Genomic DNA, 144,179 nt, shown 5'->3' with positions numbered 1-144,179 from the left:
ATATCATTTTATAAATTGAATATCTGAAAATTGATTAAATTATTTTGTATGCGCATATATCCAATTGAACCTTAAGAATATTATTTATCACGATTACCTAAAATTACAAGTAATGTCAGTGGTATCAGTTCTTGTTAAAATAGTAGCATGAGGGAGTTATTGCCGTTGTTGACAACATACACTATTTTACAAAATACATTTTTTTTTTTCGCTAGTCCTCAATAAATATATTTACCCTCTTTATTAACCACCGTGACTTACCAGTATCCCTTTTCATTAAAAGCTAATAGTGCATAAAAAGACGAACGGACAACTTACTCCATTAATTATGTAGTGGCTTCTAAGAGGCTAATACTTGAGACTTATTTGGTGTTCAATTCTTTTTCAAGTGCCTCCAATTCCTATGTTCCTGTTGATGCTTCCAGTGCAGTAAATGTGTAATGGATACTGATATGTGTTGCTAGGTCGACCTATAATGTTGGCAGTTAAACTTTTATGTTTGTATTCTTGCTTGCAATTGTTAAGTATTCTTTCAATATTTTTTATTTTTATGCTTTTCATTTAAATATATAAGATATGTTCAATTTAAATTTTTATAGCAGATTTTTTTTTAATATTTAATACATGTCGTTGAATACATCCCAATCATCTCGATCCATCATCTCGGATAAAATAATGGGTTGGATCATCCCTGTATGGTTGAAATGTGTCTTGGGCAGATGGCAGTATCCTGAATTCTTAAAATTTCTCTTTCTAAATACTCTGCAATTTGTTCGATGTTTGCAAACGGAACTGTAAACGCATTTCCAGTCCTCAAAGGCAAGCACCTTTCGCCAGTCGCACTTCTGCAATGGCTGTCAAATAACCAAATTTGACCACCTTCTTTTAAGAACGCCAATAAAAATTCGCCTTTTGTGACAATCATTGGTGATGGTTTTTTAAGGTGGTCTGCCAAAACACTTATTAAAAGTAGAATTGAAATTTCATCATGTTTCGTAATGCTCATATTGTCTGGGTTAAACAACATACCTCGCAATATATCGTATTTTTGCAAAAGCTTCTATCGTAGGCATAAATACAAGGATAATATCTCTTACAATAAGATCATCGATGGAAATTCTATCATCGTTATCAGAAGAAATTTTGAAAAGTGATCTCAGATGATTTTTTTTTAATTTTTTTTTAGAAAAGTTGAAATCAACTGAAAAAAAGAAATCTTCAAGCACTTGCTTATTATTTTGTTAAATAAAAAATTGAGGTAATTATTTTCATATCTATTATCATCATAATTCTGTTTACCACTTATTATAAATACATGAATTATAAAATATAAATCATAAAGAGATAGATAGCAAACACAAATCATTGTATGAAATTAAAAACCCGCAAGTTAATACAGTATTCTTATTCTTTTAACAACTTACTTTAAAAACTTGTAAAATAAAAAAAAGACCACATTTTATAAATACATTTAATATTGAAAAAAAAGATCACCAAGAGATAGATAACAATACATATTTGCTACTTCGTTCTTTTTCAAAATGTTCAAGTGCATCTAATTCCTGTGTTCCTGTTGATGCTTCCAGTGCAGGTAATGTGTAACGGATACTGGAATGCGTTGCTTGGTCGACTTACAAAGTTGGCAGTTAAACTTGTTTGTTTGTATTTTTATGTTTCAATTTAAGTTTTTATAGAAGATTTTTTTTTTAATATTTAATACCTGTCGTTGAATCCATCCCAATCATCTCGGTCCATCATCTCAGATAAAATAATGGGTTGGATCTTCCCTGTATGATTGAAGTGTGTCCTGGGCAAATGGCAGTAACCTGAATTCTTAAAATTTCTCTTTCTTAATACTCTGCAATTTGTTCGATGTTATAAACGCCTTTCCAGTCCTCCAAGGCACGCACCTTTTGCCAGTCGCACTTCAGCAAAGGCTGTCAAATAACCAAATTTGATAACCTTCTTTTATGAACTCCAATGAAAATTCGCCTTTTGTGACAATCATTGGTGATGGTTTTGTAAGGTGGTCTGCCAAAACACTTGTTAAAAGTAGAATTGAAATTTCATCAAGTTTCGTAATGCTCATGTTGTCTTGGTAAAAAAGCATACCTCGCCATATATCCAGTATTTTTGCAAATGCTACTATTGTAGGCATAACTACAGGGATGATCCCTCTTCAAACAAGATCGTCGAGGGAAATCCTATCATCGTTATCAGATGAGATTTTGAAAAGTGATCTGCGAAGAATTTATTTTTTTAGAAAAGATGAAATCAAATGAAAAAGAAACTCTTCAAGCACTTGCTTATTATTTTGTTAATAAAAATTGAGGTAATTATTTTCATATCTATTATCATCATAACTCTGTTTACCACTTATTATAAATACATGTAATGTAATATATAAGATCATAAAGAGATAGATAACAATACTTAGTATTGAACACAAATCATTATTATTATTGTAATTATTGTATGAAATTAAAAACCCGCAAGTTAATACAGTATTATTATTCTTATAACAACTTAATTTAAAAAACTTGAGTAAAATAAAAAATAGACCACTTTTTATAAATACATTTAATATTGAAAAAAAAGATCATAAAGAGATAGATTACAATATTTATTTGCTACTTCGTTCTTTTTCAAGATTAATCAAAACTTATTTTGTAATTTGATTTTATGAATATTACTGTTTAGGTCGTTTTATTGATATCTATTTGACGTGGCTCGGTACTTGTACATCCCGTCTTTGTGTTATTAAAATACATAGGTAGCAATGCACAGTTAGGAATAAAACTTAAAATTGACACTCATAATTTTTAAACACCCTCTTTCCCCTCCTGTTTAACAAAGAAGGCTTTATATGTGTGTTATGCATGTATATACTTGTAGAAAGAAAATCTTCCATAGATTTGATTTCTAATGGTCATAAGGGTGAAATAAAATCCCTTTTGGGTGTTACCATGGCAACAATCTGCATTTCTTAGATACAAAATATAGCAAAAAAGGGGGTGAACATGTCACAAAAGTCTCCAAAATTTGGTCTAAAGGAAAATTTCAATGAATTACAGTGATACCTTTCCTGAATCCATAGGTTTATATCTATCAAGTGGTCCAAAAAAAATCATATGCTTTCCAATTCCTGCTCCTTTTTCCATAAAATTGAATTGAAAAGATCGAGCGCAAAATCTTTGTTGATAAACACTACAATAATTTAAGGACCTATGAACGGTACGGATAGGAAAATACGGACTGTCAATCATAGAAATGGCCTATAAATCATGTTAAAATCCATCTAAATGTTCATATAAACCCACTTAGAAGGCTATATTATTCTTCAATTATCTAAAAATCAATTTTATTGTACAAAAACTTTCATATTTAAAAAATTCACAGGGGCCATACTGCGAAACTAAACTTCTAACTGTGAACTGCTACCATATATGATCGTTTTTACTAATTTGTCTTGTTTTTACGTCTTTTTGATAGAATGAATAAAGTCTGCAGTGGAAGAAATTCTAAATTCTTTCTCAGATTTTTAAAATGCCGAAAACACCTGGCCACACTTAAAGTATCTTGGTTTTTCCCAAACCCTATCCAAAGGTCGAGAGAATTAGTAGGTAGAATATCATTTTTCCTGAATTTAAGTGTTAGATGTTTTTTTGTCTATCTAATTCTTCTATGAAATCTCTACACGTATTATCGCTGTCAACGACAACTCCGACGTTTCAATCGGAATCGTACTCTTCATCTGATATATGCAATTCAGAATGAAGCTCTCGAAGGATCTCATTATTGGTTATCTGCATTTTTCAATTTGGAAGAACATCATCAAAACTATTTCTTAAAGACATTCTGCTGCTTTTCACTCTGACGAAGTTGCGAAAGGTGAAACGACGCTAAGGGGTCGTCAAGTAGAGTAGCTGATTAATCAGGCTGCTGACAGACACGTTGTTTGTGTTATTTTTATTAAATGCATAAGTGTCATAAAGTATTATAACATTTTATGTTTTTTTAGGATATATTTGTTTGTTTGTGTGTTTATTTGTTTGTTTTGTTTGATTTGTAAGTTTTAAGTTTGTTTTAGTGCAAGGGGAATACTCTAAATCGTTTTATTCACTGTGTCAGAAAATTTGGTCATTTAATCAAAGGAAATAAACATGCATTAAGTACTAAATGAAAGTTAAACATGGAGACAAAAAAGTCATAATTAAAATCAGTCAACCTAAAACAAAATAAAGAATAGCATAATGAAAATGATTGCAAATATGACATCAAGTTACAAAGGCAAACTTTGAATGTTTATAATGTTATTTCATGTCATTGAATCTCTTTTCCAATGAATGCATGTACTGTGGCTGGATGCATGCATACATTGGGAGATACGAAGTAGTCTATTTGTCTGATATAAAAAAAAATCAGTGTCTTGGAACATTATCCCATTTTCATAACAAACTTAAAATGAAATAAACTTTTTAATTTAAAAAACACAAATAAAAATTTAAACACAACTAACTCAGAAAATGCTCAAACATTTCTGAAAAGGTGTTTGTTTTAGAATACATGTATAAGATATTTGGAATTCTCTGTTAATAAATCTGGCCATAAACCACAACCTGCTGAGGACTTGTATTCTGACATGGCTTTGGTTCTATCTGGTGTTTTTTTTTATATCCATTTAGCCCTTTTCGCACTCTCTTGTTTAACAAGAAATTGATAGCCTATTTTTTGCGAGGCTTTAATTTGTTAAATTTGACCAGTGCTTTTTGTATATGCACAGTCATATATTTCATGTTTACGTATTTATTCAGAGCCACAACAGCACGAGACTTTCTACCTAGACCACCTTCAGCTTCTAGAGTCTGCTGTAGATGCACGGCCTATGGCTTTGAGTGAAAAATTCTTTTTTTTAGGTAGGTATGTAGAACTATTGACTGACTCACATTTATTAGTATTACTGAAAAATTGCATCTGATTTAATGCTGTCTAAGAAAACTTCATTTCTAACAATGATTATGTTAATAATTTGTGTCTGTCGTTTCAAATCTACAATTCGTAAACCATAACTGCTTAGGTTAATAAATTGTTTCACCAGTTAATTTTCACAATACCATTACATAATGTTATGCTCCATCTTCATCATGTTCCACTACTACTATTCCTATACAATTCACGACAGACTTAACAATACGGGGACAAACATTTTGAAATTTGTTGTCGGTCACCATTACATTTTGCAAATATTCATTATACCGTGTGAACGTTATTTAAGTCATTGGCTAAATCTATTTCAATATCCTTCCTTTTGGCCTTTTGTGGCTCCAGGAAACATACCGACACTAAATTTTGGTCGGAGTACTTCACGCAAGTGACTTTGACCTCTGTGTATAGTATCTGCCAGTCTATTTACTGACCATAAAGGGTCAAATATTTCTTGCATTGCTTCTTATAAACCTTGTACACATTTGGCCTACACTAGTACAATAGTCCACAAGTAAATCGTGTTTTGCCATATTTTTTCTTTAACATATTTCATTCTCAAGATCCTCTTAACTCAAAGGATCATACCTATAAGTATTTGCTGTACAGTACTCGTGATTAGGACATTTTATGCCATAACCTTTACCGCGTAACCATGCACCAACCAAGCAACGTTCGTTTACAAAGTGAAAACCAATATCATGATTGTCGGTTTCATTTTCACGGGCAATACCAATTGCTTGTAATGCATTTTGTCCCATTTGATGCCTTCTTTTTATATTCACACTTTGATAGGTACCATCCATTTGTAATTTTACGGGACTATTTTTATTTAACCCTAAGGTTTTTTTTCCTTCTGAAATTCTTAACCACTTGTTCGGTTTCATTTTCAGGAAGTTTTCCGACCTTGGTTACACACACTATTTGTTATTCTCTGAATTGTTCCTTTTGGTATAGGAGGAATACATGAACTAGTCAAAAGTAATCGCACGCTATCCTATTAGTACCAATACTACAGTTTATCACGCCAATCTGAAACTCAGTTTATTGTAGCACTCTTGCGGCCAAGACGTTCTGTGTTAATTTCTATACACAGTTTATATTTTTTCTGAAATAAATTTACACTTGGTACACTTCATTTCCCAAATCAAACTAAGACCCCATCTAGTGTCTTGTACGAGTTCAAAACGTGGAACACCACACTGGAATTTTATTAAAATGACAAATTATAGATTATTGATCATTAAAATGTTAAGATCTGTATCAACTTCTATTTTCAGTACTTTTCTCCTCTATATATTCATCTTGATAATAATTAGACATTTTAAGGGCCCTTATTAGTTTGACCGTAGTCGCACATTTTTCGGTTTGTGTGGCTTCATAAGATTGTTTATCGTAACTCTCGTTTGAGTACAACTTGAATTCCTTTTTCTCTAAGGCGGGATAACTAGGCCGATTATGTGGTAGTTTTAGGGGTCAAATCTGTAGTGGAATAAGAAAATTAAAGTTTAGGTGGTGCAGGTGAAACTGGCACAGCTGAATTTTTCAACACCTGTGTAGATGGAGCAACACAATTAATAACACCAAAATCTTGATATGTTGCTAAGGATTAAAAACGCGATTAAAGTGCTTGGTTACCAACCTTATATTGGTTTCTTTTCCTATTCCCTTTCATTATTCATTAATTATGCACTCATAGTCTGATTTCAGTTTGTCAGTCACCTACAACAACATAATTAGTTAACTGACCAACTTGTAATTTATCAAATAAAATATTTTAAACCTTTAAACTGTTTATTTGCTGTCTGCTTTCTCATTCAAAATGGCTACTGAAGAAAAATCTGACTTTTCAGTGGTTTCAACTGGAATAGAGAAAAAGGTTTTTACACCTGGTAAATCTATATTTTCTTTTTTGAATTTTTGTTGACAATCCATATTTTGTTACACTTGTATAAACTTCATCCCATTCTGAAATCTCTGCAGATGTTTCTTTTTAATCTGATGGTGACATGTCAGAAAACTTATTTTTACTTGTGGAAAGTTAGAATTTGTCTTCTGGATTTCCAAATTTCTGAATAATTCCTTTTACCAGTTTACGGTCTCTGGAATGTGGACTGTGGACCTTTAGATATGTCATGTTCGATGTTGGTCTGAATAAGATTTGAAATCAGATTGAGAGTCATTAAACATATTAACTTTTTGACTGGGCTTTGGAACCATGAAAACCACTTCTATATAACTCCCTAAATCTATGAATGAGGTATCTTCTTAGAGAGTCCTTTGAGATACCAGCCCCTAATCTAGCATTACTTGAAAGAAATGTACTAGATAAGTTAGAAAATTTATCAGCTATGTCTGTATATAATAAATGCAAAGGTTTCATACGCTGTGAATTCTGTAAATGAACAATACGACTCAAAATGTACAAACGTAGCATCATTCTGAAAATATTGAAAAGAGGTTCAGAATAACATGACTTCCAAGTAAATTGTGACTTCTTCAGCACTTTCTCTTCATTATAAGAACAATACATTTTGAAAATAAAATTCCATAATATTAGGAGGATTTTCAAGATTTCATCTTTACACTTTAAATTAATTTTACGTAAAGCCTTATTGAAACCTCCTTGGAGACTGTAAACTTTTAAATGGATTGTTCATTTTGCTGGAATACTTCAATTACTCATTTTTTATATGTTTCTGTGATAAATGAGTGAAATTTACCCCATTTTTTTATATTCATTGGCCTGAAAAGTTGAAAATTTGAGGGAATGAGAGGTATAAATTGACCAAAAGAGACCTTATAAAGAAGACCAAAAAGTCCATTAGTGGTCTTGATATTCCTAAAATCAGTTATTGGTCCACACCAGTCTATCTTGATGTGGCTTGGTTTGGATCTGTCGAAGAAATTTTGCTCGAATCGCTGCAGATGTCTTCTTTTATTATACTAGATTTTTTTTCAAACTATTGAACTGATTAGGACAAAACTTAACAGGAATGCTTGAAATAACCAGTATTACAAACAGAAAAAGTCATATACAGTTCATTAAAACAATAATGTCTTGTAACCTTTTCAGTTTCTATAACTGTAAAATTTCTAAACTACTGGATTAGTATTCAGTCGTTTTGAACAGCTAGTTCTCTGCAGCATCTGATCTAGAAAAGAAATTAAAATTATTGTAACAATATTAAGGAAAACAAATTTTATTTTCCACATGTATATCAAAAATAAAGTAACGCGTAAATAGCTGACGTTTATCCTCACTGTCAGTTTAAAATTAACCAGTGTTCTTTCCAGAAATTTGTCATTTACTACACATTGTACAACAGTTAGGTTAATACATTTTTTCAACTTATTAAAGTGAGATTGGCAAAGATGAAAAAGGTATCACTGGTACTGTATTCTGTAAACTGTGTATGCACAGAAACTGAAAAAGCCTTCTCAAAAACTGGAACATCGATTTCAGTATAATGGTGAATATCGGAACTAATACATTTATGTACACCCATCAGCATCTGCAAAATTGGACAAAAACACTTGTTAGTCTCAGTACGTTTTTTTTTTAAATGGGGAAACCTCTGGTTTAGTGTGGAAATCATTCTGTACTTTGGAAACAACTTTTTTCAACTTACCCACACATTTTCTGCAAATGCAGTCTGAATCAGCAATTTTATATTTTGAAGAAACACAATTTGTAAAAAAGTCACTCACTTTCAGAATAAAATGAATATATCTATTTGGTATATGATCATTATTACAATATGCACATAGTCGTGGTCTTCTCTCTGAGTTAATCTTATACCAATATGGTCATACATAAACTTTTCTATTTATCTAATAGCTAATTCAAAAATCATCAATTGCTAAAAAAAATTCAATCTCTACATATAGCTACAGTACTTTGACAAAGTACAATGTCTCATCCTGTTATCGTTAACAAATAAAAACTCTTAACAATCACATTAACATTCCGGAATTAGAATTAAGGTCAAGGATTCCTTATATTCCATAAAAATTTTGAAAGTTTAAATTTTGACCTTTAAACTACGTAGTCACGATAGTTATAGATATATGTTAGTACTAAAATGGTAAACATTACTGGAAGACCTCAGTAATCATACCATAAAATTTATATCAAAACATTTACCTATATATAAATAATTACAATAAAAAAAGAAAAATAGTAGCAATGTACATTACATATAAAGGGCATTTTAAAATGTCTGCCACTTTCTGTTACCACTGGTGTTCTTCTTTATGGGGCTTCTAATGCAGAACTTCACCGTTTTGGATGGGGAAACAGTTCTCTCTGGGATAAACTTTCTTTTCAGAGGGGAACAGAGACGTGTATATGTCTCATCCTGTAAACGTTAACAAATAAAACTCTTAGTAATACCATAAACATTCAGGAATTAGAATTAAAGGTCAAGGATTCCTTATATTCCATAAAAATTTTGAAAGTTTAAATTTTGACCTTTTAACTAGTACGTAGATATTTCTAGATATATGCTAGTACTAAAATGGTAAACATAACTGGAAGACCTCAGTAATCATACCATAAAATTTATTTTATAACATTTACCTATATATAAATAACTACAATAAAAAAAGGAAAATAGTAGCAATGTTCATTACATATAATGGGCATTAATGTTTACCACTTTCTGTTACCACTGGTGTTCTTCTTTATGGGGCCTCTAATGCAGGACATTTTAAGATGGGGTAACAGTTCTCTCTGGGATAAATTTTCTCTTCAGAGGGGAACGGGGACGTCTATATGTATACGTAAACGGGGTCGTACGGTCGACTTAGGTCTTACAATGTTACCTCTCCTTATTGCAATTTCAACTTTTTCCAACATGATATTTTTTAACAGTTGTTTGTTCATTGTCTCTAGAAGTGTATTTCCTTTATTTACAAAAGTTATCAGTTGCTGGAAGGGTGATTGTAGGGAATGAGGATCATCTTGTACGGACATAAGGTTTCAACTGGAGGTTCAGGTAGATGTTGTAAAAATGTAACTACCGAGCGGAATAGTAGACAAGATATTGAATTAACAAAGAGTTATAAATAAAATAATTTATTATGCAGGAATATTAATTTCAATTCTTCAACGTCAATATATAATTCACACAATTTAAACCAGGTCAAAGAACCTGCATAATGTCAGTGTTTAGACAAAAATAACAAATAGCAATAAATATAAGTTTCAATAATAAAATGAACAATTCCAAACTTAGGCCAGGGTTAGGCTAAAATTGTTTCATGGCAAAAACGCCACCGTCAAATACAATGTGTAACCGAGTTCACCGTCTCTTTACACAATTAATATCTGAAGATGTGTAAATATTTGCTAAAATAGCTTAACTTTGCTTCTTATTTTAATTCACAATGCCAAACGAAAAGCATCCGTTCTCTGGGACAGTAACATTCCATCTTACCAAGTTGTTTACGTTCGCAACCAAGATGTCATTATCACCGACTTTTTCCCGTAATTACTTACATTTTGCGGGTCTCGTATGTATACGCGATCATTACACTGACAAATATGTATGACCATAAATTATATACAATAAATAGTTTTATCCCATAATAACAATATTTGAATAAGCACACCCGGAATTAAATCCCGTATTTCAGAAATAACTTCATTGTTGTGCAAAGAAGACAACTCTTGCACAAAACATGGACCTAAGGTTTTGGCGGAAAATGTGTCAACACAGTAAACTCTACCGAAAACGTTGATTAGTAAATGAAACAAGACTAAAATGTGCTTTACCAGGTCTGTCATACCTTTACACAAATTCTGATCTGCCAAGTCAGACTCCTCAGCCACCACCGCTCTTGTATCCAGAAGCTCAGTGGAGACTTCAGTTTCAGCAAACACATGAGCAGTTGGTTGCACTTCATTTGTGGAGGGCACAGACGGCAAGTTCAAAGGTGTAGGATTGCAGGCCGGATTACTTTTTAAATAAGATGTAAGAGCGGACTGTAAAATTGAAAGATTGATTGAAGGGATAAATTGCTGTGCAGATCAAGCTGCGGCGGAGGGCTTGGGTTTTCTCTTTGTAATCCAGAATAGCAAAGAGTTCTCCTGCTCCCACTTGGAAAGGTGTAGTTTAGTATCAACCTGATGTAGCTTAGCATTTACTTTTGCATAGGCTGTATCACTGCCTTGGTATATCCCTTGCTCAGAAGAAACAAGTCTTGCATTATTGTGGGGAGCATAAACAGATGGATGCCTTTTCATAAGCTGTTTTTTGTCTGTAGAAAAATGACATAGCTCGCAAGAGAGCATATGTTCCTCGTCAACAAATTGTTCACACGAGTAATGCTTGATGGATGCCCTCTTCTCTCCGAAAACATGGTACACTGAAACTACCTTCCTCGATCGTTATCACCTTTCTTGGTTAAATTTATCATGGGGAAGGTATTTTGGAAAAACGTTGTTTGAATCTTTGGTAATAACTGGCTACTCCAAGGAACTGTCTGACCTGTGTGACGGATTGAGGAGCGTCCCATTGTCTCACTTTCATTAGGTTGTCCGGATTTGTTCTAACACCATCTTCAGACACAACATTTCCTTGGAACTTAACCTCAGTCGGAAAAAAACTGATATTTATCTGGTTTTAATTTTAAACCTGCCTCTCTTATTTGGTGTAGAACTCGTATTCTACCCATATGCTCTTCAAATTTTCTACGAAAAATTATTACATGATATAGGTAAATAAGACATATGGACCATTGTATTCATTGTAGTACCAACTCCATTTAACGATGAAAAGTTTGGGCGGATGATTTGAGTCCCATGGGCATTCTGGTAAATTCGTACAAGCTGTATTTGGTGACAAAAGCGGTCTTTGGGATATCAGATTTTTTCACCGGGACATGCAAAGTAAATAGGATAGAACCAGCTATGGTATCTGGGCCATCTTGAATTCTATGTAAGGGAAAAGCATTGTCATAACATAATTTATTTACGGCGCGAAAATCTATCGTTAGTATTACTTTAGTATATTTGTAGTACTTTTCTTTAAAACAATACATAAAGGACTTCCCCAGGGTGATGTTGACTTTCTAATTATGCCCTGTCTTTCCATCTGTTGGACAATTTTTCTTTCTTTATCATCAAATGCTAAATGTACTCGCCTAGGAGGCTGCTTTATAGGTTTAGCTGCTGTTCCAGTATCTATACTGTGTTCAATGAGATTGGTCAACCCAATGTTATCTTCATTCTTTGAAAATATATAATATTTATTCAAAATCACGTAGAAGAGATGCTATCTATTTAAATTTCAGCCTTATTTCTACCATTCAGGGCCTTCTTAAAAATTTCTAAGAGAAGGGGAGCAATGTTGTTGACTTCATTTGGTTCCCAATTACTGGTACCAATATTAGGTTTAGGTTCAGGTCTCATCCTAGTAACAAATTCCGAAAAGACTCCTACAGGGTACCTTTATGCTGATTAAGTGGTAATCGTCGAAAACTCGAGTATCTGGATGTTTCATTCTCAGAATTATCTTCGATTTTCATCAATGGTATAACTCCACATGCATTTAAATGATCTAAATCTGTCTTCTCTATGTAAGGTTCCAGGATGACTTCACTGTATCCTGATATAACTGTCCGGTCTGCTGTCGTTACCTTTATAACGTTGGCAAATTCACCAACAAATTTAAAACGAAAATTCTGTTCGTTCCAACATAATACTTCATTAGCCAACTTACCTCAGCAGGACTTTTTCTACCCATTACAAGGATATCCAATCCCAACAAAAAATATTGTCAGCTATATGGGCTACCACTAGCCCCATATCAAAATTACAGTTTCCCAATCTCACTTAAAACAAGAACTATCTTTAAAAAAGATATCTAACGTGTTTAAATTTGAGTATATGTTTAAAACTATCATTTCGATGACTTTCAGAAGCACAATGACTTAATGATGCAGGACCTCTTTAATAAAATCTCCATCTAAGTGTTACTACAAGAAATTCTTTACTAAGTCTGGTTATATTAAGGCAATATATATAATATATAAGAATATTGTGATGACACCTTAATAATTAATTTGACAAAAAATCCAGTGCAAATAACAAGAAACAAATATACATTTACTACTGTTTACATTAAACTTAATTCATGGTTAACAAAGCTAGAAACTACTGGTAGTATAAGTAGTATCTTTCTATTTACATTCACCGAAACCCCGCGAAAATATCACATGCGTAGGTGCGTTCTAAAAGTCACGTACCTTCGTACAACAAAGTTTACATTAAAAATTATATAATTGTCCCGAATAAACAGCCGTGACGGATGCAAAAAGCTATTGGAGAAACAATTGTTTTAATAAACATATAAATCTTTGTAAGATCTAGTTCAAATATTTATAGTTTTTCACTTGCTTTCCATCACGATATAATTTTCGAGACGTTTTTTCAAACACAACCAAATCACCCACCATGATAGCTTTTTTTCCAATCACAGAAAGGATTTTCAAGCATGCGTATTATGTTGCCATAGATAAGCGTCCTTAAGTTTAAAGGGAACAAATCGAAACTATACCGACTACGTCGGGAAAAAGCTGTACCCAACTCCTTGAGTGGGTTTCCATCAGTTCATATAAGTGAGTGCGACTGCACTAAAGTTAGCCTGACTTCTTCCGGTATTCTTAAATATATCTCTCCATATAGAATGGTTCTAGCAGCTTCGGTATCTACGGTAAAAACAGTGTAGAAACATTTAATGCCAGATAATGCAATTGAAATTCCACTTTTGTTCACAACTATGTAAAGTTACTAATGAAAGCTTAGCTACCGTTGAAATCGCCGATAACGATGACATTCTTATAGACATTTTGTTAGAAATTTTGACAAGAATCGAAACATACATGAAAACTTGAAGTCCGATGGACTATATATACCAGAGCGTTTCTTTTACTTTGCGCATTCTTTCGGCTCATGGCTTAAGTGACCTTGGTTCAACCTTTGAACGTTTTGTATCAGGACGAAAGATGATGAAACTGAATAATATATCATATTAAAAAAAAATTCATGGAACTGCATTTATTTAGCTATTTAAAAGATGAAAAATATCCAGAAACTTATGAAACAGGGGAAGGAGACAAAGAAGATCGTTTTCTGAAAATATGTTATTAGAAATAATAAGTTAAACTGGCGAAATCATCAAAATGAGTTACAGGAAGTGTTGTTTGGGAGAGAGTACATTGACAGCATACTAGACATTTTTCATGACTACAAAGGTCCTTTGGGTGTTGAAAAAGCACACAAAGGCCATTTCCGAAATTGTTATTACTGGAATGGAACGCACAATTGTATAAGGGAGTTTATTAGATCGTGTAAAAATGTCAGCATGATGAATACCTTAAAAAAAAAAAATACGATGAGTTTCATCCGATACCAGCTTTATCGCCTTGGTACCACATAGGAATAGATTTAGTAAAAATGCCTGTTTCATCAAAAAGAAACATTTATATATATATATACTAATAGTTGTCGATCATTTTGAAAATGGCCAGAAGCAATACCAATACCAAATAAATTTATTCCCTGTAGTTTACAGCAGCGACCAGGGGAGGGAATTTGTGAACAAAGTAGTTGAAATATTGTTAAAAAAAAACTAAAGCAGCTCATAGAATTTCCTCCGCATACCATCCACAAACAAATGGCCTTCTTGAAAGGTCCAACAAGACAATCCAGCAAATGATACTTAAACATGTTAAGGTTTGCTCTGAATCTCATGATTGGGACACAAATAACAAAGAAATTTTATTTTCCTATAGAACTATGAAACACAAACAACCAAAAATTCCCCGTTTAATGTAATGTTTGGAAGACCTTCTGTGATGTCAAAATCCGAGATGAGTTTTAAAGACTGAACATCCGACGAAATCAATTCCGCAGTCAAAAGTTTATATGGTTCTAAGAATAAATATCTACCAACAAAACCGTTTCAGAAAGATGTTAAGGAAAATCAAGAATCGCAAAAAGTGCAATACGCGAAGCGTAAGGGCAATAGTTATCAAAGGTACCAGGATTTTAATTAAGTACGCCAGACGCGCGTTTCGTCTACATAAGACTCATCAGTGACACTCAAATCAAAAATATTTATAAACCCAAACAAGTACAAAGTTGAAGAGCATTGAGGATTCAAAATTCCAAAAAGTTGTGCCAAATACGGCTAAGGTAATCTATGCCTGGACTAAGAAAATCCGGCCCAATTATAGAATACGTTTAAGTAGTTCCGGCAATATTCGAAATATCCATACACCAATACTTTAAATATGTTTAGGCGCGCAACAATCTGAAGGCCTAGTTCCGGCAATAATCGAAATACTGTAAACCAACTTATTTTCGCGACTTTCGCGAGTAGAAAAATAACGCGAATATGTCAATCTTTGATCTTTCCTTAATTATTTTCATCAAGTTAATCAGATAATCGCGAAATTAAATAGACGCGAAGTGGTCAAGAAAGAGTAAAACGCGAAATAAAGTATCCGCGAAAATAAGTTGGTTTACAGTATTCATTCGCTGAAACATTAAATATGTTCTTGTGGGTCGGTGTTTTTGGGGGTTAACATAACAGCTGTTAATATGTCAATGTGGATAGGGACTAGCATGAGGTTGGATACTCAATTAAATAGTCAGCAAGTGTACAGGTCAACAGGTCGACAGGTCAGCAGGACGACAGGTCAGCAGATGTTTCATGTTATCCATAGATTATTTTTTGTCATTAAGCCAGGATGTTGTGTAGGGGGAAGTTGAGTACTCAATAAAAATAGTCAGCAAGTCGACAAGTCAGCAATTGAACTGTATCGTATTGTGTTACTGCTTGTTGGGTGTTAGTTTCTTTTTTAAACAGTCACCATTGCTTTTCACTTTTCTATTAAACTAAATTAAAACCACTGAATTATATGTGCTTTCGCATGATTAATTTTATTACTTTTATTCACAGAACTCTGTATTCGTTGTAAAGCCTCAAAATTATAATTGTACATGTATTTATCTAATGAAAATGTTTAATGTTATTTCATCCACTTATTTAAATCAGTCCATGAACGCTTTTTATTGTTTGAAAAAACACAATTAAAGGAATAAAAGTTTTCAGTTGAGATGAGATATGAAACAAATATAATGAGAATGATGTTTTCTTGAAAAAAGATACTAAATTGATTACAATTAGTTTCAAAATGCGTGTGTTTGGTCATCAAATAAATTAACCACAGTCCTTCGATTCCCTCTGCATGTGGATGATGTTGAATAGTAAAGTTCTTTTTTTCATCAGTAAGAGTTGATAAGTCGTTGAATGTTGACTCATATGTGTCAATATTAATTCCCACCGATTTCATGATTGTAGAATGTGCACAAATTTCCATATCGATGCAATTGCCTGGTATTTTGAAGAAAAAGTTACGCTTTCCATGGCGGGTTTTGATTGTCTTTAATGTGCCGAATCCATTTTGTTGCAACATTTCAAGTTCAACGTAAAAGTATAATGCGTATAATTAAAATGTGTTATATAAAAATATTGGAAGAATTATGATCAAAGACATGCGTAAAATTTATTGTATGTAGTATGAGAATCAAGTTCCATTGATTATTTGATTGTTTTTAAGCTCATGACTAGGACATGTACTATAGTTGCATAATTTTTTGGTCTTTAAGGAGCATCTGTGCTTTCAAAGTATAAGGACATACTGAGTGACGCACATGTTGATATTTATAAAAACACCAACCCCAACCCACAATCATTAACCCACGCAAAAATACATTAATAGATATTTAATAATTGAGTTTTTGTATCAAACGTACATCATTTCGTAAATAATACCATGAACAAATATACATTTTGGAGCGTTCTCTTGTGAACATGCATATTTTACCTTTTATTTAAGTATATTTGCGTTATTGGAAGGAGCTAATGTGTATTCAGTATGTGTTACCAATGAAACAACTTGTTTGACAATAGGGAAAATATTTTAAACAATTATTAATAATTACGGAAACTTACTTTTGATGTTCTCGGCAAGTGAACGTTTTAGACGATTTTGTAATTGTCGTATTGTAACAAATGGTCCACATGATTGGCACATGACCTTGGCGACTCTGTCCCTTAAAGTCATAAGAAACCTCAAATCAAAAATAATAATGCATATGTTTTTTATAACTCAATAGATAGTTTTCATTATAAAACTTATGTACATATACTTTTTTCTGAGGAAAATTCTTTAATTTATTCATATTTCCAGCAAGCAATTCCCCCGACATATTTTCCGTATGCAAAGTGACCTCAGTGTGACCCACCTCGTAAAAATCCGGTGATCACAATACGCATGAATGTCCTTAAAATAAACTATTATCTGAATTTACATGTTAAACACGTGCTCAATTTCCATGCTTTTTGTTGATTTTATGTCGATTGTTGACAAACAGGGGACAATCGTTAAACTTCGGATTCAAAACACGAACTTTAATTACCTGCCATATTTTCACACCAACACTGGCCAATTGAAAAAAAAAATTGACGATTATACGAAATTTACACGAAAAAAATGAGAAATTCGTGCACAGAAGACTAAGTTTTAATGTTTGTATGCATTGGTTCAAGAATTGGAAGAACATTATTTTTCACCGGTCACTCGTTTCTTATGACTTTAAAGTTGCCACTGGTTTTAGATGAAGAGCTGGTGTGTCCCGATCTCATGAAGCAATAGCCTGTAAGAAAGTTTTAATTTACTTAATATTTAAGCTTTTTATTTGATGTTTTGTATTCTACATAAAATTAATAAAAAAAAAATTAATTGAAAACAGCTGTTATAATATAGCGATAATTATTTCGCAAATAGATTTAATTGATTTTAAATTTGCCGTTGGTTTGGCTTGCTTAATAATTTGTTATCAAGAATTTAATATAATTTTGGTACAGTTCCGTATTAAGATTTGCGTGTCATCTAAATTGAAGAAATGTTTTATTAAATAATCAAATTCAAATTGATATTACAATTTGATATTAATGCACAAAATGCTAGGTGTGATCATAGACCATTTGATATGTAATTACTAAGACTAAGGATGATTTGACTAACCTGAACAAACAGTGATTTTTGTTGAGATAATGAATTATACAAGACCATTGCTTGTTTTAATCTAGATTTGGTTATTTCTAATGGTGTCGGTGTGTAGCACCCATCATTTAATCCACAACTGAAACTGTGTTGGAATACATGCAGAACGGCAGCAAGATGAAGATATGAATGGTGTCTTTACTTGTCATCATTTCACTTTCATCTTGTGATATGTTAAGATTAGGAGTTTCATTCTCTTTGTCTTCCTCTGCAAATACAACGATAAGAATAATGTAAATTATGTTTAAACATTGAAATTTAAATGAGCAAACTTAAATAAATGTTGAAAAAATATAAAAATAAAAATAAGTTTTGTGTTTAAGATTATATTGTTATGCACATTTATTACGTTATAAGCAAATATAAGCTGCCAAAATAGTTATGGAAACGATTAATAAATTAAATTTCTGGTATGAATTGAAAATGTTTGTGTAATAGTTTAAAACCGGTTGATTAACAATAAAAAAAACTCGAATGGATTATATCATTGCCTATGTGATTGAATGCTGCGACTTAATCAAGACTCCTTTTTAAAAATGTGAATGGGCGGATACAATAATTAAAAGTAGGGATAATGAGCAGAAATAACGTAAAAGAGTGGGTTCGCTTCCTTAAATTTCAGTGGTTTCATACATTTCAACTTTTTTTCAAAATTCTGTGTACATTGGAGGAGGTGGGGATGGAGAGGGGGGGGGGGGGGGGTGCAGATGTAAAATACTTTATTCTTGACTATTGTAATAAATATAATATTGCTATCTTGAACAAAGATATTGACATTAATATTGGAAATTTAACCCCAGTTCACTTTCTTTTCATGACTATACTGTTTACTTACCGTGGTCAGATCCATATTTGGCATTCATGTAGTCGGAATATGAGTCAATCAAACCATCAAACACACTCTCGGCATCTGCGGACAACTTGTAGTGCTTCCCTGCTAGGTGTTCCTCGTAAATGTTGTTCATGACATTATCAAAACTTTGCAATTTGGTGTCTCGTAATAGTGGTACATTTGCTTTAGTAATTGCCGTGGTATTAAAGACTGGTTTGGCAACGCAAAACAGAAACCGATCCATTAAACCATCATCTCCACCAAGTTGACATAACTCTGAAAGTAATGGTTGAGGTTGAATAAATAGACAGCAAGACATTGATGTTTTGGAAAAACCTCTCGTTCCTGTTACTAGGATGCTGGAGTCTCCTTTTCCTCCCCACATCTTACACAAAAGAGATCTCTCGCCTTCACCCTTCGATTGTTTTACATTTACAGATGACAAAAACCTGTGTCCTTCATCACACGTGATGATACCATACCCTTGGTTATTTAATTGGTGTTTCTGGAGACCTGCTGTCGTGTAAGCCTCCAATCGAATTGCAATTCCATGTTTTTATTTTATTTTTTCTTCCACGGGATCAATGACTTTGTAATATGTATTGGTTTTTCCTCCACCGGGTGCGCATACTGCAACGATCTACTGGTTTAACACGGTAGAATATAAGTTGTCTCCAACTGTCACCTTCGTATTTTGACCACACAAAGTAGAGGTTAGTGATAAAACACTGGACAAAACTAGGCTTCGGGAGCAATTTGTAGCTTTTTCAAATATTGAAAAATAATTCTCTGTTTCCTCTTCAAATACTTCTTTCCAAGGAATTTTAGTATTGTAAGCGGATTTTTAAAGGGATAAAATATCCTCGCTTCTGAACTTTTTAAAAGCCGCAGCCATCTTCAGCAGTCTCAAAGCAAAACAGCGATAACGTAACGTCATAATGTAGTTTCGCGAAAATCTGTTGAATATTTTCCCGTTTTTTAACGTCATAAAGTTGTTTGGGAGAAATCCTTTATAGTCAGTTTTCTGATTTGTGTGCACGTAGTTTGTGTTAAAAATTAGTATAGAAAAAGAAAATGGAAAACTTAGGAACTCCGTTACTAGATCGAGTCCCAAAGGCGATAAATTGGTATGCTGTAGTCTTTAGCCAAGAATCAATAGTACCTTGTATGATGGATAATGAATTATTAAAGAAAGAAATGACCTGCACACATTGTGCTTCAGATATGAATTTGTGTAAACGGAAAGACATTTCAGATTCTTTACAATGGAAATGCCCAGCATGCCTGTTAACCAGCTCCATAAGGAGGAGTAGTATTTTTGAGGTAAATAAAAAGATTATTATCAAAATTTAATTATTGTTAATGGATATTGAACCAATCATATCTACATCTGTTGTTGATATATAAAAAAAATCATCTTCCGAGGGATTTGTTGTGGTTAACATAACTGATTATATTTACAGTGAGTATGGAACATAAGATACGGACGGGCATCACCCGGTCATTGTGGATAGTTTGCCAAATATAGTAAACCGAAAATAGATGGATTATCATAATCCATCCATTAGAATTGGCGTTTAGTTTTTGAGTTTATATATTAATTGCAATATTCTAAAAAGTTTATTTGGCGCTATTTAACAGTATGTATATGATAATACAACAGTAGCATGTCAGGTTTGAATACCGGTTGTGAAATAAAATTTACATGTAGTCTGTTAATGCGTTTTGTTGTGTGATATAAACATAATGGTCAGTGTAATCATCGCTATTCAGTGTGTTAACCAGTATGGAAAGATTAAGTAAATGCATATTCATGTAACAGTATTTTTTATGTTTTTATTTGGGAATTGTTATATGTAGTATCCAGATTAACCCGGGAACTCACATCATACACATCCGCAACTCTTATTATTACGTTACGTTGCTACAGCATTATTTTGTATATTGTTTTGAGACAGCCATTATTAAATTACTATCTAAAGAAGCTAGTCTTAGATGTTTCATTGGCGACGAGGATGAACAATTCAAGATAACACAGGCTGAGAACAAAAAGGATGCACTTTTAATTTATGGAGGAAAGGAATTAGTGAGATTGGAAAAAAAGTTTAAAGAATGATATAACAGCTTGGATATATGAGTATGATGTATTGAAAAATAAGATAAATAAATATTTTTTGCCAAAGAAGAATAAACATCATTCAAGATATATATTTTCAAAAATTAAGCCAGAGAGAGGAGAAATGATAGGTTGTTATGCATCTAGTCTTAGAGAAAAAGCAAATGATTTTGAATTTGGAAACACAACAGAAGAAAGAATACTTGAACACTGTATACAAAATATTGAAAATAAAGAACTGATTAGAAAAGCCATTAGTAAAGGTTGGGACTTGGATAAATTTATTGAGGAAGCAGCACATGTAGAAGACACAAATCTTCATCTGAAAGAAATGAGGAAAGAAGAACCTAATGTTGTATATAAAGTGCAGAACACATTTGAAAGGAGATTCGAAAGAAGACAAGACAGTAACAGACCAAGAAGAACAATGGGAACAGATAATCAACGTTCACAAGATTTGTGTAACTATTGTGGATTTCGTCATGAAAGCAGAAGATGAATCATATGGAAAAGATTGCAGGTCTTGTGGAAAAAAGAACCATTTTGAATCAATGTGTAGATTTAGGAACAAACAGGATAGTAAATATAATCAAAGTAAAGGAGGAATGATGCAGAATATAAACAGAAAAAATGTGAAAAAAACTGTTGAAGACAATTTCAGTGAGGATTCCGATCAGTATGAGGAAGATGATTATTTTGATGAATCAGTAAAATATGTTGCAAGGATAGGAAAAGTGAAGTCAATTTGTAGAAAAGGTCACAATGAGAAAACTGTGAAGATTCATTTAGGAGATGTAGAGATGAAGGTTGAACCAGATAGCGGTGCAGATGTGAATGTTATGGATGAACATCATTTTTCAAATTTAAGGAAGTTATCTAAAAATAAACTAAAATTGGAGAAAAGTAAAACAGTACTTAGTACACTTCAAAATTCACTTCCCGTAAAAAGGAGAATTTAAAACTATCGTACGGAACGAGACATGTGGAATGGAAACAAAGTTTATCGTTATTCAAGGAAGAATAAATTCACCACCATTGCTTAGTAGAGCAACACTTAAGGAATTAGGAATGATGGAAATAAGACCAGATGGGTCATTTGCAGAACCGAATGATCTTAAAGTAACAAACGAGAAAACTAACGAAGGTGCTGATGTGATGCTTGTAACTGAAAATGGGATAATAGAAATGACTCAAATAATGAACGAATTTGAAAGTATTTTTGAAGGGATTGGTAAAATAAGAGACTATAGAAATGACAGTGAGTTACACGTTAAGTTCAGCATGAAACCAGGAATAGCACCAATTGCTCAAAAACCAAGACAAGTTCCATATTACTTGCAAGAACCACTTAAACAATGGTTGGAAGAGGGAGTTAAATCAGATATATTCGAAGAAGTGCCATCAGGAACACCTGTGCAGTGGTGTTCTCCATTAGTTGTATTACCAAAACCCAAGTTCAGTGAAGTTGATAAGGACAAATTAGAACCGCATATGATAAGAGCATGTGTCGACATGAGGATACCAATCAAATTCATTGAAAGGAACAGGATAATCCAGAGCCCTTTTGTAGAAGATTTCATATACAAATTCCATAAATGTAAAGTATTTTCGAAGATGGATTTAAGACAAGGATATCATCAACTTATGTTGGATCCAGAATCCAGAGAAATTGCAACTTTCAGTACACCTTGGGGAAACATGAGACCAAAAAGACTAATATTTGGAGCAAAGTGCTCACAAAATTTATTTGACGAACAAATGTACAGATTATTTGGAGACATACCAAATTGTTTGAATCAAAGAGATGATATACTTATAGGGGGTGTCAACACAGAGGAACATCACAAAACACTGAGAGAAGTATTAAAAAGAGCAAAAGATTTTGGAATAACACTAAATAGAGAAAAATGTGAATTTGGAGTTAATGAGTTAGAATTTTATGGATATAAATTTACAAAGGATGGATTGAAGCCAACACATGAGAAAGTTAGAGCTGTAAAAGAAGCAAAAGCACCAGAGTCAAAAGAAGCAGTAAGAAGTTTCTTAGGAATGATTGGATATTTATCAAAGTTTATACCGAGATACACACTACTAACAGCACCACTTAGAATACTAACGCATAAAGATACACAGTTCAGATGGGGACACGAAGATAATTCAGCATTTGAGAAGCTAAAGGACAGTATTACAAATGAAAGTACAATGGCATTTTTCAATCCCATGAGACCGATAGTGTTACGTTGTGAAGCAAGTTTCAATGAAGGACTGTCAGCAGGTTTATTTCAACGAACAGAGAAAGGATTACAACCAGTACATTTCATTAGTCGATCTATGTCAGATACAGAAAAGAGGTATAGCCAGACTGAAAAAGATGCATTATCTATTCATGTATGTATACCTTCATACTTTGAACGACAAAATTATTTTTATGTCTACCTGAGCGAATTTCAAACGCGCAATTTTACACCAGCAATGAACACCATCTCTTCTTTACGGGTAGACTTTATATAGATAAATTAAGTGGTATAAGAAAAGCATAATGAGTATAATAAATTTGATGTATGCCTTTTTGTGCTTCTTCGTTACACTTGTTGTTTTTATAGTGATGCAAGTATGTTTGTTTTGTTCATACTTTTAACGACAAAATTATTTTTATGTCTACCTGTACGAATTTCAAACGCGCATTTTTACACCAGCAATGAAAACCTTCTTTCCTTTACGGGTAGACTTTTTATATACATAAATTAATTGGTACAAGAAAAGCAAAATGAGTATGTTAAATTTGATGTATGCCTTTTTGTGATTCTTCGTTACATTTATTGTTTTTATAGTGATATTAAGATGATAACACAATATTGACTGCTGTACCCCTATTTTTGACATTTTTACTCTTTGAGTATGTTTGTTTTGTTCATACATCGTTGACAATGTAATGGAATTTGATGCGACTGTCATACAAGTGAGAGGTTTAGCTAGCTATAAAACCAGGTTCAATCCACCATTTTCTACATTAGAAAATGCCTGTACCAAGTCAGGAATATGACAGTTGTTATCCATTCGTTTGATGTGTTTGGACTTTTGATTTTGCCTTTTGATTTTTGATTTTCCTTTTTGAATTTTCCTCGGAGTTCGGTATTTTTGTGTATTACTTTTTTCGATGGGCAAAGAATAGATTCAATATATATCTTCTGGGAGCACCCAAATTCAAGATAATTACAGCACATAAACCATTGATACCAATGTTTAATAAGACGACGATCAAGCTAACACCACGTATTGAAAAGTGGGTCATGGATATGCAGGATGTAGACTTTGAGATAATGTATGAACCAGGAAAAGATGAAGCTGACCCGCTAGACTTTTTATCAAGACATCCTTTACCTGAAAAGGAACACGATGGAACAGAGAGTGTGATAAAAGCAGTCATTTACAATGAACATGCTGTAATACTAGAACGATTACAAGAAGAAACTAACAAGGATGAACACTTACTTAAATTAAAGGACTGTATACTTAAATTAAAGGACTGTATATTGAAAACTAACTGGGAAAGAAACAAGAAAGACGTGGATATTATACCATATTACCATATGAGAAATGAATTATACGTAGCAGAAGGACTCGTGTTCAGATTGAATCAAATTATAGTTCCAAAGACACTGCAAGAAAAAGTGATCAATGCTGCACACAAAATGGGACATTTTGGAATGACGAAAACAAAACAAATGTTGAGAGAGATATTGGTTTCCAACAATGAATGCTATGGTTGAAGAAAACATTAAACACTGTTTTGAATGTCAAGTAACAACAAAACAACAAGGAAAAGAACCATTGAAGATGACAGAAATACCAGAAAATCCATGGGAAGTTGTATCTGTAGATTTTGGAGGACCATATCCAGATGGACACTATAATTTAGTGGTAATTGATAAAAGAACAAGATATCCTGAAGTAGAAAAAGTAAATACAATAGCTTGCAAACAAACAAAAGATAAACTTATGAGGATCTTTGCGACACATGGAATTCCAAGAAGGCTAAAAAGTGATAATGGACCACCATTTACTTCTGTTGAATTCGCCAACTTTGCCGCAGAACAAGGATTTGAACACCATAAAATTACAACCTTACACCCGAGAGCTAATGGAGAAGCCGAAGCCTTCATGAAAGTATTAAACAAGACCGAAAAAATAGCAAATTTACAAAACAGGGATAGTGCAATAGCTGTACAGGAAATGCTTGTAGGATATCGTTCCACACATCATCCAGCAACAGATGTACCACCATATGAAGCACTCATGAAAAGACGAGTCGGAACTAAATTAGGATATATTCCAAGAACAAACAAAGATGAAGAAATTGCAAATGATAAAAAAATTAATGAAAAAGACAAATCTTACAAAGACAAAATAAAACATCAAGCTGAGAACAGAAATACCAGAAAACACAATTTAAAGATAGGCGATTATGTGTTATTGGAACAAAACAAGAGAGACAAATGGACATCAGCATATGAGCCAGCATTCTATGTAGTTTTTGTAGTAAATGGCTCAACCATAGGTGCAAGAAGAGTATCAGATGGAAGAGAGATCCGTAGGGATGCTAGTAAATTTAAAATAGCAAACAAACTGGTAAAAGAAGAATATGGGCCCCCGCAAGACAGGCGCGGGAGGGGGCAGAGGATACAGAATATGGGTCCCCCTGCAAGACAGGCGCGGGAGGGGACAGAGGATACAGAATATGGGCCCCCCCGCAAGACAGGCGCGGGAGGGGGCAGATTGGAGAGAGGAACTGCTAAGGAATACAGAACAAAAGAATAATATTAACAATGAACAAAGTTTAAATCAATTGTCAAATCAGAGACCCCAACGCGAACGTAGGGTACCAGAACATTTTAATGACTACATTATGTCACGGAGATAAACTGACAATGATATGAAAATACAAGTGAATTTATACAGACTGCTAATCAAAGACAACACAAACAAAGTGAAATACATTTTATTTATTTAATTTCAAACTTCTATTTTCTTATAAGTTAAGGAGGAATGTAGTATCCAGATTAACCCGGGAACTCACATCATACACATCCGCAACTCTTATTATTACGTTACGTTGCTACAGCATTATTTTGTTTATTGTTTTGAGACAGCCATTATTAAATTACTATCTAAAGAAGCTAGTCTTAGATGTTTCATTATACACAGCAAAGTTTAAAAAAATATCACACTTTCATGTTCTTCTTTTTTTCAGAAGTCCAAACTGCCACTATGAAAACTGATGGAACCAGTTTACTACTTTGGAATAGATCTTCAAATTTACGAAGTGGAAAAACTTTCCGATATCAGTCATGCCAGTGTTATTGAATGGTTTGACCAGTTCCGGATAGTATGTAAGGAATCGTTAACAAATGAGCCAGTCTTATTGGGATCAAACAGTGAACATTTGATTGAAATCGATGAAAGTCTTTTGGAAAAAAGAGAAAATATCACTGAGGTACAGGAAAACAAGATACCTGGGTTTGTGGAATGGTGGAGAAGGGGTCAAGGAAAGTGATTTTGCAAAAAGTGAAAAAAAGAGATCGTAAGACCTTGTTACCAATTATTCAGGAAAATGTTGCCGAAGGAGCACACATTAACTCTGATTGTTGGGCGGCGTATAACACATTGGAAAAGAAAGGATTTGTGCATAAAACTGTAAACCACAGTAAAGAATTTAAAGCACAAGATGGAACCTGCACAAATGAAATTGAAGGCAAATGGGGGCTTGCAAAACTGAAAATCAAATCAATGAAAGGAGTGAGACATGAAAGAATCGGTGACATATTAAATGAATTTTGCTACAGATACGGGTTTTCAAATGGAGACGTTTTCCATAAATTTTTAAAGGACATTGCAATCTTTAATGAAAAAAAATGAAACGGCCAATAAAAGATGAACTAAATGGATTAAAAAGCGCCACTGTAAACTTAAAGAAAAAGTAATTGACGAGTTTTGTTTTGTTGAAATTTAATTTTCCTCTCAAATAAAATATACAATCACTTCTTTTATATATTAGATGAAAAACTATAAATAGCTTATACTGTTATTGGATGTGTTGATGCTTATGTTTTTTTATCTGTAGAACCGTTTGCCTAAACTTTTAACAATTATAAAAAAAGAAATAGCTACATTTTCGACTTGTCGGACTGTCAATCAAGCTAATTGTTGACATGTCGCTGTCGACCTATCGACCTATCGACCTGTCGATCCCAACTTAATATGGCGATTAAACATAACTACAATCTTCAAATAATAAACCTGCAAAATAATTTAACTTGTATAAAAACCGATTTACTTCATTTGACTTAAATATAAGTCCGATGGTACTACAATTATGTAATTTGTATAAGAACCGATTCACTTCATTTGACTTAAATATAAGTCCGATGGTACTACAATCACGTATTCTATACTTGATCCGAAAATCCTTAGTTTTTCAAAAAGTTTTAAAAGTTTTGTATACAGGAAATTAAAAAAAATGACCACATTATTGATATTCATGTCAACACCGAAGTGTTGACGACTGGGCTGGTGGTACCCTCACGGATGAAACGTCCACCAGCAGTGCCTTCGGCCCAGTGGTGTAAATAGTTATCAAAGGTACCGGGATTTTGATTTAGTACGCCAGACGCGCGTTTCGTCTACATAAGTCTCATCAGTGACGCTCAAATCAAAAATATTTATAATCCCAAACAAATACAAAGTTGAAGAGCATTGAGGATCCAAAATTCCAAAAAGTTGTGCCAAATACGGCTACGGTAATCTACGCACGACGAATCAATGAAGGAAGGGTATCAGGTCCTTTTGTTCAACTCTCGGAAAGCTTCAAGAAAAGAATCAAAATCTGAAGAAAAAAAAACATGGAAAGGTCCATATAATGTCTTATCAGTAACATGTAAGGGTGTAGAACCATCTTCGTCGAATGGGAACAAAATCGCAACAAAACATAATATTAAAAAAAATGAAGAAATTTATATCCAGAGAATCAATATCAAGTGAGAAATTTATATTGGGACTTGAATGGAGAGATTGGCACTCATACCACATTTTTTTATATCTATGTAGCGAGTGTTTTGAATTATTTACGGATGGAGCAATTAAGCACCATTTTGATCAATATTTTACAATCCAATTTCTCGCAATCAATGGGTTAAAATATCTGTGTTAATTTTTTTTTTTAATTAAGTATTCCTGAGGGGAAGGTGTGAATCTCAATTTTTTTTTTATTATTATTAAGTTATCATTTTATCAAGAAACACGCTCTTATGTTCACCTTACAAATATATCGGTATTTTGACAGATTCAATGAATAGGGTACTTTTTTTTTATCCCTCTAGGTGTAAAACCAACATTGATTAATATTATTCTCCTATTAGTCTTTGTTAAATTTGCACTTTTAATGATGCTTTGAAATACCCAAGACATATGTTTATGACACAAATCTGTTTTACTGCAATAAAATGTAGGATAATGACCTACAACTGTCAAATTCAAGGGAATATTTTTTTTCGACCTTTTTTCTTATATAACGGGATGTGACGTATCATGATTTTACATCTCAATCAGCAACTTCTGTTAGGGGTCTTCAAACCATTTATTTAATAATGTTGTTCCAAAAGTTTGACGAGAAAAATTAATTACTTTACGGCCCTGAAAATTGCATTTCTCTGCTATTGTTTACATTATAACTCCCATTTTGTATTTCCTCGACACATTGTTTTGAATACCATATAAGTGTAACTGGACATTTTAAAGGTCTAAGATAAAACTAACTATCTGAATCCCTCATATCTAGGGGACGATAGTCCTTTTATGCCTTGTAATTTTTTTCTGGACAATTTTCATCTTTTGGGACATCAAAAGCCTTTGATAAAACTTTTCTCCAGTCCCCTGTATGTACACCGGAATGTAATGATCGTATGATACAATATCATGTAAAAATGTTCGTTCAAAGTATACATAACTGAATAGAAAACAATGTTTGAAAAAGATTGAAACTTGAAGGAATAACGCAAGTATGAAAAGTACAAGAAACTGAAATATATCTTTTGGTTGTTGTCTGCAAAGATAGCCGTTTCTAATGAAATGCTGCTTTATAAGTGTACAAGATTACAAAGAAATGAAATGTACAAATATGTATATTAAAAACAAATATTTAATAACATATATGAAGTGAAAGTGGAAGGAATTATAAATGTTCAAGATCACCATTTAGGCGTTTACACTAACATTGAACTTCCTTAAAAGGAGATGTATTAAAGAATTAGAACAATGCGAGTAGACAGGTCACTAACATCTTAATTATGAAACAAAAACTGAAAGAAGATAACAAAATATTTATTATTTGAATTTCATATTTACTTTCAACAATAATTGGCTATATGATAAATTGTTTCCTTATCCTTCCCATTTGTGATATTTTTGGTTAAAATAACCGTGTTTAACATAAAATAAGGTAAGTGTTGTATTTTTTTTTTAAATTTTATACACGATAATCGAAACGATTTCCCTTTACAGAATATTATTATGCAATTTAGTTTTATATGTTGTGTCATGTGTACTATTGTTGGTCTTTTTCATTTTTAGCTATGGCGTTGTTATTTTATTTTCGGTTTATGAGATTGACTGTCCCTCTGGTATCTTTCGTCCCTCTTTTACACATGCAAGTAAGAGATTAATTGTACCAAAACTCAGAAGATATAATATTTCGGACTAACAAGATGATTAATTTCAGTAATGTTGACAATGCATCGATCGGTGCTTTTCGTTATTGTCTCACTTAGGTATTGTAATGTACATATATTCAAAATTATGTACTTGACCTAATAACATGCATTTACGTATTTTCTTCACTTTTATGAGAAATAACAGAATATAAAATAATCGACAATAAGTGCAGAATACTATAAAGAACCAAGAAATGGAAGTTTTTGACGACCTCGATTGGCTATACAGCCCTTTTACGGTGGGTATAAAGCCCCCCTTTCCCCCCATGCAGACCAGCTTTTATACGTTACTGAACTTTTTTTTTTGTACTCTTTATTAAGTATGCAGGATCGGACTAGTTTTAACTTTGCTTTCACCTCCTTTTTCAGAATGACATAATGGAACTAGTTGTCATCGTAGTACATGCTTTATTTATTTTATTCTGTACTTGTCATCAAGATGATTTCGAAATCAACACCATAAACAAAAAACCCAAATGCAGTTTCCGCATAAAAAAATTAACAGTTGACTGCACAGGACAAAATCTGACAAGAATTCCGAGCTTCAGAAAATCTACAAAAACGCTTATTCTAGCGAATAATCAAATACAGGATATTCCAAATGGAACCTTCTCATCACATGGAGCTCTAGAAGTTTTAGATTTATCGCATAATAGTCTTACAAATTTGAGATCTGGTTCATTTAAAGGACTGTCAAACTTACTGCGCTTAAATTTGAACAGCAACAAGCTCGGAAAAAATAATGTGACATTACCAAAAATATGTTTTATATATCTTTCAAAATTACGACATCTATCCTTGAAAGGGAATTCTTTTACAATATTTCCTGATATATCTTCAATTCGATCACTGCAGATTTTGAATGCTACCTTCATCAACGGAATGACCTTCTTCCAGCAATCTTCATCACTTGAAACCCTAGCTTACTTAGACTTATCTGGTCCTTCCTCGTGTAAGCCAAAATCATTGAACAAGCATACATTTAGTGCTCTTTCGAGATTGCTTTATTTAGATGTGTCCAACATTGACTTGGGTAGTATCATGAAAGGGACATTTTCCCAAATGAAATATTTGCAGTATTTGGACATATCTTATAACACAAGACTGGGATTTGTGGGAGTTGAAAATGTTACACACGATTTACCGAATACATCCATACGAGTTTTCAAATTTCAAAAGATAGTTCCAACATTTTCCATGAATCAGATGCTAATGAAAAATCAGATGAAGCCTCTTAATGGAACCAAAATAAGAGAGATTTATGCTGATAGTAACCGTATTCAGCTGGTTGAAATAGGAGCAATCAGCTATTTACCAAACACTATAGAGAAAATTTCCATTGGTGAAAACTGGCTATCTTATGGATCGTACATTTTTGAATTACAAAAACTCTCTACAAAGGTAATAAATGCTTCATTTCTTGCCTGGTCACATGATCCTCGAGAGGAAGACACTGGTTGGTGTGTATCTGGAGAAAATTCATTGGAAATTGATACAAACTTTAAGAAATGTGTCTCATCAGATCACGGAACTCCAGTCTTAGGAGTTACGAAGCACATATCCCCTTTGAAGCTAGATTACTTCAAAACCATTAATCTCCCCAGAAATCTAAAAGAATTATATTACACCAGTTGTAAATTACAATTTGAGATTCCAAAACTTAATTTCAGTAAGAATGTACTGGAAAAGGTAGATTTTTCTTCTAACATATTTTATTCATTAAAAGGTCCTTTGGTCAATCTAAAACACTTAAGTTACCTTGATTTATCAAACAATTTTTGTTCGAATATTTCTACAGTATTTTTCTCAGGGTCTCCAAATATCAAGACACTAAAGCTTCAAAATAATCTATTAGGATTTATTTTGCCAAAAGACAAAGAAGGGGAAATATTTAATCATTTAGTACATTTAGAAACCATTGATTTATCGGAAAACAAAATTTCGGCCATGCCCCGTTTACTTTTTACATCGCAGGTCAATATACGGAATATTCATTTAGCAAATAATTTGATTGAAAGATTACATTTCCAAATTGATCATATGGTAAATCTCTCTTTTATAGACCTTTCAAGCAATGCTATAATGTTTCTCAAAACTGAGGAAACAGCCGAACTTGACAAAGCGGCAGAGAAAAGCGGAAATCTTACATTAGATCTTAGTGGGAATCCAATCCAATGCACATGCAACAATATAAATTTTATCAAATGGATAGCGTCAACTAAGATTCGTCTGAAAAACTTAAAATCGTATTCCTGTCTGCTCAATAACCAAACAAAAACTACACTCAAACACCGAAATGCGCTTTTAAAAATGCTTGAAAAAGAATGTTCCACATATCTTGGTTTGATATTGGCTACTGTGTCTTTAGTTGTTCTGTTTATTATTGTTGTAATAAGCGGACTTATATACAGATATCGGTGGAAGCTGAGATACCTGTATTTCATGACAAAATTTAAATTCAACAGAAGGCCAAATTTACTTGATCTTTCATACGACTATGACGCCTTTGTTTCTTATGCCGAAGAAGATCAGCATTTTGTACATGAAACATTTCTTACCAACATTGAAGAAGGAGCAGAACTTCGAGTGTGTCTCCATAAGCGTGATTTTCTTGTTGGAAATGAAATTGCTGCCAACATTACTGATGCAATACACAGAAGTCGCAAGACAATTTGCATAATCACTAATCATTTTTTAAATTCATATTGGTGCATGTTTGAATTCAACATGGCTCGTATGGAGAGTATTTACTCTCGAGACGGAGAGAACATAGTAAATTTAATTTTCCTGGAACAAATTCCCTCAAAGGCTCTACCTCTGGTTTTATTGGAACTCGTACAGTCACAATCGTACGTAGAATTTCCGAATGATGAATATGGCGATACTCTCTTCTGGGAGAATTTGAAGAAAGTTTTGTCTGATTAACTACTAGCTAAATGGAACAGTTTCCGAATGATTAATATGGCGACACTCTCTTCTTTGGGAATTGAAGACAGTTTTATCTGAATAACTACTAAATGGAACTTTTTAAGAGAAAGAATCATCAAAACTAATAACAATAAATGTTCTATTTAGAGTTACACTCTCCGTAATTGCTATGTGCAGATATTTAGTGAAATGCATTGACAATCATTAATTTATATTAAAAACACGCTTTTTGGTGGACTCAGTCGTATTTTTTTATTTTTTGTTGTGTGGACTGTTGTTTACCTTTATGTCGGGCGATTTCCGTTTTCTTATGGTATAGTCAGATCGTTTCGATATGATATAAAAGAGAAAGATGTGTATGATTTCTAATGAGAACACTCTATAAACAAGAGACAAAATGACACAGGAATACACAACTAAAGATCACCGTACTGCCTTTAACAATAAAGAAAACCATACCGCGTAATCAGCTATGAAAGGCCTGTAAATGACAAATGTAAAATAATTCAAAAGAGAAAAACTAACGGTCTGATTGATGTTTGAAATGATGAACGAAAAAAAAATGTGATATACAGCAACACACGTACGACAACCACTGAATTACAGTCTACTGAGTGGGACCAGACGCATACAGAATGTTGCGGGTGTAACCAGTAACGAGTTTGACTCTGTTATATCCCGCTCTCTTTTAAAGCACCTTTTGTAACCTATGAGAACATTCAGTTCGTGTATGTAACAATAAAAATAACATTGTTTTAAAGTCGGAATTTAATTCATTTTCTGTCAGATTTACAGCTGAAAATGGAACATGATTTGCAAAATTTATTTGTCGCCATTATTTACAATTTTGCAAAATAAGGAAATGTTGTTATATGATCAGGTCAGCTGTTAAAACTTTCCTTATTGAATCGTAACTTTTATCAAATTTTACTTTCGGTTTAAATACCTTGAAAGTTGAAAATGTTATTACTGCCTTAAACGGAAGTGCATTTGAAGAATTATAGATTTTACCTTAGCTGTATTTGACCCGCAGACTTGTTATACCTTTTATGTCCGCAATCCTCTTCAACTTCGCCACAAAAAAAAAGTATTAGTTATAATTAACAAAATATAAAGAATACACATGTTTACCATTGTATAATGACGGGTTGTATAAGTACCGAGCCACGTTATATCTATACTATTAAACGAGAAGACCTCATTTTGGGTGTCGCTTCTCCTCCTTCCACAATAAATTGATAATTGTAACTGTATGTCCAATAGGTACCATGCATAGTCGCATTTGTCATCAATTCTTATGATTATTCAGTTTCGGTTATTTTGGGAGAAAAACGTGGAAAAAAAGAAGTCCGGATATGTGTCCGTCATCACCTGGCTTTTATTCATAGACTTCCACTTCCGTTTATTTTCCCAGAAGTTTTGTAAATTGACATTAGGGAGCTACCATTTGATTTTTATGGGGGTGTGCTAGGATGAAAACTCCTGTCCTGCCTATTTTTTTCAAATTTCCCCCATAAAAATCAAATGGTAGCTCCCTTACATACCCTATATTATCATGTTTTATTTAAGATTCATTGACTGAATCGTTTTATAAGAATATTGTCCCAAGTGTAAACAACAATCCAGGCCGTGTGAAAATAAACAAATCATTTGTGTAATTCACTTTAATATCGTCACGTAAATAACGACACATGCATAGCCTATATTATCATGTTTTATTTAAGATTCATGCAAGCCATTTTCACATTTACTGAATCGTTATATGTTGTCCCAAGTGTAAGGAACGAACCAGCCGGTGTGAAAATAAACACAATCATTTTTTCATTCACTTGTGTCCTGTTAAATTGTTCCTTTTAAAAGTTTTGGATTCTCATAAATTCTATGTATAACTTTTGGACTAGTTTGATTTCTGTAATTTATTCTTACATACTTTTGATTTTTTAACCCTGTCTGCGCTCATTGCCTATGTATAATTTAAAATTGTTTATAATCCAGGTACTTTTGATAACTATTGTATGCACATTGAACGACAAATTTATGTGACGTATATAATTTTTCTGACGTCAGACACTCAAATCAATCCATGTGTTCGTAGATAGTAGATGTTGTTGTGTCCTGTTAAATTGTTATACGATGATGACTGATGTTCCCATATTTTGACTATTTTATTGATTGTGACTGTTTATTTAACGCATCATGTAAATGTAACGGAATTTGATGAGACTGTTATTAAAGTGAGAGGGTTAGCGCTATAGAACCAGGTTTAATCCACCATTTTCTACATTTGAAAATGCCTGTACCAAGTCAGGAATATGACAGTTCTTGTCCATTCGTTTTTGATGCGTTTTGTTTTTTGATTTTGCCATGTGATTATGGACTTTCCAAATTGATTTTCCTCTGAGTTCAGTATTTTTGTGATTTTACTTTTTATCGTCACGTAAATAACGACACAGACATAGCCTAAATCATCATGTTTTGTTTAAGATTTAACGACACAGGCCCTATGAAAAACAAGAATGTGTCCATAGTTTAACAGATGCCACATCCGATCGGCACTATCATTTGCTATGTTTTGACCGTGAAATGGGGTAAAATCTAATTTGGCATTAAAATTAGAAAGATCATATCATAGAGAACATATTTACTAAGTTTCGATTTGATTGAACTTCAACTTCATCAAAAACTACCTCGACAAAAACTTTAACCTGAAGCGGGACAGACGGACGGAAGAACAAACTAGAAAATATAATTCCCATAAATGGGGCATGAAAATTTATTGTTGAAAGTAAAAACTTTAACCTGAAGCCGGACAGAAGGACGGACTTACAAACGAACGGAGGAATGGGGCATATAAATTTATTGTTGAAAGTGAAAGTAGTGATTTGATCAAAATAAAAGTAGGGTAGTTTTAGCGGGAGGCAAGACTTATTAGGAACGTCGGGATCTGGTGCTTTTAAGCTCGGGATTTCGGAACTGATTCTTACGGGATGCGGGAATAAAAAAATTTTATTTCGGGATGTCGGGATATGAATTTTGTTAAAATATGCATTTCGGGATTTCATGTTTTTAAGCCCGGGATTTCAGAATCAGGGCCCCTCAGACCACCCCTCAAATGAGCGTTAGTCATTTATACGAGATTCAAATCCTACCATTGGCATGTTAATAGGGCTTTCAAATGGAAAAGCACTGATGGATTGTTCTACAAGTACATTTTATTATCTAATAATAATGGTATGTAAGCAGTTTCATTTGTTTCATGATTGAAGCGGTGCAAATTTTTAATTTAATTTGACTTTTATCAAAAAATGCATTGTACCAAAGATGAAGAATAATTGTGGCATAAGGCCAAAAACACAAAAAAATAATCGAATTTAACAGAAAGGAAACACATAACGGAGGGCTTTTTGATACCTTATATGAAATTCTCCAGTCAAAATATCTTTTACAAAAAATCATCCTACAACAGTTTACAAGCTGTATATGCCCGCGATTTCGCGGGTGTGTTCTAGTATGTATTAAAGAAACATAAAAAGACATATAGACAAAGCACATAGCAACAACGAAAGTCAAGCGTACAAACATGTGTAAAGATAACGGGATGTATTAGTACAGAGCCGCTCTATATGCATCGAAGTATTTTAACCACCAAAAGACATACAGATAAAGCACTTTATCAAAAAATTTAAATTTAAAAGAAAACGAGAATTATATTATAAACATATAATATAACATAATGACAAAATTCAAAAGTATCACAAGTATCTTAATCATAATAAAAACAACAAAAAAGCATATATCAAATTTTCTAGTTAACAACCTCATTCATTGCTTTCTTATTTTTTAATTTTATTTGTTTATGTTAAATTCACCAATAAACGTTTGAAATTAAAGATTTGAAGTATTGAGACTGAATGATTAGATAACATTAACTCTGTATCGAGATGTATAGGTACATTATGGCCGCATTTCTTTCTAACCAACATTTTGTAAACGTTGTGTCACGTTTGTTTTTGTTTTCTAAACGCTACTAAAGTAGAAACAAATACAAACTTAAATAAGTCTTTACTGACTCTGTTTGAACTTTCAATACTGCATGCACATTTTGTTGGTAAACAAAACTTTTTACGAACGTAGAAACAAATGTAGCTTACATTTTGTACTTACAAACGACAAACCGCAGACGTATTTTTATCGTTTGCATCGTTTCTCAACGTTTAAGTAAAATTTGCAAACGTATGTTTGAAATAAATAATCAAAACATGTGCGCTAAGCCGTTTGCATAGTTTGTGTTAGAAAGACATGAACTCCTTATGTATCAAACATATAGTCAAAAATATTATAAATGTAATCTTAGTTTAAAACAAGTTTACAATATTATTCAACCGAAGCAGTTTGTGTATAACACTTCTAAAAGTGAACCGTTTGCAAAACCGTAGATTTATCTCAGAAATAATCTTTCCAGAGTTTTTATCTGTGAAAAAGATGATTTAGAGAGAAATTGAAACAGCAAATAGTCTGTTTTCAATATACAAAACACCCTATGTGTAAACATGGGTAAACGTTTTGAAAGTGCATAATACAGTGAAAATAGCACAAAAATATCAGAAACATTATCGCCATTCATTCTCTTCAGGTGATTATACTCCAAGCTATAAGTTTTTTTTCTTTCTATCAGTTAATTTAAATTTCCTTAATGATTATTTTTAAAATGAGCCGAACCATTCACGCAAACCCTTGCCTGGATCATATTAGATAAAATAAGATTATCAAAATGTAACATTCTTATTATATCTATAATGACACTTCTAATTCAATTTTCTTATATTTTGTGTGTTTTTAAGTTGACTCCTTACTTAGTAATTCAGATAAACTTTTTCAATAGTGTGACATGATTAAGTTTTGAGGATCGAGAGTACGAAAAAATCCCTTTATGTTACACCTCCAAACCACATTATTCATGTTATTGTCGCAAAACGTTCGGATTAAAAACTATGACCTACTATGTTTTATATATCTGTATATAGTATGAATTGTTCCGTACGTAAGATTACTTGGAAAGATATCAATATGACTTTAATTCAAACAACTATATTTTAATTAATAACAGTCACAATGAGATCCGGTTTAATTTTGTGTTGGCCTTCCCACTTAGTCTACATTTTACTTATTTGAACCGAAATTAGGTTTAATACACAAGTAATCAATTCGTTCCAACCCGATACATAGTCGTTAGAACAATGTCCTTTTTTCAGTGAATTATTGAACGATGATTCAAAGAAGTATTGAATGGGTTTTCATAACATGATCAAATTGTTACAATTGACGTTGCAGTATAACTATTGGTTAATTCTTTGAATACATTATTTCAAAACGAGATTTGTCTTACTTTTGGATTTGATCGAGTAGAGATACACTTCTTCTACCATATAATAAATCGCCGCTGTTGTCTCTTGGTTACATGCTCATTTATATCACCCCTAGTTTTTAGTGGGGTTCGTGTTGTTCATTCTTTATTTTTTTATGTTGTGTCATGAGAAATATTGTTTGTCTGTTTGTCTTTTTCATTTTTAGCCATGGCGTTGTCAGTTTGTTTTAGATTTATGAGTTTGACTGTCCCTTTGGTATTTTTCGTCCCTCTTTTAGAATGGGGTGTCCTGGGTTTGATCTCCGACCAGAATAATCCAAAGCATTGGTTATCTTCTAAGCACGCGGCATTTACATATGTAGAGGTAATAATGTAGACTTGTCAGGTCGGAATAGGAATATCGCGTCCGGAATAGGATGGGATTGGCTTTTTACAAAAGTCAGACATACACAAAAGAAATGGAAAACATATTTCTAGCAAAGACTATATATTTAAAAATCGAGGAGAATGCAACAAATAATATACATGTAGGAATATGGTTTGCACTTGTATAAGTACTACTAGCTTTACTTCGCTGAATATTTATATATTTCAATTCATAGGGTTCAATAAAAGTAACACTTTACCGTAAATTTTGTTTGACCGAAGCGTTTTAGCTGGGATTTTTTTTTTATCAGGAACGGTCAAACCTTAAGTTGATAATATATAAATAAAAAAGAAGAAACTTTTTAAAAGTACTTAATATGTGCAAAAAAGACAAACATTTTTAAGCAGAGTTCGTTCTATGTTCAATTTTGCCTGGCTGGATTGGAACCTTACCTGTTGTATTGATTAACGGATAATTTCATGTCAATATGTTACAAACTTTCGGTACCGAAACATTTACTTTTGAGCTGGAGATACCATCAGGGACTGCCAATCGAACGGCTTTGTTGAATGTTTAAATGCAAAATCTTAGGGGGGGGGGATACAAAAAAAATTAAAAGGTAGATTTTAGAAAGTTAACTTTTCCATTATGGAACAGAGATCAGTAAAAAAAACTCATCATAGAAACCATGATTAAATATTGTGTTTACGCCAAAATGAACCAATCAAAACTAAATGAAATTAGGCACAAACAAATGAAACAATTGAAAACATTTGGTGAGTCCATTTCATTGACAGATTAGGGGCATACGATACAGTTACAGGGGAGGTAATCAGGGTTTCCCCTGGGTCAATTATTTTTTTCGCCACCTCTTTCGCCAAAACAATATATTTTTCGCCACTTTATTATTTTTTTCGCCAAGTAACACAAATACATTTTTCTTTTAAAATTTTCGTTTTTCAAGCCCCCCTCCCCCCTAAATAAGAAGTGGTTTCTTAAACAAAACGAAGCATCTTATCACTTGGAATGGTAAGGTGTAGTCATTACATTGAAGGGTAGTCTCATGCCAACCTTTTGAATAGATTTCTTCATAACAACAGTTTTCTTTTCTAGACCATCGTAAATAAGTAAAACTATATGCTTGAAACACGTGTGTAACTGAAACGAATTTGAATACCCACTCAAATCAATGATCTATATGAAGTTAAATGATAAAGTTTTAAATCGGAGACCTTTCTAGCTTTTGGACATTTTTCGTCAGAACAACAATTTTTTTTCTGGAAGAAGGAGAGGAAGCGTAAAAAAATTGCTTCAAACACGTGCGTCGCGAAGTGGTTAATAAATCCCCTTTGTGACATATGACAGAAGCCATTTAACCATATCATACAATTAACACCTTTATTAATTAGTCCTTTGATGTCGATAGCTATGAATGCAATCAGCTGATTATTGATTTTTTGTCAAAATCTTAACGAGTTCAAGGTGAATTCCGAGTATTGTCTGATCGGTAAAGTCCGAGAAACCCGAAAAAAGTAAATAAACAAGATGGCTGAAAATAAATCGTTATATATTTTTCTTTCGCCAAATTCTTTCGCCAATGACGAATTGTAATCGCCACAATTATTATTTTTTCGCAAATTGCGAAAATGGCGACCGCCAGCGGAAACCCTGGAGGTAATGACGTTGCTTACGTAAATTGCTATTTTCGCGACGTCAAACTATGACTTATTGGGAAAAGATTAGTTTTCGTCTGATTTTTATCATTCAAACTTATCTAACTTTTAAAAGAGTTCATGTACCCCTCTTTTTTTAAAAGGCCATTTGGTTTGATTACGTTAGAAGATTATGTGTTCCAATTTTCATGAAACGTAAATAGTGCATTTTTTTTATGTGATTTTACAGCAAAAATGTCGTTGTTGTTTCTACATTCGTGAACATTTGATAAATATGAGTCATTTGAAAAACAAATTGTACGAATTTAAAGGTTATTTATATAAAACAGAATTTACAAATAATTTAATAAAAAACAGATTGTGATTATCTTTCAAACCAAAACAGTTATGTATTTCTGTCGAAAGGAAAAATACGTCCACAAATACGAAATTTTTGAGTTTGAGCGATTATATGAAATTTGGACCTCATTTTACATAAAAAGTAGCACAAGAAGGTATATTTTTTTTATTACATATTTGATTTAATCAGGCAAAAAAGCCTATATGCAAATTGTCAGCAAAATTTAAATATGGGATCAAAACTGTATCGTATGCCCTTAAGCACGCGTATGACATTTGCGCCGATTTTTTAAATTTTCAATTCTTTCATTTGCGCCGATTTTATATTTGCTCCTAATTAGATTTACAGGTAAGCTTATAATACTCGTATACGTACATGTACTATACCATTGGTAAAATCTGGCTATAAATGTAGTTCACTTATGTTTACAGCAGATTTCAGTCAGTATGTAGCTAATGGTAATATCTTTGGTTTGCTTGCTTGTTAGCTGAACCGTGAAGTCACTGAAATGACCCGATTAGTCAATTCCTAATTCCTTAATCATCGACGGTCATACATATCGGAAGGTCAGTGTCCTGAACAAAACAACTTATCTTACTGACGAACCATAAAATCGTGTAGACTCACCACGGATTCTGATGGTCTGGCTATTGTCAAAGCACAGACTTGAAGAGCATAACCATGCGACAGATCGATGACCGAAAGACAAAGGCTAAATAACTATGGATACGGTCAAGGAAAAGGTCTGAAGATGAATCTTGTATGCCTTCTTCCACCACCCCTCTCCTCTGTACAACTTGTTAACGGAAGAGGTCAAAATGATAAATGAAAAATAACCTGACTTGGATTGAAATTTGTTTCATTGGCACTCATACATCGTTTTATATCTATTCTATTGTAATTTACCTGTAAAAAAATCGGCGCAAATGAAGAAAAAAAATGGGCGCAAATCAAAGAAAGAAATCGGCGCAAATGCAAAATGCCGCGTTGATGATATAATAGAAACCACAGTAAATTAAATAAGACGACGTCAGCACATTGTTCTTCGTGTCTAGACATTTATAGCAACATTCCCTTTTACTATTTGTTTTATTTCCTGTGGGCTTTATTTTAAGGGTAGTGCCTAGCTCGTTGCATGTATACAGCCCGTAACAGAGAAGTGATCGAATTGATGTTTCTTTACCGTCAAAATTAGCTTCGACAAACTTAATTGAGTAGTGACCGAACTATTGGTACTTTAACATTAAGAAGATTGACAATACTGACAAACTTTTATGTGTCGATAATCATAAAGATTTATGGAAGGACGTCTTGGTAGTACTATTTCCTTTACAATTTTACCCAAAACTAAAGAAATATACTGGTAAAGAATTAAAAAGGTGTTTGATAGGAATGAAGTCCTTTATTTTTTCGGACTAAAATGTGTACCGTATGTGTGATGGATTTGAATTCAATTAATAACTTTGAAATGTTTTCTCATATGTATACACAAAAGGGAGGACTGGTATTTGTACTTCTTTTAGAATATGTCTTCGTCCGTTTCACATGCCAAACTTTTTTCTAGTACAGTTTAAACGGGAAAATTTTGTTTAGATTTTTTTTTATATGACAAAATAACGAGCAAAACTATTTCTTGCAATGGCACACAGAGATTTATTTTTTTTTAGTAAAAATCAGTAAAAACTATTTTTTCCAAAATATACCATGGCTAGGACTTGACTAGTTTTTAGCAGTGTACAAATCAGAGTAAACATATTAAATTTCTTATATACAGTCGAATTTGTCTATAGGTTACACAAAGCTGTTTCTTAAAACGTTTGTATCAGGGAATTTTTTCTTTGACTTTTAAAACATGTAGGGGAAACAGATTTCCTAACCATTCACATATAACATTCCGTATTTCTGATTTTTTGTTCGATAACGTAAATTATACGACATTTTTATGACTACGTGAACTTGTGCTATTTATTTTTGCTGGTCTTTAGGAAGACAATTTACAATTGTGCAGTGAACACACTTAATACATTTAAACTTATAATTCTGTTTGGAAACAAAAATAAATTCCCAATATATAAATATACATGTATGAATATATGAATATACATGACTTTGTATTATATGTCGTGTACATGATTGGATTTTGTAGATATAACTACCGCTCAGAAAAAGTATCATGGATTTCGAGGCTTTCGTATTCAAGGTTTTGAATTCTACCCTTGTTGAAAACCTGTAGAGATAAAGATTTCATCGAGGTCGCACCAACTGTTTCTGCATCTAAGATCAGTTACATGTAACATGATCTCGTCGATTCGCACGACGAAGCCATTGTTTATGACAGAACACAAATTCTAGATTATGTATTTTTGTTTCCGTCAATTCGAAAGTATTTGACCATTTCAACTCCTTTGTATTTCATAATATGTGTCATGAACAAAGACATATGTTCGATTGAATAATGATTTCCTCGTAACAAATGATTGAAACTTCGGAGATCCCGTATTTGATCCTTTACCGTTAAAATGAAAATGCCAATGACAGAGGTTGATTATAAAAAATGTTTATTGTGTTAAAAGAAACTTCGACTGAAACAATGAAAACTTACACGTTGGACATGAAATATTTTGTCGATGAAGAAAATAAAATTATGTCACTTCTGAAATAAGTTTGTCGATGACGTAACTTATTCTGACGGTAAAGAAACGCGATTTCGATCACTACTCTGATACGGGCTGTATGAACCCTTGCAATAATTCCGAAGAATGATCCAAAGTAAAAAATAAAAACAAAACCTTCCAAATTGTAAGCGCATTTTTTCATCAGAAACTCTCAAATATAGCCAAATCCGTCTAACTTATGGTCAATTTTTTCAGAGGGAGTTTCTTTATTTTTATTATTAAATAAACGGACAGTTTTAGAAAGTTTCGTTATAAATCATGCTAGTGCTGAAGTACTGACTATACAGTTGATGATGTCCTCGATGACTGTTAGTCCAACAGCAGATGTATCGACTCGGTGCTGTAATAAATGAAAGTCAGAAAGATACACCTTTACATGGCATAAAGGAGTCCAAAGGGACCTTAAACTTACTCTATTGTATAGATTCTTGTACTATTTATTGTATTGTATGTCACAATTACTTGGTAAGATATCAAGAAGAATATTGTATTTTTTTAAATTAATACAAATTCTTCTATATATAACAGATTCAATAAGATTCTGTTTCATTTTGTCTTGACTTTCTTGCTTAGTCTACATTTACTTATTTAAAACCAAATTTAGTTGAATACACACATGGAATTTATTTGTTTCACTCCAGTGTATATTGCGTATATTGCGTAAGAACAATGTCCTTTGTTTGGTTATTCGACGAATCATAATGATTGATCGATTCAAAGAATTATTGAATTGGTTTCCATTGTGTTATCTAAATATATTTTTAATTAACCTTTTAGTATTTATTACCTTTAATTATTTGTAAAGACAGCGTGCACAAAGTTGACGGCAACTGTAAAATGCGATTTTAAAAGATGTTTATCCAACCTTGTTAAAATCTTTTAAACAGGAAGGGTTTTTAAATGATAAATAATAAATGGAATTCGGACAATGACGTTTTACGAAATTTACCCCCCTCCCCCCAAAAAAAATAATAAAAAACGGACATAGTCAATAAGTTTGGAACGTGGTTCGCGATGTGTAAGAAAGAGAAATTTGGGAGGATTAGTATTCGAAAATGGAAGAATCGGCAAGAAAAAATATGTAATTGCTATTTTTTTATTACAAAATAACTTAATATTCCAAATGTGCATATCAAGAGGCTTAAACAAATCTGCAAAATATGAATGATTCGATAGTCTAGACTGAACACCTGAACCTTTTTAATATCCAACTATTATGTTACAATAAAAGAAATGACGTTCTAACACTATTTTTATTAATCATTTCCTTTACACTGTGCTTGGCATATATTTATTTATATTTACAGAATGTGCATTTGCTGCACTTCGTTGTTAAAAAAAAAGTATGGAACGCCTCACCTGCCTTATGATAACAATTACCATATCATTATATATATCACGAAGAAAATGTTCTATACTATAACATCATTTGACTATAATACTCTGTCAATTCGCTATATCACTATGGTAAATGTTCTATACTATAACGGCATTTGACTATAACACTCTGTCAAATCGCTATATTACTAAGGTCAGTTTATATACTATAACTACGGGGCGCCGAATAGGACTCTTGTGGTTTTGTACAAAATTCAATTCTGTCGTAACAAAATCATTTTTGTCTTACAAAACTATGTGATACAGACTTCTTTTATGAGAACTTCAATTTTGTTATGACAAAGTTCATTTTTGTAGACAAAATTCATTTTTGTTTTGACAAAAGGCAATTTTGTCAAAAAGGTATGCAAATATAAACTTATTTGCATACAAAATTGACTTTTGTTACCTGATATGGAAATTAAAACACAAAAGTCAATTGTGTGAAACAAAATTGAGTTTTGTGAGACACAACTGACTTTTGTGAGTCAAAACTGACTTTAGTGACTCACAAAAGTCAATTTTGTGACGACAAAATTGACTTTTGTAAGACAAAATTGACTTTTGTGAGACAAAATTGACTTTTGTGAGACAAAATTGACTTTTGTGAGACAAAGTTGACTTCTGTGAAACAAAATTGACAAAATTTAATTTTTTCTCTCAAAAGCCAATTTTGTTTTGTCTCTCTGAAACAAAATTCGATTTTGTATGCAAATTAGTACAGAATCCAAACTAAACTAATTTGCATACAAAATTTACTTTTGTCGCCCAATTTTCAAAATAGGTAACAAAAGTCAACTCTGTGTAACAGAAATGAATTTTGTCATGCAAAGAGGGACGAAAGACACCAAAGGGACAGTCAAAAGTGACTTCTGTCCACTGAAAGATAATTTTGTATGACAAAATTTTAAATTTTTAGTATCTTGCAAATTTTGTATAACTGAACTCATTTTTGTTGCACAAAAGTCACTTTTTTCCGTACAAAATTGAATGTCGAGTACAAAAACACAAGAGTCCCATTCGGCGCCCCGTAATAACGGCATTTGACTTTAATACTCTGTCAATTCGCTATATCACTAAGGTAAATTTATATACTATAACAGCATTTGACTATAATACTCTGACAATTCGCTATATCACTAAGGTAAATTAATATACTATAACAGCATTTGACTATAATACTCTGTCTATTCGCTATATCACTGGTTAATTTATATAATATAACAGCATTTTACTACAATACTCTGTCAATTTGGTATATCACTAAAATAAATTTATTTACTATAAAGACACTTTGATACAACATGAAGTTAGCTTTTCATATTATTCTAACAGACTGTCATTTAACTTTGTTTTGAAGATAAGCTTCAAATAATATTTAGTGGGAGATATTATGGACATAATTGTGCAAATCGTGATACAAGCATGAAATTTGGTATAAAGGTTAACTAAATGATACTAATAAAAAATCCGCTGCTGGCCAGAAAAAATAATCATTTTTTCAAGATGGCCACCACACATTTTGAAAATGGCGTCATAACAAATAAGCCAATATTTGTTAATCCTTTGAAAGGTGTGTTATATGTAAAATCCATTTTTAGATTTGATAAAAAGAAAATGACAGTTCATAAATAACGACTAGACAATATATTAATGAAACTTAAGGTGACTTCCGGTTTCAAAATGTCGGCTAACGAGTCAAAAATTTCGATTTTTTTTACTTTCAAGCAATTTTACAGTGGATTTTAATCCTTGAAAGATGTGTTATGTATGATTCAATGTAAGATAAGATAAAACGTTAAAAACAGCTCCTTAGTACGACAAAACAACACATAACTGAAAAAAAATAGTGGTTTCCGGTTCCAAATTAGATGCAAATACGTAAAAAATATTTTAATAATTTTCATCAACCTAACAAGTAATAACACAAGCATGAAATACAAGCATGAAATTTGGTATACAGGTGGACTAAACGATAATTAAAAGAAATCAGGTGCTGGCAATCAAAAATTTCCATTTTTCAAGATGACCACCGATCATTTTGCAAATGGCGTCATATCCATTTGTAAATCTTTGAAAGTTGTGTTATAGGTATAATCCAATGTAAGGTTTTAATAAGCGTAAATTACAGTTCCTAAGTTCGAAAAAACAACACATGAATGACAAAAAAGAGTGATTTCCGGTTTCAAAATGGCGGCAAAACTTTTGAAAAGGTATTTTTTTTTTATAATTTTCATCAACTTAACAAGTGATATCACATTCTTTGTTAAGATTAAATGCCTAGTTTTGTTAGAAAGACAGGTTCGTTATCTTAAAATTATCGGACAGTAGCCAATAACAAAACTTGTTCAAGGAAGGACAGAACGGTAGCATTTACAGTCCTCAACACAACTGGATTTTTCGCCTCCTCATTTCAAAAGTTCTTGACAGGAAGATGCAACTTTAACGGTAGCCGAAGAAGTCCTCGATTTTTTTCTTTCATCCAACCCCAGTGTTCATGAATTGGTACATAAATCAGGCTGAGCCCAAACTTATCCTCCTTGATACGCTGCACTTTGGACGTGCTCCGAAAAAAACACTCTTGTAGGCGAAACTACATCACAATGCCGCTGCTTCCTGGGGAAAAAATTACATCGTGCCTCGTTAACAGCAAATGATGATGTTGTTCTGTCATACATGATGCAAAACAAATGCTTCTTTTATGTCCTTGTATGTTTCTTTTACTTCAGCAAAGAAATAAGTACGTCCCTTAGATGTTGAAATACTTCCTATGTCATCCAAACTGACCTATTCCCTTAGTGTCACATGCACTAAATGTATGAATGAAAGGAAGAGTAGCTAGACGAGGACCAAACGCATTTGATATATCACGTACAGGAAGCCATCAAAAGTCTTCATTTCTGCCAAAACCTATTCAGTTTGTTCCACCATATTTTTTTGGAGTGCTGCAATTCTTAATACAACTACATCTGTGTCGGTGCTACCTTAAATTACCGTCCTACAACAATTTTCATAATCAGGCCGAACATTGACAAACATTCGTATATCTGCTTCTCCATGCTTACAAGGGGTAGCTGGAAAGTATCATTATAAGTCTCTTCAGAAGCATTTTTGTCGGCAAAATTTCGTTTCGTTGTCATCTTCATAGAGAAAACTACTCCAGAACCCAACTTTTTGTCTTTTCACATCTAGCCTTTCAATGATTCATTTAGTAAATCTAACACAAAATCTACTCTGGAATACTTATCGATGCATGATTTTATTTAAGGCCGTATAACACAATTGCAAAATCATCCAATAGTGATATCCTACAAGGTGGCCTGGAATTAACCATTGCTGCTCTATCAACGATAAATGCGTAAGAATTTGGATCTGCAAATTACAAAATATTTCAAGTTTATCCATTTGCACCGATTTAATACCACTGTTTAAAATGCCACCCGAGGACAAAAACGGAGGAGCAGTTTGTCTTTATGGATTAAGAAATATTCCAAATCAGTTTGTCCACTGAGACAAAAAATAAAAGTCTAGAAAAGATATCTAAGTGCTCTAGCTTTGTTTTTTTACAAAATCGTTTACAGTTTTATTTTACCGACATAATAGGAGTTGTTCTTTTTAATCTGGTTATAAGAAACCGGTTCTCCTTCGTTTTGTATTTGCTTCAAACGATCTTCAAATTATTTGCCTTTGATCTTTTTAAAGAAACCCTTGTGTGTTGACTAAGTCGTTCATCTATTATAGAATGCCTCAAACCACTAGATCTTGCAAATTTATCTGATATTCTACTGACTTCTGGGCTAGCTACCATCAAAACGTCTTAATGAGGTCTTCGGTTAAACCTATGACAACACATTGCCCTATACAATTGCATTATTCTGTTTTTGTCTGATCAATTGTGTTATAAGAAAAATATTTTCTGGTCTTACGTACAGTAAAATTATCATTTTCAAAATCAATTGCCACCTGTGGGTGACATAAGAGAAGGAAAGCCATATCTCGGAGAAGGTCGGTCGCGATCGAGAATATGTTACACGATCAAGACCAAAATGAATACAGTATCATGCTTTATATGGACTGTTTGTACAAAATCTGACTCATGAAATAAGCATACTACCAAATTCACAAGAAGTTCTTATTTGAAAATTGAACGCCAGGAATTGAACTGTGGTAGAGATGACTATATTTTGTTGCGCCAGTGTATCAAATCATTGAACGTCACAGAGTCATGACATAATTATAATTTCTGTGTTTAGCTTTCTTAAGCCGATATATACCTTTCACCCCTGGTTTTTGGTGGGGTTCTTGTTGTTTATTCTTTAGTTTTCTATGTTGTGTCATGTGTACTATTGTTTTTCTGTTTGTCTTTTTCATTTTTAGCCATGGCTTTGTCAGTTTGTTTTAGATTTATTAGTTTGACTGTCCCTTTGATATCTTTCGTCCCTCTTTCAAGCTAAAACACATAGTGTTATCTGATGCGCGTGTCTAGTCCTAGGTACATTTGAACATACATACAAGAATATGCCGTTCTAGGTGTTGCAATAATGGTTTTAGTGGGGACATATGACACATTTGTCCATCTACCTTCACGTAATATATCACCCAGAATTTTATAACAAGTCATTTCAATGTGAAATCCACCTTACATGACGATAAACTTATCTTCTGTGTACAAGTCAGGCAATTCCCACTGAATATCCATTACCAAAAGTGGCTGATCTGCCGTTACTATTGATGTTTTTTCTCGTTTTAACCACATTTTCCGTCTTATCCACCAAATACCTGATCATTGCAACTGAATAAACTTTTTTTAAACAGTGGCATCATAGATTTTACACTTACTTGCTTTTTAGAGTAATGAGATAAACTACTATTTATACCAGTTTGCCCTGGTAGTGCATACAAATCACTCATTATGTCTATAAATAGTTAACGCATGCGCAAAATTAATAAATCTTGAAAAATTTTATCAAACAAAATCATAATATCATTGAAAATCCCAAATCACTTATTTTATAGTTAATAGTTAAAATATTTTTTAATGAATTTTGTTACATTTTCGCGCATGTACAAACCCTGTATGTGTCAAATACTCATGTCTAGTGAATTATTTACATGAAAAGAAGGTATCTACCAAACCTGACAGCTGTTTTTCACTTAAAAAAGGTAAACGAAAAGTTTTCCAGAAAAAATCAGTATTTTCAAACTGAAAAAAACCCAGCCATTTTAGAAAACGGCGGTGGCCATCTTGAAAAAATGATTTTTTTTTATGGCCAGCAGTTGTTTCTTTAAAAGCATATAATAATGATGCTTTGTGGTAATTTTCATGCTTGTATCATCATTTGCACAATTCCCTCGATTTTGCCTGCTAATATCTTCCACTAATTGTCTTTGTATGTAAATCGTATTACTACGAATGTCTTGTAAAAAATTGGGTATAACGGAGCACTCAGGTAATCCCACATACAAAGACATATCATTTGACAAGGATGAGATTTTAGCAAATCATAAGTCCTTCATGGCTTCAATAAACATTACATTGAACGCCAAATCGGAGGACTTACCTTGTTTGTATTGGATACCAAAGCTTCATAAAATTCCGTACAAACAACGGTATATTGCTGGCTCATCTTCATGTTCCACTAAAGAATTGTCTATTAGATTGACTAAAATTCTGTCCGCAGTGAAAGAGGGTCTTCAGAAATACTGTGAAACTGTTTACTCGCGCAGTGGTATTACCATATGTGGATTCTTAAAAAATATAAAGAACTTTTAGACAATTTCAAATCTCGGTCTCTTTCTGAAATAAGTTCCATCAAAACTTTTGATTTTTCAACCCTGTATACCACCATTCCCCATGTAAAATTGAAAAATCGCCTAAAAGAAATTTTCCACAATGCCTTTCAACATAAAAATGGTAGCATACGCTATAAATTTATTACTTTGGGATTTCATAAAGCATATTTCGTCAATAGTGACAAACAAAAAGGTAAATCATGCTTCACAGAAGAACAAGTAGTCAGTATGCTGGAGTTTCTTATCGACAACATATTTGTTGAGTTTGGAGGTAGACTTTTCCAACAAATTGTCGGCATTCCTGTGGGAACAAACTGTGCGCCTCTTCTTGCCGACCTCTTCTTATTTTCATATGAATCGGAGTTCCTCCAGACACTTGTCAAAAACAAGAGGATCAAAGAAGCCAGATTATTTAATTTCACTTTCAGATATATTGATGATGTTCTTTCCTTAAACAATCCGAACTTTTCTGATTGGGTTCCATTAATATATCCCCCAGAACTCGAGATTAAAGAAACAACAGACACGGCTTCCTCCGCCTCATTTTTAGACTTATATCTAATCTTGAATTTGACTTACACAGTAATCTCAGTACCAGAATCGATGACAAACGAGACGATTTTAGTTTCGAAATTATAAATTTCCCCCACCTTAGTAGCAATATACCAACTTCACCTGCATATGGGATATATATTTCCCAACTTATTCGATATTCAAGAGCTTGCAGCTCCTACTCAGACTTTGTAAAACGTCATCAGTGTCTGAGTAGAAAGTTGATGATCCAGGGGTATGTCAAAGAACGTCTCGTCCTTTTTCTAAAAAAGTTCATCGGAAGGTTCCAAGACCTTGTTGATAAATATTCCGTATCAACTTCTCAAATAATACACGATGGTCTTGATGTATAGATTCTGCGTACTGATGTTGTGTATCATCTTAACAACATGTTTTATTGTTCTTTTATTTGTTTTTGTTCTATTATTAAGATTACTTTTACTGATGAATGGTTTTAAGTGATATCCGTTTGACGTGGCTCGGTACTTATACATCTCGTCAATGTGTTTGTATTGGCTTTCATTTTTTGGTGATTTGTTTTGTATATGCGACTCTTTGTATTTCTTTTGTGCTTATAACGTGACTCTGTACTTTAAAAGATCCCGTCAGTATGATATTTGTCTATAATATGTCATTATGATATATTTCTATTGAATTACTATATACGTTGAACCACAAACGTCAAAATCAATCAATGGCGTAGTGGAATTAACAATTTTTGGATTCTCATAAATTCTTTGTATAACTTTTGGACTAGTTTGAATCTCGGTCTATTTCTGTAATTTATTCTTATATACTTTTGATTTTTTAACCCTGTATGCGTACATTGCCTATGTAAAATTTGAAAATTGTTTGTATGCACTTTGAACGACAAATTTATGTGACGTATATAATTTTTCTGACGTCAGACACTCAAATCAATCCATGTGTTCGTAGATAGTAGATGTTTTTGTGTCCTGTTAAATTGTTCCTTTTAAAAGTTTTGGATTCTCATAAATTCTATGTATAACTTTTGGACTAGTTTGAATCTCGGTCTGTTTCTGTAATTTATTCTTACATACTTTTGATTTTTTAACCCTGTTTGCGTACATTGCCTATGTAAATTTTAAAATTGTTTGTGTGCACATTGAACGACAAATTAATGTGACATATATAATTTTTCTGACGTCAGACACTCAAATCAATCCATGTGTTCGTAGATAGTAGATGTTTTTGTGTCCTGTTAAATTGTTCCTTTTAAAATTGTTATACGATGATGACTGATGTACCCATATTTTCACTATTTTATTAATTGTGACTGTTTATTTAACGCATCATGTAAATGTAGCGGAATTTGATGAGACTGTTATTAAAGTGAGAGGGTTAGCGCTATAGAACCAGGTTTAATCCACCATTTTCTACATTTGAAAATGCCTGTACCAAGTCAGGAATATGACAGTTCTTGTCCATTCGTTTTTGATGCGTTTTGTTTTTTTTATTTTGCCATGTGATTATGGACTTTCCAAATTGATTTTCCTCTGAGTTCAGTATATTTGTGATTTAACTTTTTCATACTATGAAGACATCTTTATATAACATGGAGCTACATTTTCATATTGATTTGTCATTTAAATAAACTATCATGTGGTATTGCTACGTCATAAAGATTCATTTCAAACTATAAAGATATTTTATCATATACTTAGCATTAATATGATAGCTTTTGTATATGTGTAACGAACGGAAGTGCACAAGCCATAATTTCCCACCCAGGCTGATAACCCCTATCAGCCCGGTCTGATAACCCATATCAAGTGCCTCTCGTGCAAAAACCCCGTATCAGTGCCTATCGTGCAAGTAACTTCCGGTTTCCGGTATCGTCTGTTTACAAACAATTTTTTGAAGTTCTGCTCAAAACATCCGACAAACAAGAAAATGACAGAGGAGGATAGGTTTTTAAATGTGGGAGAAGGAGACACAACAGAGTTTATCAACTCTATGAAGAACGCTAACACTAAAAGGAAAACAAAAAGTGACATTAGCTTGTTTCAATCGTGGCTTTTAGCTACACAAAATGAAGAACGCCAGTTTTCAACGATTGAAAATGAGAAACTGGATCAATATCTTGCCAGATTTTTTATATCTGTGAGGAACAAAAAAGGTGAAGAATATGAACCGGACACACTCAAGTCCATACAGTCTTCAATTAACAGACATCTAAATGAAAATTCTGAGACTGATGTGAACATTTTAACCGATAAAGACTTTCAGCACTCAAGGGACGTTCTGTCAGCTAAAAAGAAAGATCTAAAGAGCAAAGGTTTTGGAACAGAAAAAGAAAAGCAGATGCTTTCACACAAGAGGAAATTGATCATCTTTATGACAGAAATTTGCTTGGAACAAGTAAGTAAAATAAAATATGATCTAAACCATCACTTAATATACATTAAAATTAATATTTTTAAAATATATTATACATGTAAATGTTCCTAAAATGTTGTTAAAGTGTATATTTTCAGGTACTACTATTTGGTATTGTTTCCACAAGAACCATTTTACTTATTTTTTCTGTTAGGAATAAACATATTCATATACACTCAATGTACATGTACAGTTAATAATCGAACATAATTTAATGCATGTCATTGGTATCGAGATACATGCATACACATATTTCCCTAATAAAATGATGTTTTAATTACTGCTTTTATTTGACAGGTAATTCAGATGCTTTGATTAATACAGTGTGGCTAAATAATTCAATGCATTTTGGCATGAGAAGCCGCCAAGAACATCAAGATATGATGTTTGGTGATATTGAGATGAAAGCAACATCAGGAGGAGTCCAGTATCTTGAATTTACTAAGCGCCAAACAAAAACAAGAAAGGGAGAGGGAAGTGCAAGGCCATTTGCTCCAAAAATGTTTGCAATTGCAGGTAATTATTCTTAAAAAAAGTACTTTTATCATGTTTATTATTCTTAGTATTATACAAAAAGAAAATTATATCATTTTGTATATTTCATAACAAGGTAATACCCAAATATAATTCCTGAATATATATAGCTATCAGATAATCTGTTTATCAAACACAGTTGAAACTCACTCCGCTACGAAAATATCACACATGTATATATATAGTGAGTAATACAGACCAACTTAAAAAATGTGCAAAAAACTTTGACGTTTATTTATGAATGACTGTGTTATTGATATTCCGATTGTTTTTTCTGTCTCTTATAAAATGACAAGATTGTGTTTACATTTACATCATTATATATTTTTTAGATAATCCAAGATGTCCTGTGAAAACATTCAAGACTTATATTCAAAGAAGGCCTACTGAACCATTAAAGCCAGACAGTAAATTTTATTTGTCAATTCTTCCTCGTTATCACAACAAGGGTCATGATGATTTTGACACTGAAAACACAAATATATGGTACAGTATGCAGCCAATGGGCAAGAATAAACTAGGTGAATTAGTCAAAGTTATGTCAGAGAAAGGAGGATTAACTGGTAGAAAAGTTAATCATTTAGCTAGAAAAACAACAGTGACATCATTGCTGCACTCCCATGTAGAGGCAACAACAGTGATGCAGTTAACTGGACACAAAAATGTAGCATCTATAAATGATTACAGTTCTGCATCTTTAGATCAACAAATTAAAATGTCTAACATATTGTCAGATATTGGATCTGGTGGTAAATCTGTGTGTACAGAACCTGCTGTAATGGAAAAACAGACTGTAAAAATGATAAATCTAGTGATATTGATTTTCCAAATGAAGACAATTTAATACTAGCTGATATGGATCTACAAGCCATTGATAATTATGAATCTAGTACAACATGTAGTAAAAATGACCATATTGATAAAACTGTAAATACTTCTATGCTTCCATCCTCAAAATTCCAAATGTTTCAAAATGCCTCCATAGGAAATGTCACAATAAATATATATGGAGGTAGTGATGCTGTTGTTGGACAATTATAACTTGTATTTGTTGGATTAATTATTTCACTTCTTTATAAAGTTTTTGACTGTTTTAGTTATTGTATTTGTTTATTTGCCTTACATAAAACTATAGTCGGAAGTATATGATAAAGCGATTAATACATGTACTTTTCCATATCAGCCTGGGTATCATCCCTCGATCCATATCAGCCCGGGCTGATATGGGGGTCTCGGGATGATACCCAGGCTGATATGGAAAAGGCCATGTATTAATCTCTATGTAATACAGCATAAAGATATTTTTTCATACTACTTTGTCACCTCAGTATGTTATAACAATATTTTTGTATGATACTATACAATCATCTCGATATAGCATGGAACAATTTTGTCATACTATTATGTCATACACTATCTTATAAAGAAAAATTTTAATATCAAGCTATTAATTCTTATATCACGAGATGTCATATATGTACCAGTAGACTATTTCATTACGCTATAAGATCATTTCACTATACTATAAGACCATTTCATCATACCATAAGACAAAAATAATAATATCGGCGAAAATTCCCCGCTAAATTCATCAGCAACATCGATTGTAAAATTTAAAAAAAAAGACCGCGAAGGAAATAGTTTTGAGAAACCTAGGAAATGGCTCTCTAGATGAATGAATTTATCGACTTTAGCGATTCGGAGCTGAAAAGACACGAAAGGCGACACGTACAGTAATAATATAATAAATTCTTTTTTAAACAGGGTAATAGCCAGGAATTTCGTTACCACAAATTTCTGAAAACTTTTACTAATAATTTCCATAGATATAATTAAAGATTTGGTTTTGAAGTTTGGTTGTGCCTTTAGAAAACTTGTTTCAAACGGGATAGCACATCCTCATCTTTACGGATATTGATTATCGTGCCTTGAAGTTAAAAAAAACGATTCTAGTTAACTTATCGATCCTCTAAATACTAGTATACTTATTCTTAACTGTAATTAGATCGATAAATATTGTTTTTTATTGGTATTAATAATGATTTTGTTATCAGTAAATTAAATGCAAACTAAATATTTCTATAATGTTATTTACATATACACATTCATGGATATATGTTCAATCTGTCGATACCTGTATCATGGCATTGTACAAGGTCATGTTTTCTCTGACTGTGTATGACGTCTTTACACCGGTTAAATCTATTGGATGTGTACTGATTCATAATTTAGTGTAAGATGCACGATTTTTTTTATTAGTTGTTGGTGACTTTCACCTAACTGTTAGTAACTACGAGTACTCTCAGATCTGTGCTTAGCGTCTTTTTGTTGTTGGGATGTACAAGTACCCGGCCACGTCCAATTGTATTTGTAGTATTTATATTTCTTCAATCCATCTAATGAGTTAAGCCTATTTCAACTGATTTTTATAATTCGTTCTTATATTGTTGGGAATTATACTGTTATACCACTGTCCAAGGTTAGGGGAAGGTTGAGATCCCGCTAACATGTTTAACCGTGCCATATTCTTTATTTATGTTTCTGTCCCAAGTCAGGGCCCGTATATTAGTAGTTGTAGCTTGTTTATGTGTTTCATATTTATTTTTCGTTTATTTTTTTGTACTTAAATGAGCCTAAGGTCGTGAGTTTTCTCGTTTGAATTGTTTCAAATTGTCATTTTTACCATTTCTGAGGTTTTATAGCTGACTATGCGGTATGGGATTTGCTCATTATTGAAGGCCGTACGATGACCTATAAATTCTGTGTTATTTGGTCTCTAGTGGAAAGTTGTCTCATTGAAAATCACACCACATCTCCGACTTCTTTATATCATTAGTTACAATAAGAGAACCTTCGCTGAGTTAACTTGAAACACGTGTTTGTAAATTATTGACAGGTACGGTGCAAAATTTATATAAGCGTTCCAACTTGCCCCGTAGCCAATATAATTTCGAGCGTCACAAATGAGTCTTTTATAGACGAAACGTGTGTCTGGCGTATATCCAAAATTTAGTCCTGGTATCTAAGATGAGTTTATTTACTCCTGTTCCGATATGAATGTAATATTTGTTATTGGATCTAAAACACTAGCTCATCATTTTCATCCATTTTTTTCAATTAACAATCCAGTCTTAAACTTAAAATTCAACGGGAAATAGTAAATATTATATATTCCTCATCGATGTTTAATATACATTTGATTAATTTTTATTTTGTGTTGTTTATTTCGGTTTGTTTATTTTGTTTCTATATCGTTTCAACCTGTACAGGTTCCCGATAGTATCGTGCCTATCTGATGTTGGTGCGGGGATTTTCGTTCGGTTTGGGTACGTAAATCAAAGATTAACACCCGAACACTTCTTTTTTGAAACTTCTTCAAATGATAAAAAATCGAGACATAAATGGCTCCGGGTGCGGGAGTTTCTCGCTTTATTGACTACCCATCAGTGACTTTCGGTTGTTGTCTGCTCTATGGTCGGGTTGTTTGTTTTCTCTGACACATTCCCCATTTTCATTCTCAATTTCATTTCAGCAGAAAACGGTTACATGTTTTCAGCTAAATAAAATGTGAATAGGTAGATTATATCAGAAATATATGATATGACACAAAAAAAGTTCCAATTACTTGTTATTTAAAAAGCCCGGTATTTTATTTTTCACAGCCGAAATTGCATGGCTATGTTTTCTATCCAAAAACAGTCCCTCTTCGACAATTTGGTAGTCTTTATATACAACACCAGATGAAACCAACCAAAATATAAAAATGTTACACTTGCACATACGCAAATGTTTAAATGCTATACATTTTAAAAACTGTGATCATACGGAAAGGGTGGCATACCTGTATGAACCCCAGCGGCACCCTTTATCAATTGAGCATTGAAGTGCACCCAACCCCCCTTTCTGGCCCGACGATGTCTTTGTATTTAACGCTAGGAAAATTCGTAAAATGTAGATAGAAAAGTAAAGATTAATCAACTTTCAGCATTGAATTGTAAATTCATTTTACAGATCATTATTATTTTAACAATAATGTCATTTCAAACATCTACCGATCTGGACTATATCTCAGTTTTTATTTAGTTATGATAATATTCAAGAATACGGCTAAATTATCATGGGTAAAGGGAAAATTGGTACAAGTTGCGGATTACACATTTTTATGCGCCCGTCTTTTAGACGGGACGTATTATGGTATACCGTTGTCCGTCCGTCCGTCGTCCACACTTCGGACAATAACTCAAAAACACTTTCACCAATTTCCATGAAACTTAAGTGAATTGTTTGTATCTATTGATGTAAGCTCCCTTTTGGTTTTTTTAAATTTCAGATTTTAAGTTTTGGATGTATGGGGCTTTATTCATAAAAAAAGGGGGGATTTTCAACACTTCGGACAATAACTCAAAAAGGCTTTCACCAATGTCAATGAAACTTTGGTGAACTGTTTATATCATTTGATGTAAGCTACCTTTAATTTTTTATAAATTTCAGATTTTAAGTTTTGGATTTATGGGGCTTTATTCATAAAAAAAGGTGGATTTTTAACTCTTCGGACAATAACTCAAAAAGGCTTTCACCAATGTCCATGAAACTTTGGTGAATTGTTTATATCTATTGATGTAAGCTCCCTTTCAATTTTTATTAATTTCAGATTTTACATTTTCCGTGTTATGAATTTTTATGCTTAAAAAAGGGGGGATTTTCCAATTTTGGGACAAAATCAAACACTTTCACAAAATGTTATGCAACTTTGATAAATTGTTTATATCCATTGACCTTAATAGTGCTAATTTTTTTGTGCATTTTAATTTATTATTTGGGGGGGGGGGGGGGGGTATTTGACAGGACTCACACTATTTCTAGTTGATCATATAAAATCATTTAAAGCATAAAAGAAAAGTTAAAAGAGCAAACAGATGCTATGGGTTTTTTTGGAGAAAAAAAGTTTGTTTCCAGTTTTTGGAGAAAAAAATAATTTGTCTTTGACCCTGACACTATATGTGATGCTTAAATGGAAAGAAATGTTTTCGACTTGTCGCAAAAAAATAGATTGTCTTTCGCCGAAAGAAAAAGTTTGTCGCCCATTTGAGCTAAGGAAATGTATCTTTATGACTTAGCAATATCACATGATAGTTTATTAAAATGACAAATCAATATGAAAATGTAGCTCCATCTTATATCAAGATGTCTTCATAGTATGAAGTATTATCTTCATAACAATGTTAAATGACAAAATAATATGAAAGGCTAACTTCATGTTGTATCAAAGTGTCTCTATAGTATATAAATTCACCTTGGTGATATAGCAAATTGACAGAGTATTATAGTCAAATGCCGTTATAGTATACAAACTTACCATAGTGATATAGCAAATTGACAGAGTAGTATAGTCAAATGCCGTTATAGTATACAAACTTACCTTATAGTCAAATGTCGTTATAGTATACAAATTTACCTTAGTGATATAGCGAATTGACAGAGTATTATAGTCAAATGCCGTTATAGTATATAAATTGACCTTAGTGATATAGAAATTTGACAGAGTATTATAGGCAAATGCCGTTATAGTATAGAACATTTTCTTCATGATATATCTTTAACCTTAATAATATGGTTATTGTAATCATAAGGCAGCTGTGGCGTTTCATAAAAGAGGAGTATAATTAACGTTTATTTTTAAAGTAATGTGATAAACTAAGTGTCCAGTGATTTTGTTAAGCTCACGTTTTCTCGGGGATAATGCCGACGTCGTAAATGATTTCAGTTATTTGAAGACGTTACGTTTGTGGACTCTGATTTATGCACGCCGTCAAATCATTATTCAAAAATTAAGGAACTGTCTCATGACACAGAAGGTAAACAAATCCAACTCAGGCTTAAGGTATGGTACAAACAATATGAAATTTATGTATTCCATACGGGGCGCCAAATGGGACTCTTTGTGATTTTGTACGGACAAAAGTGAGTTTTGCTCAACAAAAATGAATTCAGTTTAACAAAATTGGTAGCATTCGACAAATTTAAAATGTTGTCATACAATATTATCTTTCAGTGGACAAAAGTTACTTTTGTCATGCCAAAATTCATTTTTGTCACACAGACTTTACTTTTGTTACTTAATTTGAAAATTGAGCGACATAAGTCAATATCGAATTTTGTCTCACAAAAGTCATTTTTTTTAACTAAAGTCAACTTTGTCGTCACAAAATTGACAAAATCTAGTTTTACAATTATATGTCTCTGTTTATGCGCAATGTTTTTATGTCTATAGAGAATAATACATGGGAAATCCGTATCATATGCTGTATTATCCCGAGATACCAATATCAGCCAGAGGGCATGTATGCCCTAGGGATGATATTCGTCGAGGGTGATACAGCATGTGGTACGGATTTTGCTATGTTTGATACGCTTTATCATATATTCCAACAGGAGAGTATATGTGGACTGCTTTCTGATCCCTAGCACCTGGGCTACCTTCAGGTCTGCTTTTGTCTTGTTTTAAAAGCTTTAAAAGAATGGATCATTTACTAATCCGAAGCATATGGGTTACCTTATAATTTGCGTGCTGTTGTTTTGAACATATTTTGTTTATTGTTTTTTTTGTTGTTTGTTATGTATGGTATATTATTGAGTTTTTTTATAGTTGCATTTCGTGTGTCAGAAATATGAAACCTTGACGTTTTTTACGTCACATGCCAAACAGTGACTTTCGGTTTAGTCATATTGGAAGTTTTACTTCAGCTGTATTTGACCCTCAGACTTATTATACCTTTTAGGTCCGCAATTCTCTTCAACTTCGCTCTTCTTTTGGCCACAAAAATAGTATTATTTATAATTAACAAAATATAAAGAATACACAAATTTACCATTGTATAATTACAGGTTGTATAAGTACCGAGCCACGTTATATATGTATTAAAGAGAAACATAAAAAGGCATAAAGACAAAGCACGTAGCAACAACGAAAGTCAAGCATAAAAACATGTGTAACGATAATGTGATGTATAAGTACAGAGCCGCGCTATATGTATCGAAGTATTTTAACCACCAAAAGACAAACAGATAAATTAAATTAACAAAAAAACATATATCAAATTTTCTCATTCATTGCTTTCTTATTTTTGAATTTTATTTATGTATGTTAAATTCACCAATGAACGATTGAAATTAAAGATTTGAAGTATTGGGACTGAATGATAAGATAACATTAACTCTGTATCGGGATGTATAAGTACATTATGGCCGGATTTCTTTCTAACCAAATTTTGTAAACGTTGTGTCGCGTTTGTTTTTCTAAACGCTACAAAAGTAGAAACAAATACAACGTTTAATAAGTCTTTACTGACCCTGTTCGAACTTTTAATACTGCATGCACATGTTGTTGGTATACAAACTTTTTACGAACGTAAAAAGAAATACTTCGTTTAATCAGGTTGAAGTAAGAAACAAATGTAGCGTTTGTACTAACAAACAACAAACTGCAGACGCATTTTTATCTTATTATTTTTTATTTTGGCAACGAGCATCACTGAAGAGACATGTATTGTCGAAATGCGCATCTGGTGCAAGAAAATTGGTACTGTTAATCTTATTACTACCACTGGGTCGATGCCTCTGCTGGTGGACTATTAGTCCCCGAGGGTATCACCAGCCCAGTAGCCAGTACTTCGGTACTGGTACGGATTTTTTGTGTTATTAAAATTTGCTGTTACAAAATGATAGAAATTATAATAAATTAAGGAATGTATCTCCCTCGTGCAAAGCTCTGATTCCTTTCACGGATTTGGCTATACTTTTTGGACCTTTTGGATTATAGCTCTTCATCTTTTATATAAGCTTTGGATTTCAAATATTTTGGCAACTACCATCACTGAAGAGACATGTATTGTCGAAATGCGCATCTGGTGCAAGAAAATTGGTACCGTTAATCTTATTATCGTTTGCATCGTTTGTCAACGTTTAAGTCATAAAACTTTGCAAATAAACTCATCAGAGATACCAGGAACAAATTTAGTATAAACGACAGACGCGCGTTTCGTCTACTTAAGACTCATCAGTGACGCTCGAATCCAAAAAAAAATAAAATGCCAAATAAAGTACGAAGTTGAAGAGCATTGAGAACCAAAATTCCAAAAAGATTTGCAAAATACAGCTAAGTTAATCTATGTCTGAGGTAGAAAAGCATTAGTATTTCAAAAATTCAAAAATTTATAAACAGTAAATTTATAAATATAACCGTATCAATGACAATTCATGACACAAAGTGCTGACTACTGGGCTTGTGACAACGTATGTTTGAAAGAAATGATCACAATATGTGCGCGCTTAGCCGTTTGCATCGTTTGTGTTAGAAAGAAATGCACTCCTTATGTATAAAAGAAACATAAAACCAAAAATATTAATCTTAGTTTAAAACAAGTTCACAGTACTATTCACCCGAAGCAGTTTGTTTATAATACTCTTAAAAGTGAACCGTTTGCCAAACCGTAGATTTATTCACAATCTCAGAAATAACCTTTCCAGAGTTTTTATCTGTAGAAAAGATGATTTAGACAGAAATTGAAACATCAAATAGGCTGTTACTATATGGGTCATTTTCAAAAAATGTCGAATTTTGAAATTGAAAAAAATATTAAAAGTTACTTATTCAAACAACCCTCTACATAAGCAAATCAAAACAAACAGTACTTTAAGAACAACATATTAAAAGATGCAATCTTAATGATGTCATACAAGAATATGTTGAAACATTTTTTGATCGGTGGTACATTATTTTTTCTATCCTGTTACCATTTTCAAAAGAAATTTTGGGTTATTAAGAAAAGGTTTAGATAAAATGTTAAGCTTGTTTTACGTAGACAATTAGATGGTTTTCAAGAGAATAAACTTCTATATATATTCATTCTGTAATATGATAGATTATTTGCCAATTTTCCAGGTTGTACTGAAAAATGCCTTTAAAAATTAGTTTTCAAAGGTTGTAAAAATTACCAGCAGTAATGCAAGTCTAAGATAGCAATTTATATTGTTCGGCATTTTTTCACCCTTTCAAATAAACCCAACATCAAGTAAATCCCTCATAAGTTAGTTTACTTTTCTCTATATTTCATTGGTAACAGGAACGTACGTTTCTGATATATTACTATATAAAAGTCTATCCTGTTACCGATATCAGTATTGCACCTGCGAATGCTTAATTGGGAAGATGAAGACTTTATAACCTTAAGATGACTTCAAACAACGAAATATTTCATTCGTTTTGCACCTATATGTTAAGATAAAAAAAATAACGACGTTTTTGTCTAAAATTGTCTATCCTGTTACTGTAACCATAGCAACCATAGTAACAGGATAGACATAACTGGATAGACATAACAGGATAGACAAATTTCTTCGTTTTTGATTGCTGTTGTGAAATAACTACTCCTTTTGGTGAAGTGATTATGTTTTTCTATTGTGAATTTGGTTTCCAACACGTTATTGCACTTTTTACAAGTATACTGTTGGTGTATTTAATAAAAATTGGTGGTAACAGCATAGACAAAAAGTACGCTATATTTTTTTCACTAAATGTCTTGAAATTTCTTTTCTCTACACTGTCGTTCAAGAAACGAGGCGTTTTAAATGTAAAGATTACTTTGTACTTTTGAGATCAACACTGACTGATTCAATATTCATAGGGAGAATAATTTAACGGCTGATTTAAGTAGCGGTAACAGGAAAGACATGAACCTCCTGTACGCAGATTCGATTAAGTTTGTAGATAATATGTTACATACAATGATATAGAAGCTACGATTTTTCGTTAAAGTAATATTTAACGTTCTTAAAAAGTACCTTTTGCAGATATCAAGCCGATCAGAAAATCGCAAAAAAATCATATGAAATGTGTTTTTCTGACACTGTACGCAGACAAATACCCCAAAAATGGGTCTTAAATGCAGTTTAATCTTATCAAAATAGATTAAAGGTGTGTTTATTATTAATGTTCTAAATCACAAATCTGACAAGCTTTCATTTAAACCATTACAACTGAAATTTCCATTAGAAATAAAAAAAAGTTAGCATGGGTGTACTGAAAATTCGACATTTTTTTAAAACGACCCATATACAAAATACTCTATGTGTAAATATGGGTAAACGTTTTGCAAGTGCATAATATAGTGAAAATAGCATAAAAATATCAGAAATATTACCGCCATTCATTCTCTTCAGTTGAGTATACTCCAAGTTATAAGATTTACATTTTTTTCTCTATCAGTTAACTTAAATATCCTTAATGATTATTTTTAAAATGAGCCAAACCATTCACGCAAACCCTTGCCTGGATCATATTAGATAAAATTAGATTATCAAAATGTAACATTCTTATCATATCTATAATGACACTTCTAATTATGGTTTCAATTTTCTTATATTTTGTGTGTTTTTAGTTGACTCCTTACTTAGTAATGCAGATAAAAAATTTCAATAGTGTGACATGATTAATATTTGAGGAAAGTACGAAGAAATCCTTAATGTTACAGCTCCAAACCACATTATTCATGTTATTGTCGCAAAACGTTCGGATTAAAAACTATAACCTACTATGTTTTATAATTCTGTATATAGAGGGGGGATAGGACCTTTATCGGGACTCCGGGATCGGTTGTTTTTAAGCTCGGGATTTTGGGATCCGTGAATTCTTTTTTTCGGAATTCGGGACGTCGGGATTTACTTTATTTTAATTCGGGATTTCGTTTTTTTAAGTCCGGGATTTCGGGATCAGGACCCCTCATATCCCCCCTCTATATAGTATGAATTGTGCCGTACGCAAGATTACTTGGAAAGATATCAATATGACTTTAATTCAAACAACTATATTTTAATTAATAACAGTCACAATGAGATCCGGTTTAATTTTGTGTTGGCCTTCCCACTTAGTCTACATTTTACTTATTTGAACCGAAATTAGGTTTAATACACAAGTAATCAATTCGTTCCAACCCGATACATAGTCGTTAGAACAATGTCCTTTTTACAGTGAATTATTGAACGATGATTCAAAGAAGTATTGAATGGGTTTTCATAACATGATCAAATTGTTACAATTGACGTTGCAGTATAACTATTGGTTAATTCTTTGAATACATTATTTCAAAACGAGATTTGTCTTACTTTTGGATTTGATCGAGTAGAGATACACTTCTTCTACCATATAATAAATCGCCGCTGTTGTCTCTTGGTTACATGCTCATTTATATCACCCCTAGTTTTTAGTGGGGTTCGTGTTGTTCATTCTTTATTTTTTTATGTTGTGTCATGAGAAATATTGTTTGTCTGTTTGTCTTTTTCATTTTTAGCCATGGCGTTGTCAGTTTGTTTTAGATTTATGAGTTTGACTGTCCATTTGGTATCTTTCGTTCCTCTTTTAGAATGGGATGCCCTGGGTTTGATCTCCGACCAGAATAATCCAAAGCCTTGATTATCTTCTAAGCACGCGGTATTTACATATGTAGAGCTAATACTGTAGACTTGTCAGGTCAGAATAGTAATATCACATCCGGAATAGGATGCGATTGGCTTTTTACAAAGGTCAGACATACAGAAAAGAAATGGAAAACATATTTCTAGCAAAGACTATATATTTAAAAATAGAGGAGAATGCAACAAATAATATTCATATAGGAATATGGTTTGCACTTGTATAAGTACTACTAGCTTTTCTTCGACTTCGACTTTTTATATATTTCAATTCATAGGGTTCAATAAAAGTACAAAAATGTAACACTTTATCGTAAATTTTGTTTGACCGACGCGTTTTAGCTGGGATTTTTTTTATCAGGAACGGTCAAACCTTAAGTTTATAATATATAAATAAAAAAGAAGAATCTATTTAATAGTACTTAATATGTGCAAAAAGGACAAACATTTTTAAGCAGAGTTCATTCTATGTTCAAATTTGCCTGGCTGGATTGGAACCTTACCTGTTGTATTGATTAACGGATAATTTCATGTCAATATGTTACAAAGATAAGATTCGGTTTCATTTTGTCTTGACTTTCTTGCTTAGTCTACATTTACTTATTTAAAACCAAATTTAGTTGAATACACACATGGAATTAATTTGTTTCACTCCAGTTTATATTGCGTAAACAATGTCCTTTGTTTGGTTATTCGACGAATCATAATGATTGATCGATTCAAAGAATTATTGAATTGGTTTTTCTTGTGTTATCTAAATATATTATAAATTGACCTTGTAGTATTTATTACCTTTGATAACCTTGTATTATTTTAAATTGTAAAGACGGCGTGCACAAAGTTGACGACAACTGTAAAATGCGCTTTTAAAAGATGTTTTATTCAACCTTGAGGAAGGGTTTTTGAATGATTAAATAATAAATGGTAGCCATTAAAATCCACATAATAAGTAATGTTATCAAAATTGAATAAAAAAAGTATTAAACGAACTTAGAGAAAACGCAAAAAATGTGAAACTTGTAACATTAAATAAGCATGTAATAGATTTTTTTACTTAACATTTATACAAATTCAACATATTTACCCGCATTTTCGTATAATAGAATTTTTCGGATTCGGACAAGACGTGATACGAAAATTACCCCCCCCCCCCCCCCAACCCCTAAAAAAAATCAAAAACGGCCATTATGAATTAGTTTGGAACGTAGTTCGCTATGTGTAAGAAGTAGTAATTTGGGAGGATTAATATTCGAAAATGGAAGAATCGGCAAGAAAAATATGTAATAGCTATTTTTTTATTACAAAATAACTTGATATTTCAAATGTGCATATCAAGAGGTTTAAAAAATCTGCAAAATATGAATGATTCGATAGTCCAGACTGAACACCTGAACCTTTTTAATATCCAACTATCATGTTACAATAAAAAGAAATGACGTTTTAACGCTATTTTCCGAATAGTGTCCCCGACATAGTCGCTTATCATTTCCATTACACTGCTCATAGTATATATTTATTTATACATGTATTTCCAGAATGTGCATTTGCTGCACTTCGTTGTTAAAAAAAAAGAGGAGTATAATTAACGCTAGCGCTTATGTTTAAAGTAATGTGATAAACTGTGTGTCCAGTGTTTTTAGTACGCTCACGTTTTCTCGGGGAAAATGCCGAGGTCGTAAATGATTTCTGTTATTTGAAGACGTTACGTTTGTGGACTCAATTAATGCACGCCGTCAAAGCACAAAAAACGGTGTTTGATTGTTTATTTTAAGATTGAGGCAACCTACCTTTCAACTGTCTTTGGAATTTTCTTTTGGAATATCGGAAAGTACGCGTTTCCGGAATCTGAAAGCAAGCGTAACGGCGATTAAATCTGAAACCAAGCGTTCCGAATATACACCGTGAAGCATAATTCAAAAATTAAGGAACTGTCTCATGACACGGAAAGTAAACAAATCCGACTGAGGCTTAAGGTATAGTACAAACTATATGTTGTTTATGTATTCCAATGTTTTATGTTATACCAGAGACATCTTTTACAATTATATGTCTCTGTTTATACGCAACATTATTCTGTCTATAGAGAATAATACATGGGAAATCCGTATCATATGCTGTATTATCCCGAGATACCAATATCGATATTCATCGAGGGTGATGTATACAGCATGTGGTACGGATTTTGCTATGCTATATATATATATAGCGCTTATCTAAAAAAAAACATTTACTCTAAGAGCTTTACAATGCATAAAAAACAATGAAACAAGTACATATAAACAAATTTAAAAATAGAAACCGTAAAAAAAAAGTACGACCAAATATATGAAAATTAAAACTTATTCATCAAAAATGATTTAAAAAATATAAGCTTTTAACTTAGACCTATCAATTCGCCAAGGGTCTGACACACAAAATTTCAAGTCTAAGGACACATCTGCCGCCGACTCTTTCTGACAAAAAGAGAAACGCAAAAGACAAGCAAAAAGAAATAAAAAAAATCACTAGAGGCTCCACATGTACATGTATCTACTGTGTTATATAAAATCATGTAAAATAAGGTTTATAATAGATACACTAATACTAATAGGTCTAAGTTTTTTTTGTCCCAGGCGTAGAGGAGAAGATTTAAAAGGTAAGAAAAATTTACGAAAAATTGATTAAAATTTTCTTACCCGGCAATAACTTCTGAAGGGTTCAATTGACCATATTGATCATGTTGACTTATAAGTAGAAATAAATTTGCTTGCTGTATTGCTGTTTTTCTCTATCTATACTAATATTCAAGATAATAACAAAAAACTGCAAAATGTCCTTAAAATGACGAATTCAGTAGCAGGAACCCAACTCAGATTCGTCTGAAAATTTAATTGCATGCAGACAGATCCTAACCTGATGAGCATTTTAATCCAGACAGTTTGGTGTTAATGGTATGTTTTTAGAGATAAAAGCCCCCAAATATACCTGCATTGTATCTCAATGTTCTATAATTAGCAAAGTCCGTCATCATGGTTGGCAGGCCGAGACATCGAACACATTTTTAAACTTTATACCCCAATGTCACAGGCACTTGTCTCAGAAAAAAATTCCTATATACCTTATTATAACACAAGGTTGACATACTTTGGTAGGATTGCTACGGATGATTCCGACAATAAATGTAGGCATGTTATGCACCATTGTAAAGATAAATCAATTTAGATTTACGATAAAACAAGCTTTAGTGGGATTAACAGCCTATAAATCGGCATATAACGGAACTTCGTCACCATCTAACATTTTTCTAAAATGCAAGTTAAGTACCTTGTGTTATAATAAGGCATATAGGAATTTTTTTCTGAGACAAGTGCCTGTGCCCTATGTGAAGTGTGGCCTAATTTGATTGAATTTGCCTCAGTGTTGTCAGAGAAGATTTCTGAAATAACTAACAACGACGGCGAACGATGGACGCCAAGTAATGAAAAAATCTCACTTAACCCTTTTGATTAGGTGAGCTAAAATAAATGTGACGAGTGAAAGAAATTTGTAAGGCAACAACAATTTTCTTATCGGGGGTGGGGGTTTCTATAATGTGGAACAGAAATTTAAAAAAAATGCTCACAAAACCATAAAATTGACATAAAATTCATTTTAATTTTTTAATTGATGTAAAGTGGCATGGCTCTGTCTTTATCCTGGCATTGGCTGTTATCTCTGTTATTTTTTAGCCCACTTTCTACATTGTGTGATATTCTCTGAGTCCGTCATACAGGCACCACAGTCCTTGAATTTTAATACTGTAATTGAAGTGGCACCATACCCAAATGTAATGGCAAAGAGTGAGTAGCTCAAAATAATAAACATCCACCGTTTCCGACTATGATATTTATTGACATTCCATTGAAAAAAAGAGGTATAAAGAATGATACAAACGATAAATACTACCAGTATACAAGTCTGTGGTTCGAGTACAGTTATCGTCCTTTTCGGTCAACGAATATAGTCCTTAGTGTGGAAAATGTGTTACTTGCAAATTTTTGTTATACCCCTTCCAAATTTATTTCTCCATGTTTTATTCCTCATATAGCAAGAAGGGGGGGGGGGGGGGGGGGGGTGAAATGACACTGTAAACAAATTTGGGTCATAAATATTAATGTAAAGTAGTTATTAGGTCCAGCTGAAAAAGGTAAAAAATTAGCACTTCGGAAGCTGTCAAATGATTTCAAGACCCACTTAACATAAAATTGTCCATATTTTGAGTTAGAGCTGATGGAGTTTTCTATAATTTTTATATAATTTGTCCCAAAAGTAGTTCAACACACTGTGCAGAAAGCGCAGGTGGGATTTTTTTTAATTTTCATTTATTGTCTAAAAGAAATGCACTACGAAATAACTGTGTACTCGCACCCTGTGTCATACACACTCAGGGCTACCTTTAAATACTGCTAATGATACCATATCTATTCCTGTTATAATATGACCATTTCATGTTTATAATAGTTGTGAACTGGTTTCCGTTTGTTTTGTCTGTATGCACATACTAATGTTTCTTGTCTTCTCATAAATACATATTCATCCGGACTTAATTTTGGGTTTTTTATTCTTTGTGGCATTGGTCGGTTACTTCTTAAACTTCCAGTCATCAATGTCCTATTTAAAAGTAGTTCTGATGCTAGTGGTAGACTAGAAAAGAAACTATCGCAAAACACGTGGTATCCTTTATCAAATAAACAACTAACGTTCAGTAGACTTTTAACAACCATACTACTTTGGAGTTCCCCACCAGGCACAGGATCGAAACGACGACCTCTGTAAACAGTACTATGCACGAGATAACCGGATATAGATTCTACCAGCATCCAAAGTTTAATGCCAAATTTGTGACTTTTTGATGGTATATATTGTGTCATTACAGAGCGCGCACGTGTCCCAACCAAAGACTCATCAATTGATAGGTTTCTTTCAGGTGTATACAGATATTTGGATCGCATGTTCAATGAATCAAGAATCGGCTTAAACTTGGCCGATGGGTCATATGTTGGATCATTTCTGCCTGAAACTTTACGATTATCAACAACATGTAAAAATTTTAGAATTAATTGAAACCTATTTCTTGGAAACATCTTTCTAAACCACTTGTATTCTTGTTTCCCTTTCTTCCAGTAGCACTGTAGTGTCGGTCTCTTATTCAGTCCCATATTGTAAATAGCGGCATTAAACTCATTAATTGTGAGCGGTCCATTCTTAATCCATTGGTGAACACGTGAATGTCTACATCTGTTGATCCTTTGCATGTTGGTTTTGATAAATGATCGGGCATATCTGAAATATAAATGTCATCACATTAGAAAATATATACGCTAAAGGATGTAAAATAATTTAACTGTAAATTAATTAAAAACGGAAATCAAAATTTACTATACACATGCTTATTATTTGAATTTTCGTTTTTTAATACCGCACTGTATTTATCGAGCTGTAAATACGTCAATATAGAATAAGAAATCAATCAAATTTTAATATTTTTTCTAGCTGCATCATATTTTTAAATGTCTGTTAATATTCCGGTCCGGTGCGGCCCGTTAATTTTATGTTTATGAAATAAGCAATATTTTCGTCAATATTTTTGAGGATCTATGAAGATTCTTTTGGTGGTTTTTTTCTACTTGGGGCGTGTACCGTGGGTATTCATAAACCTAGAAATATTACATAGTTCATGTTTTTAAAATAAAAAAAGGGGTTTCTCACTTATCTAATTAATGAAATGAAACATGAATACTTGTTTGCATTAAAGTAAATGATTTTCGTTAATTCAAAAAAAAAAATCAAATGTTTGTAGGTCTTTATAGTAGTACATTTTTTTCGGCGGCAAAATAAGAATTCCACATCTACGATCCTAAATTGCGTTCCCAAAACGAGAAAAAGTAGTAACACACAATCAATATACAGTTTATATTTATGATACGCGCACCCAAAAGAGAAATTTTTAATAATGCATTTGGTTATAGATCTTCTTGAGCACTTTGATAATTCTACTAGGCTTTTCACTTCTTTTGTAGTTATTCTAAACATCGGGAAATTGTGCAAGCTTATATTTCTTTTTTTAAATGGGGATGGTTCGGGGAGGTTAAAAAAATCATTAGATAAGATTTAAAAAAAAAGGACATTCGCATGCAGACGAAAAATTTGTTTGTTAAATTATACTGATACATTTTGTAGGAAAAGTAAAGCTATGAACCAACTCAATTATCATCATGTGAAAGTATGACAAAACAGATACATACTCTTTCAATAATATTGTATCAGTTTTATGGACAGAAATGCCAAAATAGCGAGCTTTTTTACCTGTTTGTTTCTAGGACTATCTTCTTCATAAGATTGACTGTAAACATGAGCATAAAATATGCTATTGCAGGAGCTCCTCTGTCTGGCATATTCTTACACCACTTTCACAAATAAATTCGGGGTCTTCAGCGATTTCTTCCGGCGGAAAAATGCGGAACCAAGGATTTGCGATATTCGCCATATTTGCCGTATTTCGCAACGCTGCCGTTGATAACATATATTCTAAGAGGACGTTCATATTCGTGCAATTTCCCGTAGTTTTCCTCACAATACTATTTTGAAAAAATGGCAATTTTTCAAATGCAAAGAAAACCTTAATAGAAGAACTTGTAAATGCCGGTCAGATATTTTTTTAACTATCAATAAACATTTCAATTTTTGAATAATAAATACCGTTTGTTCTATAAATCGCAACAGTGTATGTTTAGTCTTGAAATTGCATTTTGCATGGAACGAGTTTATTGCCCTATAGGGTTATAAAAAATATTAAACTTATGTATGCAAACATGTTTATTCGGAAATAATGCATGTATGCACGTTGCTAAATTTATTACGATTCTATAACGCATTATCGACAATTAATATTTCAGTCAATGGTTGATGAATTCAAGCTTATTAATTTTCGAGTGTTTTCCCGGAGTTTACCGGATTGTGGCATTGACAAACAATCAAACAACACGCGCGGCTAAAAATGTAGCATATGAAAAATAAAAGAATTACAGATTTGTTTTATATATTTTCAATGAGTTTTTTTGTATTAAATCAAACACCTTTCCTTTTAACATATTGTTGAATAAAATTGAGAATGGAAATGGGGAATGTGTCAAAGAGACAACAACCCGACCAAAATAAAAAAAACACAACAGCAGAAGGTCACCAACAGGTCTTCAATGTAGCGAGAAATTCCCGCACCCGGAGGCGTCCTTCAGCTTGCCCCTAAACAAATATATACTAGTTCAGTGATAATGAACGCCATACTAATTTCCAAATTGTACACAAGAAACTAAAATTTAAATAATACAAGACTAACAAAGGCCAGAGGCTCCTGACTTGGGACAGGCGCAAAAATGCGGCGGGGTTAAACATGTTTGTGAGATCTCAACCCTCCCCCTATACCTCTAACCAGTGTAGAAAAGTAAAAGCATAACAATACGCACATTAAAATTCAGTTCAAGAGAAGTCCGAGTCTGATGTCAGAAGATGTAACCAAAGAAAATAAACAAAATGACAATAATACATAAATAACAACAGACTACTAGCAGTTAACTGACATGCCAGCTCCAGACTTCAATTAAACTGACTGAAAGATTATGATTTCATCATATGAACATCAGGCACAATCCTTCCCGTAAGGGGTTTAGTATCATACCATCATAACATATATGAGAAGAACATAACCCGTGTCATGCCAACAACTGTTTTTAGAATAAATGTGTTTAGTTCCGACGCAAAGACCTTATCAGTGACTCAATATTAACGCCAAAATAGAACAGATGTCTTTATTTAAAAAATCTTTTATTATTATCTAAGAAAAAAAACAAAAAAAGTTGGAGCTGCATGCATAACCTTTCATATTACTCCATAGTCTTTCCAAGTCAAAATTGTTAAAATAGTTCAATATCAACAAATGTACCCTATTTTATACATGTATGACTATAGTATTCTAACGTTTGGTTTGCTCCAGCGCGGGTACCTGTTGTTGTTGTGAAAGTGACGTAATAAACGTCAACGTCAAACTATAATAAATTGTTAACAGTTTACATAATAAAACCGTTGAATTATTCAAATTTAACTGTCCTAGTTATCAAACAACTTATTTTCAACATTTTTAAAAGACATAAAGCCGTAATTGTTGCAAAAATAGGATAAATATTTTTACCAATTAAGGGCCAAAATATTGGCCCTCTGTCATTTTTCAGATATTGCTTAGGCCAATGTATTGGCCCTATGGCACAGAACTCGTTAAGTATGGTCTTATAGTATGTAGAAATATATATGCGAGAGATTTGGAATGCTTTTAAATATTTCTGGATCAAGCACTATAACTAGATGTTTATAATCTACTGTTTCACTGTCTCAACTGTTGTTAGTTTCACCATTCTAAAATTCAGCAAGTTTTTTTTCGGCCAGCTAGGCCAACAAAATATTGTTATCAAAAAAATCCCAGGCATCGTATTTATTTAAATTTTTAGTATTGTTTTCTTCTTTCTTATTAAAATTGCCTTTGTGAGTGTGAGCTATGTTTTTAGTACTATAAGAGATATATAGATTTTTTTATTATAAAGAAGGAAATTCCATTTCTTGCTAAAAAGAACTTACTTTTTTTTTTATTATATCAGTTTTCATATTCTATAAATAACAGTGCAAAAAACTAATGTTGTTAATCGACTCTTGTACAATTATTTTTTTAATTCTTTAAAGGGGAAGGAAACCCACTCAAAATTTAATTGTGTTAACTATCTATTTTATATTTGTATAGTAATAAAACGTCTTATCTCTTTGACCTAATGTAAAAAAAAGCCATTTTAAATTTCCCGCCGACATGGCAGATACCATTTTGTTTTTATTAGTGACGTCACCCCGTCTATTTGGATTCCAACGTTCGATTACGTAATACCATCAAAGCAAAACAAAAACATTCACCGAATTTCCATGGATAGAGAAGATAAAATGGGCTTGGTTCCGTAAAATTTTGAACCAGAATATTCTGTAAAGGAAATGAACAGCAATTCCGTAGCCGAGCCAACATCAGAGCAGGCATTCCCGACTTTGGAAGAATGGTGTGATTGTGAAAATTGCCAGCAAATGCCGTTCACAGAGGAATGTGTATGTTGCAGACATGCAGAGTTTGTTTATTAAAATTTAGAGGACCATCCGTGCATTACGCAATTTGAGAGTTTTGACAATCGTATTTTAAACCCCGATGTATTGGCAATGTCATTTATACAGATGATGATGTTTAAGAGGCAACGTGGTCGTGCACATGACCAGCTAAACTCAAGGTAATTTCCTTGAATATGCGAAAAATGGGAGAAGAAACCATTGGAACTTTACCGGAGGTGATTTTTTTTTAACTACAAGAAAATGCCGTTTTGCCGTTTTATATAATATTATCTGATATCATTTTCGTTCTTTCGGTGCGGTAAAAAGAGTGTGTCTGTGGTTGGGGAAGAAAAAAAGCGTTAGAACAATCTTGGACTTTTTCACAAACAAAAAGTTTTTGTTCTTAGCCTTTTTGATACATGCAGAATATTTTACACAGAGCATAATATTTTGAAACATGCTGTAGGAATTGAAAGGTGATGAGAATCTAAAATATCAGGCACGTAGGTTACATAAAAAGATTTTTTTTAAAAATACAAAGCAGTTGCACGAGGGCAGTTCAAGTTCACTCTAGGTACTTCATAATATTGTTTTGACTCATCCTTGATATGATTGTTGTTTCAAAGCCCAGCTTTCGTTGGTAAATTGTGTTTGGAAAGTGACAGATTATATTCATAGAATAAGGTATTTCAAACTCCTGTTAACGGTTAATTTGAGTGTACCCTTGTGATAGCTGTATAAAATCAGAAAAATAATGTTTAATTTTTCGAAGCATGTCTATGAACTTTTCCCTTGACATACATGAAGCTGTTGCTTACAAGAAAGGTATTGAACCAAAGGGTAATGTGAAACCAGTTCGAAGGTTTAATGGGAGATTTATTTATTTTATTTATTTTCTCATTAAATTTTTTTCTTCTTCTTCCAACTTTTTCATATTCATATATTTATTACAGAGCATGCCAGTATTTATATTTATGTATTAATTGTTCAATAAGTGTATTATTTTTGTAAAAGGATACAGATGAGATTTGTAAAAGCAAATTGCTTGTTTCTGAATCCTTAATATTATTTCATTTGTATAATATTGTATAATATTGATTTATCTGAATAAATATTGTTATCTAACATGAAAACTTTATCGGATGACAAAACGTATATTGAAAATCCTTGTTCAAAATTAGGCGTAGGTATATTTTGATATTGTGAATTTTATTTTACGCGCAACATAAATGTAAGTTCGAATGGACAGCCGTTTTCTGCTCTTTAGTCGGGTTGTTATTTCGTTGACATAGTCATATTCCCAATTTTCATTCTCAATTTCTCTTAGTCAAAATTATTTAGTTAACTATGGTTTATTTTTAAAAAATAACATTTATTTCATTTTGTGACTGCGTGCAACGTGTATACATGTATATAGTTGGAAAGGGAAATTTATACGAGTATTATAGTTATAAGACTTTAAGGTTGAATTTCAGTCAATGACATATATTTTGGACTAATGCACTCGACACTTCAATAAAAAGAAATGCCGTTTTTCCATATATGGATGAATGGTAAACAAAATTCGCGGAAAAAGACAATTCAATATTTAAAAATGTATATATATATTATATATAACAAAGAGTTTGGTCAATCGATCAATCTCTAGATGGTATAAAAAGAACTGCAAGCTCACACATTTATCAAACGTAACCAGATTTTTTTTTTTAAAACACGGGTAAGTAGTTTAGATATATATAATATAATATTTAAAGGGTTCGTGATACATCGGGACTTTTCTTTACACTGGTTTATTAAACGCAATTTCACATACAATTATCTATAATAATTATTTACAAGTCATATGTATTAAATGTCGGTTTCTCATATCTGAAAGGCGTTAGAAGATATGGGACAACTTACATAGAAGTTAATAAATATTTCATATTTTCTCTTGTAAGTAAATGAGCAAGTAGTTTTGGTAAAACAGGCATAGGAAAAGTTTTCCAGATGCAGTAACGCTTTCACAAGATGTTTCGTCGTTGACTGACAGATTTGGAATGAAATCTTAATTGTGCCTATTTTTCTGTCATCAAATCGATACCTTATAACACCTTTATCGTAGCAATGAAACCCCGTACTATTTTCGTTTTTTTCTGGTTTAGTTACCATTAAGACATCTGAACTTTTTGTTGATAAATGATAATACTGCTTTGCAAATCTATATACATGTACACTTTACTTATGATTACATGACTATTTGTGCTCTACATTCGCCTATAACATGTAATTATTATTCTGATGACTCACAGGCAGATTAAGGTTATACTCTTGAAATAAGGATTATCTAATTTATTTTTTATTTCCAATTTTAATATTCTTATACCTTTATATTTAATTCACGAAAGCCTTCTACATGTATACGTTCAAACACCAATCAAATTTATTTTTAATCCTTTACTTTCGATCAAACCACAAATTTGCAGTGTCTTTTAGCAATAATGCGATTTAAATTTTATGGCTTTGAATGGGGTTTTTTCCGCAATCGATTCATCTGGATGATAGTATATTGGAAATATCTTTGGCCTGCATCTGTCTTTAATGGCATTCAGTGACTAGATTAGCAACTGCGACCGTGAACTTGACTTGCAAATGACGTTGCATAATCCAAGTCTGTCTGTATCGTTGTTGTACTTGGACAGTTAGACTGATATATGACGTGGAATTGTCTTATAACAGCATTTATTATACTTCACGTTAAAATGCCATATGTTGATTGGCTAAGACGAGGGTGTCAATTTACTCTATCACATGGCTGAGCGGGTGACAATTTTTTAATGTTAAATACCCTCTCGTCTAAACCAATCAGAAATCTCCGCGGTTGACAATGTTTTTTCGGGGTACCAATCTGCTCTATCACCCTCTCAGCTATGTGTTATTTATATATTAACCTATAGCTGTACAATGTAACCTATGGGAATGCAACCTAAGTATAAATCCCAATAACCGAAAATTATACCATAGCTATCCATGGTATAATTGTTTAGTAGTAAATACAGTAGTTTTGAATATTCGATAAATAGCCTGCTGTTTCATCCAGATCGCTCATTTTTTATGCACACCCTTTATTGCATACCCTTTACACCCTTACTTTTTTTAAATTTTTTTTTTTTTATTTTTACATATCTTTCCTTAAAATAAGTCCAATAGAACTGTCATTCGGGCGTGATGCAATTTATTGAATGACGTCATTTTTTGGTATGTACATGTTACGTAACGAACGTCAAGTTTTCATATTTTTTGGCACACTAATGCAACCATAAAAAATACAAAACACACAAAAAAATACAATAATAAACAAATACTTTTAAAACAACCGTACGCAAATTGTAAGGTAACCCATGTGCTTTGGATAAGTAATTCAGGAGCAGTTCTTTTACGGCTTTTACAACAAGACAAAAGTAGAACTGAAGGTAACCCAGTGCTATGGATCAGAAAAATGTTCATATACTAGTCAACAAAAGAAACGATACAAGACATTTTTTCAAATTAAAGATAAAGTTTTCTGTTCATTGGACCAATATTGAAGGTAGTAATACTTGATCATTATGGAAATATAAATCCGTTTAAAATATTTTTTTTTGCTTTCGTGACGTTTTTTCGTGATTTTTATTTTTTACAAAATTTTAAATTACATAAAACGACAATTTTAAAAACAGAAGTTCATACTAATGATGCCAATCTCTCATTTAAAGGTAAAGAAAGTGTTTGCCAACAATTTTTTTTTAAATCGTACAGTTTCTTCGTGTATTTGTTAAGCAAAGTTCGGCCCCACGAGAAATCGTTAAGATGTATACATTTCAACTGATTTTAATACCATAGACAGTATGTGTAAAGTGATATTCAAAAAGCGGTAACAATCTTAAAACTAATCCGAAAGGTTCCAAATTTACTGTGTGTTGTTTTCATATCTAAAGCATTGATTTGAGACGAAAATAAAAAAAAATATTTTTGCATTTTTTGAGATTTCAAAAAACGCTTTTTTTCATAAAAATTGGAATACACAATATTTCAACCCATTATTTACAACATGAACATAACTTGATTAGCATATTGGATATTTTTAAACAAATTTGAAATTTAATTTAGTACTTAGAAAATAAGGTGTAGTTTTTTATTCGACTTTCCGCAAAACGAAGTTGCACCCTATGATCGTTTACACGGAATTTAGATAATTTCCGAAAAGTTTTGATTTTTATTATTACATGTGCATACCTTGCAAATGAAAGCTTTTAAACAAATTAAATATCATTTTGTTTTATTTTAATACTTTTTGATAAATTTGATTTCAAAGTAGTGTGTCGTTTCTTTTGTTGACTAGTATATAATTTAACTCTCCTGTTGAAATATATGATGAAACGTATAAAGGCCCGTGGGCTGATATTGGTGTCTCAAGATGATACGACATATGATACTGATTTTGCAATGTATTATTCTCTATGAATTAAACGGTATTCCTGCATGCAATATTATCATGGCTTGATTCAGATTTCCAATGCAGATTTCTCGACTTTTCCCCAAAAAAACTTTAATAATCTATAATGTGTTTCAAAATTCGTTAAAGGAAATTTGAGCCAATTCAATTATCTGGGAATTTTTAATAACTTCAGAAATTATACTTAGTACGTCAGGTGTTGAATGTTGTTACCAAAAAATGAAGTTTGGTAAGCATGATTAGTAGTTCTTCGATGATCAATCATAATTTGGTAAAAACACAACAACATAAATAGAGGCTTTCTAGAGCCTGTGCCGCTCATAGTTTTCATGATAAAAGGCAAAAATTGAAAACAAACATTGTAAAATTTGCCATTTATCTGCAATAACTCCTATTAAAATTTGTCTATCAGTTTTGACGTATATATGGACAATTGGTAGAGCTCATTATTCTAAAAAAAAATCCTATCAGATTTTCTCTTTTAAAAGTTTATAACGCTTAAAGAATAATAGACAAAGCTTACTTTTTACCCCTATGTTCTACTTTTAGCGATGTCAGCCATGCTGGTTGGTAGGCAGGGTTATCTGACACATTTTTGTTTAACTAATACCGTAATGATGATTGTGGCAAAGTTTTAAATTGGTTAATTATTACTGTCAGTAGTTTCAGAGGAGGAAATTTTTGTAAAAGATTACAAAAATTTACAACTCAAAGTACTGAAGTACTGAACATCGGATGACTGCAAGTTCTTGTGGATGGTCACAAGCACTTGTCTCAGAAAAAAAATCACATCTCTATACCTGAAAGTAAGGTTAATGTACAAATATACTCTTTTTTTTCTGAGACAATTTCGTGCGTGGATGATAAATCAATAACAGAGAATTCAAACTCATCGTAATAACTATTATATTGTAGTGATACAAATCAGTATACTCTGGTTTGTTGTTATATATTATATTAATACTTGTATATTACAGTTACATGTATATATAATTTTCATCCATTTATATATCATGCTATTCTACTACATTAATAAAAGTGTAGCACAAGTACATGGTGGACACTCTTCTGTAGAAATTCGATTTTATCTATAAGATTAAATTTGAGTAGGAATTCATATTTTCCCGCCAAATGTTTAATCTTCCATTCAGAATTATCGGTCCTTTAGAGAGAGCAAGGACCGATAAGTCTGCTTTGGAGATTGCAAACGTTCTTGAAATATATTCCCTGCATGCGTTAACACACTTTTTTTCCGTACGTGTGCATAGATATTAAGTTTTTTTTACTTGCATATCAAAAATTATATTTCTATCGACAAAGCATTTTCATATTATTAATTTATCTTTAGGGGTATCCTTTGAAAAAATGAATTTATAACAAGCAATAAGAAATATTATTTGAGCTCGATAATGTTCGTGTATGTATCATGCTTATGGATTACATAATGGAAATCTAGGCGACAGCAATACACCGGAATACCCTCACGGTCATCAGATGTAAAAAAATGTCAAAAATGACCATGAAGGACAATAAATACTAAAGGGGTCAATTTTTGTCATGTTGGCATGCTTTTGTGACTTTGCTGAACAATATGACTGTTTACAGTTAATCGCTATCTATTATAATATTCAAGATTATAAATAAAAACTGTAAAATTTCTATAAAATTACAAATTCTGAGACCGTAACCCATCAACAGGTTGTACATGTATGATGCATCTGAAAAATTCAGGGCAGATACATCATGACTTGATGAGCATATTCATCCCTGGTTGAATTTGCTTTTGAATTAAGTTTCCGAGATATAAGCCAAAAACTGCACTTTATCCCTGTTCTATTTTTAGTCATGGCGGCCATCTTGGTTAAACTATATACGCTAAGTAGGATTTAGGACAAGTTTGGTTTAATTTGGCCAAGTAGTTTGAAATTCAGAGGAGAAGATTTTTGTAAAAACATATAAAAAAAATACAAAAAGGTGTGAAAAGTTTACTCTAAAGAGCAATAACTCTTAAAGGGGTCAATTGACCATTTCGGTCATTTTCTTTATATGTCGATCTAACTATGCTGAACAATTTTGCTGTTCACAGTTTATCTCTTTCTATTAAATGTTCACGATAATAACCAGGAACTGCAAAATTTCCTTGAAATTACCAATTTAGGGACAGCAACCCAACAACGGGTAGTTTGATACGTCTGAAAACAGAGCAGATAGCTCTTGTTCTAAATTAATGAACATTTCAGCCTATGATCAGATTGACTCTTAATACTTTACTTTCAGAGCCATAAGCCAAAAACTGCATTTTGCCCCCATATTCTTTTTTTAGTCACGGTGGCCATCTTGGTTGGTTGGAGGGATCATCGGATACATTTTTAAAACTAGATAGAATGCAATCGACAGTCTTTTTAATGACATCATATTTTGAGGAATCTTGTATAAGTGACCCATAGTTGCGGTAATGTTAATAAAGATACATGTACTTGTATAAAACTAGATATCACTGGAATCATAATTTTCTCTAGTTTACAATGAAATAAATTGTACTTTTAATATTATACAAAAAAGTTTTATACAGAGAAAATGGGAAAAACATTGCCTAATCTAAACATAGAAAACCTTAAATCAGGTCATGTACATACCCATGAAGACATTCATTACATGTATATGTATGCAAAATTTGTTCATATACGCACATTTCAACAACATTTGTTAAATATATTTATGTGGTTTTTTTTATAGAAACAAGTCAACATGGTAAAAATTCTAGTCGTAAACGAATATCATGAAGATATTTATGCTACGGTCATGGGTGATAAAAAGTTGAGTAAAGGTACCAATATTCACGGAGCTGTAAACATTCCTGCAGTTGGAGTTCAAATTGGTTTGGACAGAGAGGCTGAATGGGAGTCAGTAAGCGAAACAGGGTTTACTAAAATTCAAACAAAATCTGCAACGCCATTCTTCCCTATAGCTGATAAAGATACTGTATACGTGACTATTTATATTGGCGTAAAAAAGGAAATAGTATGCAGTTTCCATCCAATACAAGCTGATAAATATTGTCATGTCAAATTAAATGCTGATGGTTACTTTTGCATATCTTTCTCCAAAGCGGACATTTGTAAATATGAAAACATCAAAAGAACTGATAATAATGAAATAACAAATGGAGAAGATTGCAATGGGCAGGACAACACCCGTACCATAAAAAGAAAGAGAACTAGTTAAAATATCCAGATGAGGACGAGCATATTTTAGATACTTTGATTTTCTCAGCGTATTGAATGCTCTGCAAAATTAAGAACTGAAGGGTTATTTTTATAATCCATCGGGGATATAAAAACGTTGACCCATGTACAATTAAGCATGTAAATTTATAAAATTTGTCTTTATTTTTTACGTTACAACAATAACTACAATAGTCATGTTTTTGTTTTTCAGTGTAACCTATTAACATTTTTACGAATAAAAATAGCACGTGCAGTCATAATTATTTTTAATGGACATCCACTGTGATCTCTTAGTGCCTACAGATTGCTGTCAGCCAATCAAACTGATGGATTTAAATAAATTATTCAAGAGTAATTATTGATTTGTTTAAATTGTGATATCAAGGTTAACAGCTACGTCCAAATTTCTCGTTTTGGAATAATGGGTAAGATAAATTCGTAGAAATTTTAAAACCAGGTTCAATCCATCAATTTCTACATAAGAAAATTTAAACCCCGTTCTCAGTCATGACAGTTGTTATCCGTTTGTTTTGAGCTTTTGATTTTTTATCATTTGATTAGCTACGGACTTTACTTTTTCAATTTTTCTCGGATTTTTTTATTATACTTTTTACGAAGTATTACAGTGTGCTAGTGACATTTTAATTTTAGTTAATTCATATAATTTTTTATTTAATGAATGGCTATTATTCATTTTTAATTTATCGAAGCGGATTATGTAAAATTTGAAGAGTCAAAAATTATTTTTATGTGTCAATAAATTTAAAATAAATCATTGCAATTCATTATAAATAAATTTGTATCAAAAATAAGGCTCAAAGAACTATAATTATATTATTTATATCAACAATAACAACGTACACACATGTTGGCGTATGCATACACAATGCCAGAGTGAGCGTGTTTTCATAAAAATTGACAACATTGAAAATAAAACTAATACTTTTTACCAATCAGAAGACAGAAAATACACCAAATTTATTCATTTTATTTTGACGTCCATTTTTCATTGAACTAGTATTCACATTTTAATTTAAGATCCAGCTGAGGCCCGCCTCGGGGTGCGGGATATTTTTGCGGTCTTCGGCTTTTTTCTGCTCTTTGGTCGGGTGATGTCTTTTTGACATATTGCTCATTTTCATTCTAAATTAATTTTTTTCATTGTGATTACAAAATGAGGTTTAATTTTTTCCTGAATATATATAGGAAGATGTGGTATGAGTGCCAATGAGACAATTCTCCATCCATGTAAGAATTTATAAAAAAATATTTAACCATTATAGGTCAAGGTACGGCCTTCAACATGGAGCCTGGGCTCACACCGAACAGCAAGCCATAAAGGTCTTCCAAAAATTACTAGACAAGTGTAAAACCATTCAAACGGGGAAACCAACGGTCTAATCTATATAAAAACGAGATACGAGATACACGTATGAACTGCATAAACAGAGGATAACCACTGTACATCAGTTCCTTTCTTAGGACAGGTGTAAACAGTTGCCGCGGGATTAAACGTTTTATTGGTACCAAACTTATTCTATTCTATTCTACCATATAGTGACCGCCTTCAACAAATTGAAGATTATGTCACAGGAGGAAACTTACAACAAGACATAGATTGAAAAAATGTACAATTTAAACAAAACAAAAAAAAAAAAAAATGTTTTGTGGAATAAAGAATAAAGTAAGATGTTGTAATTGAGTTAATATTGATGCTTTGAAATTGAAATTTGGAAAGAATCTACCGAAGTGCAATTTACAATGTTATCCGGTAGTTTGTTCCAGTCGGTAATAGTTCTTGGAAAATATGATTCTTGTCTGTACTGTGTTTTGTAGGATGGAATTTGGAACCTGTTCGAATTAGAATTAGTCCTATAACATATGACTTCGCATTCTTATTCAATTTTTAACGTTTTCATACTGATATTTTCATTTTTGGTGGCACATTGATAGTGAATTTTTTTTTTTATCAGAACAGTAAATAGAAATAGTAAATAATGCCCCCGAGGTCATATGTTATAGGACTAGAATTAGAATGTCTTGTTTGTCTGTTTTGTGATTATTTTTAGGAATTGCATCCTTTTGGTGTTCAGTTTTGTAAAGCATTAACGTTTGTTATCCCAAACAGAGAAAGCATAATTACTCTAGTGATGGTCTTTTTAGGGACTTATATGCTTGCTCTTTAATGGATGTGGAACTTATGTTCAGGTTCCTCCTTAGAAAGCCAAGTGTGCTATTAGCTTTCTTGCATATGTTGTTAATATGCACATTCCATTTAAGGTTGGAACTGATGGTAACCCCAAGACATTCAGCTGTTGTTACATGTTCTGATGAATGATTGTGTAATGTGTAGTTAAATGTGATTGGTATTTTATTTCTGGTGACTGAAATTACATTACACTTATCTGGATGGAATGCCATTTTCCAAGTAGTTTCCCACGATACCAGTTTGTCAAGATCTTTTTGTAATGTTAATGCATCGGAGTTTGATTTTATTTCCAACTAAACTATTGTGTCGTCTGCAAATAAACGTATTGTAGATGTTAGACCAGTTGGAATGTCATTAATATAGTACAAGAAGAGACTTGGTCCAAGAACTGACCCCTGTGGAACCCCTGACTCAACTGCAACATACTCAGATGTTTCCCCTTCTAGAACTACTGACTGTTTGCGATTGCTAGGAACATTTTGTATCCAGTAATTTAATTCCCCCTGTATCCCGTAATGATGAAGCTTATTAGTTTGAAAAGAATGTGAAACTTTATCGAATGCTTTAGAAAAATCCATGACCAACATATCTGTTTGTTTACCGTTTTCCATGTTTAGTGAGACATCGTCTGTAAATTCTAGTAGTTGTGTTTCGCAGGATCGACCTCTGCGAAATCCATGCTGTAGGGGATATACATGCAAAATGTTGTGATTATCTGCATGATGCATGATGATGTGTTCAAAATGTTTGCAGCAGTAAATACATGTAAGTGATATAGGACGGTAGTTTTCAGGGTTATATTTTTGGCCTTTTTTGTATACAGGAGAGACGTGGGCAGTTTTTCAGTCATCTGGAACGACACCTGTTTTAATTGACTTCTCAAAGATAACCTTCTCCCTTTCTGAAACAATAGTATAACATCACATAACATAGATAGACAAACTTTAAAATCAAAATAACAATTGGAAGGCTTAACTCAATCTAAAAACACGAATTAACACACAATAAACAAATAAATTAGATCTGTGATACCTAAATGCAAATACATAGTTCATAAACATTGTAAGACTTAGAGATAAATAATTAAGGAAAACAGTTAATAAACTGGTTTAAACAATTGAAAGTTAAAATATGACACCGCTGTGAAATGTATTACGTTGAGCTGCTATTGAATTACACCCCACCTTAAGTATCATACTATTTTTATTCATATTTTCACTCTTTATTTTAGAGAATTCAACACTTGCTATTATTTTAAAGTTATATTTAACATGTTTTATCATATGATACAATAAAATTATGCCATCGTCAAAGATTAGATCAGTGAGACGGAGTTAGGAACATTGTCGTTGTGGTTTCTGGAAAGGAACATCCGGTTTAGGAACAACTGAAAAGTGACGATGAATCTACAAAACGAAAAGTTATAATTATTTATGAAATTTCGCTGTAAATTACGATATACACAAAAAATGTGTGTGGGGGGGGGGGGGGGGGGTGGTTGTACATGGTAAAATTGGGCATGTACGAGTAATTTTTATATTTAGTTTCGAGTGCCACTGATAAGAAAATAATTTTAGAGATGAGAACATGGTGCTTCACTGTTCACTTTGGATTGAGGGTAGCAGTTATCAATTTTAAAAATTACTTATGTCAACATAGCTTTGAACATGCTATGAAGTATGCCTTGGTCATCTAAAGTTGTAATTTATTCGTTGTATACCTAGATGAAGATCGGCAATACAGTACCTTCCTCTTTTTGGGGGTTTTATGTTCATCATTCAAAATTGGTGTTTAATGAATTCACACATTAGGATTCTAAATCATATTCTTAAATTGAAAGACTATGTTAATATATCGTGGTTCGAACTCGACCCATCATTGTCTATTTAAAAGGTACACAATGTAATACGACGAAGAGTGGTCGCCAATGGAACAACTATCTACAGAAGATCAAATGACAAGGATTGGTTAAAAACAACTACGGCCTTCAACAATGACTGAAACCTTACAGTAAACTATGAAGCCAAGAGGTAAATGTAATAAAAAAAGAAAGTAACAATCTGATAAAGAATGTACAAGTTTATCAAAAAACAAATATCGACGTAAATAGAAAAAGTTATATTGAAAACAAAAGTTTAGCTAGCTCAAGGCGAAAGACTTCTGAAGATGCTGTCATCATAGTGAAGACCATTATTTTCCCCTTTATTTTGGTTTTAAGTAGACCATGGACCATAATTGAAATGTGACGTGCTCGCCGGAGATACAATAATAATATATCTGACTTCTTTGATATGCCAGATGATGAAAACCTTGAGCCCTGCGATTGCGACCAGTGCGAGTCCTGAGATCGTTGTGATCTGACTTTTATCGTCCCTACGTTTTGTGACTTGCTGATTTTATTAATGACAACTTACCTTGAGCCTTTCGGGTCCATTACAGATAATTCGATATGTTGAGTTATTGACCAAGTCTTGAAACATGTGCTGGACATTATTATCTCTCCAATTCCAACCTTTGAATTGTTCTACTGCTTTGGATGGATCTTTGGATATCTGGTCATACACTGGTAAACCCAAGCATAAAGACATTGTTGTCCGTGGATAGTAGTATAAAAAGGAAACACACATCTCTTCTTGTGTTGATAGACCTCCCTGTAATTAAAATATTTGTATTATTATGTTTAAATAAAATAATTAAGGAAGTCGCATTTCCTTTAATTTCTTAATTATTGACGAGAGGACATTTTTCTTTGTGTATGATCCAAAATATGATTTAAAATTTCATTATAAAGTAAGATATTTTATAAATCATTTTTTGTCCCAAGTGCTTTCTTTTTTTTAAATTTAAGTTCAACGGAAAAGCACAAACACTATAAATCAACGCTTAGGATGTATAAGAACCAAGAGGTTTGAAAAGCTATACGACAAAAAAATAATTAAATAATAGAAACATTCATCTAGGGCCAGCTTTGACTGCGGGAATTGAGACCTTTCAAAATTGGTTCTATAATTTCTAAATTAAAAACATGAAAAGAGACAGTAAATAAGATAAACTGGTATCTACTTACTATTGTTGGTTTGTTTCTTCTCGATGAGTCGTATGTACATTCAACAATAAAGCTGTCGCCCTGATAAAAATAAGGTACATTTTAAAAAGTTTTACAGCAATGTTATAAGGAAATGTAATGGAACGACTAGAGAAATGAAATATTTAATGGCCTTGTCATGTTATATCAGTGATTTGTTTGTCTAATTTGTAGCAATGCCATTACTTTGTTGAATCTAAATCAAGAGTCTTCTGTTATTTGTACTGAATTGATATAGGACTGTGTCGTTGTTGTACAATGTATACATGTACTTTGTGATTTTTCATTTTAACTGTTAGTGTATTCGTCTCAAGAAGCAACAAACTGCTTTATACAAATAACAACCATTTAGCCTTTAAAAAGTTTATAAATTACTTGGAAAAAAATGTTGCATGTATTTAAAAGAATTGATTTGTAATAATTAGTTTTAGACCCTCGTCTGCGTTAATTGCCACGTTTGAAAATTTATTTCAGAAAATATAGAGTTAAGTTTCTTTGATCGGGTCGAATCTTAAAAAAAACGTCGGAATTGTTGGAACAAACGATGTATATTGATTGTGTAGGTGTGTCAAGAATGTCTCTACGAAATTAATAGATTTCAAAAGAAAATTGAAAAACTTTATATCTGTTCATTACATGTATGGGAATCTTAAAAAAATAGATCAGTTGTTTTAATAGAAAATTTGTTTTAAACGATTATTCGCTACAGAAATTTAACGTGTACTATGTACGTAAGTATGATTTTTTTTATGACAAATACTTCTCAAATATGCATCGTTCTGTACAAATTCTTATGCAAACTCAAGATCTAAAGTAACTTTATTACGTACACAATGACTCTTTCAAATGTTTTATTTAAAAAAATATTGGATGGTATATTGTGGTGGCCGGTTAAGGCCATTTCGCGTTTTCGCATTTTCGACTTTCATAATCTATAGGGCAAAATGCGAAAGCGCCCAGTCAAAAACGCGAAATCGGAAAGAAAAAAATATTTCGCCCTTTTGCGTTTTCGACTTCGTGTTTTCGATTTCGCGTTTCGCCCTATAGTATATGAAAGGCGGAAACGCGAAATGGCCTTAACCGGCCACCATAGTATATAGTTAGAAAAAGGAAAAAATCTAAACAGTATAACTTACTCGTTTGACCTCTCGTTCTTCTTTTAAAACCCGGATATCTTGGTAATTAAAATCATAGTGATCATCCTCAGCTATCGGTGACAGTTCAGTTCCGTTTCTTATATGCCGTGTTTTAATTCCAGCACCTAATAAATGAGCATGTTGTAAGAGGCCAAAAATCTTAATTCCTGTTTCTGGTAAACCCTGAAATACATCTTCATTGAATTAAAAAAAAAAATATTACAGGTTAAATAATATTGAACAGTACATTTTCAATGCGCCACACAATCACTGTTCGCAATTTGTGTAATAGTGTATTTGCTCAAAGTAAAGAAGTGGTATTTCATGGGTACAAAAGCCATGGTGTATGAACTAGTTTTTTTTTTCAAGGCATGATGTTCTAGCAAGTCTTCAGTGTTTTAGTTGTTTTATTAATTTTTATATCAATCTGCTCAAAATGTTGTAACAAGTAAAATTAATATTGTGAATGGAAATGGGGAATGTGTCAAAGAGACAACATCAAAAGGTCACCAATAGGTCTTCAATGTAGCGAGAAATTCGGTCAATTTCCCGCACCAGGAAGCGTCCTTCAGCTGGCCCTTAAACAAATATATACTAGTTCAGTGACAATGAACGCCATACTAAACTCCAAATTGTACACAAGAAACTTAAATTAAAAGTAATACAAGACTTACAAAGGCCAGAGGCTCCTGACTTGTGACAGGCGCAAAAATTCCCTCCCCCTATACCTCTAGCCAGTGTCAAAAAGTAAACGCATAACAATACGCACATTAGAATTCAGTTCAAGAGAAGTCTGAGTCTGATGTCAGAAGATGTAACCAAAGAAAATAAACAAAATAACAATAAGACCTACTTTTTAAAAACTTTTGAAAAGTGTGAAGTATGATTCAAAAACTGATCTTGTTAGACCGGAAAGTAAATCAATCAAACTCCAAGGGTCTCTTGTAACAAAAGAAAAAAATAGAAGGTACCACGAGGTACTTTAAGTCAACGTAATTCGAGGAAAGACGGAAAATATCACAAGAAACAAGGCATACATACTAACAACAAATACATGACAACACGAACCAAAGACAAGTCAGACCAATTCAAATGTAACTTTGACAAGTTTAGTAAAAACTCGGACCAGTTTTAAAGACAACTCAGACCACTAATGAAAGGAACACGGTCAAATTTGAAGAACCACTTGAACAACTTTTAAAAAAAATTTATGGGGACAACTCGGTCCACAAAATACAAAACAGTTTCAATCAATTTTTCCATTTAAAACTATATTTGTTTTTTCATTTAAAAGCATCTCTTTCTGCAAAAAAACCCAATATTTGAAAACCTACCTTTTCAGTACACTCTGGACTGCAATATCCCGTAGACAAAAAAGCTTTTTGGTATGGTGGTATAAAATGAGTCGGATCAACATTGACTCCAACACTCATACCGGCTGCATCAAACTGGCGAGTATCCGGGGTGAGAATTAATCTGATACCTGAACTGTCAACAATATCTGAAATGAAATCCCAAGACATCTCAGCTTGTTACCAAAACAAACTCATCACTATGACACCAGTAATGCAATATCAAAACAAAGTAAAAATGTAGCTACTTATTCTCGCAATTATTCATTTGTCTCGTTGTTTTGCTTGTATTTTAAAATTGATTGACATTCAGTAACATATTTTTTGTTGATAAATTTTTATTGTTAAAACATCTTTTATTTTGAATGAAAGATAAAGCATTAACCTCGTTAAAGACACCAGACTTAAAATTGTGCACGCAAGACGCGAAATTCGTCTACAAAAGTCTTAATCTTACTTATTTACAATGTTAAAAAATGAAGTAGCATGTATCTTTTCTGTATTAAAAAAACAAATGATTCTATTGCACGCTATTTTAAGAGCCTTATTCACTTCGTAATGGATACATTCGTACATACTGCCACCACTCTTTTTTGTGTATTGTATATATTATCAAAAATATTTCACATCTGTGCACATACATACTTTTTAACGCACTTTGAGTGAAAAATACAAACATAAATCCAATTAAACATGCATGTAAAATGTGAATTTTGGTATAAAGATAATTATATGATTTGTTAACATACTTACCAGATTTCATGGTAGGATTGTTATAATGCATTTCTAGTCTTAAATATTTAGGACTGTCTGCCTCGCCAAAAGCAAATCCTACGTGTTCTGGCATATTAAAAGCCTGGTAAAAGAAGAACAAAATATTAAAGAAAATAAAGAATTGCTCCTGTTACTAGTTTATTACAGTATAATTTACTACAAATTGGTTCACATTTATGTTTCTAGGCCACCCTCAAAAAATTGGTCTTAAGAATAAACTGTTACAATATGCAAGACATGATATTTTTTTATTATAATCCGTATAAATAAGCTGATTTTGTATGATTTTTGGAAGTGGAATGGTTGAATAGATAAAAATAAGACTGCAACTTGCATTTTATGTGTGATATTTCAGTACGTTGTGCTTGAACTGCAAGGATAAAACTATACCCAAAAGTAACACACTCAATAATTAAAAACAAGGAAGTTATAAGAGTTCTAAGTGATGAAGTTGTAATCATCCCTCTGAAAAAAATTAATGAGCGTCATCAACAGTTTATTATCCAGTCCTCTTTTCATAGAATGTAACCAATCGAACTTTTCGCAGGGTTTGTAATTACATGAGAAACATGACAGATGCTGCATTTGGTGCAAGATATACTTACACAACAGGAGCACGTGAGGTCAACACCGGTTGTTGTTATGGTTCGTTTTGCTCAGTCTGCAGTTTTCTATCTTGTGTTTTAATCTTTTGTATTGTTGGTTGTCTTTTGCACGTTTTGTTTTTGTCATGACTTTGTCAATTTGTTTCCGACTTATGAGTTTAAATATTCCGTTGGTACCTTTTGCCTCTCTTTTACTGCTGGGCGGTAGACGTTTTTTAAAAACCCATTCAAATACTCGAGTAATTTAAAATAAGAGCGTGTCAACTAAGCTTATAAGTAAAGCTGCATACATACCACTCCACCTACAGCCCACGCCACCACTACTTCACTGCATGTCTGGAAACGTCTAGGAGTACCTCTTGAGTAACACTCGAAGGAAGTTCCAACATCTGCCTCGGTAACTTCAGGACATGTTGTAATAACAGCATGGTGGACATAATCGATGTTGTCTCTCTGTATAACAGGTTCGTACTAAAACAATACAATTATTTCATTATTTTCCCAAAAAAAATATTTACAAAATAAGTATTGATTGTCAGATACAAACTTATTTTCAATTAACTTTTTTAAAAATAAAAACAAGCAGAAAGGTATCGAGGTTTATGTTCTGGCAATGCAGACTTTCACTGGGTCACAGGTAGACGACGAGCATAAGTGTAAAGCCACAAAAACTTTAATACTTCAAATGCCTAACGTTACATTACATTGTCTATCGCCCCTAAAACAGTTCAAACTTTTGAATGTTTGCGTATTAATGTTCATTAATTAAAGTTTATGTAAGTGTTTATTTCCTTGCAGATGCCATTTGTTTACTTTATCTCTTATCTTGACTTATTTATGGAAGTCTGGGAATTGTCTGACCGCAATGTTAATAGTCTATCTTGTTTGATATAAGACATGTCAATCTTAAGTAACTCCTCCCTTACTTGTCTAGGGTACATTAGAAATTTAGTTAAGTTGCAGTTGTAATTTTTATATGGATTAGATACACATGTTTATTTAATGTAATATTTTTATTTGTAATTATTTTTGCATTGAATACTTGGGTATAATATTGGACACTATTCGTATGGAAGCTAGATTACCCGAAAATAAATTATGTCGAATTAAGGAATACCTATTGTTTTTCCTCAACCGCAAAACATGTACAAAACGTGAGATGTTAAGTTTATTGGGTCATTTAAATTTTGCTATGAGAGTCATTATTCCTGGGAGATCGTTTATATCTTATCTACTTAACATAGCTCACTCTGTTAAAGAACTTCATCACCATGTCACTTTAAATTCTAGTTGTAGAAATGATTTATCATTGTGGCATAAGTTCTTAGATCAGTGGAATGGAATTTCTTTCTTTATTGATGATAATATAGTAAATGCGTCTGATTTTGATTTATATACTGATGCTGCGTCAACCGTGGGATTTGGAGGTTATTTCAAAAATCGATGGTTTCAAGCGTTATGGCCCATAGAAATGAAATTAGATAAGGAATTATCAATGTCTATGGCTTACATGGAATTATATCCTATAGTAATTGCTGCTATTATATGGGGTGATGAGTGGTCAGGGAAGCGTATTCTATTTTACTGTGATAATATGGCAACAGTTTTAATTATAAAGAAAGGAAGATCAAAATACAATTTTATTATTCACGCTACTCATGTAGCCGGAAAATGTAATACTATAGCTGATGCTCTCTCTCGATTTCAGATGGATCGTTTTCGTCAACTGTGTCCGACAGCATCAGTGGAACCTTGTCACTGCCCGCCCCACTCAGAAATTCTGTGGAATTAAGTTGTGTTATTAATAATTTGTGGAGTAAAAGTATTAATAGTGCTACAAGAGATGTATACACATCTGGGTATAAGTGTTTTCTCAAATTTCGTACTTCTCAATTCGAGGGAGAAAATATTGGAAATGTAATGTCTAATATTTCCGAGGATATATTAATTTGTTTTGTATCATATTGTCAGTCAGTGTTAAATTTGAAATATTCTACTATCAAGTTATATCTTGCTGGAATACGTCATTTTTCTATTGCAAATTGTAGTGTCAATCCTTTAGTAGATAATGTAGGTAAACCTTTGCTACGTTTACAAAATATTCTAAATGGTATAAAGAAAACTGAAAACAAAAGTGTGCGACAAAAACTACCGATTACTTATAGTGTGCTTCAACAGATTTACCAACATTTACAGAAAAGTATTTTCGATCCGCATTTAAATTTTACTATGTTAACTGCATCTGTTATAGGTTTTTTCGGTTTCCTGCGTTGTTCTGAATTTACATGCAAACAGTCATTTGATTCAGCTTTGAATTTAACTATGGATGATGTAGTATTTGTATCTGATTGTCAAGTTAATTTACGTTTGAAGGCATCCAAAACCGACATTTTCCGTCATGGAGTAATCATTAAACTATTTAAAACTAATAATGATATTTGTCCATATGTACAGCTGTCAAAATATGTAACATCCAGAAAAATGAACGGTGCAACAGATAATGATCCGCTATTAGTTGACAGTAGTAATTTAGCTTTACGCCGATCGTTATTTATAGACAAATTGAAAACAATTCTATTACACTTGGGTTTAAATGCCGATAAATATAGTGGACATTCTTTCCGAATAGGAGCAGCTACAACTTGTAGTTCTAATGGTATCCAAGATCATATGATTCAAACTTTAGGACGTTGGAAATCTGACTGCTACAGTCGTTATATAAGAACATCTGAATTTGATATTCGTCAAGCTCTTTCGAAAATGTGTAAATAATTACGATTCAAACTTTGTTAGAAGGAAAATTAAGGATTCCTTATTATGATTTTTTATGTATTTAAGTAGAATGTGGATTTCTGCTTATTTTTGTAAAGTTTGCTCTAATTAGTCAATACATGTAAATAAGTAACAATATTCAATTTGGCACAACCACTGTCTCGGAATAATTTTGGGGATACTCAATGCGTTACAAGGGCAGCATGTGTAGCATTTCGTTTGGGCAATGTAATAATGAATTTCATCCATTCTTTACTTGTCACAAAATTATTATCTGAGTTCTCAGGCAGCCCTGAATAAAATGGATAACTAGGCAGCCCTCTCGTCGGGTGAACGAATCATTTGTTTGTCCATTTGACAGTTCTTTTGGATACATGTTTTAGTGTGCAAATGGTTTTTTCACTCGAGGTTATCCGTCTCAGGTTGCAAAGTGAGCCCATATACCCTCTAAGCATGGGCTGGGCCAGCGCTCAACATGCAGGTATTAAAATTAATTAAATAAACTAAAAGAGTGGGTATACTTGAGTTACATATGTTTGACATGGGATGGGCCAGCGCTCAACATGTCACTCGTAGAGAGGTATTTTGAAGTAACATATTGTTCTTTGAATTATGCTTCGAGCTCTTGTAAATACTCTCTTTTAAAAGGCTCGCTTTGCTATTAGGTTCACATTGTTTGAGGTTTCATTCAATACTCTACGAGTTATGTTTCTGTTTGATGTATACTAAAGTGGCTCGTCACTTTCTCCTTAAAGTATATGGTGAAAGTTATTTGAAGTCACGGTACCACATCTACACTCTGTCGTCAAGTGCAAGTGCCGCGATAGATGCTCGAATAATGTGAATTTAATTGAGATATGTATTTTATTTTTTATTTTTTAAATACATATCAATTGCTAGCATGTTGCCCGTAACGCCAATTTTATATTTTGTATTTTTTATTATATTATGTTTTTTATTACTTTTGTATATATATTATGTCTGTGTAATTATATATAATAAATATTAGTCATTCTTAATTGATTTGATTACTTTAACTTAGGTGGTAATTTGCTATACTTCATCAGTCGTTCTAATTCTGTATCTATGACAGATCTAATCTGTACCGTTACACACATTTAAATCTTAACAGCTGGAGAAAGTTCATCACTCGTTCAAATCTTTATCAATAGAAACACGGCTCATAAATGCGTATTAATGTTCATTAATTAAAGTTTATGTAAGTGTTTATTTCCTTGCAGATGCCATTTGTTTACTTTATCTCTTATCTTGACTTATTTATGGAAGTCTGGGAATTGTCTGACCGCAATGTTAATAGTCTATCTTGTTTGATATAAGACATGTCAATCTTAAGTAACTCCTCCCTTACTTGTCTAGGGTACATTAGAAATTTAGTTAAGTTGCAGTTGTAATTTTTATATGGATTAGATACACATGTTTATTTTATGTAATATTTTTATTTGTAATTATTTACCCTCCATCCGCCCCTTTCACCTCCGAGATTGTGGTTTGTGCTTTGGCAACATGTGCAGCAATTCGTTCGGGCAATGTAATAATGAATTTCATCCATTCTTTACTTGTCACAAAATTATTATCTGAGTTCTCAGGCAGCCCTGAATAAAATGGATAACTAGGCAGCCCTCTCGTCGGGTGAACGAATCATTTGTTTGTCCATTTGACAGTTCTTTTGGATACATGTTTTAGTGTGCAAATGGTTTTTTCACTCGAGGTTATCCGTCTCAGGTTGCAAAGTGAGCCCATATACCCTCTAAGCATGGGCTGGGCCAGCGCTCAACATGCAGGTATTAAAATTAATTAAATAAACTAAAAGAGTGGGTATACTTGAGTTACATATGTTTGACATGGGATGGGCCAGCGCTCAACATGTCACTCGTAGAGAGGTATTTTGAAGTAACATATTGTTCTTTGAATTATGCTTCGAGCTCTTGTAAATACTCTCTTTTAAAAGGCTCGCTTTGCTATTAGGTTCACATTGTTTGAGGTTTCATTCAATACTCTACGAGTTATGTTTCTGTTTGATGTATACTAAAGTGGCTCGTGACTTTCTCCTTAAAGTATATGGTGAAAGTTATTTGAAGTCACGGTACCACATCTACACTCTGTCGTCAAGTGCAAGTGCCGCGATAGATGCTCGAATAATGTGAATTTAATTGAGATATGTATTTTATTTTTTATTTTTTAAATACATATCAATTGCTAGCATGTTGCCCGTAACGCCAATTTTATATTTTGTATTTTTTATTATATTATGTTTTTTATTACTTTTGTATATATATTATGTCTGTGTAATTATATATAATAAATATTAGTCATTCTTAATTGATTTGATTACTTTAACTTAGGTGGTAATTTGCTATACTTCATCAGTCGTTCTAATTCTGTATCTATGACAGATCTAATCTGTACCGTTACACACATTTAAATCTTAACAGCTGGAGAAAGTTCATCACTCGTTCAAATCTTTATCAATAGAAACACGGCTCATAAATTTCTAATTTATTTCATAATGGATTAATTCATTTAAATTTATATATCATACCCGACATGGCACTCTGTTTTTTGTTTGCACTTTAATTATGCTCTGGATTTTTTTTTTTGTACTGATGAAGACATTACCTTTCTGCACAAGTGTGTTTGCAAAAAATGTAAACGTCTATTTTCATAACACCTGTTTTTTGTCATTAATTCAATATTTTCCTTTTTGTGCATGCAGTTCAGATTTTATAAAGTTAGTATATCATATAAATTCATCACTCACTCTGATCATATGATGTTTCTTCGTTAGGGTTGGTATTTTGTGTATAGTACATTGGTAACGTGTATCAACAGAAGGTACAGCAAACTGAAGAAAAGATTCATTCAATAAAATGATTAGAAATACAACAAACAGAGAAAACAAAATATAATAAGGTCATACAAGTCATATAAAATAAATATCTGACTTGTAAACGAAAAAAAAAGAATGATAGGTTTTTACGACCACAGGGTTGGTGACAATGCAGGGAGACGATTTGTGCTAGGAGATAAATATATATCTCAGTGGTGCTACACATTTTATCAATGCTGCCATTTTTTGTAATTGTTCTGCATGTTCTTGAAATGTTAAAATCATTTGAAACACACCTCCCATTCTCTCTGACCCAACCTCCCCAGGTACCCTTTCTAACTCTTGAAATCTTATAAATTGTCTTATATGCATATCTTTGACACTATTTGGAACTAATTATGGATATTATTGTGTCAGTTGTGATTTGTTTCCTAGTATGCATTTGTAATTGGCGACTTAACATGAGTTTTATATTCAAGTTGTTCGAAGGAATGTGCTATAAATGAGAACATGTGCACTTTATTACCCTTACCTCTTGTCATCCATCCCTTTACAATGCAAATATTATACATTTTTGTAAAGTAAAGAATGACAGACATAAAAAGGCGCATTATTAGGGTTTAAAATTTGACTTAAATAAAATATATATGAACAATATATGAATCTTGTAACGGCTGGTTGGACTAAGGTTATTTGAAACTAAAGCTCTGGTTAGTAGAGCAAATAGTATCTTAGAAGAAACCGTTTCATTGTTTATCCAATATAATTAATAACGGCAAAATATCTTAAAGATTCAATACAACTATTTCCCCCTGGTGTACTTGTCAGACATGTCCCTAACCTCTACCACGCCTCAGGTGTATCTTTAAAACATTGCTAATATAATGTAAACCTACGTTTGGTGATACTAGATCTATGTGTATATTATTCGCTGGAATGGAAACATCCGACTTAGTAGATGACAAAAACATCAAACTTTGAGCACCACGACGTTTTACTCCATGCCATTGCATTCCTTGGACAGAATCTGGATCGTCAGGATGGTAGGAATATATAGCTTTCACAGTGTCGTCCTGGAAACAAAATTATATGTATTCAATGAAATATAATTCAATTTACTAATAATGTTTACAAAAGCTAATGATCTGGTTTGTTTGTTTGCTTGGACCTAATTTGAAATACTTTTTCTGTGTTACCAATTCGCAAGATGTAGAGATGGCTTGTATGCGGAGATATATCCTCAATTCTAATTATATAACAACCGAGATAGCATTTAGCAATGTAGTACTGAACCTCCCGCTTGCCAACATACATTTTGGTCAGCCGATCAATTCAAGAGATTCACCACTCAGTTCAATACGGTACGTACGAGTACTTAGCAAGATGATATTTTCATTAGATTTTGTTTAAAAAATGGTGAATACAATATTTATAGATACATTTGTAACAGCTCCAATATTGAAACCTTATTCACAGTAGGTAAAAAAGGTAATTGCGCCTAATATTACAAGGAACATCACTTTTAGTATCAGTTGAAGTTAGAACGGCTTTTACGAAGACTATGTGCATATACTTTCAAAAGACTCCAAGCACCATAAACTGGCTGGCCAATTTTCATCAAAGAATCTCATAAGAATCATATTTTTCTTTCTATCATATTTGGTTTGTATTTGTTATGCATATGACATGAACAGGAAGAACTAAGAGTTTTCAAGTTAATCACGAATATTTATATTGTCGTTTTTTCTGATTCAAGGAATTGCCAAACAACAACTTTTTCCAAATCAATTCAAAACAACTCCTGACAAGTTGATTTTCAATTGCGGCGAATAAACCAAGAGTAGATTCAAGTCAATAAGACGGAAAAGATGAAATAAAAGCAAACTAGGATATATATATCTGCCTAATCTAGTCCTAGGTGAGTTTTCTTGGAACTGTCTATTTAAGCAATGTAATTTATGTTGAAACCAATTTCACTGCGTGTGCATTTTTTATATAGTAAATGTATGCAGATGACTCCCTTGATCCGCGTAAATTGACAACGTTTGCCTCTTGATTCGATCAGTCGTTTGAAAACGTAGCGTATGCCAACCCATTTGCATGAATTAGCTTTAAAGACTTCAAGCTTTGTGACGAAACTACCTGCAAGGTGACAATATGTTAAAGATAGATAAAGGTCACGATTGAGGATAATGACGCTTTCGTATGTGCTGTAGCAGGGGCTGACTTACGTGTGTCTTCATAAAAATGCAATACAACTGTATCAATTCAATATCGTAAGTAATTGTATCTGTATCAAATTTTATGTAACATGAAATTCAGATTATTGACCAATACTTACTGTTATTATTGTGTCGTTGTCATCGCATGTGTCCAATTTTCTTGAAAATGTCAGGACAGTGCCAAAATCGTTCTCAAATCCACTAATCAAGTGCCAATCCTGGCTGGTATCTACTTCGGGAGTAAAATGTCCTGTGGTGTGGCAGTCCTTAAAATAAAATTGTATTCTGTTATTTACAGTATCTGTTTTTTTTAGATAGATGATGAATGAAAAAACCCCGAAAGCAAATGACTTCATGGGGTAAGGTAACATGTTACCAGTTTGTTTACTGTAGTCATGATTCTGTGATAAAAAAATAAAAAAAAATCACTAAAGATTTTAGAAATATGTAGGAGAGAAGTTAAAATATAATATGGATACTTTAGTGAAGAAATGATATTATTAACGTAACTTTGCCATCATACATTTTTAAAGTTGATATATTTTACCTGAAATGGGCATTTGACCCATAGTTTTTTTTACTCCAAATACAGTCATATTTGGCATGAGTTAAACAAAAATGATATTTTACACAAATGATTTATATTTCAGTATAGAAGAAGTACAAACAAAAATGCACAAAAGAATAACGAATTTGCACATTAAAGAGTTTAAAATGATAAACATGAAAAAAATTTGTACAATTTCCAAATCGAATGAAATCCATAATCATAACACACTTATTTTGTATCCGGAAACTTCAAACCGTTTTATTAATTTTCCAGATGACGCTTTATCTGCTTAAATCTACAATGTAAACTTGTAGCTATTTATTGGTAAGTAGAGTACTTCTGTTCAATAAACTTTAAATATGGGCTGTTTTTGACAATACAATGTATAGGGTACTAACAACATGAAGTCATGCTAAATTACTGGAATCTTCGAGTTTTGAGCATTTCGGTTAATTTTTAGACGGTTCCCGTCTGAAATGGAAGTAGCCGCATTTTTTGTTCATTTTTAGTAATAAAATATAAATTGTATTTGATGGTAATATATAACATTAACATATATAAAGGTTGCGAATGAACCCAGATGCGGCAATTTTCATCTGAAAAGTGACCTATTATGACATATTTGATAGATTTTTCATATTTAAGCTTGAATTTGAGCGTCTTTAATGACTAAATCGAATGAAATATGGCATATTGACTAATTGAATCGATTGAAGTAGACACTTAAGTATTTAAAAAATGTCCAAAATTTTTCATTTGATTAATCTAAACTTTGATGCCAAATAGTTATTAAAAGTACCAGGATTTTAATTTTATACGCCAGACGCGCATTTCGTCTACATAAGACTCATTAGTGACGCTCAGATCAAAATTGTTAAAGCCAAATAAATACAAAGTTGAAGAGCATTGAGGATAAAAAAATTCCTAAAAGTTGTGCCAAATATGGCTAAGGTAATCTACTCCTGGGGTAAGAAAATCCTTAGTTTTTCGAAAAAAATCAAAGTTTTGTAAACAGAAAATTTATAAAAATTCCCATATATAATTGATATTCATGTCAACATCGAAGTGCTGACTACTGGGCTGGTGATATCCTCGGGGACGAAGGTTAATGGTACCAAAATCGGCCCTTACCGGACCTTCTCCTTTGTATTTGGTTAAAATATTTGCAATATGTTATGATAACCTTATACTTTTATATTGATCTACCTACTTTGAATTCTAGAAAAAAAAATTAAGGACTTTAAAAAAATTGACCATGATGCGACATTATTGCAATTAATTGCCCTTAATTCTTTTCTATGTAAATACTTGCTTTTAAAACTGCTGTTCCGTCTTTCACCCATCCGACGACAACATCAGATGGAAACATTTTACCATTTGATGAAAGCCCAAATCCAACATATCCTCTAGTTCTGACATGAGTTTCGAACGTTATATTGGTACCGCTGACATTCCAAAATAACCAAAAGTTTCCGTCAGAGTCCAACTGAAATTCATGTTGAAATGCTGCTGTTGGAGTGGGTTTTGTGTGAGAAGGCACTAAAGGCCTTTGTGTTGGATGTATTGGATCAACAATGCGCCCATTGCTATAATGCAACCCAAGCAAAAATGTCAAAAATATAGTCAACAAATACATTTTTAGTTTTGATATAAATTCACATTTTTTTCTTTATTTATACATCGATGAGAATTTCACAACTCTTTTGATAACCTTAAACCGTCAAACCCATGTGACAATTTGTTGTAAGTAAACAAACAATTTCTGCATATCACGCGTACCTATAAAGACCTCATTTTTTCACCTGATTATGATAGCTATAAGTTATAGTTATTAATTCAGTATGATGCAACAATTTCATGGTGCATGTATTAATCTCAGGTATTAACATACACAAATGTATATTGTTTTATTATAAATTAGTTAAAATAAGTATTTGATTAGAAATCTTAATAATAATGAATCATTTCTTAATATATGAATCATTTCTTAATACATGAATACACGATGATTCATATGTCAAAGTAGCCTTATAGGTTAAAACAGACAGGAACATAACATTGTTGCTAAACACATAGACATAGATCATTGACCTTCGATATAGATATAGAAGACATACTAATCTTTTAGATAACACTTTACCCACTAACACCATTATTAAATGTATGGTAATCTGTATTTATCAACAGAACGAAATCACATTTATCATTTAATTTCATACATAAATTCTGATATATTTTTTCAAAATCCTAGCTTAAGGTAATTTTTCGTCTTGTCTAAGTTTATGGTACTAAAGCTTTCGTTATCACTGACTTTCGTGAAGTTCGCAAAATATATTAAGATCTAAACATTATTTATTCAAACGATAATTTAAAACAATTGAATATGATGTATGTAATTATAGTTACACAAATAATGAACTTTGTGTAAAGTCCTACCATTCAAATAATAACAAATATTAGCTGATAAACTGAAAGCCACAAAGTTTCATTCTACCTTACCATATTTTCCAAATTCTGGGTTTTTTTTTTATAAATCTTTTATTTTTAATGTAAAGTAAAAATTCTTTGTTACGTTAAATAGCTAGACAAACCTGAAAGATCATCATACAATGTTAGAATTAAAGTTAGTATGGCTTGATTTCAAACTAAGATATCAGAAAGTGGCAATGAATCATTTCTACAAAGGCAAGAGTATAAAACAGGAATAACATAAACGTGGTTAAAGTGTATTTTCTGACGTCAGACACTCAAATTAATAAATGTGTTTGTAGATAGATGTTTTTGTGTTCTGTTAAATTGTTCCTTTTAAAATTGTTATACGATGATGACTGATGTACCCACATTTTGACTATTTAATGTTATTTATCGGACAATAGATGAATTATCACGTTGTGATTGGTTAAACGCCGTCACGTGGTGACCCCCTATGAGACCGTAGGGGGTTATTAGGTTTCATAGGGGGTTCATGACGCGTTAATGGCGACGTCATCTATTAATGTTGTTGCGTTTCATTGTTTATTTTACAACAAAACAACGCAGAAAAAGTCCAGCGTCCGATAAATTCGTTATACGGTTAACTACTGACCCCCTACGGATCCATAGAGGGTGAATAAAATTCATAGGGGACTCGGCCTCCGGCCTCACCCCCTATGGATTTTACTAACCCTCTATGGATCCGTACGGGGTCAGTAGCGAACCATATAACTTATAGTGTCTGTTTTTTAATGCATCAATGTAAATATAACGGAATTTGATGAGACTGTCATTAAAGTGAAAGGGTTACCGCTATAGAACCAGGTTTAATCCACCATTTTCTACATTTGAAAATGCCTGTACCAAGTCAGGAATATGACAGTTCTTGTCCATTCGTTTTTGATGCGTTTTGTTATTTGATTTTGCAATGTGATTATGGATTTTCCGAATTGATCTTCCTTTAAGTTCAGTATTTTTGTGATTTTACTCTTTAAGACTGCATCAAAGACGTGTTACCTTCTTCATCAGCATATGAGATTCGATCATATCTCAATATTTGTAACTTGTTTTTAGGTGATGATTGAGTATGCTGAAATTATTTTGATGAACAAACACCGGAATATAAATAAGTATATTAATTGCACATATAATTAACATGGAGCTAATATAGACTATAATGGATTAAAGTACGCGGGAGTTGACTTCGCAGATAAATGACAAGCACGCCTTCGTATCAAAAGTTGTCGGTAAGATACCATTATTCAAATCGTTGGACGACGTTGTCATTACGTGTTTGTTCCTATGAAATACTGTACAGTAGAAAAACTTATGTAACCTGAAAAATATATATAAAACGTGGGAGGAAAAAGCAAAATAAGAATGATATACAAAAAAGAAGGTCCTATAACAATCCAAAACACATATCATAACCACCATAACGAAGATTCAAAATTCCATGTTATCAAGGCTTGAATTACAACTATTGGAGAGCAAACGTCAAGCAAGAATATTATTTTTCCATCCGATCATTTTGTTATTTTATTCTTCAAATATGGTGTAATACAAGCAGATTGATTGTACTTTATGTCACGTTACCTCAATCTCGATTACAAACATAACCATCTGCTTGAAGCCAGGTACTCACACGACAACAGTTTATGTTCCGTGTTACTAGTATTTGAATGTCATACAAAATGTCAAAGCAAAAATATCGAACTCTATATTCTTATTTAAAATCTGATCAAATAAACGATACACAGGACGACTGGGAACAACTGTTATATTCTCGACTAGGAACAACCATTTCACGAAGATAATAGTAGGTTAAGCAATGTAAAATACATAAACAAATTGCATAGAAGTGGGAGGTTCTATAGTCAGGAAAATGGCAATTGTTATCTTATAGTTCGTTTTTTGTGTGTGTTGCATTGTCGTATGGATTTTTGTTGCACTTTTAGTATTTCTGTTGTTTTGTTGTTTTCCTCTTATATCTTATGCGTTTCCCTCAGTTTTAGTTTGTAACCCGGGTTTTTGTTTTCTCTCAATCGATTCATAACTTTCGAACAGCGGTATACTACTGATTTCTTTATTTATACACTAGCTAGCTATAAAATAAACCAGTTGAATCCACTGTATTGTTTCGGAAAATGCCTTTCCAAACTCAGATATTTGACTGTTGTTTTTCAATCGTGTCCTCGGTTAATAAAGTATGTTTGAATGTGTTAGTTTTGATTGATTTTCCCCTTTTTTGAGGTAGATCATAAGTATATACTTTTTGAGACAGAATTTTCTCGTATTTTGCCAAAATGAAGATTTTACTAATCTTTTTAATTTTTAATATGATAAAAAGTATTGTTCACCGTGCTATTTTTCAAATTATGAATCTTTAAAAATTGCCTAAATTTGGTTAGATGGTTTATAAAAAAACACATTTGAGTGCATAAAAAAAATTCTATGAGATAGAATTTTGTAACGAATTGTGAGAAGATAGGTTTTGTAACATAAAAACCAGGTTTAATCCACCGTTTTCTACATTTGAAGATGCCTGTACCAAGTCAGGAATATGGCGGTTCTTTTCCATTCGTTTTTTATGTGTTTTGTTATTTGATTTTGCCATGTGATTATGGATATTCCGATTAGATTTTCCTCTAAGTTCAGTATTTTTGTTATTTTACTTTTTACATGTTTTCAGAAAATAAAAATAAAAATGGTGTTACCGAACTTGTTTTCTTGCTACAAGTAAAAATAAAATCTCTATTGGTCTAGTATATTTTTTTGACTAAGAATGAAATCACCAAGTTTTCCTTATACATGAATGTAAAGATAACTAGTTTAACGATTAAATTACAAATCTGTCTAAAAATTTGATTTAAATATTGTCATAAGAAGTTTTGGTTTTTGTCCATTAATTGTAAAATTTGTCACAGGAGACACATTTCTGATGAATTCTAAAGACGTCTATATAATTTTGTGCATTTGCCATTGAAAATAACATAAATTGGCAAGCATAAAAGATCTTTGCAATGTCCTTTCCATTCAATTACTAATCTTATAGTATATGTATCTCTTGATTTCTAACAAATGACATTCTAAGTAATTGTAGATATCTGAGACAATATGATCATTCGATGGAATAAATGAATTCGGTTGGGAAGTTTAGCTAGCTATAAAAAGTTAAATAACAAAGATAACGAGCTCCGAAGGATACTAAAAATAACACTGGAAATCCCCTTACACATTCCGGAATATGACAGTTGCTTTGTATACGTTCTGTTAGTTGCATGACAAACTCTACCGGGTGAATTTGTTAAATTCTATTGACCTCCCCTTTTTGAATTTACCTTAGAGTTTGTTTTTTTTTGGTAAATAATTGTTCTTGCTAAAACCATCTTGAAATGTTTCAGGTCGTGAACCATCAACTTTATAATTACGATGAAGACTTGGCTTAGTATGTTTACGTACTGTTTACTGTTGATTTAATGTTGTGAATCATTTGTTTCGTTAGATTTCCAATTGTACTTGGGGGTTTTTTTTGCAGCGAAATTATTAAAAAAAAGAGGTCACTATTTAGAGGAGTAGGACTTCAGTTAGTCTAGCTATCTGTCCATTTAAAAAAACATGTATTTGTTTATTCATATACCAATAACAAATTCATAACAAATTATAAGAAAAATAACTACAAATATGGGCCCGACTTTTTAGAGATACCAAAAACACTTGTTATGTTGTTGTTTCATCTTCCCATATGTCATGAAAAAGAGAACATTGTCTTAAACCTTTAAGAAAGATGTTTATCCAACATCCGGAAGAGCTAATACAGTTTTCGTTTTTGAACATTTCTGGTTGGCAACGTTTTTGATAATAACAATGTTGTTTTTCATTTCAACATCATCCTTCCTCGTTTTGTTGTTTTTGTCCTGATTTCTTTCACGAGTTTGTTCACACTGTCTGCAAACTATATTCGAATTCGAAGATTTGCGTCTGGTTATTTTCCAAAAGCTTTCACGTCTGATATAAAATCTTGGCTGATGATGAGATTGTTGATGGGTGACAGTGTTAATTTCATGACGTTCTTCTTCGAACATTTCAGCATCATGTACATGTTCATCTGATACTGAAATAATGAAAATATAATTTATTAAAAGCTGTTTAAATTGTGTTCTCATTACCAAGTGCAAAAAACACCACCAAATTCTGAATTACCTAAGGAAATATTCATAAATGTATAAATCTCTCCTATTTCATGAATTGTCAGTTACAGAGTGTGTTTAAAGAATTGCACGTCATCAATCGCGAGAGTGATTCATTTCAAAATTAACAATACCGCTGCTGATTCGTAAATTGTCAAATACCGAGGGTGTTTCATGAATTGTAACTCATCGATAATGATTTATGAATTACCAGTACCTCTGCTGATACATTAACGGTCATTTAACAATGGTGGTGCAAAAATTGTTAGTCGTTAATAGTATCATCTGCCCGATAGTCTAGACTCGGTTTAGTACTCTCGGTGGATTTGAAACTTTAACTCGGGTTTGTTTTCGTTAGATTGCCCTTTCCTGTTATATGTTCGAAACTCCTCTGCGAGTGTAATTTAAAGCAAGGATTATACTGTTGATCGGATCACGTAAAATATCGAAAATCATTTCATACAAGAATGGATTTCCAGGTGACCAAGTATTTTTAATATAGGTACGACGTTAAAACTCACCAAAAACACCAAGCTAATAATTTAGTGTGAGAGAAGTGCTTTTCGTCTACACTATACTCATCTTTGGTGTTCAAGTAAAAACAAATAGAAGGTAAAAATCAATTAAGAAAAGTTTAAAAGTTTTCATATTTCAAACTTAAAATTCCAGGTATGTCAAATGAATTACAGTAATAATATGCCGTTACTTACAGCAACTGTTTGCTGACTTGAACTTGCAAATGATATACATTAAGAAAATGAGTAATATTCCTGCTCCAAATAGTCCACCAAGTATACTCCAAAATCTGAAATAAACAAGATTATAATTTAAACATTGTTTTTGTTAGGAACACCTTGATAAATGATACAGAATTGAGATAGTTTTCTCCTGTCTTATTCTTTGTGAGTAAGATATTTTATTTACCGCGTTTACATGAAAACATTCATAGATGTTCATGTAATTCCATCACCTATATTTACTCTAAATTACAATAAAGCGGCTTATTTTCACGGAGTGTACGTTTTCGCTTATTTTTGCGGATAGAATAAATTCCGCCAATTTAAAACTCTACGTTCAAAGTTATCGATTCAGCCAAAATAAATAACCGCCAAACTTTTTCGTTTACCTTATTCAATGAAAATCGCGAATTTGTACACCCTCGAAAATTAACCGCTTTACGGTATGTGTAACGAGTTTTACAGTCAACAAGGTTTAAGGTTGAAATTTTGCCTCAATTGAATTTTCTTTTTAAGTTTCCTTTTGGTAATGAAATTAAGCTCCTAACATTTTACCATTGTTGGTAACACTTTCGGACACACGAAATTTATGATGTTTTGCTTTATTTCATCATTAGTTTAACGAATATGACTTGAAGTCATTAGGGTATAAAAGACAGCTGTAAGTTAAGAAGACAGAAAAGAATAAGAAATTTTCCTTTCTTTTTGGCCAACTGATTCAGTTTTTCTTTTGAAACAATTAGTTCAGACAAATAAAAAACCTAGATGAATTCGAAACACTAGCAACTTTCGTTTAACAGAACACCCAGTTGTCCAGTTGGACACGCATATTACATGCTATTAAAATACACCTTCGTCTCGTTTCCACGGAAAAAGTATGGTGGATTACACAACTTTCATTTTAATATTCAGATCTAGCTGATCAATTCTTAAATACATGGGATGAAAAATACCATTATACTTGGCCTCCTGTAAGGCTCTTTCACGTCCGGTAAAAAATGTAATGCCCTCGTTATGGAAAGGTGCCAACGTTCGTGCCAACTAAAAAGCCTTCCGTCTTGCATTTAAAAAACAGAATACATTCAGCATGTTTGACAAAAGACCAGAATCGCGTATAGTGCGTGGACACTTAATGTCATCATTAGTGCATATTGTACTACATGTACTTATGAACTAAATTGATATGTGAGTGCGAACACACTGACAATTGAAGATGATATCATCAATGACTGACTGAGTTGATAAACTATAATTTTAAAAAATCTTACGAATTCAGAAGTTAGGTACTATTTCGAATTCGAATTTGGTCATTATTTTCTGTCAAATAATTTCAATTAACGAAACAATAAAATATCTTATCTTGTAAAAATTAGTTCTAAGCATGTTACCTTCTGAATTAGAATTACCACTTGGTTTTAACTAACATGAACAACACGACGGGCGCCACGTGTTAAGTACGATTTGCTAAACCCTTCCAGAGCATCTTGTTTCTACTGGAGTTTGTGTTGCTGATATTCGTTAGATTTCTATGTGATGATTTGTATACCGCTATTTATCTTCAGATTGGTTTTTTTTATTTTATTTTCATGGCATTGTCAATTTGTTTTCGACTTATAAGTTTCAATATCGGTTTGGAATATTTCGCCTCTTTTGTGCGAAATTTTTTACTTCATTGCGTTAACGACCAAAAATGATTATGTACTGATTGTCAAATTCCATTACGATGTATTAAAAGTTAAATTCAAAAGGAAGAAATTAAATTAATGTTAATATGTTATAGTCTCGATTTATTTCCTCCCTTGAGTTCCATCTTGACGATACACTGCAATAAGTTAATGAATAGAATTCAAATTTCGGTCATATTCCTAATTAATTTTCATAAACTCTGGACGGTCTAATGTTAACTAAATAATGAAACTTTTGCTCTTTATGGATATTCGTCGATTCTCCAAATTTTGTATGTTCTGCAATAACTAAATGAATTAAAATCTTTCGTGCGTTGCATGTCAAAGAAATTCTATTCAGCAACATCTAATATATTGTAAAGAACGAGGTTTATTTGTAAAGTGACACAAATCTGCTTGAAAGAGAATTTTGATATTTGATAATGTGTTATACAATAAAACATATTAGTATTAAAAGTGTTCACTAATTTCATGCTTATCGGCATATGCAAAAATTTCAATAGATATATTTTGCATAGAAATAACACTTTTCAGTATAAAAAATATAAATGTTTAGAAAATTCAGCGCTTTGTCGGTTTGTACTATAACATGTAATTGGGTATTACATATAATTTTCCAACCTCGGCGTTACAATTACATGTATATCTACGGAAGCGTATTAGGGACATAGAAAAAAATAAAATTTGTAGTGACCTTTTTTTTTCAAAGTCAAAATTTTGGCATTTCAAATCTCAAAATTTCGACTTTAACTCGAAATTTTAACTTTTCTTATCTTGAAATTTTGACTTTCGAAAATCTTGAAATTTTAGCTCTTTTTAAAACTCGAAATTTCGACTTCTTTTAAACTAAAAATTTCAACTTATTTTTAACTTAAATTTTCCTCAGTATTTATACGTTTATACCACAAAGTTTCTCCATGAAGGTATACTATAAATAACTACGTTGTGACATAGTTAAGGACTCATTGATTACCGTCTGTAGGTTACAACTGGTATACACTTGTAATTGACCTTAATGACCTGTACCAAGTCTGTAATTAAGTGGCTGGTGGTGCTATAACAGAGACAAAATGCCTGACTGAAACGAATACATTTCAACAGAGAAAAACTGACAAATATAAAAGATATATAAATTTATTACAAAAAATAAAATTATATAAGTATTGCCCTTGGGAAATCATCTCAGCTAATTTTGAAAATATTTTTGCTAATTATGAAAATATTTTCCCGTCGAATTCCCTGAATCCTGAGCTGTTGTAAAGCGTAGTTTGCGCGAACTATTGATGCTTGCGAAACAGTGGTTGACAGGAAATTCGACGTGACTTGTCCTATCAACTGTAGTATAACTAATGAAATGTGAGTTGTAAGTTGATAGAACTTGGGGGATAAAAAATTGTCATTTAAAAGACTGACCAGTGATAAAAAATGCAATGAATGGCATTGCATAGGTATTGCTACGTAGCTGAGATCTCCCCGTCACATGCGGAATGAAGGCTGGCTGTCAGGGGCAGGTTGGAGGGATTATTTTTGGTAAGACAAGAACTGCTAACGAAACTGATCAAAAGAAGAAGACAGCGTTATCTATCAAAATAATTTCAATAATGATTATTTTAACGCCTATGGTCTGACCGCTATCTGACTGCTAGGCTATAAAATCTCGACGAGACACAGAAACAAAAACAATCACCCGAAAGTCGTAATGGATCATTAAGAGACGAACTTCTCAAACAAGCAATAAAATGCAGCTGTCGAAACAATTATAAACCAAATTATATGCTATATATTCAAATAATTTAACATTTATACCACAAAGTTTCTCCATGAAGGTATACTATAAATAACTACGTTGTGACATAGTTAAGGACTCATTGATTACCGTCTGTAGGTTACAACTGGTATACACTTGTAATTGACCTTAATGACCTGTACCAAGTCTGTAATTAAGTGGCTGGTGGTGCTATAACAGAGACAAAATGCCTGACTGAAACGAATACATTTCAACAGAGAAAAACTGACAAATATAAAAGATATATAAATTTATTACAAAAAATAAAATTATATAAGTATTGCCCTTGGGAAATCATCTCAGCTAATTTTGAAAATATTTTTGCTAATTATGAAAATATTTTCCCGTCGAATTCCCTGAATCCTGAGCTGTTGTAAAGCGTAGTTTGCGCGAACTATTGATGCTTGCGAAACAGTGGTTGACAGGAAATTCGACGTGACTTGTCCTATCAACTGTAGTATAACTAATGAAATGTGAGTTGTAAGTTGATAGAACTTGGGGGATAAAAAATTGTCATTTAAAAGACTGACCAGTGATAAAAAATGCAATGAATGGCCATTGCTCAGATTATATGAAAAATTATATTAAAAAAAAAAATATATGAGCTGAGAAATCCCCCAAGTGGTAAGATTTTAAGTGAGGTGGAATTCAAAAGGGGGTATAAAGGGAGCCTTCAAGTCGCATGTGCTGAAAAAGTATTAGAGAGAGAGAGAGAGAGAAACAAAATGAATATATACAAATATGATGCACAAAACATAACTGTAAAGTTTGAATGTATCTAGAAAAATAAAACAGCAACTCGTCACATGGCTGAATATTAAGAAAATTATAAGGTTCACATGTGTTTCTTTTCACATTCCAAGCAGGCTCTAAATTGAAATACGCGTTTTTTGGCAAAAAACTCAATGACACAAGTTCTGTAAACACAGTGAAATATAAATCCAACATGTATCAGGTGAAAACAGCAACTCTTCGAACGGCTGAATATTCTATGAAATCGGTAAATTCGAATTCAAATAATTGTCACTATATAGATAAGACTTAAATTAAAATACATTGTTTCTTCTGCTAAACGTACAAATATAAGTCCAAGTGTATCGCAAGACAAACAGCAACTCTTCGTATGGCTGAATACTTCATAACAAGTATAGTAATTCGCATAAAAGTTCTGTAATGGTCAACAAGTTCACATTAAAGTTCATTGTCCTTGGTAATCCATTCAAGTTCGATAATGTCCACATATCAAATATCACTCAGGTATTTTTATACAGTGTCAAAGACTTCTGTGCTTTTCGAATAGTGTCATTGGAAATACGAATATAACGACAATAACTGTCTGATGTCCACCGACCAAGTGTTTTGATAAGATGATCTTGAATATTAACGGATCCTGCCGATGTACTGGCACCAATTCTAAAGGAATGACCATTGTATAAGCTTGAGTTGTACCCATAAATATCTAGTACGTGTCTTAGACTTCTGATGAAAGAGTCCCGGTCTAAAGCGTTACCATTCTCTTTGACAAACAATGGATCTGAAAAACAAAAAGATGCTTCTCTACCCTTCCTGATTGCAATATACTTTTGGACAGCAGAGAAAGGACAAATGGTATGATCGGATTTGTGAAGCTGTATACTGACACCTTTACGAAAAGGATCTGTTTTTGAGGTTTTAAGGTGTAAAATAGCATAAGAATCGAGAATCTCAACATCCGTTACACTTAGATTTACAGTAGAATCAAAATGTTTTGAAACTGTAAATTCACCACATCTAAGAAATCCAAAAAAGGCTACTGTACAGGCCGTTTCTAACATACAATCAGTAAAGGTAGAGAAAACACCTGCTCTAAGAGAATTGCAAATTCTCCCAAGTACCTGAAAAGTAATAGGAAGACGTGGTTTTGAATTATGCTCTCCTTGTATACGTTTGATGGCGCGCATTATCATATTGAGTCTAAGGAGTGTCGATTCATTTGTATAATCAAATGGATGGTCACAGTTACTTTGGATATAATAAAACCGAATTCCACATAAATACAATTTAATGGTTGTATGTAAAAGTCTCAAGTTTTTGTAACAATGTGCGACAAAATAAATCAAAATATCCTCAGAAATCGGAGGCATAGGTTTACCTAACCAGACAACCCCGTTATTAGCCAGAAATGCAGTATAAGCTCGATATCCAACTTTATACGTCTGAGATGTTCTAGTTGATAACACATGTCGCCATAAATCCGATACTGTAGACTTTAATGCCACATTACTCGTGAGACTGGCGGGCATTTGTGAGGTACTTTGTCCGCTTAAGGTGCAAGTATCTTGAACCGCTCTAGCTGTAAACGAGAAAGAGAGTCACTGATATTATTCTGAACTCCAGGAACGTGTTCGGCGCGAAAACAAAAATTATTTATACAGGCATACAAAGTAAGAGTTCTCATAAGTTTCATTATCAATAAACATCTGGAACGGCCTTTATTAACAATATGTACGGTGGCTTCATTGTCACATCGAAATAAGATTCTTTTAGTTGTCCATGAATGACCCCATAAGATGGCTGCAACGACTATAGGATAGAGTTCTAGAAAAGCCATAGAAAATTTCTTTTCGCATGGAGAATTTAAATCATCCGGCCAAGGAGAACAAAACCATTTTTCCTTGAAATAGCCACCATAACCAATGGTAGAAGCCGCATCTGTATATAGTTCGATATCCCTAACACTAGTATAGTCAGAATCATAAAACATATTAATGCCATTCCAGTTTACCAAAAACGAGTACCAAAAACGCAAATCGGTACGACATTCATCGGTCAAATATATTTTGTCTTTGAGATCCTTGACAGTTGTTGATAAATATATTAGGTATGAGACAAAAGAACGACCCGGAATTATAACCCGCATAGCAAAATTTAAATGCCCTAACAATTGTAGAAGTTCACGTTTAGTACAAGATTGTCTGTTTAAAAACTTCTTGATAAATTCACTTATGCGACTTGTTTTATCTAAAGGCAAGCGGGTCTCCATCTTTTCCGTATCAAGTATAATACCCAAATATTCGATAACTGTACAAGGGCCTACAACCTTGTGTTTAGCCAGTGGAATATTAAGTCTTTTAAAAAGAGTAGTCATTAATGCCATAGTTCTCTCTGCGCAAGAATCAGGTTTATCTATAGTCAAGAAATCGTCTAAAAGATGAAATATATATTCAATTTTGTAGATATTAGTAGCAATCCAACAAATCGCTCTGGATAAGTTATCGAAAATAATTGGCGAGCTTCTACAACCAAACGCTAGTCTATTAAAGAAAAAGTATTCTTTACACCATTTAATGCAAAATAAATGCCACTGGTCCTTTCTTATACCTAATTGTTTGAAAGCGGCCTCTATATCGAACTTTGAACACAATGAAAAACGACCTAATTTTCGTATAACTTTGATCGCATCATCTATTCTGACATACGTCATTGAACAATCTTCCTTACTGATCAAGTCGTTAATACTACAATTATCATCATCGTCATGTGGGGCTGATAAATCCAATATAAGACGCTTTTTCGTGGAGTACTTTCCGACAGCAAGTCCCAAAGGGCTGACTCGATAATAGTTAAACGGTGGAATTTTATACGGACCTGACAAGAAACCTTTTTCACATTCTTTGTTAATAAGTTCCCGCACAGATAAAGGTTGAGAGCGAGCAGAAAAGTTATTCTTACATTCAAGTGTCGGTAAATCAGTACATTTAATCATAGTGTCAAAACCCTCGTTAATACCACTACAAAGATTATTAACAAAATTTATATCTGGATGCGTTTGCAATAAATCACGTAACAAGTTAACATTGATAGGTGAATTTTCGATAACAGGAATTGTTACTAGTCATTTTGTATTTTCGTTGATTGTAGTCGACCCTCTAGAAGATTTGTTCCTTTGAGTATCTTTGTTGCAGTTAAAGGCGGAATGAAAAGCGAAACAAGAACTGCAAATATGAGTTAAAGAACAACCCGGTCTGGCACACCCCCTTGCCGTGTTATAGTTATTGCAGACCTCTTTCCCATCGTGCAAAACTCGTGTTCTGCCCCTCCTATCGACGCGATCGGAAGATGGTCTATTCCTCGGATAAGTACTACGTTCTACTGATTGAGAAGAAAGAGGGCAAAAATTTGTTCCGTGATCAATAGCGTAACAAAGTCTACAAACTTCTGGCCTTGCATGAGGTGCTAAAAGCGTAAGCATGTCATTGTCTTTAACTCCCCAGTCAAATTTAACTTTGAAATCGCGAAGTGCAGTTGCAGCTTTGGCAGCAAAAAGCTTATGATATTCGTAAAATTTTTTTTTTTTTTTTTTTTTTTTTTTTACCGTAGCTAGATTCAATTTGTAAAATGTTAGCTAAGTAACAATCTAATTCTTCATTGCGTTGAGGAAAAACCCTACACATGACGCGTTTATATTTGCCAAAAGCGCAAACGAACTCTTTAATAGTGAGTGTTCTATGTAGCCGGATATCCTTTTTTCCTGGCAAATTAATTTCAAGACCACTGCTAGTAAGTAAAGTACTAGCTGCCTGAACGGATTCGTAATCTTTCATGAGTAATCCGGCTAAATTAACGTCCCTACCTTCAATAATTTGCTTTTTAAGCGCTGGTGAAATTATATCCAAAAAAGGAACAGATGATGACGGCACTCCGTTAATAGTAGCTGTAGATGTGTTAAGGGTGGGATTTATCCCGCAATCGCTTTCACTAGGAGAAACACCGTACCATTTGTATAATGAAAACACATGCTCATCTGCTGTGTGCACTTGTTGAAATCTATTTCGTCTTGTATCTTGTATATTCCCGGAAAAATCCGCTGATAAAGAAGTATTAGAATTATTCCTATTGGTGTTAGAATTCATTGAATCCCTTAATCCTATAACAACTTCTGTTAAATTTCCGATCAAAAGTGGAAGCTCATTAGACGAATTACTGGTCACATTAGGTAAAGTTGGCGAGACTTCCTGGTCTTCATTTGACAATTGTTCAGGTTCGGAAACTGATTTGAGATTATCAAAATAAATTTGTTGTAACACTGTTTTACTTAATTTTGAAGTAATGTTTATTCCAATATGTGTCAGTTCTTCCTTGAACTTCTTAACTGTCCAAGACGAACAGTCACTTTCTTGTCTGCTGATTTCAATTGAATCCGGAGAAAACCGACTTGTAGATTTCCTTTTTCTCCGAGAAGCCATAATGTTAAGTAATCCGTAAAAACATTCAAGAGTTAAAAACTAAACTTTGCATATGATTATTTTTGGTAAGACAAGAACTGCTAACGAAACTGATCAAAAGAAGAAGACAGCGTTATCTATCAAAATAATTTCAATAATGATTATTTTAACGCCTATGGTCTGACCGCTATCTGACTGCTAGGCTATAAAATCTCGACGAGACACAGAAACAAAAACAATCACCCGAAAGTCGTTATGGATCATTAAGAGACGAACTTCTCAAACAAGCAATAAAATGCAGCTGTCGAAACAATTATAAACCAAATTATATGCTATATATTCAAATAATTTAACATTTGCGATTACCACATTCACAGTCATTTATATCAGCAAGTTTATATAAGAGCCATATACATCACAAACTTCATAAGCATATTTTAATAAACTAAACCATGTAAGAGAGGTTATTTTAGATAGAAAATCTTGTTCTTGGCGAAGAATAAATAAAATATGTTTCACGTTCAAATACATATTTCGAGTTTCCAACAAGTCAAAAATTTCGACTTTTCAAATAGTAAAAATTTCAAGACTTTAGAAAGTCAAAATTTCGGGATTTTAAAAGTCAAAATTTCACGTTATAGTCAAAGTTTCGAGATTTTAAAAGTTAAAATTTCACGTTATAGTCCAAATTTCGAGATTTGAAAAGTAAAAATTTTGACTTTGAAAAAAAAGTTCAATGCCAATTTTATTTTTTCTATGTCCCTAATGCGCTTCCGTAGATATCTTAAATGTCACCTTAAACTACCAAAACATGTTTAAAGGACGTCTAGGATTGCATGTCTTGACGACCTTATTTTTGTTTTTCAGTATTATGTTATTTTTCTCAACAGCCAATCGGTCTATCGATATTATACAAATAAGTCAATATCTTTAAAAGAGGGACGGAAGATACCAGAGGGAGGGTCAAACTCATAGATAGAAAATAAACTGACAACGCCATAGATAAAAATAAAAAGACAAACAGGCAAACAATAGTACAGAAGACACAACCTATAAAACAAAAGACTAAGCAACACGAACCCCAACAAAAACTAGGGGAGATATTAGGTACTCCGGAAGGGTAAGCATGTCCCGCTCCACATGTGGCACCCGTCGTGTTGCTTATGTTGAGTAATATGCTGCCCAATGTATGTATCTCAGTCAGCAACTGACAGGCAATGATCCATCAATATTTAATAAATAACGTATTTAAATCATTAGAACTCTGATGACCATTTATAAGTCATCAGCTGTATAAAAAAAAAAAAAAAAAAAAAAAAAAAAAAAAAAAAAAAAAAAAAACAGGAATAATTTCCCCTATCTATCAATATTGGTTAAACCGTTTAAGTGTTTCTTTTTGTGGTGTGCATAAGAAATCATGTATTATGAGCATGCACGGTCCGTGTAACACTTATCAATTCAAAGTTTTAAAAATTTTAGATTTTTGGAATTTTGATCAAAGTTTTAAAATATCAAAATTTCAAATTGTGTTAAAGTTTTGAAATTTTGAAATTTTAACCAAATTATTAAAATATCAAAATTTTAAATATCGTTTATAAATTTGATATTTTAGAAACTTGATCAAACTTTTAAAATACTTAACCTAACGTGAAATTTTTATTATTTCACTTTTTAACAGTTTAATTTTTTAAATGTTTGCTTAAAATATCAAAAATATAAAGGGGCGACACGAGGGGTACCTGTAATCACGGATATAAACAAGGCTCTGATGAGAACTATTCTTAGTTATAAATAAATAGCATGAAATATATCAAATCATTCTTAATAACAAAATAAATAATGAAAAGAAGAAGTCGGTTTTTTTTTTATGAAACATATTAGACATCACATGGGATAACAGTATCCTGAAATTTTAAGGTTGTGTGCATCTATCCAAAAAAAATATAATTAAACCTATTTAAACCGAAATCAACTACGTTGATTTAAATCTCTTATATAAGGTTTAGCGTTTGAGATAAATAATTCAAAGCTATTTTGTGTTCCCAGTGCCCAAAATTTAGAAGTATCAGTGAAAAATGACCAACTCGAAGTAAACCATATAGTATTATTCGCCTTTTTGACGTTCCTGATGAAGGAAGATCCAGAAAAAGCGCTTCGGTCGCATACAACTTAAAACGTTTTCTTTTCTTAGTTTAGAAATTTGATCAAACTTTTATAATATTAAACCTAACGCGCAATTTTGATTATTTCACTTTTTGAAAGTTTGATTTTTTAAATGTTTGCTTAAAATATCAAAATAGAAAAGGGGCAATAAGAGGGATACCTGTAAAAAGCGAAACGAAATAAAAGCGGAACGAAACGAAACAATATGAATTAAAAGCATACTGATACTTAAAAGTTTATGTATGAAATAAAACGGACATTTGTAAGCGGTGAAAAATTGGATGACAAAATTAATATTTCTTAAAAGAAGATAATCTATTTAAAAAACAGACGTACGGCTCTGATATTGACCATTTTACCTGCTGGTTTTATGATACTGAATGATGGTGTCCTAATTAAGATTGTGCTAGTCCACAGTGTGGGAGGTTTTTAATATAATCTTATTTACGCTGAAATTAAGACGGTACTAAGATCCAATATCAGCAAATTGGAACCAAGATACAGTTACAAGGTATCTACAAAAACTCATCTTAGATGGATACCAGAATATAAATTTTGCCGGTTTTTGCGCCAGACGCGCGTTTCGTCTACAAAAGACTTAACACTGACACTCGAACCAAATGAAGTTAAAAAGGCAAATAAAGTCAAACAAAATTGAAAAGGCCAAATAAAGTAAACTTTTAAATCCAAAGTATAGCTCTGGTTTTGTAAAAGTTGAAACCTTTCATATCATATATAAACGTATTATTTTCACGAGCATTCATATTTATGTAATAGTTACCCCTGTACTACATTAAGCACCCATCTATCCAGTTGTAGGTGCCGGCATTTTGAAAGTTGAAAATTGTGTTCAAAAGTTTCTATCAGCGATAAATGGTAATCTTCTGGGGAACCAATATTTAGATAGTCCCTGTTTTTTTACTTGATATTACCACTAGGGGCTTCGATAATGGTACATTAAACTATTCTGATCCCTAATTTGATGATATAATAGTCTGTGCCAGCAGAGGACAAAAGAAAAATTATCCATGCCTTTTAGTGTTAAATTTTGAACCAGACAAGTTGATCAATAGCGATGAAAAACTTAATAAAATTGTTAGTGCCTCGACAAAACAACCTCACCCCACTTTAAAAGTTAAATGGTTGCTCCCTTAAAGACAACGTTTGGACTGGTTATCATACACGTAGCTCCATTATAGGTTCTAAATCAACCACTGTTTTATAATAGTAAACAAAAGGAATAGATTTTTTTGTATTAAAGGATATTATTGTCCCGTATTTGCATTTTGTTATTTGGGTATTTTTAAGTTATCGTACGACAATCGACTTTGAGCAAACTAAAAGTACACATGTACATACAGTCAGAATGGGGCGTGCAAAGAGAAGCCACACTGTCAGCTGCATGATGGTTTTTTTTCCATTTTTGGCCGTACACTTATTTTGCTCTCGAAAAACCAATACAATGTAAAATGCTGAATTTTAAGTAAAGAATTCACCTACGGAACGCTGAAACTGAAATTTGAAATTCAAGAAAAATAAGAACGAAACAATTAAAGAGGTGTTTGACCAATGTGAAGTTAATACATATCTAAATCCATCTATAAGGGAAACTTTGTCCTCGGAAGTTGAATCTTACGTTTCTTCGTAATTTGTATGTAAACAACCTATTTTAAATTATCGATTTTTTTTGTTGCCAGTGAGAAATATTTCATGAATGTTCCGTAACAAATTAGCAATAAATGCAATAGGGAGAGAGTGTGCATAATGAAGACATATAAAACCTTTCAATTAGTTTATAAGTTGAAGTCTGAAGCTGGCGTATGATAGTAACTGCTAGCCTTATATATATAGTAGTCCTTTGTTATTTTATTATCATTGTCATGTTGATTAGTTTCTTAGTTTGTTTCCTATTTTGACATAGGACTTGTATTTCCTATTAAAGTGCGTTTTACTGTTCGTATTACTGTGTGTTTTTCATTCTTTATTGACTAGAGGTATAGGGGAGGGTTGTGATCTCACGAAGCATGTTAAACCCCGCCGCATTTGTGCGCCTGTCCCAATTCAGGAGCCTCTGTCCTTCTAAGTCTTGTATGATTTTGATTTTAGTTCATTGTTTTATTTCGGAGTTTAGTATTACGTCTATAATCACTGAATCAGTACATTTTTTTGTCTAGGGGCCAGCTGAAACACACCTAGCACAACTTTCATTGCAACGCTATATATTAAGTATTCCTTCCGTATCATTTCTTGGAACTGAAATAAATCATAAAAGGCAATATATTATCATCATGGCTTTTGCAATCGATAAACAATAAAAGAAAACGTTTTAAGTTGTATGCGACCGAAGCGCTTTTTCTGGATCTACCTTCATCAGGAACGTCAAAAAGGCGAATAATACTATATGGTTTACTTCGAGTTGGTCATTTTTCACTGATACTTCTAAATTTTGGGCACTGGGAACACAAAATAGCTTTGAATTATTTATCTCAAACGCTAAACCTTATATAAGAGATTTAAATCAACGTAGTTGATTTCGGTTTAAATAGGTTTAATTATATTTTTTTTGGATAGATGCACAACCTTAAAATTTCAGGATACTGTTATCCCATGTGATGTCTAATATGTTTCATAAAAAAAAACCGACTTCTTCTTTTCATTATTTATTTTGTTATTAAGAATGATTTGATATATTTCATGCTATTTATTTATAACTAAGAATAGTTCTCATCAGAGCATTGTTTACATCCGTGATTACAGGTACCCCTCTTGTCGCCCCTTTATATTTTTGATATTTTAAGCAAACATTTAAAAAATTAAACTTTCAAAAAGTGAAATAATCAAAATTGCACGTTAGGTTAAGTGTTTTAAAAGTTTGATCAAGTTTCTAAAATATCAAATTTATAAACGATATTTAGAGTTTTGATATTTTAATACTTTGGTTAAAACTTCAAAATTTCAAAACTTTAACACAATTTGAAATTTTGATATTTTAAAACTTTGATCAAAATTCCAAAAATCTAAAATTTCAAAACTTTTTAAAACTTTGAATTGATAAGTGTTGTACGGACCATGCACATATCGTTACAGACAAGTTCCAAATTTAAGAGCAGTGTTTTTTTCAATTTCTTTTTATGTTAAAAACTACGAAAGACCGTTATGAACATGCTTGAAATATTCACCCTTCGACGTTTAGCAGCTAAGATATATCTATAATACTAAAATTACGAAGTCCAATTTTTCAGCCGTCATCACGTAAAAACGACGAATCAAAGAATTCAACTTTATATATCACTAATATAGTACAAAGGTGTAGATTGAAAATTACACCACTCCAGGCCCTTTTGTTTTCCACGTAATTAATATTGCCAATAATTAAGAAGTTCCGGGTCGAGTCCGATACCGATACCAATAGTATATTCACCTGTTACCTATTACCTAATCTGTACGTTCCACATCTGGTAGGCGCACCACCAAACGGTGTATTCAGGGTTAATATGCTATATACACGGGTCATAATCACAGGGTTGACACTACTTAATTGTGAAATAGCTACTTATTGTAGTATTTTAATCAGTAAGACTTTCTAAGATAACAAGGCTGAAAATGAGGAACAGTTTTCAATTTGTTAGTGGGCATACATGACGTAAAACAGCGAATCAAAGAATTCATCTTTATTTATAACTAATATAGGACAATGTTGTTGATTAAAAAATACTCCATTCCAGGACCTTTTGTTTTCCAAATAATTAATATTACCAATAATTGATAAGTTCCAGTTCGACGGGTTCAAACAGAAAGATTTGAAAGCAGAGAAAAACTGTGTATCTTATAATCGGCATGACTTTATCAGATGACAATACTAATATTAAAATAAGGCTTGCGCATAGTTATATACCTTAATTCAGTCATGGACCCGCGATATCACGGGTGTGTTCTAGTATAGTGATACTAAGAATGAACCATAGATTGCAGTGATATTCGTTACATCTAAAATATTAGATCAAAACAGCATTAATTATTTATCATGCAGTAATGTATGAAGATTGACCATTGCTTTGAATATATGACTTGATGAATGTACTCAGTCACACAAAATGAAAGAGAGGATGTTTCAGTTGTTTATCTAAAGAAAACGCTATTTAAAAACTTTATTTTGTTAAATGTGTAAAATATTTAGACATATATGTATACATATATTAACTTTTTACTCCTAAGTAAGTTAAAACCAGATTTGTGAACGTTTTGATTTTAATGGTTGCATTATAACAGTGACAATTTCAGCACTCAAATCGGAATTCCATGTACTTTTAGAGTTATTAAAGTTAAGATATGAAATAAAACGGTTTTTCTAATTGAAAAGAAGACTCTGGGGCTGCAAAATTTAAATTTAATCGATTTGTTTGTGCACGATTGCATGCAAGTTCCATATATCATAAATGAATTTTATTAGAATATTTCATTCCATCAAATCTAAAAGAATTATCAAAATTAAATCAGTTCGCTTTATTTTATTTAGATTGCTTAGAAATAAGCTTCTCTTAATTATCTAGTCAATTTATCGCCTGCTTATTTCAGCGTTCAAGATAACAACACACACAGAGTTCTATTGATATTAGACAATAACTCCAGTTCATATACGTTTTCAATATTTTGTGACACTTGGAATTAAAATGGAATTAGTGTTTGTTAAGCAGAAAAGGAAATTAATCTGCATATGCTGCCAGTGCTTGCAAAACCGTATTAAACAATTCAAGAACAAGCTTTAATAAATCTTCACTTAAAGTACAAATATTTATAATCTTAATTTTTGTAGAATGCGTTCAAAATTATAGTAAAAATTAATGGTACAATTTGACAGAGAGGGTTGGTTTTGAAAGTAAAACGCAAGATGTATTTTCTGGCTTTTGTGTTCTTGTGTTTCCGTCTTAATGACATATGCACCTCATCATTTTTCGGACAGGTCTAACGCCGTTTTAAACATAATAGGTTTAGTTATATTCGTACGTTGTTTTACTATCAATTCAAAAACCAACTGCCTTATTTATGATTTATAAAAGACAAAAAAAGAAGACATCAACAAACGATAACTACTGAAAAACAGGCTCCAGGCTTTAGAAAGGAAGATAAAGAATGTGACAGGTTTAAATATATTTGTTGGTACTCAAATTGTCTCTCAGCCTAGGAAAATGGTAACATAATATTGTAAAATTCAGTGGATAATACTTGCTGTGTTTAAAACATTACCAGCAGAATGAAGTAACAAATACTAGACATTGTTGATATTGAAATGTGAAAGGAGAGAGTTAGCACTCAAAGATACAATTAGAAATTTTCAGTAAAATTGTGGGTATTTTTTAAAACACTGACACAAATAACACTTTCCTGGAACTAAACCATTTTTATTCAATAAATTTCCAACCCACTTTTCTGCAAAAAGTTCCTTCTAAAGGCGTAATCTAATCATCAATTTGAATTGTGAAGCAGCATAGTTAACTTAAATGTTTAAATTGTTATACATTTAGAAACATTTAAACTTTCAATAAGACAAATACCGATAAAAGTTTAAAAGAATTTAAACTTTCTCATTACATAATGAACTTTTTAAAACTTACAGAGTCGGTGAAATGCTAGAACTACTGCTGCTCGAGGCCGAGGTTGAGCATATCGTAGAAGAACAAGTGTTTAACGAGGAACCAGTACAGCAAAATTCATTTGACGCACATTGCAGATCTTGGTAGTAATTGCTGTTATCAGTATAGCTGCAATTAGTCGTTGCCATAGCAAAGAAGCATTTTGTCTATTGTCTGAAAAGGAGCAAGAAAGAACATTATTTTATTTTTATATTGACCTGCTTTTTGGCTTACCTACGGAAGCCGATAAGGGCCATTCAAAAAAAATATTTTATGTCGTTATTACGACATAGCATGTCGTAATTTCGACATAACATGTCGTTATTACGACATCACTATGTCGTTATTTCGACATAACATGTCGTTATAACGACATCGCTATGTCGTAATTTCGACATATCGTGTCGTAATAACGACATCACTATGTCGTAATAACGACATGTTATGTCGAAATTACGACATGCTATGTCGTAATAACGACATCGCTATATTTAAAAGAATATGTATTATGATTGGCAAGAGACTAAATGACAAAGAAATTAACAATTATACGTCAACATAATGTCCCCGATAATTATAAAAGCCCCCGCATCATCATGGTCAGCTATAAAAGAGGGAAGAAAGCTACCAGAGGGAGAGTCCCCGAAATGCTGTGTGGCAGACAGTGTTATTATTCAATTATTAGCTCCCTTGGTTAAACTTCAAATTTCATATTTAATGTATTCTATTGTTAAATAATTTACATGAAGCTTAATAAGTATATATTTGTTATTTGCATAGCTTTTGTTATTTGAATTCATTGGTTAAAGATTTTTATTTATATTGTAAAATTTAATATTTGCATCGTCGCAAAATCTTTGGTTACCTTCTTTGGATACCTTCAGTGAGAAACTTATATATGTTTTAGATACCATTTAAGATTATCATGACCCGTAGTGTTGGGGCTGTACAGTCAAACAAAGTCGTTTAAATTAACAAGTTACCGGTAATAGAAAAGCTATGCAGTCACACATGTTGGAAGAATGAAATGTGAAATAATTAGAGAACTGAAATTGTACAACCAAGTCAAGCCAAGCACCTCCTTTTAAATAAGCGCAAATTACATGCCTTCTTAGTATAAGGGTGTATTGAAGTATTGATAGCTCTATTTCTACTTTCAAAAGTTGGGCACGCGCGATGTTCCTACAACCCCTAGGATTTAAAACAGAATCTTCGAAATTTCATCCGCAAAACAAAATAAAAATGTTAGAAAACACGAACCAATATTAAAACAAATTCAATATATGTTTCGAATTATGTTTTTACAGCTCTTGATCATCTCCTAAGTAATATCTAGTATATTTGAGGATTAAAAAAAGAAAGCTATGTGAAAAAAACGGATGTCCCCATCCAACGTTACATTTATGAAAAACTGTTTTAACTTTTATGTACAGTGATCCTATTTCTTATTCTCTGATCTTCTTAATTCTTGACAGGAACAACGACATGTGTCGGTTCTTTTGGCGTTGAAGCCGTTATTTTACCAAATTTCATTTGACTCGACTGCATATTATAGTAGAAAATGAATAAAAATAGTAAGACAATAATAATATCTAACAAAAGTACAAATATTTGCCTCATGTGAGTTCAAATATTGCTGATTCAATAAAATCTTCTTTACACAGTCGTTTTTCAAAGGGTAGCCATTTTGTCCAAGTTAATATTTCATTTTTCAAAGCAGTTAAGCCGTATTTTTTTTATAATTGATCAGAACAAAAGTTAAATATACGAAGAGTAAAAAATGCCAAGATTCTTTCCTTATTAAATACATATTTGGGTCTTAAAGGAATAAAATGCTTCCATACATTACAAAACGGTAGCCAATTTTTCCAAATGTCTAAAAACGTCTAAAATCCTAAAGACACTAATTTCCGACGGGTGTTAAATGTGCTAAAGTTTCAATTAAATGTTTATGATAATTAAAACAAATCGTGTTATGAAATTTGGAGAAAGAAGTTAATGATTGCTGCCGAAAAAAAAATTGTGCATGTTGCTTAAGACTCCGCCTGGGGAAATAGGTTCGACAGAGAATAAATTTTGCAATTTTTATTAATTGTATAGCTTTTAACGATTTATTTAAAAGAATTTGGAAATGGGGGGAAATCCCATTTTGTAAAATAAATTGAAATTTATGTTACGGAAGTACTCCGAAATAGATCATTTAAAGTCGTCACTTCAGTTAGGTGCAATCACCAATATCAAAACACTTAATACCAGTTCACGGAATGTTTTACTTCGCGATTTGTCCTGCTATTTCGTGATGAAAGTAATTCCTGTACTAGCGAAGCCGGAACTTTTCGTCAATATAAACTTGTGCATGAAATGGAGGTAATTGAAAGACGAATCCCAAACAGCAACGAAAACCGTTTCATCGAATTAAAAAAAAAAACGGGATTATATTTTTGTTTGCCGTTTTCGCGGACGACCCAGGAGTAGATTACTATATTTTAAAATGTATATATCTGAAGATGACTTGGGAAATAATTCACAAGCCAAGGTTCAAGTAATTGAAGGGGTGTATTTCGACAACTTATGTGTCAGGGAAAATACAATTCTATTCAAATTTAACCAAGGGTAAAAATGTTCGATTTACTTGCAGAGTGTCAGATATATTTGTATTGGGGATGAATTAAGATATAGAAATTTTACAATGACAGATGACATGCAACTTGAAAGTTAAACATCCTATGATAAAAAAAAATATGAAAACCGTATACATGTACTTCAGTCCCATCTTTCCTTCCTACATTACTTGCGACAGTACTGCATTTTAAGTTGAAATAACTTAAAGGGTAAACATTATTATATCGATTTCCACAACTCGAGATAATTTTTTGATAAAATGACATCACAAAACGAACAGAACCAGAATCAACCAACAATATAAAAAACCGAATAAAACTTGCAAAAATTAATCGAAGTCAAAGACCCTCTTCGACGTCGCATTTTAAGTGTAACGTGTTGTGGGAATATCGTGCCCAACGTTTGAAAGTAGCATTAGAGCAATTGATACTTTATTTCATCCTTATTACAAGAAGCCATGTAGTATACGCTTATTTTGAGGGAGATGGGAAGCTTAGCTGGCAAGTTGGGCTTGCATTTCCACATAGTAATAACTACCTTATCTGTCTTTACAGCCATTTGACAAACGTTAATTTATTAACCTCAATTGTTTTTGTAGAATATATATGTTTCTCACTGAAGGTATTCAAAGAAGGTATCCACAGATTTTGCGACGATACAAATATTAAACTATACAATATCAATAAATATCTTTAATTAATGAATTCAAATAGCAAAAGCTATGCAATTAACAAATATATATTTATTAAGCTTCATGTAAATTATTAAACAATAAAATGCATTAAATATGAAATTTGGAGTTTTACCAAGGGAGCTAATTATTGAATAATAACACTGTCTGCAACACAGCATTTCGGGGACTCTCCCTCTGGTATCTTTCCTCCCTCTTTTATAGCTGACTATGCGGGGGCTTTTCTAATTATTGGGGGCATTATGATGACGTATAGTTGTTAATATCTGTGTCATTTAGTCTCTTGACAATCATAATACATATTCTTTTATATATAGCGATGTCGTTATTACGACATAGCGATGTCGTTATAACGACATAGTGATGTCGTTATTACGACATGATATGTCGAAATTATGACATAGCGATGTCGTTATTACGACATGTTATGTCGAAATTACGACATAGTGATGTCGTAATAACGACATATTATGTCGAAATTACGACATGCTATGTCGTAATTACGACATAATTTTTTTTTTTTTAATGGCCCTTATCGGCTTCCGTACTTACCCTCCCAATGGTCCACTAGAGCTTTTCCCATCACTTGCCGTTCATCGTTTGGCGTCTTCCGTCTTTGTTCCCTTCTGCATAATGCATGCATTAAACGCGTAGGATATTCGGAACATTATAAAAGTGCAACCAAATAATTTTACCATGATATATTATTACAATTCTAATTCAGAAGTTTATAGAAATTAATGTGTGTGTAAAATCAACCAATTCAATCACACTGAATAAAGGGAAGGACTTGTGTATTAAATTGGAAGATCAAAATAATGCACACGGTAAACACAAACGTCAAAGAACTTATCTAAGATAAAATGCACGAAATTGTGCCAAGATCAACTAATTTATTTTATTGTTTTAGTTGTTATTGGCTTTTGAACTAGTTGACTGTAACTGATAGATTTCTCATATCTGTTCTGTGTGTCTTTTTTGTTGCGAGGGATGTATAATAAATTCCTTTCCAAATCCTATCTGTGTTTTTGTGCAAGATTTTTCTGCTTTGTATTGATCTCATGACTTAAGCCCATTTTAACTGATTTTTAAAGTTTGTTCTTGTGTCTGTCATGATCTTGTGGTTAAGTGGTTGACGTTAGTTCATGTTTGTCATATTTTTCTGTTAATTCTATTGTTTTACATAAGGGCATCAGTAACCCGTGACTGCTATTTTGCGATATCGACATGTAAACTGAAAAACTCATAATTTCATATATATCACATTAAGAATTAGACCGAAAAAATGTATATTGATATAGGAAGATGTGGTGTGAGTGCCAATGAGACAACTCTCCATCCAAATTACAATTTAAAAATTAAACCATTATATTGACTGTTTACGTAGAGATGTTTAGTTTCGTAATACAAGTTAATTAAAAAAAAGTATGTGATAATTCCCACGAAAAGTTGACGCACCGGTAGACTTTAACAAAAGCTCTTTTTTATCCAGGAAATGAAGTTAAAACAGCTAATGTTCACATTCTGACAATCATAATGTCGTTTCTGACACTTTATTTATCAGAGGTATGGAATGACGTCTTACGATCGATAAAACAGTTCTCGCAGCAATCAATTATTCATAAATAGATATCATTTGTATTGTGATAAATCTTTGAATTTAAAATGCTATATAAAATCTTTACAATCAGGAAGACTAATGGTTAAAACAAAATAGTCTTTTACGTCTATAGTACTAACAATACTTCCTCAGACTGTTTTAAGCATTAATAATTCATTCATATGAAGGAAATTGTTTGAAAGTTTTTTTTATTACCAATATTTCCTTGTTGTAATTCTCCAGACTTTTAATTGAGATTTCGAGTTTCAAATTCCAATATCTCTTACAAAAATGTTTGGATTGTTAATGTTTGTCGAAAAAAAGAAACTGAAATTGATCAATCAGTCTTCGAAGAACATTTTATTGAGATTCAATACCTGTTTTTCTTGAAGTGCCATCAATTAGTTTCAATTTACAACGAAACATTAATTATAGTAACTCATATCTGTAATTAAAGTGATAATTTGACTGAAAACAAATCACCAGCAGGAATATAACTCATAAAATCGCATAATTTACAAATGAAAAGTGCATTCAAACACGTTTCATCTTTAATCAACTTCAAGAGAACATAAATGTTTTAAACATGAATTTTACTTGATGCTAAAACTCTAAATTTGTCTGCAAAATCAATTTTTAACACAATTAAATCAAAAGTAAAGTAATATTCAACCCATTGCTTTACATAAAGATGTAGAAATCAAAACTGAAAAGCTTTCAGAACACTTTTTATGAAAGCTGTCAATCACTCCGGAAATTCGAACGCACAGTTGAGCATACATATGTACATGTATTATGTAGAAACATTTCACATGGGCGATGCTGTCTTAATGTAGAACCAAGCTGCGGTTAGAACTGATATTGAGTCCAAAGTCCTTTGATTTTTTACCGTAGCTAGAGTTAATTCATATGTTTTGCGTCTGCTTGTGATGCGAAACATATAAGGGGACAAGTAGTATTACAGTTTTCCTGTTTTAAATTTGTTTGCCTTTTGTGTAACCAATCAGGTAAAGGAATGCAACTAAGAAGCGGTGTGATGTAATGTAAAGGTACACATGAGCAAGAGTTAGTACACATTTTTTTTAAGTCGCGTCCCATGATGATCATCTGCTTATGATGCGCAGTTCTCTACAATTGTACGGGTTTGAAGGACATAACCTAATTTTTTTTCAAATTGTCACAGCATATCTTACTTATTGGAAGGTCAATGTACGAAACCTTTCGAATGTTTCGAATTTCTCCATTGGTCAAGGTAAAAATAAAAGTGACAGAAGTGTGATTGTACAAAAAGTACATGAAGCCCGCCATAACTTAGCTTCTTCAGTCTGGAAACTCGTTAGTTCAATTACAGTTGTCTTTCTACAATCTTCACGCAATGTATTTGACATACCTAGCAGATCTTTAATAGTGTATGTCAAAATAATTCCAAGTCTAACTCGTAAAAAAAATGTTATTCCGTAAAACGTTATTTAAATGTTATTTGCTCTTTTATTTTCATTATTTTATTTATGGACATTTTCTAGTCAAAGACGTATCTGACATAAACAGACACATTTCGTATTTAATCATCTTTTTTGGGGCAAACCGGAGTGCCTCAGTAAAACAGGCGAAGAGATAGACTTTCTATTATATCATTTTAAACTTTTACGTGTTTTATATAGAATATTGTGATTTTTATTTCACTTCCGCAATAATTAAATTTCTTTCCGTGTTGATTTCATCGTCTGTCTACACGTAGTTATCATGTTTCAGCTTTTTAAAAAGCTACAACGCTTTTTATTAGAAGAATATATTCTGATATTAGGGATAATTTTTGAAATGCATACAATCTTCTATCATGATTGATTCACTTTCGTGTTGTGGAGTGCAATTTACAAAAAACAAACTTACGCAGCTTCATTATTATTAAAAGTTCCTTAAGTACATATAATCTGTACCGAGGTCTATGGAACAATTATTTCGAAACGACGTCTTGCGTGTTCCTGGTATATATAAATCAATCATCTATTAAGAAAGTAAATAACAATTTATCAAAAACCGAAAACGTACAAGCAGGAACAATGGTCGGATACTGGTAATGAAGATAAAAATAAAATGCAAAGTAAAAAATAATCAAATTGATATACTACTGCTCAATCTAGATTAATTTTTAAACATATACCTCATTGGCTGATAAATGTATACGTCTAATCTTTTATGTGCTTTTTTTTAAAGAAAATTTAATGTTTTATTGGAAAGAAGAGGGGAAAGTTTGCTTTATGAAGTAGTGGTGATTGTTATTGTGGCAATAGTATTGGGGTGACGTTAGTGATAATGGTGACGGTGTCGTTGTTTATGTAAATAGTGATGGTGGTGGTTATTTTGATAATGGTAATGGTGGCGGTGATTTTGCATGTGATAATAAGATAAGATCTGATAAAAAAAAAATCCAATTAAAAATACCTGAAGGAAATACATGTACGATTTGACTTTTAGATGTGTCGATCCAAAGGCCTTATTTGGTATAACTTTGTGAATTTCTGATTTATAATGTTTTTAATGTCGTATTAGATTTTGCCTGCTTATTGTCTTATTGAGCGCCACTTACGATTCTTATGTAAAAGAAACGAGTGCCTGGTGTACCGAAATGAGCATAGATTCATTTATAATTTTACTCATATATTTCGCGTCAGTTTCATCCAATGGACTAACGGTCTAATCTATATAAACAAAACGAGAAACGAGAAACACGTATATATTACATAAACAAACGACAACTACTGTACATTAGATTACATACATATTTAAAGAAAACGCAACTCCCTTTAAAATATCTTCTGTAGACTGGAATAAGTATTTTCAACAAGACTAAAAGTCTTCGTTAACTGTATCATTTGACCTAATACTTCTCCTCAATACCGTGGCATCTCGCCCCCTTCCCCTAGCCACGCCACTTTACAATTGTATCTAGTTTAATAATGTATTGTTGGACTTGTTCATGACCTATAAATATGATGAAATGTTTTCCACTATTTTCAATCGAATTACACTTTGATGGCGTAATCAATGACATTGGATACGATAGTTTTAATAACAAGCCCTACATTGTAATATTGACATTTGATTTTCGACTTCAAAATAATCCCAAAATACTCAGATCTCATTTCTATAAATGATCAAAATCTGTTTTACGGTCGATCTTTTGGTTATTCTAGCACAAGTAATAAACGGGAATGTGAATGTTTAGAATGGAAATTTCATCTAATATGACTTGCACTGTACATTTGACAAATTGAAAATACAATTTGGAGAGAGTAATGAATATGAACTATGGCATAACTAACAAACGAAGACAAATGTAGTTTTCAATGTGATACATTTGTGTACTTTGATTTGCAAGTTGTATGATTAAGTCACTTGGATATATTCGTATAAGAATTAATGTTGACAATTTTAATCTAGACTTAGTAGCAAAATAATAACCTCCTGCAAACACTGTTAAACTGGAACCCTACAACCGTTCGCACGTTCTAAGCGGAGACGCTTCTGATTTCAAACTCATAAGAAACGTTATAGACGTTACGCACGATGTAATTACATTTAATAATGAAAAAAAAAAAAAAAAAAAAAAAAATTACCACATAACGTTGTCATTTTCCTCCAAAATTGATCATAACTGTACAGGATTTCTATGTAAACTGGTTTGCAATGTTGACTGTGTATTATTTCAAAACAAACCAGCCTCTGCTTATTTTCTACTGGCTGTGTACGTCAATTGAACACCCCAATTCCCTTTATGAATATGATGTCACAGATATCTAGTAAAAAGTATCAATATAGAGTCGTGCTCAAAATTTTAGGTGCAGTCAACTCGAGTTCTACTAACTTGGGAAAAACATTAACAGAACGTGGCAACGTAAGACATGTTTGTGAGCGCCCAACACTCCACCTTACATGATATAATAGTGTGATAGCACAAAACACAAGAAGGACTCATAGATCGTAAATAAACTGACACCATAGGCGGATTTCCTTTTTGGAAAAAAAATTGGCTGCTAATATAGGGAATCACTGAAGCTTGACTGGAGCGGGCTCCCTCTTATGTCAGCCAGTGGGCCCCCACTTATGAAAATTTCTGGATCCGCCACTGGACACAACCTAAGAACAAACTGTACAAAACAGTAGGATATGGTATTATTCTTCGGATAAACACGAACTAAAGCATACTTTTAACATAAAGACAAGATATGATACAACGTACTGATATAAGAGTACTCGCGGTTATTGACATCTACAGAATTTCAAAAACAACTAAAAACTTAGAAATAATCATTTTCTCCCTGACAGAAGTGCCACTCAGTACGTATTCAATGGAATTAACTTTTAAGACGTAAAAATAGTCCTAGAGTATATGCGATGTAGTATTCTCGTAAAGACAGAAAGTTGTAAAATGCAGCGAGTATTCTTGAAAATAAAAGTGGTTAAGCCAAATAACCAAAGAATTTTGATTAAACAAATGTATTGAAAACGCGAAAAAAATCAGTTTATTGAAAATTCATTAACTAAAAAGCTTCGTCCTCATTATAGACTTAAAGTAAACTATTATAGCCGCATGGAGGTCTTGAACTAGAAAATTAAAATCGTTCTATCTGTGTTCCTTTGAAAATTCAATCTCTCATATAAAGTCCTTATACAAATATTTGTTCTCACAAATTAGTAATTGATTTCGAGATTAATCGATTCAGAATGTAAATTTCATTACATCATCTTATGTCACATCAAGTACAATATTTAATAATAGTTATTGAAAATATCTTAGATGCTGTGAATTCTCGTGTTACTTGAAGCTTTGGTTTATGTAAACACTAATCATATCTATCATTATAATCAAATATAGGTTTGTTTTTATGAATCACAGTCAAGATATGATTGTTCATTTTGCCCGTACCGTCAAATCTCGAATCTTCAATTTTCTATCTTCTAATTGGCAGTTGTTTCAATTTTTCATTAGAATCTCATGATTTTCGTGAAAATGCATAATTTGTCATTACATAAATTCGTCACTTTGAAAATGCATGTCGTGAACTGGCATGTCGTGAACTGAATTAATTGAGGGATTTTAAGAAAAACAAATGACTTCCAAACATGTAATTTTCCAAAATTGACAGGCAAACACGTTTAGAAGTCAAAATCATTGGTCTTACAATTTCATATGTTGGTTTAACTTTTCAGTTCGTCGTTTTAATACACTTGCAAAAGTTTTCATTGTTAAACCTTGTATCTATAACAATAGTTTAGTATTAATGATAAGTCTTTTACGTAACAGATACTGATAAAGTCAGTGAAAATAAATATAATTCTAAAAAGATGTACTTGACTAGCCTCTCTTCTGAACCGTTCTACATGTTCTTGTCATTTTAATATATTTAGTGCAATTTCACAAGCAAGTTTTCCTTAATCAAAAACAATGAAAAAAAAAATCATATTTCCATTGTGATTTTTAATTTATAATAAGATCAAAATTAGTGCATGTTTTATCAACTGGAATATACATATATTATATACAAGCGAAATGCAGCAATAAATGACGGAACTGATTAATGTAGTTCCCCACCAGCAGTATCTATTCATTAGTACAATGAATAAAAAACGTCTGATAACATTTTGGAATGTTTGAAAAAAGCATCCGCTAAAACAAGTTAAAAGTTACGCTCGAAAACAAAACTCTGGACAGTCCAAAAATAGAAAACGTTTACAAGTGAACATAAAGAGAGACCAATCAAAACCGTATTTGGTAAACTTTGCTAGAGAGTTGCGGACCCACTTTTAGCACAAGGAATATTTATAACATAAAAGTTATTGAACAGAACTATATATCATTTAAATTATGCCTGTTCAAACGTTATTGGATGTTCAGCTGGTACCCTCGAAAACTGATAGTCAACCAGCAGTACTAGATACCTACTTTGTGGGCGATGTGCATGATACCGATATCTTATTTGAGATAATCGAAAATGTCATCTGTCTAAACGTTGACTTCCTAATGCATATTTCAAATCGTTTGTCTTTGTTCATTTTAACATATTACGTAAAATCGTTTAAAAATATATTTTATAAAATATGCAATTTCTGTACAAGTCACTGTTTCCAATTTGAACAAATTTTGTGATGTAAATTCTAACATAATATATATAAATTGATTATAAATTATCCCGAAATACTAAAATTTGAACATTTTTAAGTATCGTGATAGGATAATATCATACATGTATTAAATAGAATAAAATAGCAGAATATGTCTCTATTATAAATGAATTAGAAACTTTATATAGTATATAGTCCAAATAGATTTGATGGGAAATTGCATGAGACAATAATCATGATATGGTTTTGATGTAGTGGAATTTGCAAAACTACTTCATTATGATATCTTGGTATTGTCCCCTGCTGCACGAACGAAAGTAGACAAACATGTACTTATAATAATTTTGTTCTGTCCGTTTGATTCACAAAACAGCAAAACAGTTATAGTATAAATCCGTTTGCAATAAAGACTTGGGCCTTTTATAGCTGACTATGCGGTATGGGCTTTGCTCATTGTTGAAGGCCGTATGGTGACCTATAGTTGTTAATGTTTGTTTCATTTTGGTCTTTTGTGGATAGTTAAATAAAATTGAGAATGGAAATGGGGAATGTGTCAAAGAGACAACAACCCGACCAAATAAAAAAACAACAGCAGAAGGCCACCAACAGGTCTTCAATGTAGCGAGAAATTCCCGCACCCGGAGGCGTCCTTCAACTGGCCCCTAAACAAATATATACTAGTTCAGTGATAATGAACGCATACTACTAATTTCCAAATTGTACACAAGAAACTAAAATTAAAATAATACAAGACTAACAAAGGCCAGAGGCTCCAGACTTGTGGATAGTTGTCTCATTGGCAATCATACCACATCTTCTTTTTATATTTGGTCTTTGTTGAAGGCCGTATGATGCACTATAGTTTAATAAGGTTACTATAAATGACGCGGTTTAAAGCAACTATCGGTCACTGTACGGCCTATGACCATGGGTAAAATCAATACCATATTGTCTGCTATAGCAGATCCCGTAATAACAAAATGTAAAACGTATCAAACGAAAAAACTAGTACTAGAAAAATAATCAACGAAGAATAAATGTGACAGGCAGCAATAAACGACAACCACTGAATTACAGGCTCCCGGCCTAGGACAGAGGGGGGAGGTATAGATTGTGGCGAGGTAGAACATGTGTGTATGCGCTAAATCCTTCCCGCTAGCTGAGACAGTTGTGAAACAGCACAACCTAAGGACTGTAAAAATCTGTTTGAAATTGCTTGCCTCATTATACGATGTATAACAACAACTAACAAATAAATTCTTACATGTTACCTTTTTTGAAGCGTTATGTAATTGTATTTGAAATATATTTTCGTATTCGTAAGCCAGAAAATCTACAAGCCAGTTACCTTTTTCGTTAGCTTTTTACACAAAAAAATCGAATGACTTAATGTCAAACAAACAACTTCAATCAAGTTCTAACAATATGCATGTAGAACAAGTACTCGGTACACATTTTAAAATAAAACGTCCTCAAAATGTGCAAAACGCAAGCTTTAAAGTAACCTATAAATTGGAAATATAAAAATGTGACAAATTCAAGAGAGAAAACTAACTTTCTGGTACATGTATAATCTTATAAACCTTAAGAGAAAACAATTGTACCAGACGACAACGGACTAAAGACTCATGGACAGAGACAACGGACTAAAGACTCATGGAAATAAACAACAAACTAAAGACTCATGGAAAGAGACAACGAACTAAAGACTCAAGGAAAGAGACAACGGACTAAAGACTCATGGAAAGAGACAACGAACTAAAGACTCATGGAAAGAGACAACGGACTAAAGACTCATGGAAAGAGACAACGGACTAAAGACTCATGAAAGAGTCAACTAACTAAAGATTCATGGAAAAAGACAACGGACTAAAGACTCATGGAAAGAGGCAACGGACTAAAGACTCATGGAAAGAGACAACGAACTTAAGACTCATGGAAAGAGACAGATATGTATTTAAAGAAAGCGGCAATGTTAAATATATTTGCGACCGCTCTATTTCTTTGCAAATAACATTGGACAATTGAGTTACATCACAATATTATAAAAACACATAGTACAAATCAGTTGTTAAAAGGCCTTGACTCGTCAGATTTAATAATAACTTATATATTCAAAACAACCAACAAAAAACAAAAAGTACCGATTTCAGAATACTAAAGCAGTAACGTATTATGAAGGGCAAGTTATTTTTTTATATTACAAAAAAAATAAAAAAATAAATGTGATATGTTTGCCAATGAGACAACCCTCCACAAGAGACCAAAATAGCACAGACATTAATTAACTATATGTCACCCTACGGCCTTCTACAATGAGCAAAGCCTATACCGCATAGTCAGCGATAAAAGGCCCCGAAATGACAATGTAAAACAATTCAAACGATTATTATCAGAGACGGATTTCAAGGGTTTTTAAGGGGACCCGCCCCCCTTTTTGTGAGAAAAAAATGGTTACTTATATAGGAAATCACTAAAGCGTGACTGGAGCGGGTCCCCTCTTAGGCATTCAGTGCCCCCCCCCTCTTACGAAAATTTCAAGATCAGCCACTGATCATCCATACTTAACAATACAAACCGAATAATGAACCTAGATATGGAAGTTTAACGCACCCCACATACTATTTTGAGTCAATCAAAGTAACTTTTGTTAATCACTTTAAGACTCGGTTCTCGATTACTTTAATTAAGAAAATTAAATGTTCAGTTATTAAGTGCACTGTATTATGTCATTTGCTATGGTTTTGATTTTTATGGTAATACTTTTCTAATTTTTTCCGATTATTTTTATGACGATAAAGCCGTTACAACAATGATGGTTTTAACTCTCGATAGTATCATGTATTTAATCAAACGGAATCTTTTGAAAATGTTTAGATCTGAGAATTTTTATATTAGTTGTAAATTGCAAATTGAGTTATTTTTATAAATATGTAATGACTCTCAAGGGAATGAAATAAATGAATGAAATGAAAAGGATGATAATTATAAAGGAAACATGTCATTACAGTTTAACGATATTATGTTATTGCTTTAAAGACATTAAATAACAAGAGTAAAAAGAAGTATTAAAAGTGCGTGGCTCATCTTTTTGTGTTCAATTTTATCAATATTATTTGAAATGACTCAAAGCAGGTTAAAATACGACAATGTTGAACCAGTTAAAAATCAAGTTCAATAGCCTCAGCAAAATAACTTTTACGTCAGTCGGGCTCTTGTGGAAAATTGACAATGTTGAACCAGTTAAAAATCAAGTTTAGCCTCAGAAAACTAACTTTTACGTCATGCATGTTGGTCTTTTTGTGGAACGTTGTTACATCGGCAATTATACCAAATCTTCCTATTTTTATAAAACAAGAATCGATTTGAGGGATTTATTGTTGCTATACATATATATTGTATAATTATGTTCATTTCTTGTATGTGTGAAAAATTCAGCATGTCAAATTTGCTATCTATCTTTTTACAGAATAATATATATATAGTAGACAGTGTATGAAACCATATCAACTACCTACTACCATCACCTCCGAAAAATAAAATACACGTTTAAAACTTCGACAACAACGAGCAACAAATGGTCCAGACAGTTTGATGCAATTCATTCTGTAAATGTAATAAAAAAGGGTTTAATTTAAAGATTATTGAAATTGTCTTAAAAATTCGGCTTACCCTGAGGGAGATGTAAAATCTCACTATATCTATTAGAAGATTAATCACCATGCGGAAAAAAGTTCGAAAAAAAAATGAAGCAGGAGGAGGCGTGAATCTTAAGAAATAGGATAGTATTGTCAAAATCTATTTTAAGTTCGATTAACTCTTTTGGAGGTGCAATTTTACTGAATTATAAAAATAACAATTATCCCAGGTTACTTTTATAAAAATGTTCGAACTACATGCAAATCATTGTAAATAACTGTCAGTGGCCGGTACTTCAGTTTACTAGAAACTTTTGCTGCTGAAATTCAAAACAGTTATATTGATACGGGATTTGTTTTTCAATTGTTATGTTTAATAACTCATGTGTACATGTACCTATTATAGTTTATATAGACTTTGGTAATAAAGATATTATATATATTATTACTACAAAATTTTAGAAAACAAATAAAATTGAGAATGGAAATGGGGAATGTGTCAAAGAGACAACAAACCGACCAAATAAAAAAACCACCAGCAGAAGGTCACCAACAGGTCTTCAATGTAGCGAGAAATTCCCGCACCCGGAGGCGTCCTTCAGCTGGCCCCTAAACAAATATATACTAGTTCAGTGATAATGAACGCCATACTAATATCCAAATTGTACACAAGAAACTAAAATTTAAATAATACAAGACTAACAAAGGCCAGAGGCTCCTGACTTGGGACAGGCGCAAAAATGCGGCTGGGTTAAACATGTTTGTGAGATCTCAACCCTCCCCCTATACCTCTAACCAATGTAGAAAAGTAAAAGCATAACAATACGCACATTAAAATTCAGTTCAAGAGAAGTCCGAGTCTGATGTCAGAAGATGTAACCAAAGAAAATAAACAAAATGACAATAATACATAAATAACAACAGACTACTAGCAGTTAACTGACATGCCAGCTCCAGACTTCAATTAAACTGACTGAAAGATTATGATTTCATCATATGAACATCAGGCACAATCCTTCCCGTAAGGGGTTTAGTATCATACCATCATAACATATATGAGAAGAACATAACCCGTGTCATGCCAACAACTGTTTTTAGAATAAATGTGTTTAGTTCCGACGCAAAGACCTTATCAGTGACTCAATATTAACGCAAAAATATGCAATCTTTAATGACTTGACAACAGTATCGTAATTATATCCCTTCTTAATAAGTCTATTCAAAGGTTTTGTAAGTTTATGAGGTGAATACTGACACCTTTGTGCTTTATAAAGAATATTTCCATAAAAAATTGGATGTGAAATACCTGAACGTATAAGAAGTCTGCATGTTGAGCTATATTTACGAATGATGTCTTTATACCGATGATAACATTTAGTAAATGTTTTGACTAGTTTGTGATATCGAAAACCCTGGTGTAATAATTTTTCAGTAATACATAAATTTCTCTCGTTAAAATCTAAAACATTGTTACATACACGAGCGAATCGTACAAGTTGAGATACATAATCACCGTAAGATGGTGACAAGGGAACGTCACCATCTTAAAACGGATAATTAACGATAGGAAATGAAAAATCATCCCTTTTATCATACATTTTAGTATTCAGCTTTCCGTTAGGGATATAGATATCAAGATCGAGGAAAGGGCAGTGGTCATTGTTAGTATTAGCTTTATTTAAAGTAAGTTCACCAGGATATATTTCATTAATATACATACTGAAGTCGTCATTATTGAGAGCCAAAATATCGTCCAAATATCTAAAAGTATTATTAAATTTGTTTATCAGATGTTGTTTTGATGGGTCTTTGCTTATTTTTGTCATAAATTGTAACTCATAAGTTTGTTTCGTGTTCCTGTTTGATATTTTATAGATACAAGTACCATAAAAATTATTACGATTTTGTTGAAAAAAGTCTGTAATAATAAGAATATTTTTTATAATACCTTTGTTTAGAGAAAGGAACTCATTTGGATTACACCAATTTTTATTAAAGCTCTCTTAATGCACTAAATCAGTGACGCACCTTTATACCATTGTGGATTTTAAGATATAAACTATATTTGTCTTCGCTTATTATTTTGAATAGAAATTCCCAGTATCATCATAGTTTATTTAGCATGAGTTATAAGACCGAAACCTGCTGTTTATGTGTGAATTAAGTAAGCTTCTTAAACGAATATTATAAATTAATCTGCGTCCAGCCTTTTCAAGTGTTGCCGTCTTCAATTGACAAACATTTTTGAGAAAGATGTAAGTTTTAGGTGTAAATAAATGTATGAATGATTTTTTTTTAATTTTAAATGATTTTTCAAACTCTTAACCATGATATCTCAAATGTAGTGTAGATAAAGCGTAAGTGTCCTATGGAAAAAGCGCAAACGTCATGTTACAAAAGCTTACAATCTTAGTCGATTCAAATAGTTGGCGAATGTGCCACGTGCGGGAAACGAAATCACAGCCACAGAACAGTGATACAGATTTAGAACTCTCGGCAGCAAAAACTCCTTCATTTTGTATAACCGAGTACAAATACAAAATTATAAAAAAATTCCCACAATGAATGATCAAGATGTAAAATTTGGATTACACCAATTTTTATTAAGCTCTCTTAATGCACTAAATCATTGACGCACCTTTATACCATTGTGGATTTTAAGATAGAAACTATATTTGTCTTCGCTTATTATTATGAATAGAAATTCCCAGTATCATCATAGTTTATTTAGCATGATTTATAAGACCGAAACCTGCTGTTTATGTGTGAATTTTAAAGTACCAGTCTTTGTAAGAATCAGGCAATTTGGGTAAAAATCAAAACATGATCAGAAAAAACCCACCGAGCTAATCATGCTATTTAATACTTACCATCATTCTGAGTTAAAAAATATTAGTCTTTCGTTTGTATGTAATTGGTAATATCAAATAACTCGGTTAGAAAATTGGTTAGAATGATAGCAAATTACAGAGTTATCTCCCCTTATTCGTTAATTCCTAGTGCATTTCAACCAAATTGTATCTTCTATTACCAGAACAGAACACGGAAATGAATGTTATTTTTGTGCATAACTACATATTATGAACTGAAATCATTGTCAAATTGAGTGGGTTTTTTTTGGTCATGTTTTCACCACTGCCTGATTCTTAGGCAGACTGGCACTTTAAAAGTAAGCTTCTTAAAAAAATATTATAAATTAATCTGCGTCCAGCCTTTTCAAGTGTTGCCGTGTTCAAATGACAAACATTTTGAGAAAGATGTAAGTTTTTAGGTGTAAATAAATGTATGAATGATTTTTTTTTATTTTAAATGATTTTTTAAACTCTTAACCATGATATCTCAAATGTAGTGTAGATAAAGCGTAAGTGTCCTATGGAAAAAGCGCAAACGTCATGTTACAAAAGCTTACAATCTTAGTCGATTCAAATAGTTGGCGAATGTGCCACGTGCGGGAAACGAAATCACAGCCACAGAACAGTGATACAGATTTAGAACTCTCGGCAGCAAAAACTCCTTCATTTTGTATAACCGAGTACAAATACAAAATTATAAAAAAATTCCCACAATGAATGATCAAGATGTAAAATTGTAATTAAATATGTATGGTTATATGATAAGTATTATATATATATATTCATTGAAGTCGATATACCAAAAAATGAAGTAATGGCATACTAGACACCGAACAGGAAGTAAAATGAACCATGACATTAACAATTTATGAATTTCATCATTCGCTCACAACAGAATCGTAAGCCTATATGTTATTTTTATATCTATATATAATATATATTCCTAAATAAGATATGCATGTATCATTTATACATAAATTTAGTTGAAAATAAATTCATCATAGATACCAGGACTAAATTGTGTATACACGCCAGACGCGCGTTTCGTCTACAAAAGAAATATCTTAACATAAAATATATTTCTGAACACAATGTATGTTAGTTAAACTAAGCTGTAATTTCTCTGAAAAATATGTATAATATAGAAAACGAAAATTTTCAAACAAAAATCACTTCGATTTGATGTCGTGGGTTTGCTGTCTACACTGATCTTCTTTTTAATCCGATTTTAATTTTTAGTTGTGTGATTTTTTTTTTTTAATTAATCTTATAGTCTCATATAAATATGAAATAAAGAGTACAATATCTAAAAGCAGATTAAATTTCATATCCAACAAGATTAACATATTGAACTTTTATTTTTTTGGAACTTTAACATTAAATCTACAGATCGTTTCACAAACTTTCCTTACCTTATTTGATAATCATTTTTTGATCGCTAGTCAATCCAACATTATGGAAGAAAGTTATTTGAATTCTGCTGTGATTGACTTTCCGTGTTTCATTTCAGTGTCAGAATAGTTTTGAAATTCAATCATTCAAAAGTCAATAATGTTCTAGAGGGAGACACCTACTGTCAATGGCTCATTTCACCGGAAACAAAAAGTAATACGTACGTACTAGCGACAAGCGATTAAATCTAAGTGCCATATGATTTTTACGATGGAATAATCGATACCTACGAAATTCAAAAGTCACAATGAACACTTGTCCGAAGAAAAAGTTCTAAATAATCGGGAAACTTAAACCAGCAGAAGGAATAATTCTGTTATTGTGTAATAAGGCTTGAGGATGAACATTTGAAATATGACGTTTCCCCTTTAATCAATGAAGTCGAATAAAAAAAGCGTTAACAAGATTCTGAAGTTAGGTTAAATGTCAATTTAACGTGATGGAAAGCCAGCGTGCTGCTGAGTTTTACTGTTCGACATTTTGTTTTTTGTTTGGAATTCGATAGGTTGCAGATAAATGACAGTTCCAGTAAAACAATCAATAATTGAAATGTCAATTATGATATCGCAATTTCAATCTTTATATGAAAAATGGTAAATAATTTCATAATTTGTTTCAATATTTATGTATAGGATATTGATACAATGCATTACATCAGCATTTTCTTGATGTTGTTTTCTAAATAAGAAAAGATCGTTAACTATTATCATAACAACCAAATGCAATATATTTTTTTCCCGACTGACGCGATTGGAAAAATTATGACAAATTAACATGTTTCATTCTATAGATTGTCTGATAATAACCTCTGTTTACGTCTAATATTGAACAAACGTGTCGACATCTAGTGTTTCATTGGAGTATTTTCTTTTTGTTCTCTGAAAGTGTTGTAAATAATACGTGCATAACGTTTTACAAGTCACGAATAATTTACTTTTTGTCAAGAGTTTGATCATAACCTAATCTGTTTATCTACAGTAGTGGTTGGCATATGATATATTGCAAATGAAACTATGCTTCCTTCAAGGACAGTACATGCAAGTAGTTAAATAACTCATTGCTTTGAGGGTTTTAAAATAATTTCAAGAAAGCACTTGCATATGTTGCCGGTATGTATTTCGATAAATCTAGTCGATAAATGTCTCTTAAACAAACCTGTAAAAGTACTGCTAAGATTTCTTCCGAAAAAAAAGGAAAATCACAAAAATACTTAACTCCGAGGACAATTCAATTAGAAAGTCCCTAATCAGATAGCAAAATAAAAAAGCTCAAAGACATCAAACAAATGAACGTACAACAACTGTCATATTCCTGATTTGGTACAGGCATTTTCTTATGTAGAAAATGGTGGAATCAACCTGAAGTTAGCTAATTCTCTCTCTTGTATGACAGTCGCATAAAATTCCAATATGTTGACAACGATGTGTGAACAAAACAAACAGACATAATAGGTAAAAATGTTAAAAAAAACCAGGGATACAGCAGTCAACATTGTGTTATTATCTTAATCACTACTAAAACAAACAAACATGTAAACAAACATTACGATTTTTCCATTTGATAAGGGACTTTCCGTTTTGAATTTTCCTCGAATTTCAATAATTTTGTGATTTTTCTTTTTACC

General features: G+C 32.3%; 7 protein-coding genes across 7 annotated transcripts; 3 read left to right on the top strand and 4 right to left on the bottom strand.

Moving 5' to 3' along the window:
* Positions 1-18,194: 18,194 nt before the first annotated feature.
* Positions 18,195-19,343, bottom strand: LOC134685625 (uncharacterized). Its single transcript, XM_063545592.1, has 2 exons — positions 18,962-19,343; positions 18,195-18,334 (listed from the first exon to the last, which is right to left on the bottom strand). The coding sequence occupies exons 1-2, from the start codon at positions 19,341-19,343 to the stop codon at positions 18,195-18,197; spliced, it is 522 nt and encodes a 173-aa protein (XP_063401662.1).
* An 11,378-nt stretch (positions 19,344-30,721) lies between these two features.
* Positions 30,722-32,764, top strand: LOC134685516 (toll-like receptor 4). The gene has a single exon (XM_063545317.1). It carries the CDS (start codon positions 30,722-30,724, stop codon positions 32,762-32,764), a length of 2,043 nt encoding a protein of 680 aa, XP_063401387.1.
* Positions 32,765-52,680: 19,916 nt separating this feature from the next.
* Positions 52,681-54,868, top strand: LOC134681171 (uncharacterized protein KIAA1958-like). Its single transcript, XM_063540655.1, has 3 exons — positions 52,681-53,291; positions 53,607-53,825; positions 54,176-54,868. Exons 2-3 carry the CDS (start codon positions 53,651-53,653, stop codon positions 54,685-54,687), a joined length of 687 nt encoding a protein of 228 aa, XP_063396725.1. The 5' UTR covers positions 52,681-53,291; positions 53,607-53,650; the 3' UTR covers positions 54,688-54,868.
* Positions 52,824-53,624, top strand: LOC134685413 (uncharacterized). The gene is made up of 2 exons (XM_063545204.1): positions 52,824-53,291; positions 53,607-53,624. Exons 1-2 carry the CDS (start codon positions 52,824-52,826, stop codon positions 53,622-53,624), a joined length of 486 nt encoding a protein of 161 aa, XP_063401274.1.
* Positions 54,869-69,757: 14,889 nt separating the features above from the next.
* Positions 69,758-71,722, bottom strand: LOC134685348 (piggyBac transposable element-derived protein 4-like). Its single transcript, XM_063545079.1, has 2 exons — positions 71,634-71,722; positions 69,758-70,610 (listed from the first exon to the last, which is right to left on the bottom strand). The coding sequence occupies exons 1-2, from the start codon at positions 71,720-71,722 to the stop codon at positions 69,758-69,760; spliced, it is 942 nt and encodes a 313-aa protein (XP_063401149.1).
* Positions 71,723-85,700: 13,978 nt separating this feature from the next.
* On the bottom strand, positions 85,701-101,424 carry LOC134685287 (DBH-like monooxygenase protein 1). The gene is made up of 11 exons (XM_063544950.1): positions 101,023-101,424; positions 99,280-99,426; positions 97,835-98,011; positions 96,870-96,953; positions 91,613-91,789; positions 90,693-90,795; positions 89,922-90,088; positions 88,588-88,770; positions 87,434-87,493; positions 86,781-87,017; positions 85,701-85,772 (listed from the first exon to the last, which is right to left on the bottom strand). The coding sequence occupies exons 1-11, from the start codon at positions 101,344-101,346 to the stop codon at positions 85,701-85,703; spliced, it is 1,731 nt and encodes a 576-aa protein (XP_063401020.1). The 5' UTR covers positions 101,347-101,424.
* Positions 101,425-105,789: 4,365 nt separating this feature from the next.
* Positions 105,790-142,808, bottom strand: LOC134681161 (uncharacterized). Its single transcript, XM_063540627.1, has 4 exons — positions 142,516-142,808; positions 123,560-123,751; positions 107,083-107,177; positions 105,790-106,296 (listed from the first exon to the last, which is right to left on the bottom strand). Exons 2-4 carry the CDS (start codon positions 123,724-123,726, stop codon positions 105,974-105,976), a joined length of 585 nt encoding a protein of 194 aa, XP_063396697.1. The 5' UTR covers positions 123,727-123,751; positions 142,516-142,808; the 3' UTR covers positions 105,790-105,973.
* Positions 142,809-144,179: the final 1,371 nt, after the last annotated feature.

This window comes from Mytilus trossulus, chromosome 1, assembly GCF_036588685.1.
Source record: "Mytilus trossulus isolate FHL-02 chromosome 1, PNRI_Mtr1.1.1.hap1, whole genome shotgun sequence".
Classification (NCBI taxonomy): domain Eukaryota; kingdom Metazoa; phylum Mollusca; class Bivalvia; order Mytilida; family Mytilidae; genus Mytilus; species Mytilus trossulus.
Note: the sequence above shows the minus strand (reverse complement) of the source record. Positions and strands in the feature narration are given on the sequence as shown.

Coding starts and splice junctions, on each gene's coding strand:
- LOC134681161 (XM_063540627.1), bottom strand. CDS start 123,726: ATGGCAACGACTAATTGCAGCTATACTGATAACAGCAATTACTACCAA. Junction 107,178..123,559: donor TCTAGCATTTCACCGACTCT/GTAAGTTTTAAA, acceptor TGTTTATTTCAG/ATTTTGGAGTATACTTGGTG. Junction 106,297..107,082: donor CAAGTCAGCAAACAGTTGCT/GTAAGTAACGGC, acceptor TCATTATTTCAG/TATCAGATGAACATGTACAT.
- LOC134685413 (XM_063545204.1), top strand. CDS start 52,824: ATGACAGAGGAGGATAGGTTTTTAAATGTGGGAGAAGGAGACACAACA.
- LOC134681171 (XM_063540655.1), top strand. CDS start 53,651: ATGCATTTTGGCATGAGAAGCCGCCAAGAACATCAAGATATGATGTTT. Junction 53,826..54,175: donor AAAAATGTTTGCAATTGCAG/GTAATTATTCTT, acceptor TATATTTTTTAG/ATAATCCAAGATGTCCTGTG.
- LOC134685348 (XM_063545079.1), bottom strand. CDS start 71,722: ATGCCAGACAGAGGAGCTCCTGCAATAGCATATTTTATGCTCATGTTT. Junction 70,611..71,633: donor ATAGTCCTAGAAACAAACAG/GTAAAAAAGCTC, acceptor TTTATATTTCAG/ATATGCCCGATCATTTATCA.
- LOC134685287 (XM_063544950.1), bottom strand. CDS start 101,346: ATGTATTTGTTGACTATATTTTTGACATTTTTGCTTGGGTTGCATTAT. Junction 90,796..91,612: donor CGTGGGCTGTAGGTGGAGTG/GTATGTATGCAG, acceptor TTCTTTTACCAG/GCTTTTAATATGCCAGAACA. Junction 90,089..90,692: donor CAATCCTACCATGAAATCTG/GTAAGTATGTTA, acceptor ATTTCATTTCAG/ATATTGTTGACAGTTCAGGT.
- LOC134685625 (XM_063545592.1), bottom strand. CDS start 19,343: ATGTGGGGAGGAAAAGGAGACTCCAGCATCCTAGTAACAGGAACGAGA. Junction 18,335..18,961: donor CAAATATGGATCTGACCACG/GTAAGTAAACAG, acceptor TTGTATTTGCAG/AGGAAGACAAAGAGAATGAA.
- LOC134685516 (XM_063545317.1), top strand. CDS start 30,722: ATGACCTTCTTCCAGCAATCTTCATCACTTGAAACCCTAGCTTACTTA.